Source organism: Tachysurus fulvidraco, chromosome 5 (assembly GCF_022655615.1).
Source record: "Tachysurus fulvidraco isolate hzauxx_2018 chromosome 5, HZAU_PFXX_2.0, whole genome shotgun sequence".
In the NCBI taxonomy this organism is placed as follows: Eukaryota; Metazoa; Chordata; class Actinopteri; order Siluriformes; family Bagridae; genus Tachysurus; species Tachysurus fulvidraco.
The window spans coordinates 2,374,329-2,513,834 of record NC_062522.1 but is presented as its reverse complement, the minus strand read 5'-3'; the positions used below and the strand labels follow the sequence as shown (position 1 = coordinate 2,513,834).

Below are 139,506 nucleotides of genomic sequence, written 5' to 3'. Positions count from 1 at the left end.
AGACGGATGGTGGGTGATATAGGTGATGTGGTTGTGTAGGTGATGTACAGGACGAATGGTGGGTGGTGTAGGTGATGTACAGGACGAATGGTGGGTGGTGTAGGTGATGTACAGGACGAATGGTGGGTGGTGTAGGTGATGTACAGGACGAATGGTGGGTGGTGTAGGTGATGTACAGGACGAATGGTGGGTGGTGTAGGTGATGTACAGGACGAATGGTGGGTGGTGTAGGTGATGTACAGGACGAATGGTGGGTGGTGTAGGTGATGTACAGGACGGATGGTGGGTGGTGTAGGTGATGTACAGGACGAAAAGTGGGTGGTGTAGGTGATGTATAGGACAAATGGTGGGTGGTGTAGGTGAGGTACAGGGCGGAGGGTGGGTGGTGTAGGTGATGTACAGGACGGAGGGTGGGTGGTGTAGGTGATGTACAGGACGGAGGGTGCGTGGTGTAGGTGATGTACAGGACTCACCGGAGCTACAGTATCCTCAAACTTCTTTGGCTCTGGTGCAGGTCTGGGCTCTCGCCTGCTCTCCTTCCTAACCATCACAAACACACAGTAATGTGAACCATCACACCATCACATCAGAGTTCATCACAGCCAACATAACACTGCTCACTCACATGTCCTAATATTTACATATTTACATAATAAAGGTGCAGGAAAATAAATAAAAGCAAGACAATAAAAAAGTAAATAGATACACAAATAATTGCTTAAGCGAGTAAATAATAAATAAACAAACAACAAACACAGAAGCAACAAGTAAATTAATAAATAATTAACATACAAGTCAAATAAACAGAGCACAAGCAAGTAAATAAAAACAAGAAAACACAATCGTGTAAAAAACTTAAATATGTAGATATAAAAATGTAAAGAAATTAAAACATTTAGAATTTATGACACAATGTAAAATATTAGATTTAAAGACAATTTGAATTTTCTCAGAATTTTCTCAGTGTGTGTGTGTGTGTGTGTGTGTGTGTGTGTGTGTGTGTGTGTGTGTGCGTGTGTGTGCATGCGTGCGTGTGTGTGAGATCTCACTTGTCTGTTGAATCTTGTCTTCTGCCCCGCCCCTTGTCCGTGAGACACGCCTTTCTCCCGTCCTACACGTCCAACCAATTCTCATCTAAAACACACACACACACACACACACACACACACACACACACACACACACACACACACACACACACACACACACCATAAGTACACAATATTTTGCTAGTTCAGCTACATGTATGTGCTGTGTGGGCGTGGCGTTCGGACCTTTACCAGACACATGCTCGTCTGAACTTGAGGAGCTGCAAAAAGAAAAAAAGAAAATAAAATTAGTGCAAATTAAAATCTATGACAAAATGGCGAGGACGTCGATGTGATCTCTCACCTGCTCCCCTTGTGAGCTACATCGCCACTGCTGGTTGCAGTTAAAGTTGTGGTGTTAGCTCCGCCCCCTGTGCTTCTTCTTGCCCAGGCGTTCTCCTTTGGCGGAGGAGCAGGCATCACCTTCAGCGGCAGAGCTCCCTGACTGGGGGACAATGGAGCGCAGGACCCATGAGAGATGGGTTCATCTGCTTTATTTTCTAAATCCTCAAGGTCATGGTGCTTAGAACCTACACACACATACACACGCAAACACACACCCATGCGCACACGCAAACACACACACACGCAAACACACACACACGCAAACACACACACGCAGAGCTGGATTAATGAATGGACTACACTAGGCAGGCTGCATCCCCCCCTCCCCCAATAGGTGTCAGTAAACTATGTAAACAGAGCAAATAAGTTTATTTGCTCTGTTTACATTTAATCAACACATTTAATTAAGATTTTCTGCAAAATACAATAGCTTACAACATTTATAAATGTTGTAATTAAGAACAAGAAGGCAAACATGACCCCTTCACATTCATCAAGACCATTTAGAAACTGTCTAACAATAAATAATAATAAATATAAGGATGGAGGATTTAAACTATGGAAAACTAAAGGTATTCAGACTATTAAAGACTTGTATATGGATGGAATACTTCTTACATTTCAAGAAGTATGTGATAAACACCAGATTCCCACAAAACATTTTTATTTGGAAATAAAATAAAATAAAAATAAATAAAATACTAAAGAAACCATTTAGCATGCATGCTCCACTCAGGCATAATCTTCAGCCTTCCAGCATCACAGGCCTCCATCACAGCAGAAACACGTCTTGTCGGCATCATCACAATCTTGTGGAGAAATAATAAAATGTATACATAAGACAGCTGTTTGAGATTTGAATATATTTGGTTTGGTTCTCATATTGAATTTCATTATAGTAGAAAGTACAGCCCTATATTATACATTTAATTTATATGCATCTTACATTTGATTTTAATATTCACTTTCAGATTTATATGTTTAAATGGAAAACTTACATTTACAGATGCTTTCTCCTGAGTTTTGATGAGGTGACGTCCTCGATGATGTCTTCAAAATCCAGGGCAGTTGTGAATCCATTTTCAATTGCCAACAGGGCAAAGGCATTCAGTTTTTTTCTGTTACTGTTGCTCTCCGGTATGTTTTTACTCGTTTCAACAAAGAAAATGATCTTTCTCCTGAACAGTTTGCAATCGGTAATGTCAGATACATGCGAAGGCAAATGTCCACATTAGGGAAAGCATCCCTCAAGCCTAGCTCTAGGAACTTCTTGTACATGGCCATGACTGATTCTTCATCTTTTACCATTGAGATGAACTGGCAAAACTCTCCTCCACGTTTTTGTATGCCTCTTTGCGTTGTTTCAATTCATGTGACAAGCAGTCACAGATGACATAATGTGTGTCAATCAAGAATGCTTCACGGCCTGAGCGCTGCACCTCTGGACCTGCAGACTCACCAAACATAACTTTCTTCACTCGTCTCCTTTGGCTATCTGCTTTGTATCCCTCTGTCGCTGTGAGAGTCTTGGCCTCTGCTTCATAGACATCGAAATCATTTCTGGCCTGTCCTATGTATTCTATGAGTGTATTCTATTCCATTTCTCGCCGCATCTTCCACCGCGTCTTCCGCCGCATTTCCTGCCGCATCTTCCACCGCGTTCACAGCTGTCAGACGGCTGCCCGACAGAAACTTTTGCAAAGCCCCCCGCTGTCTCTTCTTTTGTTCTTCTTCATTTTTTTTCTTTTTACGTTTATATTCGTTGTCCCGCTCTGACATCTGACCGCCACTGACGTCTCCTCGGACTTAACTGGCTGGCGCCTCTATATAAATGCAGTCTATGGTTTAAATAAACATCGTCACTATTTTTATTTAATTAATAAATAATGAAATAAATTGTAGATAGGACATTTGTACATTTTATTTTATTTTTATTTTATTTTTATTTTATTTTTATTTTATTTTTATTATAATTTTATATATAATTATATATTTTTTATTTATATATTTTATAAAATTGTCCCTCTGTCTGGGCCCCATCCCGCCAATAGGGCCCTAGGCACGTGCCTAGTTTGCCTTTGCATTAATCCGGCTATGCACACACGCGCAAAAACACACACACGCAAACGCACACACAAACACACACGCGTGCAAACACACACATGCGCGCGGAAACACACACGGAAACACACACACACGGAAACACACACACACGGAAACACTCACACACGGAAACACACACACACACGGAAACACACACATACACGGAAACACACACGGAAACACACACACACACACACACACACACACACGGAAACACACACACGGAAACACTTTAGCCAAAGAAAAGCCTTAAAATATAGCAGTGAGCAGCAATCATTAGAGGCCAAGAAACTTAATAAAGAAACAAACAAAAAAAAATCCAAAATATAAAGAAAAACCTCAACAAAAGTAAATATTCAAAAATGCAGATCTGCAAATAAACATCACATAAACATTAAGTTAATTGTGCAGAGTTGAACAGTGATTAATGGACAGACCTACATTCTTCTTTTAAACAAAAACAAAAAGATATCCAGTATATTGCATTTTTCTAATGCAGTAAAAAAAAAGCTAATATCTGCTTTGTATCCCTCTGTCGCTGTGAGAGTCTTGGCCTCTGCTTCATAGACATCGAAATCATTTCTGGCCTGTCCTATGTATTCTATGAGTGTATTCTATTCCATTTCCCGCCGCATCTTCCACCGCGTCTTACGCCGCATTTCCCGCCGCATCTTTCACAAAAAGATATCCAGTATATTGCATTTTTCTAATGCAGTAAAAAAAAAAAGCTAATATGGCAGTTTTATTATTAAATGGACAAACACAGGAGAGTTAAAGTACCTCCATGGTGTGTGGCTTCACTGGCTGTGTGCTCGTGATCGCTGCTACTCGCCTCGCTGCGCCAACTCGGGTCCCTGCACACAACATCATCATCGTCGTTTACACAAGGCTCAGAGTGACGCTGGATAATGTTACCTCACTGAGCTACAGTCTGATCAGCTGAGCTGTAACTGAGCAGTGAACTAATAAGAAACTAGGGCTGGGCGATAAAATGATAACGATACGTATTGCGATAGACACGTGATCGATATCGATAAAAAATGTGTTCGATAAAACGTTCAATATTTTTTATTCTTCGTCGGAAGAAAACGGAGGTCGTGAAGCAAGTTTGGTTGCATTAACGAAAGCAGTCGCTCTCTGGTAACCTAGCAACGTAGGGAGTGTCACGCTAACAGCCGCATCCAAGAGGGCGCCGCGAATGTCAGCCTCAGTGCTTAGCTCCGCAGTGTTTGTTCTATTTTTGTTAGTTTTTCCTGTTCTCTGTAAAGAAAACCCGATCAGTTTCACCAAAGATGAACTGCTGAACATTTGGCAGCACACACCACAAGATATTTTTCCGGTTTTTGAGTATTCGGACGTTTAGCTGAATATCGTAGTTGGAGGAGCGGCTGCGCTGTTTAAGCGTTTCAGGACGCGCAGACGAGGAAAGCGCGCCGGTGCACTCGTGAAACTCAGACAGCGCGGTTTAAAAACACAGCTGCCTAGCATTCATCTGGTGAATCTCCACTCTATATCCAACAAAACAGACGAACTCCTTCTGCTCACCCGGAAAAATAAGGATTTTTCGAACTCTGCTGCTCTCTGTTTCACGGAAACCTGGCTGATCGACTCTGTTCCGGACAGCGCGTTAAGTCTGCCGGGCTTTCAGCTCTTCAGAGAGAACCGCGACGCGGAATCAACGGGGAAATCGCGCGGCAGCAGGACGTGTTTTTACATCAATGAAAGGTGGTGTTCTGATGTAACTGTGTTAAAGAAGATGTGCTGTCCAGATCTTGAAACACTCTTCATTAACTGCAAACCGTTCTATTCGCCGTGGGAGTTTTGCTCGTTCATTCTGGTGAGTGTTTACATTCCACCGCAAGCGCACGTGAGCTCGGCCCTACAGACACTCGCTGATCTGATCACAGAGAGTGAGCAACAACACCCGGACTCTGTAGTAATAATACTTAAATAAAGCGACTCTCTCATGTGAATTGCCTAAATACAGACAGCATGTTATGCCCCTTTTCCACCGAGGCAGTTCGAGTGCTGGTTCGGAGCCAGAGCCTAATTTAGAACCAGTTCTTTCTGTTTCGACCGCCAAAGCACCGGCTCCAAACCAGGAAAAGTGGTTCTTAAGTAGCACCAAAACGTTGCTGGTCTAGACTTAAGAACCGCTTGGGGCGGGGCTACTGTTAGCGCATTTGATAATGTACTTTAAGTATACTAATGTTTAATACACTTTTACTTTACCGCGATATGATACATTATCAGCACACATGATAGTAGGTAGCTACATGCTAAGGCTAACGTTTTTTCTGTGTTAACGATAAAATAACACTATGTACTTTATCGATTACAACCTCCGTTTATACAGATTACACAAAGCTGCATGTAAATGTTTTATTCGCCGCGTTTGGATGCCAATGTAGGTTCGCAAAGCCATGAGCATTAACAGTAAAGCAACATCCGCCATTGTTGTTGTGTTTGTGTTTGCCGCTGCTGCGCTAACGTTGCTGGGACACGTGACACGTATACAGTGACGTCACACTCGGCGCTGTGATGGCTCTCTAGCCGGTGGAAAGGCAAACCGGTTCTTAGAAGGTTCGCCAGTGGAACCAACTTTGAACCAGAACTAGCGCTAGCTCTGAACCAGCACCCGGTTCTTTCTGGTGGAAAAGAGGCATTACACGTCCCACCAGAGACAGTAACACACTGGATCACTGTTACACTGTAATAAAGGATGCATATCACTCTGTCCCACGGGCAGCTCTAGGACTCTCTGATCACTGCTTAGTTCATCTGATACCGACCTACAGGCAGAAGCTAAAAACAGCTAAACCTGTATTAAGGACTGTAAGAAGATGGACTAAGGAAGCAGAGCAGGATCTACAAGCCTGTTTCTCTCTCACGGATTGGACTGTTTTTGAAGCTGCTGCCTCCGACCTGGACGATTTCACAGAGACTGTAACATCATACATCAGTTTTTGTGAGGATTTGTGTATTCCTACCAGAACTCACTTAACTTACAACAATAACAAGCCATGGTTCACTGCGAAACTCAGCCAGCTCCGTCAGGCCAAAGTGGATGCTCACAGAACTGGGGATAGAGTCTTGTACAAACAGGCCAAATACACACTGGAAAAGGAGATCAGAGTGGCAAAGAGGAATTATTCCAAAAAATTACGGATTAAATTTTCCTCCAATGACTCAGCTTCAGTGTGGAAAGGTCTGAAAGCCATCACCAACTACACGACACCATCCCCCAGCACTGTGGTGAATCAACAACTGGCAGACGACCTGAATGAGTTCTACTGTTGGTTTGAAAAAGCCCAATTCTCTCCTTCCGTAACCCCCGAATCAGTCACACCTTCAATCCAGTTCAGTCAAGATGATGTGTGTCAGGTCTTCAGGAAGACCAAGAGAAGAAAGGCTCCAGGCCCAGACAGTGTTTCACCAGCCTGTCTGAAAGCCTGTGCTGATCAGCTGGCCCCCATCTTCACACGGATATTCAACACGTCACTGGAGCTGTGTGAAGTACCTCTCATGCTTCAAAAGCTCCACCATCATCCCCGTCCCAAAGAAACCCAAAATCACCGGACTTAATGACTACAGACCTGTGGCTCTAACATCTGTGGTCATATAATCATTTGAAAGACTGGTTTTGGCTTATCTGAAGGACATCACGGGACCCTTACTGGACCCCCTGCAGTTTGCCTACAGAGCAAACAGGTCTGTGAATGATGCAGTCAATATGGGACTGCATTATGTTCTGCAGCATCTAGACAGACCAGGGACTTATGTGAGGATCCTGTTTGTGGACTTCAGCTCTGCCTTTAACACCATCATCCCATCACTCCAACAGCCCAAATTAACCCAGCTCTCCTTGCCCTCCTCTGTCTGCCAGTGGATCACCAGCTTTCTGACAGACAGGCAGCAGCTAGTGTGACTGGGTAAACTCAAATCTAGCACCTGCACCGTCAGCACTGGCGCCCCCCAGGACTGTGTTCTCTAAGTTCTCCCCTTCTCCCTGTACACAAATGACTGCACCTCTAATGACCCATCTGTCAAGCTCCTGAAGTTTGCAGACGACACCACACTGATCGGCCTCATCCGGGATGGTGACGAGTCTGCTTACAGAGTGGAGGTTGAGCAGCTGGCTGTCTGGTGCAACCTTAACAACCTGGAGCTGAACACGCTCAAGACAGTGTTTAAAGGATTGTTTCTGAAATCACTTGACACACACAAAGTCCCAAAGATATGGAAAATAGCAGAATTTCTACCACTTCCTAATAAACCCAAACCAGTTGGACTGAACGATTTTAGACCAGTGGCACTTACTTCCATTGCTATGAAGTGCTTTGAGCGGATTATTTCAACTCGTCTTAAAATACAAACCCAAGCTCACATGGACACATTATGGTTTGCTAACAGAGAGAAAAGGGGTGTAGAAGATGCTGTTACAACCCTCCTGAATGGAATTTACAAACCATCTCGAAACACCGGCTTCTTATGTACGCATCCTGTTTGCAGACTTCTCCTCAGCTTTTAATACTATCCAGTCACACATATTGATAGAGAAGCTGACAAGCATGGGTGTAAACCTCACTCTTTTAAAGTGGATTCAGGACTTTTTAACAGGGAGATGACAGTATGTGAGGGCGTTCCCTGAGGAACGAGACGCTGCGTCGAAACGCTATGGGGACGCCCCTGCGTGACCGTGCTCTGAACCACGTGTGTAATCTGACCAATAGGTGCTGGGACGTGATGTCATCGGCAGGTCTCCACACTGACCAGACCCTGCGTAGAGAGTGAGGGCCTTGGCCCCTGCACATAGGACAGAGGAGCCCGGGGTGGCTCTGAGATCAAGGTCATAGAACCTGACGAAGGTCAGCGGGGTGGACCAACCCGCAGCGCCACAGATGTCTTGGAGTGCCACTCCAGCGGACAAGGCTGTAGAGGCCGCCACACTCTGGGTGGAGTGAGCTCGGACCCCGAACGGTGCGGGGAAGCCAGAGGGCTTGTGAGCCGACAATTGCATCCACTACACATCAGCTCAACGTCTGCATAGTGGCCAGGAAACCCTTCCTGTTAGGGCCGTTGCAGACGAGCAGCTGCACCGATTCTCTCCACAGACTCGTCCTGCGGAGGTAAGTGACCAGTGCTCGCATTGGACACAATCGGTTCTGTCGCTTCTGTTTGGGGGCTGTAAATGGAGGAAGCTCTGGAGTGGAGAAGGGTCTCTACTACCTTGGTAGAGAGACCAGCTGCTATGAACTGTGCCCCCTCAGGGGCCACAGCCACAGCCTCCACAGCTCTGGGCGGGGGGTGCACCAGGGTTCCGCACACCTGTGAGAGGAGATCCCTCCTGGGAGGAATTTCCCATGGAGGGCCCGCGAGTAGGGACACCAGATCTGCAAACCATGGCTTGCCCGGCCATCGAGGTGCTACCAGGAGGAGACAGACTCCATCGCGGCGAACTCTCTCCAGAACTCCAGGGAGAAGTGCAATCGGAGGAAAGGCGTACAGGCGTAGCCTGTCAGAAACGTTCGGCCTTTCCAAACATCCAAGGCTCGAAGGGCACGCCGCGAGACCTTGGTGGAACAATATGGGTTTCCCATGAGAGAAAACCCCCTGCCCCGGAGCCACCACTAGAGGGCCCTCATGTGCAGGAGGCCGAGCGGGATTATGCTGGACGCCACAGCCATGAGCCCTAGCAGCCTCTGGAACCACAGTGAGTGGCTGGCCTTCCCGCACTCTCCTGACCGAGGTGAGGATGACTTCAACCCGAGCAGGTGACAACCGTACCTACATCCTGGCTGAGTCCAATATCACGCCCAAAAAGGTGGTTCTCTGTGCTGGAGAGAGCACGCTTTTGCTGGCGTTTAGCCGAAACCCAAGCCCCTTCATGCAGGCGAGGACGACATCACGATGACTCAATGCCTCCGACTGAGCCAGAATCAACCAGTCGCCGAGTAATTTAAAATGCGGATGCCCTGGAGCCGCAGCGGGGTCAGTGCTGCGTCAACGCATTTCGTGAAGGTGCGGGGCGAGAGTGCTAGGCCGAACGGGAGGACCCGATATTGGTAAGCTTCGCCTCCGAAAGCAAACCTCAGGAACCTTCTGTGTGCAGGAAGGATGGAAACGTGAAAGTACACGTCTTCCAGATCTATTGTGACAAACCAGTCCCCTGACCTGATCTGAGTCACGACCTCCCTGAGGGTGAGCATCCTGAACCTGAGCCTCCTGAGAGAGCGGTTCAAGGAGCGTAGATCTAGAATGGGACGCAACCCGCCATCTTTCTTCGGAATGATGAAGTACAGGCTGTAAAAGCCTGAGTCTCGAACCAAGGGGGGGACCACCTCGATGGCTCCTTTCCTCAGGAGTGTGTGCACTTCTTGTTCCAGGACCAGAGCCTGCTCGGGTCCCACCAGGGTGGGACACATTCCGTTGAAACGGGGAGGAGAGGACGTGAACTGAACCGTGTAAGCCGTCCTCTATGGTCCGCAGGACCCACCGGGAGACTCCTGGCAGCTCCTCCCAAGCTGTCAGAAAGTTCCTCAGGGGAACCAGCCCCTCAGGGCTGGCATCTGACCCACTCAGAGCAGCTGGGGCCAAGCCCTGCAGCTGATGGCGCCTCGCGAGAGGCAGCGGACCCTCCCCCTCCACAACGAACCTTCGGGTGGAAAGGTGGGGAGCGAACAGCTGGAGGGAAGCCGCACACTGAAGCACATCTTGTGGCAGGGCTGACAGACCGGCCTCCATGACCAGAACGGCCGGAGCCACGTACTGCAGCCGTTGACACCTCCTGAGAGGCGGCGGGCCTCCCCCATCCGTACCGAGACTTTGAGCGGAAGTGGAGTGAGGTGCCCGCTGGAGGGGGGCCGTCTCTGGAGCACATCCTGTGGCAGAGCCAATGGCCTAGTGCCACAGGGGGTGCAGGGGAGGGATGGGCACCGTCACGTGAGGTGTGCCCCATCCCCCCAACCATAGACCGTCAGGATCTACGCACCACTGCCCGTTTGTTAGAGGCAAGGGTGACCCCCGGGTCACCCTTGGGTTCACCAGGGTTAATAGATTCCGGATCAGCCGTTAACATCATCCACCATTGGTTAGAAGAGGAACTGCAGCTTCCCGTCATTCCATGTTCCGTTCCCCTAAGAATTACGGCGGTGGACAACTAACCCATCAGAAACACAGCTTCCTCACTCATCAAACCCAAAGATTCATTCGTAACTATAGCTCACTTGCTGCACCACTTATGTCTCTGCTATGAGGAAAACCACACCAGATACAGTTGCCAGAAATAGCCCAAAAGGCCTTTGAAAACCTCAAAAACAGTTTGACCACACCTCCTATACTACGACACCCTGACTTTAACCTACCGTTCATTGTAGAGGTCTACGCCTCATGTTGTGGTATAGGGGCCATACTCTCCCAACATCACGGAAAGCCAGCCAGGCTCCACACATGCCTGTTTTTTTTCAAGGAAGCTCACTGCAAATGAAACTAATTATGATCTAGGTAACCGGGAATTACTTTCTATTGAGGAGGCTCTAGAAGAATGGAGTCTAATCTAGCATTAAGGGCCTTGCTCAGGGGCCCAGCAATGGCAGCCTGGTGGAAGTGGGTTCTAACTCACAACCTTTCAAATGGTAACCCAACACCTTAACTATGCTCTAACAAAGTATAAAATGATGAAGGGAGGGCTAAGTGGTTGCTCTCAAGAAGTCAAAGAGATGTTGCTGCATTTTGTGTCCTAAATCAGTGAGAAGAAAGATAACATTTTCTGTTATTTTCTGAATTAAATTTTCTTATTAAATGAGACTGATAAATGATAAATGATTATTCTCATTAAATAAACCTCATTAGTTAATCAGCCTTATACAATATGCATACAATATTGATCTCAGTAAATAATGTTTTGATAGTAAATTTTTTTTACAATATCTCAAAAATACAAAACTCTTTCTCTCTCTCTCTCTCTCTCTCTCTCTCTCTCTCTCTCTCTCTCTCTGTCTCTCTCACTCGTGCTCTACACAAATGCTTTTCAGACATATTTGGTATTTTTTTCTATTATATGTTACATATGTATATACAGCATGAAAAAAATACATCAAACTAAAAATATTTGAATATCCGTTCAAAACATATTGGTATTGGCAAAACTATCTAGTTTAGAAAGTGTTTTGTGTTTTTAAAAAAGACCCTTATTTGTCTTGTGTAACTGTGATATGTGTCTGTTATTAATTCACAGGAACAGGGGCTATGTCTGGTTCCCATGTTGCCTGAAGGATACACTATTTTGTTGTAAGTTTATTTGGTTAGTGACCACATTTATTGAATTTTTTTCATTGTAATTTATATATATATGAAAAATATATGTGAAAAATAAGAAATTATATGATTATTTCTGTATAAAGTTGCTTTTCTGAAATTAACATTGTAAGAGTTAATAATCTGCCTATTTCATCTTTTTATTATTATTATTATCATTTCATTTTATTATTTCAGTAATCTTAAAATAAATGGAAAGAAACATTTAAGAAAGAAGAACATAAAATGTATAAAAATGTATAATTTAATTCCTGGGGTCACAGAGACACCAAACAATGAGGAAGTAAAGCAAATCTCAACAGAAAATGAGGGTTAATATAAATCTATACTGTATTTAAGTCCTATACATCAAATACTCATTTAAATTGTGAGTTTCGTCACTCAGTTCCTGTTTGTTTAAATTGTCTGTTGATTAGTTCAGTAACTTTTTTCTAATTATTTTTTTATATATCCTCATGTAACAGTGAATTGTTTAACATCATGTAACCAATGGTCATTCTGACCATGATTTTTCTGTAATCAAATTTAATCTTTTTGTTTTTTTTGTATTTAAACATTGTGTTGTGTATATACTGCATACTATATTATGTCATTTATATATATATCCCCCTCCACCACCGCCGGTCTTTGAGATCCCCACCCGGAACCGCTTCGCCCCCCTTCGCAAGGCGGACTGCGACAACGTCTCTGCACAGGTACCTAGAGTCGTGAGCAGAAACACCAGAGCTGTGGTTCTTCATGTCGGCTCGAATGACACCAGCCTGAGGCAGTCGGAGATCCTGAAGAGGGACTTCAACACCCTGGTGGAGACGGTTCGCAGCACATCGCCCACGACGAGGATCATCGTGTCTGGACCACTTCCAACTTACCAGCGAGGAATTGAAAGGTTCAGTAGACTTTTCGCTTTAAATGAATGGTTACAGTCATGGTGTCAGGCTCAGAAACTACTCTTTATCGATAATTGGAATGTTTTCTGGGAGCGTCCTAGGCTATTCCGTGCTGACGGCCTGCACCCCAGCAGAGTTGGAGCGGAGATCCTCTCGGACCACATCTCCAGGGCGCTGAACACCTTCTGACTGGTAAACTACTCTTTAAATTTAAATCTTAATAGCCATCCTCCACCTCAGCACATTGACACAGAAAATGCACACATAGCTCACCCTATAGAAACTGTGTCTGTTCCCCGAGCAGTGAGATCCAAAAGTAAATACACGAGAAGTCCTCGAAATAATCTTACTGTAATTAGACCAGAAAAATGCCAAAGAAACAAACAAAAACAGTTCTTAAGGTTTGGACTTCTGAACATTAGATCTCTTGCACCCAAAGCACTTATTGTAAATGAAATGATCTTAGATAATAGCCTTACTGCACTCTGCCTCACCGAAACGTGGATTAAACCAAATGAATACATCAGTCTAAACGAGTCTACACCATCAGGATATATCTATAAGCACGAGCCTCGTCTGACTGGTCGTGGAGGTGGTGTCGCCACTATCCTTAGTGATTACCTCACTGTTACCCAGAGAACACAGCATAGATTTAGTTCTTTTGAAGTGCTCGTCCTTAATGTTACACTATCGCACGTGCACACGAAGAAATCCCTTATGTCTCTTGCTCTAGCGACCGTGTACAGACCCCCAGGGCCCCAGGCCCCCAGACCCCCAGGGCCCTACACAGTTTTTCTTAGAGAATTCACAGATTTTCTCTCAGACCTATTAGTTAACTTTGACAAAGCATTAATTGTAGGAGACTTTAACATTCATGTTGACGACACAAACGACGCTTTAGGACTCACATTTATGGACTTACTAAACTCACTTGGGCTCAAACAAAACATCACTAGTGCAACTCATCGACGTAACCACACACTAGATTTAATAATATCACACAGAATAGAAGTCACTGATATAGATATCATACCCCAAAGTGATGACATCACAGACCATTACCTTATAATGTACACACTACCTGTAGAACAGACTAACTGTGTCTCACCACGTTATCGACTCGGTAGAACCATTATTTCGACCACCAAAGACAGATTCACAAATAACCTGCCTGATCTGTCTGGACTTCTTAATGTACCCTCAAACTCAAACGACCTAGATGCAATGACTAACAGCATAGACGCTATACTCACTAGCACATTAGACACTATTGCCCCAGTCAGATTACAGAAGGTTAGAGATAAAACACTTGCACCATGGTATAATAGTCACACTCACACCCTCAAGAGAGAAACCCGTAACCTCGAACGGAAATGGAGAAAAACTAAATTAGAGGTGTTTAGAATTGCGTATAAGGACAGTATGTCCAGCTACAGACAGGCTCTAAAAGCTGCTAGGGCTGAGCACCTGAGCAAACTCATAGAAAATAACCAGAACAATCCCAGGTTTTTATTTAGCACAGTGGCTAGTTTAACAAAAAATCAGAAATCTGAACACACTATTCCATCACATTTCAGTAGTGAGGACTTTATGAGATTCTTCACTGATAAAATCGAAAGTATCAGGAATAAAATAGGTGACGCCCAACATATGAGAGCAACCAGTGACACAATCTCACCTAAGGCTTTACACAGCTTTACAAGTACAGGACAGGAAGAGTTAGATAAACTTATTACTACAGCTAAATCAACAACATGTTCACTAGACCCCATCCCAACTAAATTACTGAAAGAAGTGTTACATAAAGCTGGTGAGCCTCTTCTTAATATCATTAACTCCTCGTTATCTTTAGGTTACGTCCCGAAGTCTTTTAAGTTGGCAGTTATTAGGCCACTCATCAAAAAACCTAACTTAGACCCTAATGAACTATCAAATTACAGACCTATCTCACACCTCCCGTTTATGTCTAAAATACTTGAAAAGGTTGTGTCTGTTCAACTGAGCTCCTTCTTACAGGAGAGCAACATCCTTGAAGAGTTTCAGTCAGGTTTCAGGCCCCATCATAGCACAGAAACTGCACTTGTTAAAGTTACAAACGACTTGTTCTTAGCTTCGGACCAAGACTGTATGTCACTATTAGTTCTACTTGACCTTAGTGCTGCATTCGACACTATATACGATCTCAAAACCAGATGAAATAGCCACAGTGTCCAAATTAACTAAGTGCCTTAGAGAGATAAAAGACTGGATGAGCTGCAACTTTCTATTGTTAAACTCCGATAAGACTGAAATACTACTCATAGGTCCAAAAACCAGTGCACATAAACTCTCACAACTTAACTCCCATTTAGAGGGATGTACTATTACAAGTAGCTCGACAGTGAAAGACCTCGGTGTTATATTAGACAGTAACTTGTCTTTTAAAAATCATATCGCCCATACTACCAAAACAGCCTTCTTCCACCTTAGAAACATTGCCAAGCTGAGAAACATCCTGTCTGTATCTGATGCTGAGAAGCTAGTTCATGCGTTCATGACCTCTAGACTGGACTATTGCAATGCATTACTAGGTGGTTGTCCTGCATCTTTAATAAATAGGTTACAGTTAGTCCAAAATGCAGCTGCCAGAGTTCTCACTAGGACAAGAAAGTATGACCATATAACCCCAATTTTATCATCTCTACACTGGCTACCTGTTAGGTATAGAATTGACTACAAACTGCTGCTACTTACGTACAAGGCTCTTAATGGTTTAGCTCCCATGTATCTAACTAGTCTTCTAACACGTTACAATCCTTCACGCTCTCTGAGATCACAAAACTCAGGGCTTCTGGTAGTTCCCAGAATATCTAAGTCTACTAAAGGTGGTAGAGCATTTTCTTATTTAGCTCCCAAACTTTGGAATAGTCTTCCTGATAGTGTTCGGGGCTCAGACACACTTTCCCAGTTTAAATGTAGATTAAAAACTCATCTCTTCAGTCAGGCGTACACATAATACATCCCATAATATCATGCACCAGTACATCAGACCAGCGCATTTTTATGAACAGCAGATATGTTAATCCCTTTCCACTGCTTTTCTCTTTGTACCCATCCCGAGGCATCCAGACACTGTACCAGCTCCCATCGTCCTCTGTGGGACGAAGCCTTTGGACATCCACTGAGCCGAGGCCGACTCTAAGAATCCTGAGACATCTCCAGTTAGACTCTGTGGTACTCAGAAGATCAGAAGTCCTTGAACCTCACACCAATACAACATTTGTTTGACTGTATATTACAATCACACCCCCAGTGTCACCCAGATGAGGATGGGTTCCCCCTTGAGTCCGGTTCCTCTCAAGGTTTCTTCCTTTAACAATTTAAGGGAGTTTTTCCTTGCCACTGCTGCCTGAGTCATCTCAGACTTGCTCATAGGGGAATAAATACATACACACTGTGAACTATATACATCTAATAATAATCTAGAATTTTTATTCTGTTAATTCTTATTTCTTTTATTATTCGTTATTTCCTTTATCATTAATTATGTTTACCTTCTGCTCTGTGTTTATGTTCTGTAAAGCTGCTTTGAGACAATGTCTATTGTAAAAAGCGCTATACAAATAAACTTGAATTGAATTGAATTGAACCCATGCATGTCATATCAAGTCAAGAGTCAAGAGTCAAGTCAAGAAGCTTTTTATTGTCATTTCAACCATATATAGCTGTTGCAGTACACAGTGAAATGAGACAACGTTTCTCCAGGATCAAGGTGCTACATAAAACAAAGACAGGGCTAAGGACATGTAAGTAGTCTTAGCCACATAAAGTGCAACTGTGCAACCTGGTGCAAACAGTGCAGGACAAGACAAGCAAGACAGTGCAGGACAAAAGACAGTGCAGGACAAAAAACAGTGCAGACATTAAGTTACAAGACAATACAAAAAGTACAAAAAATGCAATACACAAAAGACAATAAACAGTAACAGAAACAGCGCCGACCGACCGGTGTAAATACTGAATGTTCAAACAATATTTTGTGCAGTAAAAGAATGAACAGCAGCAGGTTCTTAGCAGCAGGTCCTTTGGATTATATATGGAGTTGTGCAAAAAACAGCAGATGACTGAGATATTGTCCAATATGTGCAAAAACAGCAGAAAAGTGTGCAAAACAGTGTGTGTGTTTTGTGAGGGTCTGTGCAGTCCATACAGATGATGTGTGTGTATGTTGTGCTCAGTATAGTACAGTTCGGTTATTGAGAAGTCTGATGGCTTGTGGGAAGAAACTGTTACGCAGTCTGGTCGTGAGGGCCCGAATGCTTCGGTACCTTTTTCCAGACGGCAGGAGGGTGAAGAGTGTGTGTGAGGGGTGTGTGGGGTCATCCACAATGCTGTTGCCTTTGCGGACGCAGCGTGTGGTGTAAGTGTCCATGATAGAGGGAAGAGAGACCCCAATGATCTTCTCCGCTGTCCTCACTATCCGCTGCAGGGTTTTGCGATCCGAGATCGTACAGTTCCCAAACCAGACAGTGATGCAACTGCTCAGGATGCTCTCAATGGTCCCTCTGTAGAACATGGTCAGGGTTGGGGGAGGGAGATGTGCCTTTCTCAGCCTTCAGAGGAAGTAGAGACGCTGCTGGGCTTTCTTGGTGATGGCGCTGGTGTTGAGTGACCAGGTGAGGTTCTCCGCTAGATGAACACCCAGAAATTTGGTGCTCTTGACGATCTCTACAGATGATCCGTCGATGTTCAGCGGAGAGTGGTCGCTCTGTGCTCTCCTGAAGTCCACAACCATCTCTTTAGTTTTGTCCACATTCAGAGAAAGGTTGTTGGCTCTACACCAGGCAGTTAGTTGTTGCACCTCCTCCCTGTATGCTGACTCGTCGTTCTTGTTGATGAGACCCACCACGGTCGTGTCATCGGCGAACTTAATAATATGATTCGATCTGTGCATTGCTGCACAGTCGTGAGTCAGCAGAGTGAACAGCAGTGGACTGAGCACGCAGCCTTGAGGAGCTCCAGTGTTCAGTGTGGTGGTGCTGGAGATGCTGTTCCTGATCCGGACTGACTGAGGTCTCCCAGGAAGCGGTTTGGATGATACGCGAACTGTAGGGGGTCAAGTGAGGGTGGTAGCTGGGTCTTGCCTCTCTGATGGCTCGGGACAGTTTGGCCCTTGCTGTTCTTAGGGCCACCCTGTCCCCTGTTCTGAAGGCTAGGTCCCTAGACCTCAGCAGAGCACGCACATTAGCAGTCATCCACGGCTTCTGGTTGGGGCGTGTAGTGATGGTCTTGGAGACGGTCACGTCATCAATGCACTTGCCGATGTAACTGGTCACTGCTGACGTGTACTCCTCCAAGTTGACGGAGTCGCCGTTGGTTGCAGCCTCCCTGAAGATATTCCAGTCAGTGCACTCAAAGCAGTCCTGAAGAGCAGAAGTGGCTCCTGCTGGCCAGGTTTTCACCTGCTTCAGAACCGGTTTTGAGCGTCTGACGAGTGGTCTGTATGCAGGAATTAGCATAACAGTGAGTAGCCTGAGTAGCCGAGGTGGGGGCGGGGCTCCGCACGGTACGCGCCGGGAATGTTTGTGTAAACAAGATCCAGCGTGTTTTCACCTCTCGTAGCAAAGTCCACATGCTGATGGAATTTAGGGAGCACTGACTTAAGATTTGCATGGTTGAAATCTCCGGCGATGATAAAAAGTCTGTCGGGGTGAACATTCTGTAGGTCGCTAATAGCTCCGTATAGCTCACTTAGCGCCTCTTTAGCATTAGCGCTAGGAGGAATGTAAACTCCGACAATGTAAACAGTAGTAAATTCCCGTGGTAAATAAAATGGTCTGCATCTAACAGGCACAAACTCTACTGACAATGAGCAGTAAGTAGAAACAAGCACAGAGTTCTTGCACCATTCCGTGTTGATATAAACACACACACCACCACCGCGAGTCTTACCGCAAAGAGCTGCATTTCTGTCGGCTCTAAATGAAGTTAGCCCGTCCAGCTGAATGGCGGCGTCCGGAACTCTGTCGCTGAGCCACGTATCCGTGAAAACAAACACACAGCAGTTTCTAACCTCTCTCCGTGTAGAGCGTTCGAGTCGGATGTAGTCTAGTTTATTGTCCAGGGAGCAAACGTTGGATAGTAGAATGGACGGGAGAGCCGGCCGGCTAGGGTTTGTTTTTAGCCTAGCACGGACGCCCGCTCGCTTACCGCGCTTCCGCTTCCTCGCGAACCGCTTTCGGCGTCCCCTCCCCTGGTCTCTTGTATCAGGCGACACCGGGGACTGGAGGCCTGGTCTCCGCAGCAAGCCGAGGTCACGAAGCCTAACCAGTACATCATTGTGCAGGTTGGTTGTTACACGATTTCTGTACTTTATTAGGTCCTGGTGTTTGTATACATGCTTATATACATGAACACCGCTGTCTCTGGCATCCATGTAGAAGCAATGGTCGGGCTCAAAACCGTAAATAAAAACTTAAAAACGTAATTAGCACCGTATTGAATCCGGAGAGGCCGCTGCGTGCTACTGCCGCGCCGCCATCTTGGATCTTGTGACCTTGGATCATATGACCTGCTCACCTGTTCTTAGTCTCTTCTGATCTTATGTCTTAGTTAATGTGACCCTCACTGTCATGCTTTTTTTGATATCATGTCTATTTGTTGCTTTGCATTTGCTCAAAGGCTGCATGTTTTGTTGTTTTGGTTTGCATTTACTGGTTTAAATTGATCTCTACTCAAGGCTATTTAAAATGGTACACACTACTGACATTTTGTGGACAAAAGGCTGGTTCGGGTCTGGGAGGAGTTCAGTGAGGCCATGGAGAAGGACTATCGGTTGGCCTTGAAGAAATTCTGGCAAACCGTCCGGCGCCTCAGGAGGGGGAAGCAGTGCCCTGCTCACACTGTTTACAGTGGGAGTGGGAATCTGCTGACTTTGACTGGTGACATCCTCGGATGCTGGAAGGAGTACTTCGAGGATCTCCTCAACCCCACCAACATGTCTTCCATTGAAGAAGCAGAGGTGGAGGGCTTGGTTGTGGACTCCAAGCTGAGGTCACTGAGGTAGTTGAGAAGCTCCTTGGTGGCAAGGCACCGGGGGTGGATGAGATCTGCCCTGAGTACCTCAAGTCTCTGGATGTTGTGGGGCTGTCTTGGTTGACACGCCTCTGCAACATCGCATGGCGGTTGGGGATAGTGCCTCTGGACTGGCAGACTGGGGTGGTGGTCCCTCTGTTTAAGAAGGGGGACCGGAGGGTGTGTTCCAACTACAGGGGGATCACACTCCTCAGCCTCCCCGGAAAAGTCTATGCCAGGGTACTGGAGAGGAGAATTCGGCTGATAGTCGAACCTTGGATTCAGGAGGAACAATGCGGGTTTCTTCCTGGTCATGGAACACTGGACCATCTCTATACCCTCACCAGGTTGCTGGAGGGTTCATGGGAGTTTGCCCAACCAGTCCACATGTGTTTTGTGGATCTGGAGAAGGCTTTCGACTGTTTCCCTCGTGGTGACCTGTGGGGGGTGCTCTGGGAGTATGGGGTTCGCGGCCCTCTGCTAAGGGCTGTCCAGTCCCTTTATGACCAGAGCAGGAGTTTGGTTTGCATTACCGGTAGTAAGTCAGACTTGTTCCCGGTGCATGTTGGACTCCGGCAGGGCTGCCCTTTGTCACCGGTCCTGTTCATTATTTATATGGACAGGATTTCTAGGCGCAGTCGGGGGCCGGAGGGAGTCCTGTTTGGGGACCACAGGATTTCGTCTCTGCTTTTTGCAGATGATGTTGTCCTGTTGGCTTCTTCAAATCAGGACCTTCAGCATGCACTGGGATGGTTTGCAGCCGAGTGTGAAGCGGCAGAGATGAGAATCAGCACCTCCAAGTCCGAGGCCATGGTTCTCAGCCGGAAAAGGGTGGCTTGCCCCCTTCAGGTTGGTGGAGAGCTCCTGCCTCAAGTGGAGGAGTTTAAGTATCTTGGGGTCCTGTTCACGAGTGTGGGAATGAGCGGGAGATCGACAGGCGGATCGGTGTATCTTCTGCAGTGATGCGGTCGATATACCGATCTGTTGTGGTGAAGAAAGAGCTGAGCCGCAAGGCGAAGCTCTCTATTTACCAGTCGATCTACGTTCCTACCCTCACCTATGGTCATGAGCTTTGGGTCATGACCGAAAGGACAAGATCCCGGATACAGGCGGTTGAAATGAGTTTCCTCCGCAGGGTGGCTGGGCGCACCCTTAGAGATAGGGTGAGGAGCTCAGTCGCTCAGGAGGAACTCAGAGTGGAGCCGCTGCTCCTCCACATTGAGAGGGGTCAGCTGAGGTGGCTCAGGCATCTGTTTCGGATGCCTCCTGGACGCCTCCCTGGGGAGGTGTTCCAGGCATGTCCAACTGGGAGGAGGCCCCGGGGAAGACCTAGGACATGCTGGAGGGACTATGTCTCTCGGCTGGCTTGGGAATGCCTCGGTATTCCCCCGGAAGAGCTGGAGGAAGTGTCTGGGGAGAGGGAAGTCTGGGTGTCCCTGCTTAGACTGCAGCCCCGGATAAGCAGTAGAAAATGGATGGATGGATGGATGGATGGAAGTCTGAATAGCTGCCTTTGTGTTTCAGAGGACCTAGACATTTTTTTATTGTTTCATGGAATAAATTAATCACTTTATACTTTGAAATCCACAATTACTGTATTACAATGTATTAAACTTACATACTTATGTACTGTATTACTAACTTACACTTAATCTATTCAATGAATTTATGAATGAATTTATAAATATGACAAATTGCTTTTTAGGTATTGCCTTAGTCCTAATGAGTTTATAGGCAAGGCTCATGTAGGCATATATTTTTTGATTATTGTGGAATCATCAGTCAAATGCTTTTGACCTGAGCAGTTATAGTGCTTGTAAATTAGGAAGCTGAGGAAGGTCTTCACACATTATTTGAAGAAGGCAAGTGAAAGTGATTTGAAGTTGTAATAGAGAAACCAACATCAAACAGCAATGTGGGAGGAAAATGAGAGTTGATTATCCATGGTTACCACAAGGTTGTGAGCTGTGGCAAAACATCAGTGAGTTTTCCATGAAGAGCTTCAGATCGTTGCCCTGTAGATGCATAACCTGGGAAGACCAGACATTTTTTTCAACTGATGAGCTGACATCCACAATGATATGTCTGCCAAACAAGCTGAGATCCAGCAGAAGCCATGTGTGGTGTTTGAGGGAGGAAAGGAAAAGATAAGTTGAGTGTCATCAGCATAGCAGTGATAAGAAAACACATGTGAGGATATAACTTTGCCAAGAGAGTGATGATAGAGAGAGAAAAGAAGAGGACCAAGTATTGAGCTTTGTGGGACATCACAGCAGAGAGTCTGCATGGAGAAGATATCAATCCCCTCGCTGTTAGCTGATATGATCAAACTTTCAGCTAAGAATCAGACTATTGCCAAGCTGCTCCATAAGTGTCAAATGCTACAGAAAGGTTGAGGGGGATGTGGTAGCTTAGTGTATAAGTCATTGGACTACTGATTGTAGTTGTGAGTTCAAACTCCAGGTCCATTAAGCCACTGCTACTGGACCCCTGACCCCTGCTCTGAATAAGGGCATCTACCAAATACTGTAAATGTAAGGGGATGAGAACAGATGACAATATCCAAGGTGTAGTGAAACACTGAATCTTAGAAATCAGTCACCTGATAAAGATCTGGGGGGTCAGAGGATCCAATCGTGAATGATAAACCTGGGAGACTACTGGTACCCAAACTGCATGGGATACAGTAAGGCTGGCAGCAGGATCTTGATGTGCATCCTGACTAGGCTCATGATGTCTGGTAGTCTTGTAGTATGTTGGAACAACGGTGATGTTCAGGGAAATGTTGTAAATGTGAGTGAAGACATCCGCTAACAGGTCTCTACATTCCCTTGGAACTCTGCCAGGAATTTGGTCTAGTCCAACAGCCTTCTTTGGGTTGACGATGTCTTTCCTTATATCAGCCGTGTAAGACAAAGCACCCAGTCATTGGGAGGACTGGTGGTCTTCCTGCATGTCAGACCTTGGACATACGGGTCAAGAGCTTCAGTAATTCATATCAAACAGCCATCAGGCTGTGGTGTTGGTGGGGGATGTTTTCTTGGTACACATTCAGTTACTTAATAGCTATCAAGCAACTTTGAATGTTTCGGTCCACATGCATCACATTATGACCACCATTTTTCTATCAATTAATTCTGTCACCATGATAATGATCTCAGGGTACTTCAAATGTCACCTGAAATGAATCTAGTAGAGTACCTCTGGAATGTATTAGATTGGGTAGTTTTTTGCAGTAAATTTGTGAGCCATTTATTTCTGCATGGACCAGAATGTCTTCAACACATTGTTAACTGACAACAATCTCTCATATTCTTCTCTTGGCTATGACCTTTTTTTATATTTTTGTCTTGGCTATGCCCTTTATCACAAAAACAAAACAAAACAAAACAAAACAAAAATCCCCAAATGTCTACAACCTACATCTGCTTATCTTTTCCTAAATAAACAATGTAGATACTATGAGGCCACTTACCGGATTTTGGGTACGTCGAAAGGTTATTGACCTTTTATGTTTGTGGAGCTTCTTCAAATGGCTCATTTCAGACACTAAACACAGTGTTGCAAACCTGTTCTTACTGTACATGTCAGTAAAACTGTGCCATTTTGTTGCAACTCCCCAGAAAGAAATAGTACTTTAAAATCTATAAAGTAAAATATGATTTTTTTTAAAGCTATAATGCTTCTATATTTTCTTTCTGAAAACAGAATGTAGATTCATTTATTCATTCATTCATCATAATTGGCTGCAAAAAAAAACAACAACCTTGTGCCAAAAGATATATGCATGTATTGTCTTATTACAATAAAAAAAGAAAAGAACAATAAATATCTTTAGACATAAACTTACTTGCTTACCAGCATGCCTTAGACTCTTAACATATATGCACAAACACGTTGTGTCGTTTGATATCACTTCATAAAAATGTCATATTTTACCATCATACACTTAAGCTTCATAAAATTATACACTTAAATCCTCAATATCTCATTTTTCACAGTTTTCTTTTTTGTTGATTAATTTATTTATTTTTATTCTTGCAACACAGCTCCAAATGTGCACTGAGAGCTGTGTCAACTCTGATAAATGATTAACAGGTGACTATTATAGATCTACCTAAATAAGATCTTACTAATCCTTACACTTCACATGTTTTAAAGATGGGATCTAATATGCAAGTGGCTGCCAAAATCTTCTTTACTGCTTTTTGGTTATCTTTTTTAACCTTGGCCAAAAATCAAGGTAAGGTGTCTATAATATAAATGAAAAAAAGTATATATTATGTATTTCCTTTGTCAGTAGAAGACAGTCCATTGATTCTAGGACATATAAAAATCCATTCATAATGCTGTCTAACTAATGATTATATTTTACAGAATGTTCTATAGAAAAAATCGATTATGAGAATGTCCAAATAAGTGATCTCCTTGAAAGCTTTGTGGAGTTTTCCGTGCCTGTCATTTAGCCACCACAATTTAGTCCTGGTCAACCTTTCTCAGATCCTTATACTATCACTTTTTCCTGTTTCCTACATGTTGACTCATTTGTCCCAGAAGTTCCACTATAATGAAATAATGTTTTTTACTTCACCTATTAGTGGTTTTAATGGTATGACTGATTGGTGTATAATAAAGAAAATACTGAGATTTTAAGAGAAAGCATGAGTTATGAAAAAAATTCATGGCAAGAGAATGATAAATAGGAATGGAGACCAGTGGGTGAAGGTAAAAATAAAGAACATACTTAAAATAATGTTGGGAGTATAGTTAGTTCTGCAGTAGTGTTAGTGGCATCATCACGTGGCTTCTTCAGGATCTAGTTCCCTTCCTGATGAAAAAACAAAACAAAATACCTTTGGCCATATTGTGTCTGATATTTCACTTAGTCTGTCTTCATTTCGTCTTTGTATAAAATCGTTAATAAAAGTAATACAATATTTCACACGAAATCACATCATTATACTGAACATCACACAGTGTGCTCGTGCCTTCAGCTGAATCGCACGAGGCCAATATTAGCCTGGATGTGTGATGAAGCTAACTTATTAATGAACCGTCTGGATCAATAACAAGAAATCTATAAAGTAGATTTTTCTCATGTGAAAAATTGTAGGCTTATTGCAATTTTTACAAACCATCATTCAAACAAATGCTGTTTTATGTAGGTAGATTGGCCATGCTTAATTTGACCTAAGTTGGTTATTTTTGTCCTCTGGGTGTGTTGCCCGAGATTTTGCCCTTTTTTTAAATTAGTATATCAGTTTTATTATATTACATTTTATCATATTACTTTGTAAAAATATTAGAAATAAAAATAGCAGGCTATATGAAAATAGCCAGCACCTATTGTGACCATTATTTCATAAAAGTCTTATGTATATACCTGTGTGAATGTAACAAATGAATAAAGTGCTTGAATGTAAATAATCAAAAGTGAAGAAGAAAACAGAATACACACACACACACACACACACACACACACACACACACACACACACACACACACACACACACACACACACACAAAGATACCTGTTCACAAATGGGGAAAAAAGGGAAGGAAGAGATCAAATGTTACATATTTATCTAGATGAATGTATGTTTTGCTTATTATTATTATTATTATTATTATTATTATTATTATTATTATTATTATTATTATTATTACAGTAGAAAAAGGAGCTTGTGCAGAAGCCTCTTTGCAAAATGGGATCATACAAGAAATTGACACAGGACGGAAATATTCTTACTCATGTGATAAAGGCTATAAAGCATTTGATGAGAAATGGTGGGATGTGGTAAGCTGCACTGAAGGCCAATGGAGTTATGCACCACGGTGTATACGTAAGTGCTTTTATTTTTAAAGTACACATACTGTATTACCAGGTGTCCCAAAAGTCTCAAACACATTTTATAACTTTATATATTATAAAATATGGAGACTTTTGGAACTCCCAGGTGTGTTCATACGGCAAATGGCTGTTTAGTTTAGTATTACGTTTTTTGTTTGTTCTTTACAGCTAATGATCACTGTGGTCAAATTCCTAATGGTCCTGCAAAGCACAATCAAGCAAAGAAGGGATATGAGAATGGGGCAACTGAGGTGGTTGGATGCGACTCAAACACATGCGTTTTTATATGTGTCGAAGGAAAGTGGGAGAAGAAAAATTATCATTGTAAGACTTTTTATATATATATATATGATTTGCAAAATTAAATAAATAAATTAATTAATTAATTAATTAATTAATTAAAAAAATGCATAACTAGAATGATACTGTCTTACTATACTTTCACTTTACAGTAAAAGACTAATGGAAAAATAACAGCTCACTTCCTTTTTTGTTTTGATTAGCTACCAAATGTGGTTCTCCTCCTTCTGTTGAAAACGCAGTTATTGCTTCTTACAGTTGGGACAATGTGAAATATTTGTGTCGAGAAAAATACTCAATAAAGGGGGGTGATTTAATATACTGTATGGACTCAAAGTGGGAAAAGCCACCAACATGTGAATGTAAGTATATATGGACCTGGTGTGTGCTTTACACAACAATACATAACTCATTTCTCTAAATAATCACTGTCTGTAATGGGATCAGTGCACCTTTCTGTAAAAAAAAAAGAATGTCTTTTGAATTTTGTGTTTGAGAAAAAAAATCTCTTCCACTTGTAATGGTAAAAGACAATTAGACAGTTAGAGATACCCAAAATGTACGTTCACCATTCAAGCATGTGGCACCAGTGCAGTCCATCAAATCATGCAAACATGGGTCAAGAGCTCAGGTTAATACACACACATCAAACAAAAGAATGGGGAAAATTATGATATCAGTGATCTTGACTATGACCTGTTTGTTGTTGTCAGCTGTGTTTGGTTTAGTATCTCAGATAACATTGATTTTCTTGGATTTTACACACACAGTAGTCTGTAGAGCTTACATAGGCTGGTGGGGGGGGGGCAGGACAGATGGCACAGGTTCACTGAATTCACGGACCCAACTTGCTTTGGGTCAACCAATCAAGCTGGTTACATTGGCTAATTATCTATCTTAATGACATGTTCAATCAGATGGTGTGAAATAGAATTGAGTTTTAAATACTCTACTGAAATCAAACTAAGTTACAGTGTTCCCATTCTTGTGAAAGTTACATGGCGATCATTGTGTATAGGCTTTTAATACCATCCCTCTTGGGCTATCAGTCCGCTTGCTTCTTCTCACCTCGTACACTTGCCAGACTTGCCAGGAATTATCTAAGTAATAACTTGTGACTTTGTTCTGAGCTAAAGTTGGTACTTGTCATCCAGTGGTGGTAATAGATGGATGCAAAATTCATTTTGTATTGAATTTAGTTACATTTATATGTTACATTTATGCCATTGGGAAGACGCCCTTACATAGACCGACTTATAGAAGTGCTTTGAAGTATATATCAATAACCATATCTTGATACTGGTTCACTCATCACAGACTAAGCCTCACTGATGTAGGGATGAATCACCTGCAATAAACAGCAGTTTAGTTTTGTTGGAATAAAGTTTTAATTGATGAGCTGCCATCCACGATGAGATGTCAGTCAGACATTATTTTTATTATTATTATTATTATTATTATTATTATTATTATTATTATTATTATTATTATTATTATTATTATAGCAGAAAAAGGAACTTGTGCACAAACCTCTGTGACAAAAGGATTCACATTTGAACTGGACAAAGGATTTACTTACTCATGTGATAAAGACTATAAAGCATTTGATCAGAAATGGTGGGATGTGGTAACCTGCAGTGGAAGCCAATGGAGTTATACACCACTGTGTATACGTAAGTGCTTTTATTTTTATAGTTCACATTTTATCAAGTATCAAATGTTTCCAAAATTCTACATACATAAGAGAAATGATCACAGCTTCATTAAAGGCACCACTAGTGCCATCTCTGTGTATTCCAGACCTCTGGAGGTAATTGACTACAAAGGATTTGCATCCAAGTATTAAAAAATATATATTTATTTAAACTTATATTTGCTTGTCTAATTACCTTTAGTCCTCATTTCTAGACCTTTCATTTTAAGAAACTGTAAATCATCTCGGGGGGTCATGCCCTGTGTGTGTGGAGTTTGCATGTTCTCCCCGTGCCTCATTTCCCCTATGTATGGGACTTTTGGGACACCCAATAGTGTTCATGTGACAAATGCCTGTTTATTAGTAACATCTTTGTTCATCATTATCATGTGTTTTGTTTGTTCTTTACAGCTAAAAGTCATTGTGGTCAAATACCTAATGGTCTTGTAAAGCAAAATCAATCAAAGAAAGGATATGAGAATGGGGCAACTGAGGTGTTTGAATGTGAATCAGAGCCATGTTGTTTTAAATGTAACGAAGGCAATTGGGAGGAGCAAGACTGTGAACGTAAGATATGGTGTTGATGACGTTGGCGTTGGCCAAATTCTTGTTAGAAACTCTAATTAATTCTAACCTGAATATGATTATTTGCCAGAAAATTGCATAACAAGAATGATACTGTCTTACTACACTTTCACTACATAGTGAAATGCTCAAAGAAGCAAAATTTTAGTGTCACTTACCGATTCTTTTTGTTTTTATTAGCTACCACATGTGGTTCTCCTCCTCCTGTTGAAAATGCAGTTATTACTTCTTACAATCAGGAAACAGTGGAATATGCGTGTCGAGAAAATTACACAATAATGGGGGATAAATTAATATCCTGTCTGAACTCAAAGTGGGACAAAACACCAGCGTGTGAATGTAAGTAGATATGGATCGGGTATGTGCTTTATTTTCCTAAATAACACATTTTTTCATCTTTATAATAAATTATGTTATTTTTTAAATATCTTGCTAGTTTCAGTCTGCATGTTTTATACTGAGATTCGAACCTCCAACCCTGGAGGTCTGAGGCTAACGTGCTAACCACTAAGCCACCATGTCCCCCTTACTGTCAGTCTACTCTAAATAAAACTAAATAAAAAAAATTTACTTAAATATAAAGTTTCACAATCAAATAGTTTAACACCAATGATATAGTGTTAAACTCGCCAACTTATATAAACAAACAAAAATCCTCAGCTAACTCATTTTATCCAAAAAAAGGTCAATTTTAATTTTAATTTCCATCCATCCATCCATCCATCCATCCATCCATCCATCTTCTACCGCTTATCCGGGGCCGGGTCGCGGGGGCAGCAGTCTAAGCAGGGATGCCAGACTTCCCTCTCCCCAGACACTTCCTCCAGCTCTTCCGGGGGAATACCGAGGCGTTCCCAAGCCAGCCGAGAGACACAGTCCCTCCAGAGCATCCTAGGTCTTCCCCGGGGCCTCCTCCCGGTTGGACATGCCCGGACCACCTCCCCAGGGAGGCGTCCAGGAGGCATCCGAAACAGATGCCCGAGCCACATCAGCTGACTCCTCTCGATGTGGAGGAGCAGTGGCTCTACTCTGAGCTCCTCCTGAGTGACCGAGCTCCTCACCCTATCTCTAAGGGAGCGCCCAGCCACCCTGCGGAGGAAACTCATTTCGGCCGCCTGTATCCCGGATCTCGTCCTTTTGGTCATGACCCAAAGCTCATGACCATAGGTGAGGGTAGGAACGTAGATCGACTGGTAAATAGAGAGCTTCGCCTTGTGGCTCAGCTCTTTCTTCACCACAACAGATCAGTATATCGACCGCATCACTGCCAAAAATACAGCAATCTGCCTGTCGATCTCCCGCTCCATCCTTCCCTCACTCGTAAACGAGACCCCAAGATACTTAAACTCCTCCACTTGAGGTAGGAGCTCTCCACCAACCTGAAGGGGGCAAGCCACCCTTTTCCGACTGAGAAGCATGGCCTCGGACTTGGAGGTGCTGATTCTCATCCCCGCCGCTTCACACTCAGCTGCAAACCGTCCTAGTGCACGCTGAAGGTCCTGGTTTGAGGAAGCCAGCAGGACAACATCATCTGCAAAAAGCAGAGACGAGATCCTGTGGTCCCCAAACCGGACTCCCTCCGGCCCCATACTGCGCCTAGAAATCCTGTCCATATAAGTAATGAACAGGACCGGTGACAAAGGGCAGCCCTGCCGGAGTCTGACTTACTGCCGGCAATGCGACCCAAACTCCTGCTCCGGTCATATAGGGACCGGACAGCCCTTAACAGAGGCCCCCGGACCCCATACTCCCAGAGCACCCCCACAGGTCACCACGAGGGACACAGTTGAAAGCCTTCTCCAGATCCACAAAACACATGTGAACTGGTTGGGCAAACTCCCATGAACCCTCCAGCAACCTGTTAAGGGTATAGAGATGGTCCAGTGTTTTACGACTGGGACGAAACCCGCATTGTTCCTCCTGAATCCGAGGGTCGACTATCGGCCGAATTCTCCTCTCCAGTACCTTGGCATAGACTTTTCCGGGGAGGCTGAGGAGTGTGATACCCCTATAGTTGGAACACACCCTCCGGTCCCCCTTCTTGAACAGAGGGACCACCACCCCAGTCTGCCAGTCCAGAGGCACTGTCCCCAACTGCCACGCGATGTTGCAGAGGCGTGTCAACCAAAACAGCCCCACAACATCCAGAGACTTGAGGTACTCAGGGCGGATCTCATCCACCCCCGGTGCCTTGCCACTGAGGAGCTTCTCAACTACCTGGCTCGATAGGACTCCTTCTTCAGCCTGACGGCATCCCTTACTTCCGGGGTCCACCACCGGGCTCGGGGATTGCCACCACGACAGGCACCGGAGACCTTTCGGCCACAGCTCCGAGCGGCTGCATCGACAATGGAGGTGGAGAACATGGTCCACTCGGACTCAATGTCTCCAACCTCCCTCGGGATCTGGTTGAAGCTCTGCCGGAGGTGGGAGTTGAAGATCTCTCTGACCGGAGACTCTGTTTAAATTTTAATTTAAAAAAAAAAATATTTAAAAAAAAAAATTATATTTTTTATCATATTTAAAAAAACACAATGTAGTGTTTTTTTGTTCCACCTGAGATTGTTTGTTATAAATTGTTAGATCTAAAGTAAATCTAATTTCTCCAAATAATCACCAATCAGTCCAAGAAATCAAATCTTGGACTTCTCAGTACTTACACTAATTAAGATTCAGAATATTAGTCAAATAGTTAATAGTGGTATTGTCTTTTGATTTGACAAAACAACAGTCTGATCATCAACCCTGTTTGATTTTATTTTAGAAATTGAACTGCCCTGAATCAACAATCCTCGCCTGCATACAATGGACCAACTATAATATCCAGATGTTTATCGTGACCATATCAAAAACCATTCCCATTATGGCAGGAGTGCCTATTACACCAGTTTTCATGTATTAAAATTAAACCAGTTAAACCAGATTTTTAAATGACTGAATATTGTCTTTTCATATACTATATAATTTAGCAAGTGTATAAAAAACAATATCAGACCATTTTTTACCTGATGCCAGTTTTTTTTTAAAGAAAAGATTGCATTCTGTTATTAGAGGCCATATTCTGAGTTAAGTGCCATTAGTGAAAAGTGAGATAAACATTAAGCACATTTCTATTCAGATTTCAGATGCTCTATGAATAAAATGTTTCAGTTATGCGCAGTTCAGGCATTGGCCAATTTTCCGCGTGATATTGGCTTGGTCCAATCGAATACCTACTCTAAACAAACAAGCAGATAAACCAGAACATGTTTTATAGGATGTTTTATAATGACCAAGTTTGACTAAAGTCTTAACCATATTTAGATGGAGCTAGTGGTCTAAGCTCATCTATGTGCAAGCGCCTTTTAGCAGACCTTTGGTGGAGGTTGTTTTTCCCAAAATAGCTTCTACTACTGTAGTTCAGCCAGGGCTGTGAATTCTTAATCCAAGTGTTCAGTTAAGAGCTCTTTGTGTTATTACTTATAAGCTAATTACTTATGAATGCATTATTACGTGCTTTTTAATGAAGATCTGATCGCATTTTATGAGCAATTAATTGCAAAAATCCAGGTTTCCAAAAGGAAAAACATTTTGCAAATGTATGCACCTGCTCTGGCAATTTAAGTTAACAGACAGGCGTAGGCTTACCTGGTGGACAATATGTGGACATTCCTTTTAATCTATGATACAATGACATTTTAAGAAGTTATATTTCTTATAATTATTTTTTGATTATCATTAATCAGTCTGTCCAGATAAAAAAAAAAAACTACCATTCTGGTCTTTGTGTGAAACTGCATTGCATCTTTTTTGGGCTAACACTATTGTCCCAAGGTAAAGTTTTTAAAGTTAGCATTTGCCGTACTTATTGCTCCATGAGTCTGTTTTGTAGCCACAGGGAATCATCCCGTTAATCTATTCTGCTCCTGAGTTCTGAGATTTCCACCAGCAACGCAATGATGCAGTAACGCAGTTGCCAACAAAATACATCAAATTGCTAATAAATTGCTAGTTGAAAAATCCCATTTCAGTTTGGAAGAATTCGAAATGACTACTGATTGTGTTCAGATGCGCATCATAAAAATATTTATATGAGTGTCACCGAGATGCTATAAAGTGTGAATCTAATTCAAAACACTCTATAACTTATCAAACACATTGTGTACCCTTGATGTTAAATCTGAAGAGCATGTACAACAGCGCCATCGGTGATGCCAAGACAAATACACAGAATAAGCATGGCTAGAGCTAGTTCCCATTTTCTTCCTAGCTTATAAATTCGTGCAGCTTGTCAGTAGTGATAATTTACCTGCCACTAACTAACCATCACTTCCTGCCTCTTTATGGGAAAAAAGTCAAAGGAGACTCGACCAGAGAACCCCAGGATCAAAGTCTCCAAGGGATGGAAAGATGCCTAAAGTTGTAAAGGCTTGGTCCCAACCGCCACAAAAGTCAATAATCCATGAAACACCCAGACAATTTGGTGCATATGGAATAAAGATCTTGATCTTTATGTTTTATCTTGGATTAATGGACTCAAGATCCCCACCAAGATACACCTTCAATCAAACTACAAGTAAAGTTGTCAAGTGCCATGTGACCTGGCTAGCATGGCTCCCTGTGATGCTAACAAGGAAGATCAAATCAAAATGTGACTCAGCATCTGGACTTAAAGGCAGGGTGCACAATGTTTGAAAAATGCTTCAGAAAGCTGAGTCAGGGCTGACAAACAAAACATTAGCCGAAAGCGATTGAATCATTGACATGGCGGATACCTGCCATCACCTCTGCCTCGGGTTCTAGGTCTTGAACATCGTCTTCCGCGTGAAACGGAGTTAAACCTTTCATGGTACAACACACAGTACTACAAACACACATTTGGATTACCATAGTATTACTCATTGAATTCATCATTTACTGATATAAATATCCCCTCGGCCAGCCGCCCCAGCAGGTTCTGCCATAATAGTCGCCTGGGTTATGTATGTATGTGTGGGCGAAGCTATCAAAACAGGGGTGACCCATTTCGGTTAGGGTTGTGATTGTTTTGGTGATTTCAAAAGTCAACATTGGCTTTCAAACATCATGCACCCCACCTTTAATTACAGATAAAGATTTTAAATGCTCTTCATTTTAATTACTAAAAGTTATTTGTTTTATAACCTGAATTTGACCTCATTGCATGTTGTTTACTATGAGCATTTTTATTTAATCCATCAGGGCCTAAATCATGATTAGGTAAAATGACAACAGTGTAACTACCAGTAGTAAAGCAGAACTTTGGGCAGTTTGGAGCTCAGGAGCACTCAGGTGGTGTGTCTAAATCATGACAAAAAGAAGAACGGACATCAACCTGGAACTCACGTAAAAAATTGATGCTACGTTTTCTGGGAAAGAATCTGGGAAGCTTGTAGACTTCATGCAAAAGTACAATAGTCCCATGGATTTTTTTTAGAACAAACGAATCCAGAATAAACAAAGCTAAACCGGAGTTTAACAAGAACAGGAGATCACTTACATTTACATTTACATTTACATTTACAGCATTTGGCAGACGCCCTTATCCAGAGCGACGTACATAAGTGCTTAAATCTCTAACACTGAATACATTAATGCTGGTTCACTAGGTTACATACTTAAGATACCATGAGTTTAAAACATTTGTTCAAAGTTACAATGAAAAAAAAAGTGTCAAAGGGTTTTTTTTTTTTTAAATGCAAAGGATAAGGAAAGAAGTGCTAGTTGAAGTGCTTCCTGAATAAGTAGGTCTTCAACCGCCGCTTGAAAATAGCCAGTGACTCAGCTGTCCGGACCTCTATGGGAAGTTCATTCCACCACCTTGGTGCCAGTACAGAGAAGAGTCTTGTAGTATACTTGCCTCTTACCCTGAGAGATGGTGGAACCAGTCGAGCAGTGCTGGTAGATCGGAGGTTGCGGGGTGCAGTGCGAGGAATGATGAGGGCTTTGAGGTAAGATGGAGCTGGTCCATTTTTGGCTTTGTAGGCCAGCATCAGTGTTTTGAATCGGATGCGTGCAGCTACTGGAAGCCAGTGGAGGGATTGCAGCAGCGGGGTGGTATGTGAGAACTTTGGCAGGTTGAAAACAAGCTGGGCAGCTGCATTTTGGATCATTTGCAGAGGACGGATTGCGTTCATATGTAGACCTGCCAGCAGCGCATTGCAGTAATCCAGTCTAGAAATGACAAGAGACTGAACAAGTACCTGGGCAGTCTGTGTGGACAAAAATGGCCGAATCCTTCTAATGTTGTAGAGAAGAAACCGACATGAGCGAGTCACATTTGCAACATGAGAGGAAAAGGACATTTGATTGTCCATGGTTACCCCAAGGTTGCGAGCTGTGGCTGAAGGGGAGATCAGATCATTGTGCAAGGATATAGCAAGATCATGACCTGGGGATGAATCACCTGGGATGAACAGCAGTTCAGTTTTGCTAGGATTGAGCTTTAACTGATGAGCAGTCATCCATGATGAAATTTCTGCCAGACATGCTGAGATCCGGTCAGAAGCTGTGGCATCTGAGGGTGGGAAAGAGAAGATAAGTTGTGTATCATCAGCATAGCAGTGGTAAGAGAACCCATGTGATGAAATAACTTCCCCAAGAGAGTGAGTATACAGGGAGAAAAGAAGAGGACCAAGTACTGAGCCCTGTGGGACGCCAGTGGAGAGTCTGCGTGGAGCAGATGTCACTCCCCTCCATGTTACTTGATATGAGCGTCCTTCCAGGTAGGAGGCAAACCATTCCCAAGCTGATCCGCAAATCCCAAGACTCTTGAGGGAGGATAAGAGAGTCTTGTGGTTGACCGTATCAAACGCTGCTGAAAGGTCAAGGAGGATAAGGACGGATGATAGTTTGGCTGATCTAGCAGTATGTAGCTTCTCAGAGACATCCCTGTCTCTGTAGAGTTAGCTGCTTTAAAGCCAGACTGTTTGGAATCTTGGAGGTTGTTCTGTGAGAGATAGACAGACAGTTGATTATAGACAATGCGTTCAAGAATTTTTGAAAGAAATGAGAGAAATGATACCGGTCTGTAGTTACTGATGTCTGATGGATCCAGAGCAGGTTTCTTTAGGATGGGAATAACCCTTGCTCTCTTGAAAGTAGTTGGTACCTGACCAGATGCTATGGATCTATTGACGATAGTGGAAATGAAGGGCAAGAGGTCTTGTGAGATGGTCTGGAGCATAGTGGTAGGGAGTGGATCCAATGGGCAGGTGGTAGGATTGCAGGATTGGATGAGTTGTAAAATCTCTTCTGCTGCCACAGTTGAGAAATGTGACAACGAAGGTGTAGGGGAATCCATACTCTGAGATGTAAGTGCAGTCGGGGCTGAAGTGAAGGTCCGGCAGATTTCCTCAATCTTCTCCTGGTAGAAAGACGCAAAGTCTTCTGCAGTCAGGGAGGATGAAGAAGGTGGAGCCGGGGGTTTGAGCAGAGAAGAGATGATGTTGTGGAATTTCTGAGGGTCATGTGAGGAAGCTTCAAGCTTTTCCTTGTAGAAGGAAGTCTTGGCAGAAGTCACATCTGAGGAGAACTTGACAAGAAGTGTTCTGTAAAAATCAAGATCTGCATCAAGTTGTGATTTCTTCCACTTTCTCTCTGATGATCTTAGCTCTCTTCGATTGTTGCACAGCACATCTGAAAGCCAAGGAGCAGAACAAGAAGTTTTCTTGGGTTTAGTGAACATAGGGCAGAGGAAGTCCATAGTTGAGGAAAGAGATGAGAGGAAAGTATCTGTGGCTGAGTCTAAGGGTAGTGAGGAAAAAGACTTAGCATCAGGAAGGGAAGAAAGAGTGCCAGAAGCTACAGATGAAGGGGAGACAGAGTGAAAGTTGTGGCGAGTAAGAGCGAGGGGGTGAGAGGTAGTTTTAGGTAAGATAGGTAGAGTGATGGTGAAGGATACCAGGTGATGATCAGAGACGTGGAGTGGGGTAGAAGTCACGTCTGTAGCTGGAGAAGGACGGGTGAAAACCAGGTCCAGGACATTGCCTCCTTTGTGTGTGGGGATGTAACTGTTGAGTGTGAGGGAGAAAGAGTCGAGAAGAGACAGGAGGGAAGAAGAATGTAGCTTGTCAGAGGGGAGGTTGAAGTCACCAAGCACTGTCAGGGGGGAGCTATCGGAAGGGAAAGCACTAAGCAGTGAGTCCATTTCTTCCAGGAAGTCTCCTAGGGGACCAGGAGGGCGGTAGACAACAATGATAACAAGGTTGATAGGAGAGGTAACTGAAATGGCATGAAATTCAAAAGAAGAGATGGTTAAATGAGAGAAGAGTAGAGGTGTAAAGCACCATTTCTTTGACAACAATAAACCTGTACCACCACCCCTGCCTGTTTCTCGTGGTGAGTGAGAGAAAGCATAGGCAGAGGATAAAGCAGCTGGTGTAGCAGTGTTCTGTGGGGACGTCCAGGTCTCTGTTAGAGCAAGAAAATCAAAGGAGTAATGGGAAGTTAAAGCAGAGATAAAATCAGCTTTCTTTACCGCAGACTGACAATTCCAGAGCCCACCTACCACTACTGTTTGAGACTTACACAACAGAGGAGGGTAGATGAGGTTATTGGGATTGTGACCTCTGCTTTGTGGATGAGAGCGTCTGCGAGAGTAGGCCTCGAGTACAGAGATGGGTTTAAGGCACATATTTGTAGTCAAACAAGAGTGAGAATTAAGGTATGGTAGAATATATCAAAACAGTACTAGACACTAATGTTAGAGAGAGAGCTACTAACAAAGCGTCTGTAGCGGAGAACCTTCAATTTAAATAGGTAAGCCCTGCCCCCAATTCACACCTTAAGGGAGACTGAAACTACTCCTGATTAATCAGCTGAGAGAACAACAAAAACCAACACTATAAAAATCAACAATGCTATAGAATATAACACAATTCAAATCATACTACTCTAGAACAAAGTGAGTTAAGCAGATAGTATACAAAAGACAGGAACCTACTTTACCAGAAGACAATATAATCAAATGTAGAGAGTTAAAGCACACTTAGTCGTATTACAGATAAAACAGCATGCTGTCGAAAACTATTTTTTGAATGATGTTGAGCAGTTTTAATGTTGGGTTGTTCAGGAAGATATATGGAAATTGCTAGAATATTAATCATTTGAAATTGATGATTTGCCCAAGAATACTCCGCATGTATGTTTGCTTTTTATACATACATTTATGGATGTAGTCCATTGTCTGGACCCAAAAAAAAAAAAAATTCAAATATTAAAATATTAAAAACCAGTGCAGTAATGCCTACACAACATCTGTAGATGGAATATTAAGGGTTATTTAGTACATATTTAATACTTAACACATCTCTTGTAATGTTAAAACCCAGCAATGTTCTGACCACAATCTCACAAAAAAGCAGAAATGGAAATAAAATTTAAAAAAAAAATGTATAAAAAGCATAATCAAATGTGAAAAACAGCAATACAACTTTAGGTAATATTTACAAAAAGGGAAAAAAACAAAACAAATATATTTAACAAGTACAATCAATCTTGTGTTCTCAAGGTACAATGGAAAGAGATCTAACCAATGCTTGTGTAGCGCCTATTGTGTTGATCTTATGGAAGTAACTAAAGGATGCTAACATCTACTTAGGTTCGATGAGAGGTAGGTTGGGCCAATTCACAAGGGAAGCCCCGATTGAGTTGAACAACTGACAATTTTATTGCCTTCTTACAACAGTGAAAATAATTGGTACAATAATGTTGAAACGAAAAAGAACTCTTTAAAATAATAGAAAAATAAATCCCCCTTAAATGTTCAATTGGTTCCGTAAGTGAATGTGGAATATGGATCCAAAGTTCGGTGAATGTGTATTTAAGTGAACATTAATTTCCTTGTCCTCCAGTGCACTTATTGTAACACTACTGTGTGTGAATAATGCCTTAACTGGCACTCTCGACGTAAATCAGGATTCCTCTGGTGAAAAATCAACGGCTGGCCACTCCGTTAAAGATCATCTACCAGTCTCGCAGGCTAGGCTCGCCATCTCGGTTCATCCAGACTTTCTAGTACTCAAAAAACCAATCTGCACAAATGGTACAGACAAAAACAATTCAGTTCTCTTTTTTCCTTTTCTAACATGAGACATCATTGACTTCTTTTTCTTTTAAAGTGCATGTTAACAATATTTAGGAATACAATTCAATCTATTAAGAGTGGTGTAGGTGATGTATATGACGAATGGTGGGTGGTGTCGGTGATGTATAGGACGAATGGTGGGTGGTGTAGGTGATTTATAGGGCGGAGGGTGGGTGGTGTAGGTGATGTACAGGATAGAGGGTGGGTGGTGTAGGTGATGTACAGGACGAATGGTGGGTGGTGTAGGTGATGTACAGGACGAATGGTGGATGGTGTAGGTGATGTACAGGACGAATGGTGGGTGGTGTAGGTGATGTACAGGATGAATAGTGGGTGGTGTAGGTGATGTACAGGACTCACCGGAGCTACAGTATCCTCAAACTTCTTTGGCTCTGGTGCAGGTCTGGGCTCTCGCCTGCTCTCCTTCCTAACCATCACAAACACACAGTAACGTAAACCATCACACCATCACATCAGAGTTCATCACAGCCAACATAACACTGCTCACTCACATGTCCTAATATTTACATAATAAAGGTGCAGGAAAATAAATAAAAGCAAGACAATAAAAAAGTAAATAGATACACAAATAATTGCTTAAGCAAGTAAATAAGAAATAAACAAACAACAAACACAGAAGCAACAAGTAAATTAATAAATAACTAGATTTGTAAAGTTCGCTGATGTTGGCTTTGACGGTGCAAGTATTCTCAAAGGCCGGTGCATTTTGGAGGCGAGTGGACAGAAAGATTGTGAAAGCTACTGGACCACTAGGGTGCCAATACTTTTGGAGGTGAGCAGACATGAGCATGTGACGTGATCCGAATACCCGTGTGGTAGTTGCCCTCATTGTGCTGAGTGTTTTGATATGTAACATGTCCATGTAGTGCAAATTTTTAATTTTCATGTGACATCACGTGATGTCAGGTGACATAACCATAATACCCGTGGGGCAGGTCCCCTCAATGTGCTGAGTGTTTTGATATGTCACATGTCCATGTTGTGCAAATTTTAAATTTTCACGTGACGTCACCAGAATGACGTGACCAGAATACCCGTGGGGCAGTTCCCCTCAATGTGCTGAGTGTTCTGATATGTCACATGTCCATGTTGTACAAATTTTTGATTTCGCTGGTTTTGGGGGCAGGGCTACACGTGACGTCATGTGACGTGACCAGAATACCCATGGGGCAGTTCCCCTCATTGTGCTGAGTGTTTTGATATGTCACATGTCCATGTTGTGCAAAGTTTTGATTTCGCTTGTTTTGGGGGCGGGCTACACGTGACATCATGTGGTGTCGAGTGACGTCACCAGAATACCCGGTGGGGTGCCAATACTTTTGGCAAAAAGTGGCTACTGAGGGTTTGGACATTTCATGTCAATACTGCAGTCATTATGGGATTCTACTTATTATACTGCATAGAACAGTACATGCAATTCTTAATGTTGGATGTATTCTGTGTGAGAGCTTAGAGGACTTTTCGGAATTCCCCATTCAAGTCGATGTTCGATCGTCGACTACGGGAAAACCGAAGATTCCGTCGGAACTCCGGAATAAAAACTTGGTCCGGAGTAAGGTCCTAAAGAACCTGTCCGAGTTCGGTGTAAATCGCTCGAAAACTTGCCGAGTTATAAACCTCAAAAGTTTATAATGGAAGTCTATGGGGAAAAAGGCCACTTTGAGCTTCTGTACCGGGAATGCCGGAATTCCGATCGCTTAGAAAAATAGAAGCAAAAAACTTCAGACCAGGGACTACGACATATCCGAATTTGGTGCATGTGGCTCGAACGCCCTGGGCCGCATTTTTTTAATAAATTTTTGTCTAATAATAATAATAATAATAATAATAATAATAATAATAATAATAATAATAATAATAATAAGCTTATAACGGAAATCAGAATGTTGGCTTCTATAAAGCCAACATAATTAACATACAAGTCAAATAAACAGAGCACAAGCAAGTAAATAAAAACAGAAGAAAACACAATCGTGTAAAAAACTTAAATATGTAGATATAAAAATGTAAAGAAATTAAAACATTAAGAATTTATGACACAATGTAAAATATTAGATTTAAAGACAATTTGAATTTTCTTAGAGCTTGTGTGTGTGTGTGCGTGTGTGTGTGTGTGTGCGCGCGTGAGATCTCACTTGTCTGTTGAATCTTGTCTTCTGTCTTTGTTAGGTCCATCCCCTCCTCCACGGTCATCTCCTCGACCCGCCCTGCTCCTCTCACTGCCCCGCCCCCTTGTCCGTGAGACACGCCTTTCTCCCGTCCTACACCGTCCAACCAATTCTCATCTAAAACACACACACACACACACACTCACACACACACACACACACACACACACACACACACACACACACACACACAAACACACAAACACACACACACACACCATAAGTACACAATATTTTGCTAGTTCAGCTACATGTATGTGCTGTGTGGGCGTGGCGTTCGGACCTTTACCAGACACATGCTCGTCTGAACTTGAGGAGCTGCAAAAAGAAAAAAAGCAAATAAAATTAGTGCAAATTAAAATCTATGACAAAATGGCGAGGACGTCGATGTGATCTCTCACCTGCTCCCCTTGTGAGCTACATCGCCACTGCTGGTTGCAGTTAAAGTTGTGGTGTTAGCTCCGCCCCCTGTGCTTCTTCTTGCCCAGGCGTTCTCCTTTGGCGGAGGAGCAGGCATCACCTTCAGCGGCAGAGCTCCCTGACTGGGGGACAATGGAGCGCAGGACCCATGAGAGATGGGTTCATCTGCTTTATTTTCTAAATCCTCAAGGTCATGGTGCTTAGAACCTACACACACATACACACGCAAACACACACCCATGCGCAAACACACGCACGCACACACGCAAACACACACACACGTGCAAACACGCAAACGCGCACACAAACACACACGCGCAAACACACACACACGCGCAAATACACACACATGCACGCGCGCAAACACACACGGAAACACACGGAAACACACACACAACCACACACACACGGAAACACACATACACACACACACACGGAAACACACACACACGGAAACACACACACGGAAACACACACACACGGAAACACTTTAGCCAAAGAAAAGCCTTAAAATATAGCAGTGAACAGCAATCATTAGAGCCCAAGAAACTTAATAAAGAAACAAACAAAAAAAAGTTCCAAAATATAAACAAAACCTCCAAAGTAAATATTCAAAAATGCAGATCTGCAAAGAAACATCACATAAACATTAAGTTAATTGTGCAGAGTTGAACAGTGATTAATGGACAGAGCTAAATTCTTCTTTTAAACAAAAACAAAAAGATATCCAGTATATTACATTTTTGTAATGCAGTAAAAAAAAGCTAATATGGCAGTTTTATTATTAAATGGACAAAGACAGGAGTTAAAGAGTTAAAGTACCTCCATGGTGTGTGGCTTCACTGGCTGTGTGCTCGTGATCGCTGCTACTCGCCATGCTGCGCCAGCTCGGCTCCCTGCACACAACATCATCATCGTCGTTTACACAAGGCTCAGAGTGACGCTGGATAATGTTACCTCACTGAGCTATAGTCTGATCAGCTGAGCTGTAACTGAGCAGTGAACTAATAAGAAACCAGGGCTAGGGGATAAAACGATAACGATACGTATTGCGATAGACACATGATCGATATCGATAAAAAATGTGTTCGATAAAATGTTCGATATTTTTTATTCTTTGTCGGAAGAAAATGGTGGTCGTGAAGCAAGTTTGGTTGCATTAACAAAAGCGCTCACTCTCTGGTAACCTAGCAACGTAGGGAGTGACACGCTAACAGCCGCCTCCAAGAGGGTGCTGCGAATGGCAGCCTCAGTGCTTAGCTCCGCAGTGTTTGTTCTATTTTTGTTAGTTTTTCCTGTTCTCTGTAAAGAAAACCCGATCAGTTTCACCAGAGATGAACTGCTGAACATTTGGCAGCACACACCACAAGATATTTTTCCGGTTTTTGAGTATTCGGACGTTTTGCTGAATATCGTAGTTGGAGGAGCGGCTGCGCTGTTTAAGCGTTTCAGGACGCGCAGACGAGGAAAGCGCGCCGGTGCACTCGTGAAACTCAGACAGCGCGGTTTAAAAACACCGCTGCCTAGCATTCATCTGGTGAATCTCCGCTCTCTATCCAACAAAACAGACGAACTCCTTCTGCTCACCCGGAAAAATAAGGATTTTTCGAACTCTGCTGCTCTCTGTTTCACGGAAACCTGGCTGAACGACTCTGTTCCGGACAGCGCGTTAAGTCTGCCGGGCTTTCAGCTCTTCAGAGCGAACCGCGACGCGGAATCAACGGGGCGCGCGGCGGCAGGACGTGTTTTTACATCAATGAAAGGTGGTGTTCTGATGTAACTGTGTTAAAGAAGATGTGCTGTTCAGATCTTGAAACACTCTTCATTAACTGCAAACCGTTCTATTCGCCGTGGGAGTTTTGCTCATTCATTCTGGTGAGTGTTTACATCCCACCGCAAGTGCACGTGAGCTCGGCCCTACAGACACTCTGATCACAGAGAGTGAGCAACAACACCCGGACTCTGTAGTAATAATACTTGGGGACTTCAATAAAGCGATTCTCTCACGTGAATTGCCTAAATACAGACAGCATGTTACATGTCCCACCAGAGACAGTAACACACTGGATCACTGTTACTCTGTAATAAAGGATGCATATCACTCTGTCCCACGGGCAGCTCTAGGACTCTCTGATCACTGCTTAGTTCATCTGATACCGACCTACAGGCAGAAGCTAAAAACAGCTAAACCTGTATTAAGGACTGTAAGAAGATGGACTAAGGAAGCAGAGCAGGATCTACAAGCCTGTTTCTCTCTCACAGATTGGACTGTTTTTGAAGCTGCTGCCTCCGACCTGGACGAGCTCACAGAGACTGTAACATCATACATCAGTTTTTGTGAGGATTTGTGTATTCCTACCAGAACTCACTTAACTTACAACAATAACAAGCCATGGTTCACTGCGAAACTCAGCCAGCTCCGTCAGGCCAAAGTGGATGCTCACAGAACTGGGGATAGAGTCTTGTACAAACAGGCCAAATACACACTGGAAAAGGAGATCAGAGTGGCAAAGAGGAATTATTCCGAAAAATTACGGATTAAATTTTCCTCCAATGACTCAGCTTCAGTGTGGAAAGGTCTGAAAGCCATCACCAACTACACGACACCATCCCCCAGCACTGTGGTGAATCAACAACTGGCAGACGACCTGAATGAGTTCTACTGTTGGTTTGAAAAAGCCCAATTCTCTCCTTCCGTAACCCCCGAATCAGTCACACCTTCAATCCAGTTCAGTCAAGATGATGTGTGTCAGGTCTTCAGGAAGACCAAGAGAAGAAAGGCTCCAGGCCCAGACAGTGTTTCACCAGCCTGTCTGAAAGCCTGTGCTGATCAGCTGGCCCCCATCTTCATGCGGATATTCAACACGTCACTGGAGCTGTGTGAAGTACCTCTCATGCTTCAAAAGCTCCACCATCATCCCCGTCCCAAAGAAACCCAAAATCACCGGACTTAATGACTACAGACCTGTGGCTCTAACATCTGTGGTCATGAAATCATTTGAAAGACTGGTTTTGGCTTATCTGAAGGACATCTGAAGGACATTATGCAGTTTGCCTACAGAGCAAACAGGTCTGTGAATGATGCAGTCAATATGGGACTGCATTATGTTCTGCAGCATCTAGACAGACCAGGGACTTATGTGAGGATCCTGTTTGTGGACTTCAGCTCTGCCTTTAACACCATCATCCCATCATTCCAACAGCCCAAATTAACCCAGCTCTCCGTGCCCTCCTCTGTGCCAGTGGATCACCAGCTTTCTGACAGACAGGCAGCAGCTAGTGTGACTGGGTAAACTCAAATCTAGCACCTGCACCGTCAGCACTGGCGCCCCCCAGGACTGTGTTCTCTCCCCACTGCTCTTCTCCCTGTACACGAATGACTGCACCTCTAATGACCCATCTGTCAAGCTCCTGAAGTTTGCAGACGACACCACACTGATCGGCCTCATCCGAGACGGTGACGAGTCTGCTTACAGAGTGGAGGTTGAGCAGTTGGCTGTCTGGTGCAGCCTTAACAACCTGGAGCTGAACACGCTCAAGACAGTGTTTAAAGGACTGTTTCTGAAATCACTTGACAGACACAAAGTCCCAAAGATATGGAAAATAGCAGAATTTCTACCACTTCCTAATAAACCCAAACCAGTTGGACTGAATGATTTTAGACCAGTGGCACTTACTTCCATTGCTATGAAGTGCTTTGAGCGGATTATTTCAACTCGTCTTAAAATACAAACCCAAGCTCACATGGACACATTATGGTTTGCTAACAGAGAGAAAAGGGGTGTAGAAGATGCTGTTATAACCCTCCTGAATGGAATTTACAAACATCTCGAAACACCGGCTTCTTATGTACGCATCCTGTTTGCAGACTTCTCCTCAGCTTTTAATACTATCCAGTCACACATATTGATAGAGAAGCTGACAAGCATGGGTGTAAACCTCACTCTTTTAATGTATGACAGTATGTGAGGGCGTTCCCTGAGGAACGAGACGCTGCGTCGAAACGCTATGGGAATGCCCCTGCGTGACCGTGCTCTGAACCACGTGTGTAATCTGACCAATAGGCACTGGGACGTGATGTCATCGGCAGGTCTCCACACTGACCAGACCCTGCGTAGAGAGTGAGGGCCTTGGCACCTGCACATAGGACAGAGGAGCCCGGGGTGGCTCTGAGATCAAGGTCATAGAACCTGACGAAGGTCAGCGGGGTGGACCAACCCGCAGCGCCACAGATGTCTTGGAGTGCCACTCCAGCGGACTAGGCTGTAGAGGCCGCCACACTCTGGGTGGAGTGAGCTCGGACCCCGAACGGTGCGGGGAAGCCAGAGGGCTTGTGAGCCGACAATTGCATCCACTACACATCAGCTCAACGTCTGCATAGTGGCCAGGAAACCCTTCCTGTTAGGGCCGTTGCAGACGAGCAGCTGCACCGATTCTCTCCACAGACTCGTCCTGCGGAGGTAAGTGACCAGTGCTCGCATTGGACACAGTCGGTTCTGTCGCTTCTGTTTGGGGGCTGTAAATGGAGGAAGCTCTGGAGTGGAGAAGGGTCTCTACTACCTTGGTAGAGAGACCAGTTGCTATGAACTGTGCCCCCTCAGGGCCTCCACAGCTCTGGGCGGGGGGTGCACCAGGGTTCCGCACACCTGTGAGAGGAGATCCCTCCTGGGAGAAATTTCCCATGGAGGGCCCGCGAGTAGGGACACCAGATCTGCAAACCATGGCTTGCCCGGCCATTGAGGTGCTACCAGGAGGAGACGGACTCCATCGCGGCGAACTCTCTCCAGAACTCCAGGGAGAAGTTGTTGGAAAAAAATCTTAGTAGAAATAATTAAAATATTATTCCTTACAATACTATAACCAAAGTAAAGTATTAGGCCCATTTAGGCCCAAGTATAAAGCACATTTGTAATAACACCTTGTTATGTAGAAGGGAAAAGACCATTGTTCCCAGACCTTAGCTCATGAATTGTTATGGAAAATGAAGAACACCATGGTTCTCAGACCTTGGTCCATAGCAATAACATGTTATGTAGAATGAAAAAAATACAGTGGTCCACAGACCTAGGCCCTGAAAAATAAGGGGAGGAAAATCCATAAATGGGCATGTGGTGCTCATAAACTTGTTGTGCAGACTGAAGAAGGCCCAGGTGTTTAGTCTGAGGTCATGAAAAATAAGGGAAGGAAAATCCATAAATGGGCATATGGGTGAAAGGTAATGGGAAATAAGGGGAAATTGGGTCAGTGTATTTAGAAAACATAGGAGATGATTCCGGTAAATAAGGTGATATGGCACCTGGGCTCCTAGGAGCGCCAGGGTATATATTGAGAAGATATCTGAGGGTTTTTTTTGGTTCTTCGGGGACGAAGGTGTGTGTGCGCACGGGGGCGCATGTGCGTGCGCGGGCGCATGCCCGTGTCCGCGGGTCAAGGTGGGTGTTTTTATTTTCGCAAGGACGTCGCGAGAGTTCTTGTTTTTCTTGATTGATTTTGCATGACATGCTCTTTTTGGGGGTTTTCATTTGTTACTTTGAATTTGGCAATTTGTTACTTTTAATTTGGCAATTTGTTACTTTTAATTTGGCAATTTGATACTTTGAATTTGCCAATTTGTTACTTTGAATTTGGCAAATTATAATTTGTTGGCTGATTGACCATAATAAAGAAGTTTGCTCATTCTCATCCAGGTCTGAGGAGTTTTCTCAGTATTTTTGTAGTAATTATAGAGTTAACAGTTAAGTTTAGCTAAAACAGTCTTTAGTAACCAAAAAGTCTAAGTGTGGAGATCACCCTGTGATGTGTCGACTTGGAGACCGGCTCTGAGTTCCGACATATCTAATGGCACCCCAGATGGGACTTCAAAGGGGCTAGCGTGACCTGTGTCCGGGACCAGGACCACTCTCTCTGAAGGGTCACAGAGGCCGGTCATAATATTAAGGTAAGCAGACGCCTGTTATATTCGAAGTCTGTGCGTAGTGAATCTGTGGCCTGGAAAGGGAGGGGTGGCCCTGGGAGGCGGACAGCTGCCCTTGAAGTCAAGAACTCTTAAGGGTGAAATACAGTATAATAACTGGATGAAATAGGAAATAGATAAAGTTGTTTTGATTTGTGACTGTGTGAGTGGCAGGGTAAAATCTCATGTGCGGATTCTGTTGTGAGAGGCACACACACACTTAGACAGAGAGAGAGGTGTGTGTGTGTGACAGGAATGCTCTCATGAGTGAGTTCTGTCGTGAGAGACACGCACACGGAGGAAGAGGGAGAGGTGTGTGTGTGTGTGACAGAACAAAAATCTCATGGGTGCATTCTGTCGTGAGAGACACACACACGGAAAGAGCGAGCGAGAGACAGAGTGAGGGGTGTGTGTGTGTGTGTGACAGAAAAAAACTCATGAGTGAATTCTGGTGTATACATTTTTTACTTATTTATATTTTTGGTATTAAGGATTTTAAATTCCTGTGGCGTACCGCCGGTGTGTATATAACTCACAGCCGGGACTGAACGGGCAGGTGGTGAAAACGCGTTGGCCCTAGATACCGCTGTCCAGCGACACAGGTCTGCTTGGTAGGGCGGGGGGGCCCCCTTGGGTACGGTAAAGTACCTGGGGTACGGTAAAGTACCCAGTATTTATAAGTGTTTATATACGTGCACGTTATCATCATAAGTATACGGCGATACACAATGATAAGTGGATACGGCAACGTACACATTGATAAGTGGACAGAGCCAAATGAGTATTCATAAATAAGTGTACGCCATATAAGTATACATAAATGATACGTGTACGGTGTGTAATGTGTATGAATTGTTTATGTGCACATGTGTATTTGTGTATTGTCAAACTGAATGACGATTCAGTTTGATGTGTGATAAAGTACAAACAAGCAATTGTGAAGTGTTTTATGGCACTTATAAGATCTTATAAAATGAGTTGCAATGGAAAAAAGCGCTAAGTCACACAAGCAGAACATAACATTTATTTATGTTACACAAGCATTCAGTTATAGCAGAGAACTGTATGAGACACACTGAGTGAAAAATAAGATTCACCTGATTCATCTGATTCACCTTGCTTCATAGTTTTCAATATTTTTTAATAAATCCCCAAGGGTCCAAGAAGTATCTAAGTCTTTTAATCCAAATTGCTGTGCTCGCCTTACAATAGTTATTTTTCTGACCGAACACTGTACACGGAGTTTATTCCCATCCATTTTTTTTCTGACTCTCGCTTCCTAGTTGATGAACTACAAATTTGGTGTCATGTTTGTAGTCCAGCCTCACATGAGCCAATAGGTGCCCCATAGAGCAGAGATAGACAAGCTTAGAAGCCAATACCCGGAACACCCGCCGTTTGTGTGGCAGTTGGACCAGCCAGTAACAAGTAGCGAGACCCTGATATCTTTAGCCAATAAGGAGACGATTCCAACCAGGAGCGATAAGGGCCATCTGGCAAGGTGAATGTTATGACTTAATTCCCAAACACACACATACACAGAACAGCTTTTCTGAGTTTTTTCTCTTTTCGTGAGCAGATACTAATGCTTAGTGGGAAAACATTCATATAATAAATCATTTTAATTTTGTTAAAGAATTTAAACAATTCTTGGGCCATTCTTTTTGACTTCGTAAGTTTTGTTTGTTTTGTTGGGGAAAGTTTTTTTCAGTAGTGTTACACCAGGTGTAAGTTATTTTTATTTTATTTATTTTATTTTTTGTCTTTGTTTTATTTTTTGTTGTTTGTGTTTGTTTATATGGATCCCATTAGCTGAAAGTATATGCAATCAGCTAGTTTTCCTGGGTCCACACATATGCATATTCATACATACATAGAATCTGTTTTTAATTCATAACAGGACTAGACATAACTACAATATGATTTATAATTACATTAAGACATATAAAAACCTAATGTAGTGTTTTTGTTTCAGTAAAAGAAACCCTCCATTTTAGCTTCTGTAACTCTGTGCCAGTAAGGCCTAGAATCAACTTGACATTTGTAACACACACACACACAGATTGTTTTGGTTCCAATGAGATTGTTGTTTTTTCTTTCTCTCTTTTCTGATTGTTAGAGGTTTCAGAAGCTGAAAACTTGGAGCATTATCTAACCGTGTAGAGTTACATTATGTTATAAGTGGGTCGTTAGATGAGACAATTAGCAACAAGTTAACAACAATTTAATTGATTTGTTCTTTTCACTTTTATTTTTTATTTGTATTTTTTCCTTTTTGACAATGTAACAACAATTTAATTTTTACAACTTAACAATTTGTTTTGATTATTTATCTAAGTGATTTAACTGGTAGTTTATTTGATTTATTGATTACTTGATTGATTGATTGTTTATTTGATTTTATTTGATTTATTAGTGAGTTAATTAATTGAATAGGTCAATACTCGGTTGAGTATGTAATTATTTGAATGTTCAGTTGATTGATTTTAATCAATTTTAATTAAAATTTCATTTTAACCGAAGTTATACTTATTGGACTTATACTCTGATCTTGATATCTGCCTTGTCTTTCTTGAGAATTATACTAGAAGGAATCCTGCACAACCACGTTTACCAGAAAAAGAATAAACTTCAATTGCAATAATTACAGAACCACGTGACAGTGCCACAAGGGCGAGACAAGGGTGCATGATGGAGAAAGGTAAAAGAACTTAATTACTCCAGCTGCAATTGTAATAATAAAGCACAAGATGGCTGAAAAAGAATTTAAGAAGTACATGTAAAAAATGGCAAGACCGGACAAAAGGAGAATTGCAGTGGCCTGAAGGAGGCACGTTTGATGAGGTAAAATGCATTAATATGAGAGTAAGTATAAAATGCTGGGAGAAGTAAAAAGCATGAGAAATATTTTTTGTTTAAATTTTTTGTTACATTTTAGTAAGTTTTTTAGGAAAATGTTGTAATATTGCAATGTTGGGCTCTGCTAGGAGCAGAATTTCTGTATTTGTACCCACTTTGTCTGATCAGATATACAGAGCATTTAGGCATTCATTTGCAGGGTTGATTGCTTACTGTGCATAATCATATGATGTATGAATGGGCATTTATTGATATGGGTATTGAGAAGAAAATATTTAGGAGAGCTTTTGTTTCTGTTTTGCTTTTATTTTTGTTCTGTCACTTTTGGTCTGTGATTGGTTGCAGTGATAGGCCCTAAGACAGCTCTTTTCTACTGAAAAGCACAGGCGAACATTGCACTTGCTACACAGTGTGTTTGTGTATCCACAATTACAGTAAACTGGAAGAATAGAATAACTGAAAGGGAATACATATTATCCAGCATATCCATTTGCACCTGTCCCTGTAATTATGGTCTAATTGAAAATAAGTATAAATTTAACAGAAAAGCACATTTAGAAATTAATTACAGTGAATCATCTTACAGTTTAAATTTCGATTTGTGATGATGTAAGAAGTGCAGTGTCTTTATGTAAGGCATAAGGTGCACAGGCTAGTTTGACTACTACTTTGGCCTGAAGTTGTAGAATTACAGCATGGACATAAGCTCTAGTTTTCCAAAATAACTAAATATGTATGTGTTCTAGACATTGTAATGAACACAGAAAAATTTTTTGAGGAATTTTATTCGGATCTTGATAAAACCAGTCATGGGAAAAAATAAATAAATAAATTTGCAGGTAGGGTGAGTTCATGGCCAAGTGACTGGACAAATAAACAAGGTGGTGTTGTAATTCTACAACGGTGGGCTTTACAGGGTTAAAGGGGTTAAAAGCAGAACAAAGCAAAGAACAAGGGAAAGAGAAGGCTACAGCCCCACCATCAGGTGAATGGGGGGGAACAGCTCCAGCCCCCACCTTACAACAAACAATATAAGCCCAACAACCATGGCACATATCCCGTAATATAAATACGGGAGAGGCGAGTGAAACACAAGAAATAGAACTGGAGATTATAGGAGGGCAAGTCAGAGGAGTAATCCGGCAGACGTCAGCAGAAAAAGAACGTCCCAAGGGAAAGCAGGAAGACTGCCCCCCATGGTAAAGGGCGGCAGCAGAGGAGAAGAAGGAAAATACCCAGAATGCCCAGAAGGGGCTACAGGAGGAAGAGAGGAAGCGCTGGAAGATGATGAATACCGACACCTGTACTGGGACAGGGAGGTGGAGAAAGCTAATGCCCGATGGGAGGAAGGGGACTCCCACTTATCGTGGCAGCAAGCAGAGAAACGTAATATGGAGTGGTTGACTGAATACACATGCCCGCCAGGTTTAAAGAGACACAGCACACCGACTCATTGGGCACGGGAACATATGGAGCCACGAATGGAAGATGTCTGCCAGCCAGGAAGGAGAGGATCAATAAAAACCGGGCAGATGGAACATCATAAGAACCTCAGCAAAGCACAGGGGTCCCTAAGCAAACCAAACGACTGTGCGACAAAAAGGTCCCTCATAGCTGACCAGGAGGAGCAAGAAAAGAAACAACAAACCAAGGCAGATGGGAATTCATCACCCAACGGAAATAAAAAGACAGGGGAGGTGCGGCAAGGGCGTCAACAGCTGGTGGAAGGTACATAGATGCCCGGCGAGAGAATAAAAGGACGGAGTGACCAAAAGTCTCTCACCTCAATGGAAATAGTGAGTGATGACGAAATAAGCCCAAGGGCGGCCCCAGTGGATGTGGAGCCCCTGCACGATATGAGAGGAGTAAGAGTGAGACTGCAGGGAGAAGTGCAGCTGACCCCCCTGGAAACAGAAGGCGTGTGGCAGAATGAAGGGCAGGAAAGGGCAATAAAGGAAGCTCTGGAACGAAGCCAGAAAGCAGATGTGACGATGGAGGAGTTACGATGTCAGGCATCACGACTGGAGATGAAGGTGGAGGAATTGGAGTTGGAATAAAAAAAACTTGGAGGAAGAACAGAAACGAGCGGAGAAACAATTTAAAAATCTCCAAAGAATAAGGAAGGCACGGAAGAAGTCAGATAAACAAAAATGGGGTGACATCCAAAGAAACAGACACATGCAGACCCAATCCCAGACGGGAAGAGGCAAAGGTGGGGAGACACAGCAGGTGGCCCCCGAAAGCGAGAGCTCCAGTGAAGAAGAGGAGGAGACAGAAGCACCGAGAGCAACACAGCCCCCCCTGATAGTTGAAGGAAAGCAAATGCATTATGTGCCATGGACATTCATGGATGTGACTGGATTGGTAAAAAGACTGCAAAGCATGTGTGAAGGAGCACAGAGATGGATCGCAAAGTTCGAGGAACAAACGACCGGACAAAGCTTGGCTCTGGGAGATCTGAAGGCAATCCTATGCCAAACCATAGGAAAAGCAAAAATGATGGAAATACTCCACCTTGCTGGATTAGGAAGAGAGGCAGATGATCCAAGGGGAGATGGAATAACCTTCGGCCCATACAGGAATGACCTGTGGGATCAGTTAAGGACAGCCTACCCAACCAAGGCAGACCCAGGAAAAGTGGAAAAATAAAGCTGGAAGGAGAAGAAGGGGTTGCCAAATTCATACTGAAACTCCAGGAGTCCTGGAGAGAGGAGATGGGAACAGCATGGGATGAGACACCCACAAGTGAGACACTGTTTAAACTCATGTTAAAAAGGGCACTCCTTGAGGAAGTCCAAGACCAACTGGAAACAGTGGTGGGTCTAAACACCATGCCATGGGCCACCTTCGAAGCGAATGTAATACACCATACAAAGTTACACAGAAAGAGGAGGAAAGAGGCAAAGAAGGATGCAGAAGATTTAGTAATGCAATTGCACAAGGCGCAGCTGAGAACTAGCAAGAAATAAACAAGAAAGCCATGAAAAGAAGAAGAAGGAAGATAAAGTCTATGCCTCAAAACAGGCGGCAGTCATGGTGGCTCCAACCGCTGCTGAGGCTGTAACACCTCAAAATGGAGGAGTAGCACAAGTGATGATGACACAGCCACTGCCTCCAACTATGATGCAATATCCAATGGGATACCCAACGAATTATCTAATGTAATCTAATCTTCAGTATGCTCCTCAACAGCGTGACTGGGGACCAGGCTGAGGTCGAGGAACAAGAGGACAGTGAGACAGTTGCGCAATATCTCCATCGCCTCACTGACATACAGTACACAACACGCACAGCGGCCTTATACCCCCAGCAGGATATGAGTGAGGGGGAAGTGACAGCGTACGAGGCACACTCGAGAAACAGTTTCATGAATGGACTGATTCCAGAAATATCTGACAAGGTGAAAAACCTATGCATCACGTGGGACACGGGAAAGCTGAGCCTCATCATACAACATGCTCTGCATGCGGAAAAGCTGCCCACGCAAAGTATGAAGGAGCGGATTAGGTATGAAAGGCTGGATGAAAATCTGTGCATGAGACACCCAGAGTCCCAGATCATGAGAATGGGAGAAATGCCACGTACTCTGACTTCATAATGGAATTACATGAAGCGTAAGGCTTTTTGTGTGATGCTTTTCCAGGGAAGATGGATATGACAAAGATTGCGCTGTGCACATGGGAAGCCAAGGAAGACAACAGATGCCTGCTCCAATGTTTCAACAAGGAGCAGGGCAGTCAGGAATGCAGCATGCACTCGCAGCAAACACCACAAGGAGCTGGAAATTAGGCCAATGGATGGGCCCAGGATTTCAAGGACGAGGCCCAGCCCCAGCAGGAATGTGAAGAGGCCTAGAGAAGCCAGCGGGGGAGCTGGTGCAGTGTACCACCTCATTGCATCCTGCACAAGAACCAACAATTATGGTGGGAATTGGAAATGAAGTACAGGCCCCATTCCTGATTGACACAGGAGCAATATTTACAAGTGTTGGGAAAGAATATTTACTATATTTCCCAGACACTCCAACCAATCTACTTGGGGGAGATGTGCTCTGCAAATTAGGAGCCAAAATACACTGTGGGCCAACAGGAGTGTGGATAACACTCCCAGTAATGTTAGCTCGACAATACCTAGTAGTAAGCCAAGAAAAGGAAATGACAGAACTGGACAAAGTATATTGAATGGAAGTCAAGGACAAAGATACATAAAAAAAATATGGCAAGAATACTCGGTATGGAAACCATGGCTAAACTACATACGACCAGATTGCCATGAGGCTAGAGGACCATGGCATTGTACCCTGAAACATGATGAAGAGGGAAAAGATGAAGAATATGCATCATTATAATAAGAACGACTAGAAGGAAGAAAATATCACATCAGCATGCACAGCATGATAATTGGCCAGCAAGGAGTAGCTACAAATGCTGTACTCCCTGAGCAGATTTAAGAATGGTATCAAGTTGGAGATGCAGTCTCCCACATCTCCCTGATGATCGGGCGAGGTTTTGAATCCAAAGATTTTGGGCCTAAGATGAAAGAGGCAGAAAGGGTAGTGAAGTGGAACATGACTAAAGACCTTAGAGTACATATGTCAGAAGATGGAGATTTTAAGGATAGATTAGGGGACAATCATGTTATCATGTGATCATACACAACCATGTTAGTAAGTCAGTGATCAAACATAAATTCTGGTAAGAGTAGAAGTAGAGATACAGATGGCAGATAAGGAAGAGTCAACAGAGAAAGAAGTAGACGAAGCACTAAGTCAAGTCCCAGAGTAACTGTGGACTAAACATGTAACAGATGTAGGACTAGTTAAGTCAGCAGGATTAGCAAAAATACAGGTTAGACCCAATGTACTATTACTTTATCGGAGACAGTATCAATTATCCAAAGAAGCGGAAGAAGGGATAGGGCCAACTATTAAAGGGTTATTAGAAGCAGGGGTTTTAATCCCCACTAAAAGTCAGTGCAACACTCCGATTTTGTCCGATCAGAAAGCCAAAATTAGATAAATGGCGATTGGTCCACGATTTGAGACCAGTCAATCAGATAGTGGTGGCAGAGACCCCAATGGCCCCGGATCCACAAATGTTGTTATCAAATATTCCAGAGGGAACAAAATGGTATACAGTAATTGATCTATGTTCAGCATTTTTTTAATGTCCCATTGCACTTGTTTGCATTCACATATTATGAGCAACAAGGATATTGTGAAAATCCATCGATATTCAACCAAGTACTGACCAGAGATCTGGTGAATTTACAAATGGAGCGCCTGACTTACTGATTTGTAGCCAATCGAAAGAGCAATGTGTACAGGATTCAATAACAGTACTGAAAGCCCTAGCAAACAATGGGCACAAGGTTAGTAAAGAGAAGCTACAATTCTGCCAGAGTAAGGTGGAATATTTAGGACGAGTTCTAGAAGGAACAACACGAAGAATATTACCGGCTCATGTACAAGCTATACGGGATACACCACGACCTCAAACCGTGCGCCAGATGTTGTCATTCCTGGGCATGGCAGGATTTAGCAGACCATAGATATGCGAATTTGCCTTAAAAGTACAACCACTTAGAAACATGCAGCTGCTGCAGATCAGGCTAAGCCCAATACACAGCTGACATGGACATCAGAAGCATCAGCAGCAGCATTTGCATATCAAAAGGCTTCTACCATCACAATGGGTCACCCCGTGACCCTGTATACATCACATGCACTGCATGCATTATTGACAAGGCAAGCGTTCGTAATAACCAATGCAAGGCGCACAGGGTATGATGTGATACTGTCAGCACCAAAATGGACAGTTGAAAGATGCAACACAGTCAACCCAGCCGAAAGGATGGTGCTGCCGAGTGTTGAATTCATTGCACAAGCGTTGTGCATCAAACATAAGATGGGATGTGTCTATCACCCAAGCTCACAAGGAAGAGCCAATGGTGAGTCCGGCTACGCATGGCACAGCAGTGGAGGAACCACATAATCAAGTAGAACCAGGAGACTACGTGTACATCAGAACATTCAAGAGAAAACATTGGAGACAGCCAAGAAGAGAAGGACCTTTTAAAGTGGTGTTAGCTATCCCCACTGCATTCAAAGTCGAAGGTAAGGAATACTGGTATTATCTTAATCATTGTTGTCCTGTGACAGCTGTAGCAGATGCTGGGGAAGAGCCCCCTTCAGACACTGGGGAAGAACCTTCAACCTCAAAGGCAAGGGCGCAGCCCCAAACACAGCCACACGCCGTAGAACAAAGAACCGGGGAACAGCCCTCCACGTCTGAGGCAGGACAACAGCGGGCAGGTCAGTCACCCGCCGACAAAAGAAAAGAAAAAGACTGGGAGACAGTGTCGAAATCAAAGCAATACAGGATTTCGTATTCTGACGACCAGGATGATAGTGATCCCTATGGTCCTGACTTAGTGACAGGCCCTGCCGCTGGAACACGGGCCAGAGCTAGAGCACGCACACAGCAAATCCACCTGCCAAGGAATGTCGAGACATCAATCCTTGCCCCTGTAGATGACATTGTTGAGGATAACCCAAGAGTTTACACAAGCTCAGCGAGGGATTAGATATTTAGATATTAGAGATTGTATAAAGTTGTATCAGAACGTTTGTGAAACATGGTGCAACTAGCTGCACCCCAAAAGGAGAGCACAGATGAGAAACCACTGGATAAACTCGATGGAACCCATAAACAATATAAGGACAGACTAACTGTACAAATCTTTTATATGGCATGTGTGATAGGCATACTTCTGAATCTGGCAATCACAGTAGAAATTCTTACAGTTAAAATTCGTGCCTATACCCTACAATCAAACGACACTCATAATGACTCGCTGCCCTATAACATTTCTGAACCAGGCTCACGGCTCAGGCGTAGTACAGGCACAGGTTCCGCCACTATAGGAGGACGCACAGTTTTTCAGGGGAAAAGCTCCTATCCCATAATAGCGGGAGTTGACAGGACATTAGCCGAGACAGCTATTGAAAGTCACATAAAGTGTGCTCTAGGATTATTCGCCCGTGCTGGCGGCCGCGGGAGAGTATGGAATGACACATTGTACTTTATGATGTATTCTTTTGACTACACTGGTCCCTTTCCGGCAGTAGTATCAGACCTGATACAGTGGGCGAAAAGCCAGTCTCATCACACCCTGGCCCTAGAGATTCGAATTAAGCGACCAGGGGAGGCAACCCTAGATCCAACAACCAGCATTGTTGTCAAAGGCCAACCTGCCAGTGGTGACGACGGCGGACATTGTAAGTTAATCCATGCCTTATGGTATTACAGTCTCCACGCGGACTCAGTTTATCCATCCTCATTGTAGAAAACGTTATTCCTTGAAACATATGAAGTCTATGTCTACGTCACTGCCTGGAGTCCTGGCTTTCAGCTTCATCAGGCAGGCATTGATTTTTGTGGCAGTTCAGGCAATAGTAAATGCGAAAATCCGCCGCTCCAGGGTGCGGGGGGAGTACGAGGCACTTCAGAATTACGTTAAAGTGAACAGTATTAACCAATACAATACCACAGCTGATGGCATCGAGGGAAACCTCTATCGATAGTGGCTGACAGAAACCACTCACCAGGTTGCTGCAAACAGTATCTGTGTAATATGCCATGATCGGTCTAATCAAACTCCCTATGTAATGCCTACTAGAGGTGTGGACGAGTGTGATTAATCTCCATATAATGATACATATTTATGTCCTGCACTTTGCCTGTTGGATTCAGCAGCCAGAACACATGGGCCGAAATGGATGGGCAACATAAGTAGATCCTGTGCGTATCAGCAGGTAGCCATGCCAATCCCTACAGATATGACTGTTCAGATGCGGCCTAACCAGAAGTTTCCACTATGTATTAAGTCAAGAGGATCAGTGTATGTTGGTTTATTTGGATCCAGACTCATTCCCACTGCTGGACAAGAACAATAGTGATTCGGACTGGAACTAGTTGCGCGTATATAGGACTGTAACATATTGGTGTGTGTCCCTGTTTGTCTGTATCCCCTATGTGTGTATATCTTTCATAAGTGTTATGTACACGAGGCACCACATTACTGGTGATGGTCTTAATGCCTTAATTGTGACTGACTCCACACAAACTTTTCTGTACATATGCTTACGTAATGGGTGTTGGTATTTTGTGTCTACTGGTCTATTGCCTGTCTCTCTGTTGTCTGTAAGGCTTTGTTGCAGGCTATGTCGAACCCGTGGAGAGACAAGTCCAGTGACCCCGCACTTGTGCCCGGTTAGAGGCGAGCCCACGGGGTATCGCTTGTCGCCTCGACAACGCTCTTGGATACTGCTACACGTGCATCTTACTGGAAAATGAGGTGGACCTGTCTGACTTCATCTTTGGGGACTTCGACCTGGGTGTATCACCACATCGCACCTGGCTAACATACCCTTCCCCGCCGACGGCTGACACTTGGTTCACGTTGCTTGAGGACACACGCCCCGTGTCACTTATCCTTGCACACGCAAATCTAGTCCTCCCTGAAGGACTGTGGGTTCATTCGTGCCACCAGAATGATTAATCTCTGGACAAGGGATTGTTTTTGCAGGTACACACATATGAGGTACGTCGTTGGACATATGGATGTGGACATGCACATGCGTATATTATTACCCACCATATACGGCAGACCGCCGTACGCCAGTACTGTACGTTATTCTTTTGTGTATAAACTCTGGACATCTCACACCAAAGATGTGCAACAAGGTCTACAGGATATGCAAGGGCCACCCACTTTCATGGACTCATGGACAGGGGGTGATTCGGATGCGGTTGTTCCCATAACTCGAGCTTTCCACGCTTATCGCCACAAAGACATTTGGAGATCCCTACGCATCCCCCTTGCCACAGTGGATTCAAACCATGCATCGCAATTACTATTGGTGGTGGTCGTAGGGACAGCTAGTTTTCTTGTGCCCTGCAACTGTTTTTGTGTGTTTTTGTTTGTTTATTATGTTTACCATACCTTTAGTATGTTTATGCTGTATGTTTCGGTGACCCTGGTGACACTGCTTTCACTGTCGCGCTATAAACGCGGGCAGAGTGAGAATTTGACTCAAATCTGACTGCAAAGAGGGTTTTTCGCTCACTCCTGGCTCACCTTCTGAGAAAGAGCATGTGTGAATTGTGGACATTGAGTAATGTTTTGTTTTATGATATTGTGTTTGTTATGTTTTATGTATTATGCGTTTTGTTTTCATTGTGGGGGAGTAATATTCTGTATTATGTTATTGTGTTTATGTTTTATGTATTATGGGTTTTTTTGTTTTTGTTGTGGGGGAATGTTGTAAGTTGTTGTAAGTTGGGGTAGAGGTCGTCGTGATTAGATAGATATATGGATTAGTGGAAATGACAAGGTAGTCCAGAACACTGCAACATAAGTTTGGTGAGACTTTACAGTCTCACAGGGGGGAATGTTGGAAAAAATCTTAGTAGAAATAATTAAAATATTATTCCTTACAATACTATAACCAAAGTAAAGTATTAGGCCCATTTAGGCCCAAGTATAAAGCACATTTGTAATAACAACTTGTTATGTAGAAGGGAAAAGACCATTGTTCCCAGACCTTAGCTCATAAATTGTTATGGAAAATGAAGAACACCATGGTTCTCAGACCTTGGTCCATAGCAATAACATGTTATGTAGAATGAAAAAAAAAAACAGTGGTCCACAGACCTAGGCCCTGAAAAATAAGGGGAGGAAAATCCATAAATGGGCATGTGGTGCTCATAAACTTGTTGTGCAGACTGAAGAAGGCCCAGGTGTTTAGTCTGAGGTCATGAAAAATAAGGGAAGGAAAATCCATAAATGGGCATATGGGTGAAAGGTAATGGGAAATAAGGGGAAATTGGGTCAGTGTATTTAGAAAACATGAGATGTTTCCGGTAAATAAGGTGATATGGCACCTGGGCTCCTAGGAGCGCCAGGGTATATATTGAGAAGATATCTGAGGTTTTTTTTTGGTTCTTCGGGGATGAAGGTGTGTGTGCGCGCGGGGGCGCGTGTGCGTGCGCGGGCGCATGCCCGTGTCCGCGGGTCAAGGTGGGTGTTTTTATTTTCGCAAGGACTTCGCGAGAGTTCTTGTTTTTCTTGATTGATTTTGCATGACATGCTCTTTTTGGGGGTTTTCATTTGTTACTTTGAATTTGGCAATTTGTTACTTTTAATTTGGCAATTTGTTACTTTTAATTTGGCAATTTGTTACTTTTAATTTGGCAATTTGATACTTTGAATTTGGCAATTTGTTACTTTGAATTTGGCAAATTATAATTTGTTGGCTGATTGACCATAATAAAGAAGTTTGCTCATTCTCATCCAGGTCTGAGGAGTTTTCTCAGTATTTTTGTAGTAACTATAGAGTTAACAGTTAAGTTTAGCTAAAACAGTCTTTAGTAACCAAAAAGTCTAAGTGTGGAGATCACCCTGTGATGTGTCGACTTGGAGACCGGCTCTGAGTTCCGACAAAGTGCAATTGGAGGAAAGGCGTACAGGCGTAGCCTGTCAGAAACGTCCGGCCTTTCCAAACATCCAAGGCTCGAAGGGCACGCCGCGAGACCTTGATGGAACAATATGGGTTTCCCCTGAGAGAAAACCCCCTGCCCCGGAGCCACCACTGGAGGGGCCTCATGTGCAGGAGGCCGAGCGGGATTACGCTGGACGCCACAGCCCTAGCAGCCTCTGGAACTGCTTCACAGTGAGTGGCTGGCCTTCCCGCACTCTCCTGACCGAGGTGAGGATGACTTCACGGCCAAAAAGGTGGTTCTCTGTGCTGGAGAGAGCACGCTTTTGCTGGTGTTTAGCTGAAACCCAAGCACCTTCATGCAGGCGAGGACGACATCACGATGACTCAATGCCTGGCACTCCGACTGAGCCAGAATCAACCAGTCGCCGAGTAATTTAAAATGCGGATGCCCTGGAGCCGCAGCGGGGTCAGTGCTGCATCAACGCATTTCGTGGAGGTGCGGGGCGAGAGTGCTAGGCCGAACGGGAGGACCCGATATTGGTAAGCTTCGACTCCGAAAGCAAACCCCAGGAACCTCCTGTGTGCAGGAAGGATGGAAACGTGAAAGTACACATCTTCCAGATCTATTGTGACAAACCAGTCCCCTGACCTGATCTGAGTCACAACCTCCCTGAGGGTGAGCATCCTGAACCTGAGCCTCCTGAGAGAGCGGTTCAAGGAGCGTAGATCTAGAATGGGACGCAACCCGCCATCTTTCTTTGGAAAGATGAAATACAGGCTGTAAAAGCCTGACTCTCGAACCAAGGGGGGACCACCTCGATGGCTCCTTTCCTCAGGAGTGTGTGCACTTCTTGTTCCAGGACCAGAGCCTGCTCGGGTCCCACCAGGGTGGGACACATCCCGTTGAAACGGGGAGGAGAGGACGTGAACTGAACCGTGTAGCCGTCCTCTATGGTCCGCAGGACCCACCGGGAGACTCCTGGCAGCTCCTCCCAAGCTGTCAGAAAGTTCCTCAGGGGAACCAGCCCCTCAGGGCTGGCATCTGACCCACTCAGAGCAGCTGGGGCCAAGCCCTGCAGCTGATGGCGCCTCGCGAGAGGCAGCGGACCCTCCCCCTCCACAACGAACCTTCGGGTGGAAAGGTGGGGAGCGAACAGCTGGAGGGAAGCCGCACACTGAAGCACATCTTGTGGCAGGGCTGACAGACCGGCCTCCATGACCAGAACGGCCGGAGCCACGTACTGCAGCCGTTGACACCTCCTGAGAGGCGGCGGGCCTCCCCCATCCGTACCGAGACTTTGAGCGGAAGTGGAGTGAGGTGCCCGCTGGAGGGGGGCCGTCTCTGGAGCACATCCTGTGGCAGAGCCAATGGCCTAGTGCCCCGGTGGTGCAGGGGAGGGATGGGCACCGTCACGTGAGGTGTGCCCCATCCCCCCAACCATAGGCCGTCAGGATCTACGCACCACTGCCCGTTTGTTGGAGGCAAGGGTGACCCCCGGGTTCACCAGGGTTAATAGATTCCGGATCAGCCGTTAACATCATCCACCATCGGCTAGAAGAGGAACTGCAGCTTCCCGTCATTCCATGTTCCGTTCCCCTAAGAATTACGGCGGTGGACAACTAACCCATCAGAAACACAGCTTCCTCACTCATTAAACCCAAAGATTCATTCGTAACTATAGCTCACTGGCCGCACCACTTATGTCTCTGCTATGAGGAAAACCACACAAGATACAGTTGCCAGAAATAGCCCAAAAGGCCTTTGAAAACCTCAAAAACAGTTTGACCACACCTCCTATACTACGACACCCTGACTTTAACCTACCGTTCATTGTAGAGGTCTACGCCTCATGTTGTGGTATAGGGGCCATACTCTCCCAACATCACGGAAAGCCAGCCAGGCTCCACACATGCCTGTTTTTTTTTCAAGGAAGCTCACTGCAAATGAAACTAATTATGATCTAGGTAACCGGGAATTACTTTCTATTGAGGAGGCTCTAGAAGTATGGAGTCTAATCTAGCATTAAGGGCCTTGCTCAGGGGCCCAGCAATGGCAGCCTGGTGGAAGTGGGTTCTAACTCACAACCTTTCAAATGGTAACCCAACACCTTAACTATGCTCTAACAAAGTATAAAATGATGAAGGGAGGGCTAAGTGGTTGCTCTCAAGAAGTCAAAGACATGTTGCTGCATTTGGTGTCCTAAATCAGTGAGAAGAAAGATAACATTTTCTGTTATTTTCTGAATTAAATTTTCTTATTAAATGAGACTGATAAATGATAAATGATTATTCTCATTAAATAAACCTCATTAGTTAACCAGCCTTATACAATATGCATACAATATTGATCTCAGTAAATAATGTTTTGATAGTAAATTTTTTTTACAATATCTCAAAAATACAAAACTCTTTCTCTATTCCTCTCTCTCTCTCTCTCTCTCTCTCTCTCTCTCTCTCTCTCTCTCTCTCTTACACTTGTGCTCTACACAAATGCTTTTCAGACATATTTGGTATTTTTTTCTATTATATGTTACATATGTATATACAGCATGAAAAAAATACATCAAACTAAAAATATTTGAATATCCGTTCAAAACATATTGGTATTGGCAAAACTATCTAGTTTAGAAAGTGTTTTGTGTTTTTAAAAAAGACCCTTATTTGTCTTGTGTAACTGTGATATGTGCCTGTTATTAGTTCACAGGAACAGGGGCTATGTCTGGTTCCCATGTTGCCTGAAGGATACACTATTTTGTTGTAAGTTTATTTGGTTAGTGACCACATTTATTGAATTTTTTTCATTGTAATTTATATATATATGAAAAATATATGTGAAAAATAAGAAATTATATGATTATTTCTGTATAAAGTTGCTTTTCTGAAATTAACATTGTAAGAGTTAATAATCTGCCTATTTCATCTTTTTATTATTATTATTATCATTTCATTTTATTATTCCAGTAATCTTAAAATAAATGGAAAGAAACATTTAAGAAAGAAGAACATAAAATGTATAAAAATGTATAATTTAATTCCTGGGGTCACAGAGACACCAAACAATGAGGAAGTAAAGCAAATCTCAACAGAAAATGAGGGTTAATATAAATCTATACTGTATTTAAGTCCTATACATCAAATACTCATTTAAATTGTGAGTTTCGTCACTCAGTTCCTGTTTGTTTAAATTGTCTGTTGATTAGTTCAGTAACTTTTTTCTAATTATTTTTTTATATATCCTCATGTAACAGTGAATTGTTTAACATCATGTAACCAATGGTCATTCCGACCATAATATTTCTGTAATCAAATTTAATCTTTTTGTTTTCTTTGTATTTAAACATTGTGTTGTGTATATACTGCATACTATATTATGTCATTTATATAAATATATATATTTGCATTTTTTTGCAGCTGTAACAGAGAAATTTCCCCATTGTGGGACGAATAAAGGTATATCTTATCTTATCTTATCTTATCTTATCTTATCTTATCTTATCTTATCTTATTAATAAATTATTAATAAAAAGGAGGTAACATCAATCAATAAAATTTGCAATTGAAGCATTTATTAAATTTAAAATGTAAAGAAAACAAAGATCAGAAGGTTAGAAAATGGTACATTTCAGAAGCGGACATATAATCAGTATAGGAAGGATTTGCAAATAAGGTAAAAAAAAATACATACATATAAAAATTTGTAAAAAATACATACATAAAAGCATAAAAATATTAATAAAATAAATCTTTAAATAAATATCTATGTATGGAACCAATAAATGATCAGAAAAAAACATATTTATTGAATATATACTATAAATATAACACATTCAGTGCCATACTACTGGTTCATTCATCAACCCATGCATGTCATATGACCTGCTCACCTGTTCTTAGTCTCTTCTGATCTTATGTCTTAGTTCATGTGACCCTCACTGTCATGCTTTTTTTGATATCATGTCTTATTTGTTGCTTTGCATTTGCTCAAAGCCTGCATGTTTTGTTGTTTTGGTTTGCATTTACTGGTTTAAATTGATCTCTACACAAGGCTATTTAAAATGGTAAACACTACTGACATTTTGTAGACAAAAGGCTGAATCGGGTCTGGGAGGAGTTCGGTGAGGCCATGGAGAAGGACTATCCGTCCGGCGCCTCAGGAGGGGGAAGCAGTGCCCTGCTCACACTGTTTACAGTGGGAGTGGGAATCTGCTGACTTCGACTGGTGACATCCTCGGACGCTGGAAGGAGTACTTCGAGGAAGGAGTATCTCCTCAACCCCACCAACATGTCTTCCATTGTGGAAGCAGAGGTGGAGGGCTTGGTTGTGGACTCCAAGCTGAGGTCACTGAGGTAGTTGAGAAGCTCCTTGGTGGCAAGGCACCGGGGGTGGATGAGATCCGCCTTGAGTACCATAAGGCTCTGGATGTTGTGGGGCTGTCTTGGTTGACACGCCTCTGCAACATCGCGTGGCCGTTGGGGACAGTGCCTCTGGACTGGCAGACTGGGGTGGTGGTCCCTCTGTTTAAGAAGGGGGACCGGAGGGTGTGTTCCAACTACAAGGGGATCACACTCCACAGCCTCCCTGGAAAAGTCTATGCCAGGGTACTGGAGAGGAGAATTCGGCTGATAGTCGAACCTTGGATTCAGGAGGAACAATGCGGGTTTCTTCCTGGTCGTGGAACACTGGACCATCTCTATACCCTCACCAGGTTGCTGGAGGGTTCATGGGAGTTTGCCCAACCAGTCCACATGTGTTTTGTGGATCTGGAGAAGGTATTTGACTGTGTCCCTCGTGGTGACCTGTGGGGGATGCTCTGGGAGTATGGGGTTCGCGGCCCTCTGCTAAGGGCTGTCCAGTCCCTTTATGACCGGAGCAGGAGTTTGGTTCGCATTGCCGGTAGTAAGTCAGACTTGTTCCCGGTGCATGTTGGACTCCGGCAGGGCTGCCCTTTGTCACCGGTCCTGTTCATTATTTATATGGACAGGATTTCTAGGCGCAGTCGGGGGCCGGAGGGAGTCCGGTTTGGGGACCACAGGATTTCGTCTCTGCTTTTTGCAGATGATGTTGTCCTGTTGGCTTCTTCAAATCAGGACCTTCTGCATGCACTGGGACGGTTTGCAGCCGAGTGTGAAGCGGCAGGGATGAGAATCAGCACCTCCAAGTCCGAGGCCATGGTTCTCAGCCGGAAAAGGGTGGCTTGCCCCCTTCAGGTTGGTGGAGAGCTCCTGCCTCAAGTGGAGGAGTTTAAGTATCTTGGGGTCCTGTTCACGAGTGTGGGAATGAGCGGGAGATCGACAGGCGGATCGGTGTATCTTCTGCAGTGATGCGGTCGATATACCGATCTGTTGTGGTGAAGAAAGAGCTGAGCCGCAAGGCGAAGCTCTCTATTTACCAGTCGATCTACGTTCCTACCCTCACCTATGGTCATGAGCTTTGGGTCATGACCGAAAGGACAAGATCCCTGATACAGGCGGCCGAAATGAGTTTCCTCCGCAGGGTGGCTGGGCGCACCCTTAGAGATAGGGTGAGGAGCTCAGTCACTCGGGAGGAGCTCAGAGTAGAGCCACTGCTCCTCCACATTGAGAGGGGTCAGCTGAGGTGGCTCGGGCATCTGTTTCGGATGCCTCCTGGACGCCTCCCTGGGGAGGTGTTCCAGGCATGTCCAACCGGGAGGAGGCCCCGGGGAAGACCTAGGACACGCTGGAGGGACTATGTCTCTCGGCTGGCCTAGGAACGCCTCGGTATTCCCCCAGAAGAGCTGGAGGAAGTGTCTGGCGAGAGGGAAGTCTGGGTGTCCCTGCTTAGACTGCTGCCCCCGCGACCCGGCCCCGGATAAGCGGTAGAAAATGGATGGATGGATGGATGGATGGATGGAAGGCTGAATAGCTGCTTTTGTGTTTCAGAGGACCTAGACATTTTTTATTGTTTCATGGAATAAATTAATCACTTTATACTTTGAAATCCACAATTACTGTATTACAATGTATTAAACTTACATACTTATGTACTGTATTACTAATTTACACTTAATCTATTCAATGAATTTATGAATGAATTTATAAATAGGACAAATTGTTTTTTAGGTATTGCCTTAGTCCTAATGAGTTTATAGGCAAGGCTCATGTAGGCATATATTTTTTGATTATTGTGGAATCATCAGTCAAATGCTTCTGACCTGAGCAGTTATAGTGCTTGTAAATTAGGAAGGTGAGGAAGGTCTTCACACATTATTTGAAGAAGGCAAGTGAAAGTGATTTGAGGTTGTAATAGAGAAACCAACATCAAACAGCAATGTGGGAGGGAAATGAGAGTTGATTATCCATGGTTACCACAAGGTTGTGAGCTGTGGCCAAAGGGGACATCAGTGAGTTTTCCATGAAGAGCTTCATATCCTGCCCTGTAGATGCATAATCTGGGAAGACCAGACATTTTTTTTTCAACTGATGAGCTGTCATCCACGATGACATGTCTGACAAACAAGCTGAGATCCAGCAGAAGCCATGTGTGGTGTTTGAGGGAGGAAAGGAAAAGATAAGTTGAGTGTCATCAGCATAGCAGTGATAAGAAAACACATGTGAGGATATAACTTTGCCAAGAGAGTGATGATAGAGAGAGAAAAGAAGAGGACCAAGTATTGAGCTTTGTGGGACACCACAGCAGAGAGTCTGCATGGAGAAGATATCAATCCCCTCGCTGTTAGCTGATATGATCAAACTTTCAGCTAAGAATCAGACTATTGCCAAGCTGCTCCATAAGTGTCAAATGCTACAGAAAGGTTTAGGGGGATGTGTTAGCTTAGTGTATAAGTCATTGGACTACTGATTGTAGTTGTGAGTTCAAACTCCAGGTCCATTAAGCCACTGCTACTGGACCCCTGACCCCTGCTCTGATTAAGGGCATCTGCCAAATACTGTAAATGTAAGGGGATGAGAACAGATGACAATATCTAAGGTGTAGCGAAACACTGACTCTTGGGGGTCAGAGGATCCAATCGTGAATGATAAACCTGGGAGACTACTGGTACCCAAACTGCATGGGATACAGTAAGGCTGGCAGCAGGATCTTGATGTGCATCCTGACTAGGCTCATGATGTCTGGTAGTCTTGTAGTATGTTGGAACAACGGTGATGTTCAGGGAAATGGTGTAAATGTGAGTGAAGACATCCGCTAAAAGGTCTCTACATTTCCTTGGAACTCTGCCAGGAATTTGGTCTAGTCCAACAGCCTTCTTTGGGTTGACGATGTCTTTCCTTATATCAGCCGTGTAAGACAAAGCACCTAGTCATTGGGAGGACTGGTGGTCTTCCTGCATGTCAGACCGTGGACATACGGGTCAAGAGCTTCAGTAATTCATATCAAACAGCCATCAGGCTGTGGTGTTGGTGGGGGATGTTTTCTTGGTACACATTCAGTTACTTAATATCTATCAAGCAACTTTGAATGTTTCGGTCCACATGCATCACATTATGACCACCATTTTTCTATCAATTAATTCTTGCACCATGATAATGATCTCAGGGTACTTCAAATGTCACTTGAAATGAATCTAGTAGAGTACCTCTGGAATGTATTAGATTGGGTAGTATGTTTTTGCAATAAATTTGTGAGCCATTTATTTCTGCATGGACCAGAATGTCTTCAACACATTGTTAATTGACAACAATCTCTCATATTCTTCTCTTGGTTATGACATTTTTTTTTTATATTTTTGTCTTGGCTATGCCCCTTCTCACAAAAACTTCCAAGCTCAAGTAAATCACCCAAACCATGCAGCAAAACATGTTACCATTTAAATGGTAGAATAAGAATGCCTTTATAATTTGATGAGTATGAAAACATTGACAATGAGTCATTTTATTTACCCAATGAAGCAAAATCACCAAAAAAAAAAATCCCCAAATGTTTACAACCTACATCTGCTTATCTTTTCCTATATAAACAATGTAAATAACATGAGGCCACTTACCGGATTTAGGGTACGTCAAAAGGATATTGACCTTTTATGTTTGTGGAGCTTCTTCAAATGGCTCAGTGGATTTCAGACAGTAAACACAGTGTTGCATATCTGTTCTTACTGTACATGTCAGTAAAACTGTGCCATTTTGTTGCAACTCCCCAGAAAGAAATAGTACTTTAAAATCTATATGGTAAAATATGATTTTTTTTAAAGCTATAATGCTTCTATATTTTCTTTCTGAAAACAGAATGTAGATTCATTCATTCATTCATTCATTCATTCATTCATCATAATTGGCTGCAAAAACAACAACAACAAAAAAAAACCTTGTGCCAAAAGATATATGCATGTATTGTCTTATTAAAATAAAAAATAAAAAAACAATAAATATCTTTAGACATAAACTTACTTGCTTACCAGCATGCCTTAGACTCTTAACATATATGCACAAACACGTTGTGTCGTTTGATATCACTTCTTAAAAATGTCATTTTACCATCATACACTTAAGCTCCATAAAATTATACACTTAAATCCTCATTATTTCATTTTTCACAGTTTTCTTTTTTGTTGATTAATTTATTTCTTTTTATTCTTGCTACACAGCTCCAAATGTGTACTGAGAGCTGTGTCAACTCTGATAAATGATTAACAGGTGACTATTATAGATCTACCTAAATAAGATCTTACTAATCCTTACACTTCACATGTTTTAAAGATGGGATCTAATATGCAAGTGGCTGCCAAAATCTTCTTTACTGCTTTTTGGTTATCTTTTTTAACCTTGGCCAAAAATCAAGGTAAGGTGTCTATAATATAAATGAAAAAAAAAAAATGTATTTCCTTTGTCAGTAGAAGAATTGTCAGTAGAAGACAGTCCATTGATTCTAGGACATATAAAAATCCATTCATAATGCTGTCTAACTAATAATTATATTTTACAGAATGTTCTAAAAAAAAATCGATTATGAGAATGTCCAAATAAGTGATCTCCTTGAAAGCTTTGTGGAGTTTTCCGTGCCTGTCATTTAGCCACCACAATTTAGTCCTGGTCAACCTTTCTCAGATCCTTATACTATCACTTTTTCCTGTTTCCTACATGTTGACTCATTTGTCCCAGAAGTTCCACTATAATGAAATAATGTTTTTTACTTCACCTATTAGTGGTTTTAATGGTATGACTGATTGGTGTATAATAAAGAAAATACTGAGATTTTAAGAGAAAGCATGAGTTATGAAAAAAATTCATGGCAAGAGAATGATAAATAGGAATGGAGACCAGTGGGTGAAGGTAAAAATAAAGAACATACTTAAAATAATGTTGGGAGTATAGTTAGTTCTGCAGTAGTGTTAGTGGCATCATCACGTGGCTTCTTCAGGATCTAGTTCCCTTCCTGATGAAAAAACAAAACAAAATACCTTTGGCCATATTGTGTCTGATATTTCACTTAGTCTGTCTTCATTTCGTCTTTGTATAAAATCGTTAATAAAAGTAATACAATATTTCACACGAAATCACATCATTATTGTCATGATTCAGCTCGGATTTTGGCCACGTGCAGTTTTGTTTATGTTTCTGGGTCCGCTTCCTGCCCCGTGTCTTGACAATTATACTGAACATCAGCACTCAGTGTGCTCATGCCTTCAGCTGAATCGCACGAGGCCAATATTAGCCTGGATGTGTGATGAAGCTAACTTATTAATGAACCGTCTGGATCAATAACAAGAAATCTATAAAGTAGATTTTTCTCATGTGAAAAATTGTAGGCTTATTGCAATTTTTACAAACCATCATTCAAACAAATGCTGTTTTATGTAGGTAGATTGGCCATGCTTAATTTGACCTAAGTTGGTTATTTTTGTCCTCTGGGTGTGTTGCCCGAGATTTTGCCCTTTTTTTAAATTAGTATATCAGTTTTATTATATTACATATTATTATATTACTTTGTAAAAATATTAGAAATAAAAATAGCAGGCTATATGAAAATAGCCAGCACCTACTGTGACCATTATTTCATAAAAGTCTTATGTATATACCTGTGTGAATGTAACAAATGAATAAAGTGCTTGAATGCAAATAATCAAAAGTGAAGCAGAAAACAGAATACACACACACACACACACACACACACACACACACACACACACACACACACACACACACACACACAAAGATAATTGTTCACAAATGGGGAAAAAAGGAAAGGAAGAGATCAAATGTTACATATTTATCTAGATGAATGTATGTTTTGCTGCTTATTATTATTATTATTATTATTATTATTATTATTATTATTATTATTATTATTATTATTATTACAGTAGAAAAAGGAGCTTGTGCAGAAGCCTCTTTGCAAAATGGGATCATACAAGAAATTGACACAGGACGGAAATATTCTTACTCATGTGATAAAGGCTATAAAGCATTTGATGAGAAATGGTGGGATGTGGTAAGCTGCACTGAAGGCCAATGGAGTTATGCACCACGGTGTATACGTAAGTGCTTTTATTTTTAAAGTACACATACTGTATTACCAGGTGTCCCAAAAGTCTCAAACACATTTTATAACTTTATATATTATAAAATATGGGGACTTTTGGAACTCCCAGTTGTGTTCATACGTCAAATGGCTGTTTAGTTTAGTATTACGTTTTTTGTTTGTTCTTTACAGCTAATGATCACTGTGGTCAAATTCCTAATGGTCCTGCAAAGCACAATCAAGCAAAGAAGGGATATGAGAATGGGGCAACTGAGGTGGTTGGATGCGACTCAAACCGATGTGTTTTTATATGTGTCGAAGGAAAGTGGGAGAAGCAAAATTATCAAGGTAAGACTTTTTTTTTTTTTATATATAGATGATTTGCAAAAATAAATAAATAAATAAATAAATGCATAACTAGAATGATACTGTCTTACTATACTTTCACTTTACAGTAAAAGACTAATGGAAAAATAACAGCTCACTTCTTTTTTTGTTTTGATTAGCTACCAAATGTGGTTCTCCTCCTTCTGTTGAAAACGCAGTTATTGCTTCTTACAGTTGGGACAATGTGAAATATTTGTGTCGAGAAAAATACTCAATAAAGGGGGGTGATTTAATATACTGTATGGACTCAGAGTGGGAAAAGCCACCAACATGTGAATGTAAGTATACTGTATATGGACCTGGTGTGTGCTTTACACAATAATACATAACTCATTTCTCTAAATAATCACTGTCTGTAATGGGATCAGTGCACCTTTCTGTAGAAAAAAAAAAAAGAATGTCTTTTGAATTTTGTGTTTGAGAAAAAAAAATCTCTTCCACTTGTAATGGTAAAAGACAATTAGACAGTTAGAGATACCCAAAATGTACGTTCACCATTCAAGCATGTGGCACCAGTGCAGTCCATCCAATCATGCAGACACGGGTCAAGAGCTCAGGTTAATACACACATCAAACAAAAGTATGGGGAAAATTATGATATCAGTGATCTTGACTATGACCTGTTTGTTGTTGTCAGCTGTGTTTGGTTTAGTATCTCAGATAACATTGATTTTCTTGGATTTTACACACACAGTAGTCTGTAGAGCTTACATAGGCTGGTGGGGGGGGGGGGGCAGGACAGATGGCACAGGTTCACTGAATTCACTGACCCAACCTGCTTTGGGTCAACCAATCAAGCTGGTTACATTGGCTAATTATCTATCTTAATGACATGTTCAATCAGATGGTGTGAAATAGAATTGAGTTTTAAATACTCTACTGAAATCAAACTAAGTTACAGTGTTCCCATTCTTGTGAAAGTTACATGGCGATCATTGTGTATAGGCTTTTAATACCATCCCTCTTGGGCTATCAGTCCACTTGCTTCTTCTCACCTTGTACACTTGCCAGACTTGCCAGGAATTATCTAAGTAATAACTTGTGACTTTGTTCTGAGCTAAAGTTGGTACTTGTCATCCAGTGGCGGTAATAGATGGATGCAAAATTCATTTTGTATTGAATTTAGTTACATTTATATGTTACATTTATGCCATTGGGAAGACGCCCTTACATAGACCGACTTATAGAAGTGCTTTGAAGTATATATCAATAACCATATCTTGATACTGGTTCACTCATCACAGACTAAGCCTCACTGATGTAGGGATGAATCACCTGCAATAAACAGCAGTTTAGTTTTGTTGGGATAAAGTTTTAATTGATGAGCTGCCATCCACGATGAGATGTCAGTCAGACATTATTATTATTATTATTATTATTATTATTATTATTATTATTATTACAGTAGAAAAAGGAGCTTGTGCAGAAGCCTCTTTGCAAAATGGGATCATACAAGAAATTGACACAGGACGAAATTTATATTCTTACTCATGTGATAAAGGCTATAAAGCATTTGATGAGAAATGGTGGGATGTGGTAAGCTGCACTGAAGGCCAATGGAGTTATGCACCACGGTGTATACGTAAGTGCTTTTATTTTTAAAGTACACATACTGTATTACCAGGTGTCCCAAAAGTCTCAAACACATTTTATAACTTTATATATTATAAAATATGGAGACTTTTGGAACTCCCAGGTGTGTTCATACGGCAAATGGCTGTTTAGTTTAGTATTACGTTTTTTGTTTGTTCTTTACAGCTTATGATCACTGTGGTCAAATTCCTAATGGTCCTGCAAAGCACAATCAAGCAAAGAAGGGATATGAGAATGGGGCAATTGAGGTAGTTGGATGCGACTCAAACACATGCGTTTTTATATGTGTCGAAGGACAGTGGGAGAAGCGAAAAGATCATTGTAAGACTTTTTTTTTTTTTTAATTTTTATATAGATGATTTGCATAAATAAATAAATAAATAAATAAATAAATAAATAAAATGCATAACTAGAATGATACTGTCTTACTATACTTTCACTTTACAGTAAAAGACTAATGGAAAAATAACAGCTCACTTCCTTTTTTGTTTTGATTAGCTACCAAATGTGGTTCTCCTCCTTCTGTTGAAAACGCAGTTATTGCTTCTTACAATTGGGACAATGTGAAATATTTGTGTCGAGAAAAATACTCAATAAAGGGGGGTGATTTAATATACTGTACGGACTCAGAGTGGGAAAAGCCACCAACATGTGAATGTAAGTATATATGGACCTGGTGTGTGCTTTACACAATAATACATAACTCATTTCTCTAAATAATCACTGTCTGTAATGGGATCAGTGCACCTTTCTGTAGAAAAAAAAAAAAAGAATGTCTTTTGAATTTTGTGTTTGAGAAAAAAAATCTCTTCCACTTGTAATGGTAAAAGACAATTAGACAGTTAGAGATACCCAAAATGTACGTTCACCATTCAAGCATGTGGCACCAGTGCAGTCCATCCAATCATGCAGACACGGGTCAAGAGCTCAGGTTAATACACACATCAAACAAAAGTATGGGGAAAATTATGATATCAGTGATCTTGACTATGACCTGTTTGTTGTTGTCAGCTGTGTTTGGTTTAGTATCTCAGATAACATTGATTTTCTTGGATTTTAAACACACAGTAGTCTGTAGAGCTTACATAGGCTGGTGTGTGGGGGGGGAAGCAGTTTAGTTTTGTTGGGATAAAGTTTTAATTGATGAGCTGCCATCCACGATGAGATGTCAGTCAGACATTATTATTATTATTATTATTATTATTATTATTATTATTATTATTATTATTATTATTATTATTATAGCAGAAAAAGGAACTTGTGCACAAACCTCTGTGACAAAAGGATTCACATTTGAACTGGACAAAGGATTTACTTACTCATGTGATAAAGGCTATAAAGCATTTGATCAGAAATGGTGGGATGTGGTAACCTGCAGTGGAAGCCAATGGAGTTATACACCACTGTGTATACGTAAGTGCTTTTATTTTTATAGTTCACATTTTATCAAGTATCAAATGTTTCCAAAATTCTACATACATAAGAGAAATGATCACAGCTTCATTAAAGGCGCCACTAGTGCCATCTCTGTGTATTCCAGACCTCCGGAGGTAATTGACTACAAAGGATTTGCAACTCAGTATTAAAAAATATATATTTATTTAAATTTATATTTGCTTGTCTAATTACCTTTAGTCCTTATTTCTAGACCTTTCATTTTAAGAAACAGTAAATCATCTCGGGGGGGGGGGGGGGCACGGTGGCATAGTGGTTGGCACGTTTGCCTCACGCCTTCAGGGTTGGGGGTTCGAATCCTGCCTTGTGTGTGTGGAGTTTGCATATTCTCCCCGTGCCTCATTTCCCCTATGTATGGGACTTTTGGGACACCCAATAGTGTTCATGTGACAGATGCCTGTTTATTAGTAACATCTTTGTTCATCATCATCATGTGTTTTGTTTGTTCTTTACAGCTAAAAGTCATTGTGGTCAAATACCTAATGGTCTTGTAAAGCAAAATCAATCAAAGAAAGGATATGAGAATGGGGCAACTGAGGTGTTTGAATGTGAATCAGAGCCATGTTGTTTTAAATGTAACGAAGGCAATTGGGAGGAGCAAGACTGTGAACGTAAGATATGGTGTTGATGACGTTGGCGTTGGCCAAATTCTTGTTAGAAACTCTAATTAATTCTTACCTGAATATGATTATTTGCCAGAAAATTGCATAACAAGAATGATACTGTCTTACTACACTTTCACTACATAGTGAAATGCTCAAAGAAGCAAAATTTTAGTGTCACTTACCGATTCTTTTTGTTTTTATTAGCTACCAAATGTGGTTCTCCTCCTCCTGTTGAAAATGCAGTTATTACTTCTTACAATCAGGAAACAGTGGAATATGCGTGTCGAGAAAATTACACAATAAAGGGGGATAAATTAATATCCTGTCTGAACTCAAAGTGGGACAAAACACCAGCGTGTGAATGTAAGTAGATATGGATCGGGTATGTGCTTTATTTTCCTAAATAACACATTTTTTCATCTTTATAATGAATTATTTTATTTTTTAAATATCTTGATAGTTTCAGTCTGCATGTTTTATACTGAGATTCGAACCCCCAACCCTGGAGGTCTGAGGCTAACGTGCTAACCACTAAGCCACCGTGTCCCCCTTACTGTCAGTCTACTCTAAGTAAAACTAAATTAAAAAAATGTACTTAAATATAAAGTTTCACAATCAAATAGTTTAACACCAATGATATAGTGTTAAACTCGCCAACTTATATAAACAAACAAAAATCTTCAGCTAACTCATTTTATCCAAAAAAAAAGGTCAGTTTTAATTTTAATTTCCATACATCCATCCATCCATCTTCTACTGCTTATCCGGGGCCGGGTCGCGGGGGCAGAAGTCTAAGCAGGGATGCCCAGACTTCCCTCTCCCCAGACACTTCCTCCAGCTCTTCCGGGGGAATACCGAGGCGTTCCCAGGCCAGCCGAGAGACATAGTCCCTCCAGAGTGTCCTAGGTCTTCCTCGGGGCCTCCTCCCGGCTGGACATGCCCGAAGACCTCCCCAGGGAGGCGTCCAGGAGGCATCCGAAACAGATATCTCACCCTATCTCTAAGGGAGCGCCCAGCCACCCTGCGGAGGAAACTCATTTCGGCCGCCTGTATCCGGGATCTTGTCCTTTCGGTCATGACCCAAAGCTCATGACCATAGGTGAGGGTAGGAACGTAGATCGACCGGTAAATAGAGAGCTTCGCCTTGTGGCTCAGCTCTTTCTTCACCACAACAGATCGGTATATCGACCGCATCACTGCCGAAGATACACCAATCTGCCTGTCGATCCATCCTTCCTTCACTCGTAAACGAGACCCCAAGATACTTAAACTCCTCCACTTGAGGTAGGAGCTCTCCACCAACCTGAAGGGGGCAAGCCAACCTTTTCCGACTGAGAACCATGGCCTCGGACTTGGAGGTGCTGATTCTCATCCCCGCCGCTTCACACTCGGCTGCAAACCGTCCTAGTGCTCGCTGAATATCCTGGTTTGAGGAAGCCAACAGGACAACATCATCTGCAAAAAGCAGATACGAAATCCTGTGGTCCCCAAACCGGACTCCCTCCGGCCCCATACTGCGCCTAGAAATCCTGTCCATATAAGTAATGAACAGGACCGGTGACAAAGGGCAGCACTGCCGGAGTCCAACATGCACCGGGAACAAGTCTGACTTACTGCCGGCAATGCGAACCAAACTCCTGCTTCGGTCATACAGGGACCGGACAGCCCTTAACAGAGGGCCCCGGACCTCATACTCCCAGAGCACCCCCCCACAGGTCACCACGAGGGACACAGTCGAAAGCCTTCTCCAGATCCACAAAACACATGTGAACTGGTTGGGCAAACTCCCATGAACCCTCCAGCAACCTGGTGAGGGTATAGAGATGGTCCAGTGTTCCACAACCGGGACGAAACCCGCATTGTTCGACTATCGGCCGAATTCTCCTCTCCAGTACCCTGGCATAGACTTTTCCAGGGAGGCTGAGGAGTGTGATCCCCCTATAGTTGGAACACACCCTCCGGTCCCCCTTCTTGAACAGAGGGACCACCACCCCAGTCTGCCAGTCCAGAGGCACTGTCCCCAACCTCCACGCAATGTTGTAGGGGCATGTCAACCAAGACAGCCCCACAACATCCAGAGACTTGAGGTACTCAGGGCGGATCTCATCCACCCCGGGTGCCTTGCCACTGAGGAGCTTCTCAACTACCTCAGTGACCTCAGCTTGGGGAATCGACGAGTCCACAACTGAGCCCCCGCCCTCTGCTTCCTCAGTGGAAGACATGTCGGTGGGGCTGAGGAGAACCTCGAAGTATTCCTTCCACCGTCTGAGGATGTCCCCAGTCGAAGTCAGCAGATACCCACTCCCACTGTAAACAGTGTGAGCAGGGCACTGCTTCCCCCTCCTGAGGTGCCGGATGGTTTGCCAGAATTTCTTCGAGACCAACCGATAGACCTTCTCCATGGCTTCACCGAACTCCTCCCAGACCCGAGTTTTTGCCTCCGTAACCACCCAGGCTGAAGCTCGCTTGGCCCTTCGGGAACCTATCAGCTGCTTCCGGAGTCCCCCGAGCCAACCAGGCTCGATAGGACTCCTTCAGCTTGACATCCCTTACTTCCGGGGTCCACCACCGGGTTCGGGGATTGCCACCACGACAGGCACCGGAGACCTTACGGCCACAGCTCCGAGCGGCCGCGTCGACAATGGAGGTGGAGAACATGGTCCACTCGGACTCAATGTCTCCAACATCCCTCGGGATCTGGTTGAAGCTCTGCCGGAGGTGGGAGTTGAAGATCTCTCTGACCGGAGACCCTGTTTAAATTTTAATTTAAAAAAAATATATATTTTAAAAAAAAATAACATTTATCATATTTTAAAAAAGTGACACAATGTAGTGTTTTTTTGTTCCACCTGAGATTGTTTGTTATAAATTGTTAGATCTAAAGTAAATCAAATTTTTCCAAATAATCACCAATCAGTCCAAGAAATCAAATCTTGGACTTCTCAGTACTTACACTAATTAAGATTCAGAATATTAGTTAAATAGTTAATAGTGGTATTGTCTTTTAATTTGAAAAAACAACAGTCTGATCATCAACCCTGTTTGATTTTATTTTAGAAATTGAATTGCCCTGAATCAACAATCCTTGCCTGCATACAATGGACCAACTATAATATCCAGATGTTCATCATGACCATATCAAAAACCATTCCCATTATGGCAGGAGTGCCTATTACACCAGTTTTCATGTATTAAAATTAAACCAGTTTAATTAATTTTGGGTCCAGAATAATTTTATTTTTCAAAGGATTTGCACTAAGGATATGCACTATAATGTTCTTCCTTGATTATGATTTTTAAATGACTAAATATTGTCTTTTCATATACTATATAATTTAGCAAGTGTATAAAAAAACAATATCAGACCATTTTTTACCTGATGCCAGTTTTTTTTTAAAGAAAAGATTGCATTCTGTTATTAGAGGCCACATTCTGAGTTAAGTGCCATTAGTGAAAAGTGAGATAAACATTAAGCACATTTCTATTCAGATTTCAGATGCTCTATGAATAAAATGTTTCAGTTATGCGCAGTTCAGGCATTGGCCAATTTTCCGCGTGATATTGGCTTGGTCCAATCGAATACATACTCTAAAGAAACAAGCTGATAAACCAGAACATGTTTTATAGGATGTTTTATAATGACCAAGTTTGAGTAAAGTCTTAACCATATTTAGATGGAGCTAGTGGTCTAAGCTCATCTATGTGCAAGCGCCTTTTAGCAGACCTTTGGTGGAGGTTGTTTTTCCCAAAATAGCTTCTACTACTGTAGTTCAGCCAGGGCTGTGAATTCTTAATCCAAGTGTTCAGTTAAGAGCTCTTTGTGTTATTACTTATAAGCTAATTACTTATGAATGCATTATGATGTACTTTTTAATGAAGATCTGATCGCATTTTATGAGCAATTAATTGCAAAAATCCAGGTTTCAAAATGGAAAAACATTTTGCAAATGTATGCACCTGCTCTGGCAATTTAAGTTAACAGACAGGTGTAGGCTTACCTGCTGGACAATATATGGACATTCCTTTTAATCTATGATACAATGACATTTTAAGAAGTTATATTTCTTATAATTATTTTTTGATTATCATTAATCAGTCTGTCCAGATAAAAAAAACAAAAAAAAACTACCATTCTGGTCTTTGTGTGAAACTGCATTGCATCTTTTTTGGGCTAACACTATTGTCCCAAGGTAAAGTTTTTAAAGTTAGCATTTGCCTTACTTATTGCTCCATGAGTCTGTTTTGTAGCCACAGGGAATCATCCCGTTAATCTATTCTGCTCCTGAGTTCTGAGATTTCCACCAGCAACGCAATGATGCAGTAACGCAGTTGCCAACAAAATACATCAAATTGCTAATAAATTGCTAGTTGAAAAATCCCATTTCAGTTTGGAAGAATTCAAAATGACTACTGATTGTGTTCAGATGCGCATCATAAAAATATTTATATGAGTGTCACCGAGATGCTATAAAGTGTGAATCTAATTCAAAACCCTTTATAACTTATCAAACACATTGTGTACCCTTGATGTTAAGTCTGAAGAGCATGTACAACAGCGCCATCGGTGATGCCAAGACAAATACACAGAATAAGCATGGCTAGAGCTAGAGCCCATTTTCTTAATAGCTTATAAATTCATGCAGCTTGTCAGTAGTGATAATTTACCTGCCACTAACTAACCATCACTTCCTGCCTCTTTATGGGAAAAAAGTCAAAGGAGACTCGACCAGAGAACCCCAGGATCAAAGTCCCCAAGGGATGGAAAGATGCATAAAGTTAAGGCTTGGTCCCAACCGCCACAAAAGTCAATAATGCATGAAACCCCCAGACCATTTGGTGCATGTGGAATAAAGATCTTGATCTTTATGTTTTATCTTGGATTAATGGACTCAATGGATACACCTTCAATCATACTACAAATAAAGTTGTCATGTGCCATGTGACCTGGCTAGCATGGCTCCCTGTGATGCTCACAAGGAAGATCAAATCAAAATGTGACTCAGCATCTAGACTTAAAAACAGGGTGCACAATGTTTGAAAAATGCTTCAGAAAGCTGAGTCAGGGCTGACAAACAAAACATTAGCCGAAAGCGATTGAATCATTGACATGGCGGATACCTGCCATCACCTCTGCCTCGGGTTCTAGGTCTTGAACATCGTCTTCCGCGTGAAACGGAGTTAAACCTTTCATGGTACAACACACAGTACTACAAACACACATTTGGATTACCATAGTATTACTCATTGAGTTCATCATTTACTGATATAAATATCCCCTCGGCCAGCCGCCCCAGCAGGTTCTGCCGTAATAGTCGCCTGGGTTATGTATGTATGTGTGGGCGGAGCTATCAAAACAGGGATGACACCCATTTCGGTTAGGGTTGTGATTGTTTTGGTGATTTCAAAAGTCAACATTGGCTTTCAAACATCATGCACCCCACCTTTAATTACAGATAAAGATTTTAAATGCTTTTCATTTTAATTACTAAAAGTTATTTGTTTTATAACCTGAATTTGACCTCATTGCATGTTGTTTACTATGAGCATTTTTATTTAATCCATCAGGGCCTAAATCACGATTAGGTAAAATGACAACAGTGTAACTACCAGTAGTAAAGCAGAACTTTGGGCAGTTTGGAGCTCAGGAGCACTCAGGTGGTGTGTCTAAATCATGACAAAAAGAAGAACGGACATCAACCTGGAACTCACGTAAAAAATTGATGCTACGTTTTCTGGGAAAGAATCTGGGAAGCTTGTAGACTTCATGCAAAAGTACCATAGTCCCATGGATTTTTTTTTAGAACAAACGAATCCAGAATAAACAAAGCTAAACCGGAGTTTAACAAGAACAGGAGATCACTTAGTCATATTTGTAATTTACAGATAAAACAGCATGCTGTTGAAAACTATTTTTTGAATGATGTTGAGCAGTTTTAATGTTGGGTTGTTCAGGAAGATATATGGAAATTACTAGAATATTAATCATTTGAAATTGATGATTTGCCCAAGAATACTCTTGTATGTTTGCTTTTTATACATACATTTATGGATGTAATCCATTGTCTGGACCCAAAAAAAAAAAATTTCAGAAATATTAAAATATTAAAAACCAGTGCAGTAATGCCTACACAACATCTGTAGATGGAATGTTAAGGGTTATTTAGTACATATTTAATATTTAACACATCTCTTGTAATGTTAAAACCCAGCAATGTTCTGACCACAATCTCACAAAAAAGCAGAAATGGAAATAAAATAAAAAAAAAAAATGTATAAAAAGCATAATCAAATGCGAAAAACAGCAATACAACTTTAGGTAATATTTACAAAAAGGGAAAAAAAACAAAACAAATATATTTAACAAGTACAATAAATCTTGTGTTCTCAAGGTACAATGGAAAGAGATTTAACCAATGCTTGTGTAGCGCCTATTGTGTTGATCTTATGGAAGTAACTAAGGGACGCTAACATCTACTTAGGTTCGATGAGAGGTAGGTTGGGCCAATTCACAAGGGAAGCCCCGATTGAGTCGAACAACTGACAATTTTATTGCCTTCTTACAACAGTGAAAATAATTGGTACAATAATGTTGAAACGAAAAAGAAACAAGAGCTCTTTAAAATAATAGAAAAATAAATCCCCCTTAAATGTTCAATTGGTTAAATAAATTGGTTAAGCAAAATGTGCTTCCACTCACCAGAGTTTCAATTGTTTCTACTTGGAATTATTTCCTGGGTTTTCTGCATTCTGCTGGTTTTAGGATTTTTAGAAATGTTAATTCAGCTCGTTGTAGAATTTTAGAAGGTTTATTTTCTGCTGGCATTCACGAGGAGAAGTAGCAAAAAAAAAAGAGAGAAAAATGCTGATAACCATAGGCTCTAATCGAGTCAGTCCCCCAGCTCCCCCTATGGTTGGGAGTGGAACTACAATATAGTAGCCCTTATTTCACTATGGGTTACACTTGGATGGCAATAAGAGGATCTACAATATTCTTCATCTTCTTTCTTTCAAGAACCCAGTCTGGTGCAAATCTAGCAAAGATTAAAATACGATGAATGAAATGGCTCAAAAACACACTGACAATTAAACAAATGAGGAACAAGGGCAACATAGAAATGACAAATATCAGACATGGTATTAAAAGATCGGATTAAATGTTTACTTTACATAACTACTAAAATGCAATTTTTAGGCACAACCACAGGCACTCGAGAAGGCGATAAGATACACGAGACGTAGTACACAAAATGTTCCTTTGTGAGCAGCTTACAATGGGTTTTTTCTAATTAACCAAGGGGTTAATTCCAAAAGCAGCTTCACATCCTGCAGCATAAAGAAAGAACATACACCTAAACAATAACCTACCTGAGTACTGTCTTAGACTTCTGAGGAGTGGCTTGGGGGAAGAAGCTTCCATTCAGTGAGACATTCATCCTTTGTTTAATTTTGGTTCTTTCAGCATCTATTTTGCATTTTTTAAGCATTAACTTATAGATCCTGCAAATGCGGTCCGAGGCCCTGCGGAGCTTTTTCACGCTCTACATGAAATGAAACAAGAAAACAAAAAGGCGTTGAAATTTTACCATTAAAATATAAAGTAAAGAGAAAGCATAGCTGACGTCGTGGTGACACCTACCGATGCCCGTTCTTCATCCTGTACCAAAATCACCAAAAGGAAGCATGCGTTGGTGAAGATGCTGCCCCCTTTATCTGCAACCTTATCCCCAGCTTTCTATCTGTACATCTGAAGCAGATCCAAGAGCTTTTCCACCGAGTCCTCCACATCATAAACAGCATCTATGGTCTTGTTGTACTACAGCAAAAAATAAATAAACAAACAAATAAATAAAGCCAGATAAATAAATAATAAAAGGTATTCGGATCACAATTAAAATAACTTTGTGTCACCATATAAAATGCAATAGATTGCTTTATTAGAACTTTAGATTAAATAAATAAATGTAAACAATTTAACGCATCCTTTCATTCAGTAGACAACACCGTAGTTCTTGCCCACATCATGCCGATTTGTTTTCCCATAAAGATGGGATCACATACTTTTGATAGATTGAGAAGGACTTGAATTGCTAAGGTGATGATCACCATTGAAGGCATACTCCGGTTGCAGCTCCGTATTAAGGTGTAGATTGTGTGCGTCACTTAGAGCGGTGTTTTTTTTTCCTCACTGCTGTTGTTTCGGCAGGTGAGAAGGTATCGATCACACTTGGGTCGGAGCGAGGAGGCCCTGGTCCAATTCGATCTGATTTCAGTTGCAGTGAGAAACTGATAGGTGGCACGGTGGCTTAGTGGTTAGCACGTTCTCCTCACACCTCCAGGGTTGGGGGTTCGATTCTCGCTCCCCATGACCCGAGAAGTTCGGATAAGTGGTAGAAGATGAATGAATGAAAGTATTTTCCAGGAATTTCCAGCCGTAACAAAGCTCCTGTTGCAGACTTTCTAAACAAATTAAAGAGAAAATTGTTCAAACACTGAATTAAAGTTTGCAGAAATAATCTGTCCACTGGTCTCTCTGAATCTGGAATAGACTGCAGGCCATGTTGGTAAAGCTGAAGCTGATCTAGAGAAGGGACAGGAATGACAGAAAACCTCCAGCTCCAGGTGTTTGTTTAAGTATTTAACCGAGCGTCTCTTCACGGTCGGGTTTACATTCCATCATCACTTCATCTAAACACACAGTGAGAAGAACAGTTTCCAGAAGCTACAGGGAGGCAGCATGAGATCTCCTCAGAGATACAGATGGATTAACTTTCACACCACGACGTGTTCAGTTCTCTCTGACTGAAGGAACCACGTAAAAGACCGAAGTGTGAAGCGGTTTTATAGATTTAACTTCTGTATGTTGATCAAAAGCTGATATTTGTGTAAACACATTTAAAGGTATGAGACATGATGTTGACGTGACGTGACTTCGCTTCCTGAAGTCGGGGACAAGGAGACGGTCCCGAGTCACTATTCCCGAACAGTGACTCCGAGTCGAGAGACGTTTCCTTTGTCATAAATTATGAATTAATTATGAATTATTATTATTTTATAAAAAAAGATAAACAAATGAAAGATAAAAAGGAAGAATGAAGTTAGTCTTTCATCTACTCTTGCTTTGACACAAATGTGAGCACCTCTGAAGGTGTTCCGAGTGACTTTACATTCAGCACTGGAGATTCTCACACACACACACACACACACACACATCACTACACTATTTATTTATTTTATTTCATTTTGGTGCTGTTATGTGCAGTTAGTTAGGCAGTTCATCTCTTCAGTTGGGGGAACGACACACGGTGGCTTAGCAGTTAGCACGTTCGCCTCACACCTCCAGGGTCGGGGGTTCGATTCCCATCTCCGCCTTGTGTGTGTGGAGTTTACATGTTCTCCCCGTGCCTCGGGGGTTTCCTCCGGGTACTCCGGTTTCCTCCCCCGGTCCAAAGACATGCATGGTAGGTTGATTGGCGTCTCTGGAAAATTGTCCGTAGTGTGTGTGTGTGTGTGTGAGTGAATGAGTGTGTGTGTGCCCTGTGATGGGTTGGCACTCTGTCCAGGGTGTATCCTGCCTCGATGCCCTGAGATAGGCACAGGCTCCCCGTGACCCGAGAAGTTCGGATAAGCGGTAGAAAATGAATGAGTGAATGAATCTCTTCAGTCTCTAGGTCAGCGTTTAGTTTAAACCAGCCATGTCATTATAATCAGATAAAGCTCCTGCACAGGTGACTACTTCCTGACTCAAGTAACAGCTGCATCACATTCACGAGGACAACGGCACATCTCCAGTGCGGGTCAACCTACAGGTATCCTCAGGTTTAGTACCATGATGCACCTTCCTGCTTCACACGACAGCTTTCACATGTGAAAGCCCACGAGACATCAAACCCGGTCCACATCTGTACTAACAAGCCAATCAGACAGGCCAGATGTTGAACTGGGCTTCAGGTCTTAACCCTGAAAACCAGAGACTTGTCTGATGTCAAGTGTGAATACAAACTGGACACAAAATAAATGAAGCGAGTCCAGAGACACGACACGACACTGAACACCTTTTTTTTTTTTTTTTTTTTTTTTACATACTTTCAAATTTATTTATAACAATGACTTGCAAATTAATCATTTTTCAATCCCTAAATGCATGTATGAGTGCCTATATGGTTATAAGCTGTTATTTACTGTTGCTAATTAAAACTAATCAAATGCTGGATTACTTTTTAGAAAATTTGAATAAACATTAAAGAACAGCTCTGAGAACCCATGTGAAGGTTCTCGTCAGTCTATCACCACCTTCGCTGCAGAAACCCGGCAGAACCAAAGTCTCAGCAAGGATTTGTTCATTATTTTATTTCAATATCATCCACATTTGTGTTTACTCTTCTTTTCTTTCTTCTTGTTTAATCCCCAGCATCGTTCCCCTCTGCCGGCTCACCGTCCATCAGCAGAGCAGCGTACTTACTGGCTGAGCTGAATTTCTGATGGGAAAATGGTTTACAACAAAAGGCACAAAATCAGTACATAAAAAGAAAAGAAGAAAGATCTTTTAAATGCATTTTTAATGGAGATGTTGGTGGATGTGGTGGTGTAGGTGATGTACATGACGGATGGTGGGTGGTGAAAGTGATGTAGGTGATGTACAGGACGGATGTTGGGTGGTGTAGGTGATGTACAGGATGGATGGTGGATGGTGAAGGTGATGTGGTTGATGTACAGGATGGATGGTGGGTGGTGTAGGTGATGTGGTGGTGTAGGTGATGCACAGGACGGATGGTGGGTGGTGTAGTTGATGTGGGTGATGTACAGGACGAATGGTGGGTGGTGTAGGTGATGTGGTGGTGTAGTTGATGTGGGTAATGTACAGGACGGATGGTGGGTGATGTAGGTGATGTACAGGACGGATGGTGGGTGATGTAGGTGATGTACAGGACGGATGGTGGGTGATGTAGGTGATGTACAGGACGGATGGTGGGTGATGTAGGTGATGTACAGGACGGATGGTGGGTGGTGTAGGTGATGTACAGGATGGATGGTGGGTGGTGTAGGTGATGTACAGGACGGATGCTGGGTGGTGTAGGTGATGTACAAGACGGATGGTGGGTGGTGTAGGTGATGTGGGTGATGTACAGGACGAGTGGTGGGTGGTGTAGGTGATGTGGTGGTGTAGGTGATGTACAAGACGGATGGTGGGTGATGTAGGTGATATACAGGACAAATGGTGGGTGGTTTAGGTAATGTACAAGACGGATGGTGGGTGGTGTAGGTGATGTACAGGACGGATGGTGGGTGATGTAGGTGATGTACAGGACGGATGGTGGGTGATGTAGGTGATGCACAGGACGGATGGTGGGTGATGTAGGTGATGTACAGGACGGATGGTGGGTGGTTTAGGTAATGTACAAGACGGATGGTGGGTGGTGTAGGTGATGTACAGGACGGATGGTGGGTGATGTAGGTGATGTACAGGACGGATGGTGGGTGATGTAGGTGATGTACAGGACGGATGGTGGGTGATGTAGGTGATGTACAGGACGAATGGTGGGTGATGTAGGTGATGTGGGTGATGTACAGGACGAATGGTGGGTGATGTAGGTGATGCACAGGACGGATGGTGGGTGGTGTAGGTGATGTACAGGACAGATGGTGGGTGGTGTAGGTGATGTACAGGACTGATGGTGGGTGGTGTAGGTGATGTACAGGACGGATGGTGGGTGGTGTAGGTGATGTACAGGACGGATGGTGGGTGGTGTAGGTGATGTACAGGACCGATGGTGGGTGGTGTAGGTGATGTACAGGACGGATGGTGGGTGGTGTAGGTGATGTACAGGACGGATGGTGGGTGATGTAGGTGATGTACAGGACGGATGGTGGGTGATGTAGGTGATGTGGGAAATGTACAAGACGGATGGTGGGTGGTGTAGGTGATGTACAGGATGGATGGTGGGTGGTGTAGGTGATGTACAGGATGGATGGTGGGTGGTGTAGATGATGTACAGGACGGATGGTGGGTGGTGTAGGTGATGTACAGGACGGAGGGTGGGTGGTGTAGGTGATGTACAGGACGGAGGGTGGGTGGTGTAGGTGATGTACAGGACGGAGGGTGGGTGGTGTAGGTGATGTACAGGACGGATGGTGGGTGATGTAGGTGATGCACAGGACGGATGGTGGGTGATGTAGGTGATGTACAGGACGGATGGTGGGTGGTTTAGGTGATGTACAAGACGGATGGTGGGTGGTGTAGGTGATGTACAGGACGGATGGTGGGTGATGTAGGTGATGTACAGGACGGATGGTGGGTGATGTAGGTGATGTACAGGACGGATGGTGGGTGATGTAGGTGATGTACAGGACGAATGGTGGGTGATGTAGGTGATGTGGGTGATGTACAGGACGAATGGTGGGTGATGTAGGTGATGCACAGGACGGATGGTGGGTGATGTAGGTGATGTACAGGACAGATGGTGGGTGGTGTAGGTGATGTACAGGACTGATGGTGGGTGGTGTAGGTGATGTACAGGACGGATGGTGGGTGGTGTAGGTGATGTACAGGACGGATGGTGGGTGGTGTAGGTGATGTACAGGACGGATGGTGGGTGGTGTAGGTGATGTACAGGACGGATGGTGGGTGATGTAGGTGATGTGGGAAATGTACAAGACGGATGGTGGGTGGTGTAGGTGATGTACAGGATGGATGGTGGGTGGTGTAGGTGATGTACAGGATGGATGGTGGGTGGTGTAGATGATGTACAGGACGGATGGTGGGTGGTGTAGGTGATGTACAGGACAGAGGGTGGGTGGTGTAGGTGATGTACAGGACGGAGGGTGGGTGGTGTAGGTGATGTACAGGACGGAGGGTGGGTGGTGTAGGTGATGTACAGGACGGAGGGTGGGTGGTGTAGGTGATGTACAGGACGGATGGTGGGTGGTGTAGGTGATGTACAGGACGGATGGTGGGTGGTGTAGGTGATGTACAGGACGGATGGTGGGTGGTGTAGGTGATGTACAGGACGGATGGTGGGTGGTGTAGGTGATGTACAGGACTGATGGTGGGTGGTGTAGGTGATGTACAGGACGGAGGGTGGGTGGTGTAGGTGATGTACAGGACGGAGGGTGGGTGGTGTAGGTGATGTACAGGACGGAGGGTGGGTGGTGTAGGTGATGTACAGGACGGAGGGTGGGTGGTGTAGGTGATGTACAGGACTCACCGGAGCTACAGTATCCTCAAACTTCTTTGGCTCTGGTGCAGGTCTGGGCTCTCGCCTGCTCTCCTTCCTAACCATCACAAACACACAGTAATGTGAACCATCACACCATCACATCAGAGTTCATCACAGCCAACATAACACTGCTCACTCACATGTCCTAATATTTACATATTTACATAATAAAGGTGCAGGAAAATAAATAAAAGCAAGACAATAAAAAAGTAAATAGATACACAAATAATTGCTTAAGCGAGTAAATAATAAATAAACAACAAACACAGAAGCAACAAGTAAATTAATAAATAATTAACATACAAGTCAAATAAACAGAGCACAAGCAAGTAAATAAAAACAAGAAAACACAATCGTGTAAAAAACTTAAATATGTAGATATAAAAATGTAAAGAAATTAAAACATTTAGAATTTATGACACAATGTAAAATATTAGATTTAAAGACAATTTGTCTTTCGCGCGCGTGTGTGTGTTTGTGTGTGTGTTTGTGCGTGTGTGTGAGATCTCACTTGTCTGTTGAATCTTGTCTTCTGTCTTTGTTAGGTCCATCCCCTCCTCCGCGGTCAGCTCCTTGACCCCGCCCTGCTCCTCTCACTGCCCCGCCCCCTTGTCCGTGAGACACGCCTTTCTCCCGTCCTACACCGTCCAACCAATTCTCATCTAAACACACACACACACCATAAGTACACAATATTTTGCTAGTTCAGCTACATGTATGTGCTGTGTGGGCGTGGCGTTCGGACCTTTACCAGACACATGCTCGTCTGAACTTGAGGAGCTGCAAAAAGAAAAAAGCAAATAAAATTAGTGCAAATTAAAATCTATGACAAAATGGCGAGGACGTCGATGTGATCTCTCACCTGCTCCCCTTGTGAGCTACATCGCCACTGCTGGTTGCAGTTAAAGTTGTGGTGTTAGCTCCGCCCCCTGTGCTTCTTCTTGCCCAGGCGTTCTCCTTTGGCGGAGGAGCAGGCATCACCTTCAGCGGCAGAGCTCCCTGACTGGGGGACAATGGGGCGCGGGACCCAGGAGAGATGGGTTCATCTGCTTTATTTTCTAAATCCTCAAGGTCATGGTGCTTAGAACCTAAACACACACACACACACGCGCGCGCAAACACACACACACACACACGCAAGCACACACACGTGCGCAAACACACACACGCACGCGCAAACACGCGCCCGCAAACACACACACACACGGAAACACACACACACACGGAAACACACACACACGGAAACACACACGGAAACACACACACACACACGGAAACACACACACACACACGGAAACACACACACACACACGGAAACACACACACACACACGGAAACACACACACACACACGGAAACACACACACACACACGGAAACACACACACACACACGGAAACACACACACACGGAAACACACACACAAGCCAAAGAAATGCCTTAAAATATAAACAAAACCTCCACCAAAGTAAATATTCAAAAATGCAGATCTGCAAATAAACATCACATAAACATTAAGTTAATTGTGCAGAATTGAACAGGGATTAATGGACAGACCTACGTTCTTCTTTTAAACAAAAACAAAAAGATATCCAGTAAAAAAAGCTAATATGGCAGTTTTATTATTAAATGGACAAACACAGGAGTTAAAGAGTTAAAGTACCTCCATGGTGTGTGGCTTCACTGGCTGTGTGCTCGTGATCGCTGCTACTCGCCTCGCTGCGCCAGCTCGGGTCCCTGCACACAACATCATCATCGTCGTTTACACAAGGCTCAGAGTGACGCTGGATAATGTTACCTCACTGAGCTATAGTCTGATCAGCTGAGCTGTAATTGAGCAGTGAACTAATAAAAAACTAGGGCTGGGTGGTAAAACGATAATGATATGTATCACGATAGACACGTGATCGATATCGATAAGAAGTGTGTTAGATAAGACGTTCGATATTTTTTATTCTTCGTCGGAAGAAAACGGAGGTCGAGAAGCAAGTTTGGTTGCATTAACAAAGGCACTCGCTCTCTGGTAACCTAGCAACATAGGGAGTGACACGCCAACAGCCAATCATGTAACACTATCACGTTCGCTTGCACCATATCGTCGTCTCGTGCCGGTCTGCTGGATTCCTCTTCAGTAACCGGCGACTGATGAGCAGGAAATGAGCCGCAGCGAGCGAGAGAATTGTAAATAAAAGAGGAAAAGTCAGCAGCTTTCTGCAGGTTTTATATTCCACACAATGTTACTGTAGTGTATCAGGTTTGTGTTTTATATTACAGACGTATCTCAGTCTACCTCAGGTTTATTTCTCTTTACAAAACACTGCACATATTTTACACACTTTATTCACAAGAAGGTGAACAACTAGTGAACTTCCTCACACTAAACCTGCACTATTTTATTACCCTTTATTAAGCATTTCTTACATTTTCTGTCATTTCTCACCTTAAATGTTAAGAGATAATAGTTAAGTGTTCATTGTGACTTTAGACTCATGTTTACATTATAATTATTGGAGGTTTCCTGGTTGTCGACATTTATGACTTAATAACTGAGAGGATTCTGATCAGAGGAAGGTTAAGTTTAAAATAAAAAGGTTTAAATCTAATAGATTGTTCTCCTGGTCCTTATTTTAAATGAGTCATAAAAAATATCAATAATTATCGATATCGATATGAAGCACTGATATCGTGATACGGTTTTCATCCGTATCGCCCAGCCCTATAAGAAACTAATACTGACCAGGATCAGATTACAGGGTGAAACACAACACACACTGATTATTATATAGTCTCATGAATATTGTGTGGATTAGCATAAACATTTATTCATAATGTAGAAAACTTTTTGTAGTTAATGATTGAGAAAATCTCTGCAATCAAACACACCGAGTCGCTGCTAACATGTCGGTAATACTGTCACGTGCAAAAGCCTGACCCCTGACACATCTTTATAAAAAAAAATAAAAAATTCTAGTTCTAAAAAAAAAAATGCTGAATAAAAGAAAGTTCATGTGACATCAAGTGATATAATAAAATTTACTGTGCTCCCCCTCCACCCCTCGGTTCATCCCCCCTCCACCCCTTGGTTCTTTCCCCCTCCACCCCTCAGTTCATTCCCCCTCCACCCCTCGGTTCTTTCCCCCTCCACCCCCTGGTCCTCACCGGTCTCGAGGTCTTCTGTCTGGGGGTCTGGGCTTGTCCTCTTCCAGCTGCCTCTGCAGTTTCTCCTGCTCCTTTTTGAGACGTTCCTCCACTTCCCTCTCCTTGGCCGCCGTGTCCACAGGTTTCGCCGCTCCGAATATAGATGAGGATCGGCTCGGGTTCGCCTGAGGAGACGAACCCCCGCTCTGTTCCTCCTCTTTTGGGACGCTGCGAGGTTTCAGGTTCAGTCTGGGCCTCTGAGTAGGAGCTGCTGGAAGAAAAAAATGTCAACGATGATTAATAATCAGCATAAAAGGGCTCATTAAATGGAGGCTTAAAAAAAAAAAAAAAAATCAATTATTGATGAACAAATAAAAGGTTATGAAAAAAAAAAGCACAATTTCAAAAGCTCAATCTCTCATAAAAGTGAGACAAACCATCACAATATCAACATATTTCTGTATTATAAATTAAAATATAATATATATATATGCGCTCCATACCTCTCTCTTCACGTTTGTCGTCACGTCTTTCGTAGCGTTCTTCTCCATAGCGATCTCCATCTCGCCGGTCATCGTTGTAATCGCGTCTGTAGCCGCTGCCGAACGCCCGCCGCCCGCCGCCACGGGAGTCGTAACCTGTGGGTCACATGACCACGTGTTTACTTTACACTTATTAAAGTCTAAAATAAATAATAATAATAATAATAAATGATAAATATTTGCACATGGAACTGTTAACACATTATAACTAACCCCCGCGGTCATAGTCCCTGCCCCCTCGGTCGTCATAGCGTTCCCGGTCATCGTAGCGATCACGACCGCCGTAGCGATCGTCACGCCGAGGTCCATCCCGGAACCGATCCGAGTCGAAGCGATCACGTGACCCTGAGAAAGAAGGTAAGGATAAATGCTACAGAAAGTGTATGGAGAGGAATGGTGCGAGTCATCATGTGATTAATAACACACTCTCTCCAAAGCCCTCGTCTCTGCGCGGCCCGTCGTCCTGCTCCCCGCTGGGACGAGCTCTCCAATCAGAATCAGTCTTATCGGGACCACCGTCACCGCCACGCCCACGGTCTCGATCTCGCCCCGACATCGAACCGCCGTCTCGCTCTGCGGAAGAAAACCCACTTATTATTTCATTGTGTTCATGGTGTATATTGTACATTTGTATAATCCCTAAGTTGTGTGGTTATATAAATGTTTACCGTCACATACAGCACTCACTAACGTGTGTATGTTACTGACCACATTAATAGAAGCTCCTGTAAACACAACACATTCCTTACAGGTACGTTCACATGAAGTTATCTGATTCATGAAGCTGTTGTACAGGAGTTCGTTTGGATTATTTCATTTCTTTTAAAAACAATATAAAGGCGTTTTAAATATATTTATTTTATACTTGTATGTATGATATTGACATTTACAGTAAAAACTGGTGATTCTCTACACTGTAATCTCACTCACCTTTATCATTGGACTGATCTGCAATATCTACACGGATACGTCTGTTCCCCAGGTTCTACACACACACACACAAAAAAAAACACACAGAGAGACAGACACACACACAAAGACCGAGAAAGACACACGCACAAACACACACACACACAGCAGTGAATGTAAAGCACTACACCTTGATGTAAATAACAATGTGTGTGTGTGTCTGTGTGTGTAGTGTGTATAGTGTAACTCTACCTCCTCATTGAGTGTTAGCGCACGGAGCAGTGAGTCAACATCATCAAACTCTGCATAGCCAAAGCCCTTCAGTCTCTCAGGGTTACTGGGTTCACGCGGCAAGCGCACAGCACTGATCTGAGAACACACACACACACACACACTCACATTTCTATTCTCTTACATTTGTCTAGAAACACAATAACTACAGATACGAACTTCCCTAAACCATAAGATTTGTGAAGTGTTTAATGCTCTGCATTTGTTTTTAGCTACTTAAAGGTGTAACAACAGAGAACGTGCGACCTGAAAATCAGTGTTCACTGTGATTGGTTTATGAGACATTATAACCGATCAAACATGAATATGAACGTATAATGAAGACTGCGCTCAACTCACCGCCAGGCCTCTAAAGAACTGTTTGATGGACTCTTCAGAGACATCGTATGGCAGATTGCCGAGGAAGGCGGTGTAGGGCGGGCTGCGAGGCAGACGTGAGCGGTCGACGTTCGGCTCCCGGGCTGCACGAGGAGCCGTGGGCAGGATGGAGCGATCGATGGGTGGGGCACGATACGAATCCTCAGGGGTGTGCCAGGAAGTGGACACTGCAGAGAGACAGACCGGAGGGTGTTAGAGCAGGACACAACAATCTTCATATAGTTTTTTACGTTTATGAGATGATACAGAAAATCTAATCAGGCCAAAATAAAAATAAATAAATAAACAAAAGCGGCTCTTATTTTAACTCCTGTTCACCTTCTCCTTCCAGGTCGTCAGTCTCGTCCGCCCAGCTCGTGGGCTTTGGGGCCTGATAAACCTGCTGTCCAGAAGCATTGCTATCCTCTGCCAGGAAGTCTGTCAGAGTTAAAGTCTTCCCCTTCTTCTTAGTCTTCTTAGCTGCAAAAAGCAGAAAGGAAAACAAACAAAACAAAGATGACTAAACAGAAAGAAAGCCCTGGTGTCGTGTTGTGCTCCGGATTCTAATTTGGTCTGAAGCTTTTCGAGGTTGATTAATTTTTCTGGAACAGCAGCTCTGACAGTAGTGCAGGTGTGTGTTCGTGCTTTATTAGATCATGAACGTTAATGTGCTCGCAGGAGGAATAAAAGGTACTGTTGGTGGAGGATGAACTTCAGGGAGATTCACTCGTTATTTTACACACGGTAGCAGCTTCGTCTTTACCTAAATGTCAGCAGGATGTTTAGCTGTCGAAAGCGAAACCCGCTCTGAATGGACGCCATGTGGACTTACAGATAAACACGAGTCAGTGAGAGAAGAGCGATAAAGTGCCTGATATCTCCAATACAGATTAAAAAAAAAAAATGTACCACCATTGTACTGTAGCGACGCCCAGCTTCACACCGACAAGAAAATAACAATAATACATATAAAAATAAAAGCCCAGTCGTGTCACAGCGACATCGAGATGCCCTGAACATCAAGTTTAATCTTTTTAGCTTGTTTTTTAAGCGGCGGTAAGAGACGTGTCCCTGAACAGCAGCGTTATTAATATGGAAAGGAGTTCTGAGGGTAGATTTAGTTTTAAACGATTAAATTATAGACATGCGTCACGACCTCAGCACTGCTCCTCCTGCTGTCTGAGCTCCTGCTGAAACGTGTGAGCGTCTCACACACACCTACCGAACTGTACACATCCGGAACACACTCATCCCCCTATGCTTTCTATCTCCTCACATCATCATGTAATTCTGAATTGTTTCAGACTGATGGAGACTGACATCACGCACAGCACAGCGTTTCGGAGCGCACGCCATCCGAAAGGCACGTGGACACACGGGATACGCCAACTAGCTTCACGTGGCCTTACAAACGTTTAGCAGACACACACTTTACGTTTCGGTATTATTTCCTCGCAGGACAAATGAAACAATAAAACGTCAGCGATATTTTCTATCATAATCTTCACAACAATTCATTCATTCATTCATTTTCTACCGCTTATCCGAACTTTTCCTGTTTAGTTTTCGTCTTTGTTCCTGTTTTGTATTTATTATTTATTAAACTTGTTTATTTGAAGCTATCCGGTATCTGGGTCTGTCTTCCTCCTCCCGGTTGTGACAAGTCAATACTCTACATTTACAATTACATTTATAGCAGTAAGATGCCCTTATCCAGATTGACATACAAAAATGCTTAAGTCTCTATCATTGAATACAACCACTAGGTTACATGCTTAAGATTTCATGAACCTAAATCACTGTTCAAAGTTTTTTCATTCATTCATTCATTCATTCATTCATTCATTTCCTACCGCTTATCCGAACCTCTCGGGTCACGGGGAGCCTGTGCCTATCTCAGGCGTCATCGGGCATCGAGGCAGGATACACCCTGGACGGAGTGCCAACCCATCACAGGGCACACACACACACTCTCATTCACACACACACACACACACTCACACACTACGGACAATTTTCCAGAGATGCCAATCAACCTATCATGCATGTCTTTGGACCGGGGGAGGAAACCGGAGTACCCGGAGGAAACCCCCGAGGCACGGGGAGAACATGCAAACTCCACACACACAAAGCGGAGGCGGGAATCGAACCCCCAACCCTGGAGGTGTGAGTCGAACGTGCTAACCACTAAGCCGCCGTGCCCCCCCCCCCAACAACAATTCAATTCTAGAAAAAAAAACGAGTAGAGAAAATGGGAAAATGTTCAATATTCATAAGAGAGTAAAGAAAACACGAAAGTACACGAAAGGTGTAAATTTGACGCAGATTATTAACAGTCCATTCACACGGTCACGGTTTACAAGCATGTTACATGTAATCTGTGGACGTGTGGAGAAAGAGGAGGTTAAAAACTAACATAGAAACTAAAATCAAAATGAACTCAGGATCCGTGTTGTGACTGTAATGTTGACGTTAAATCTGGCTGCACTGTAACTTTAGATCAGATGACATGTGGTCTGTGTGTAAACAGTGTGTCCGCCTCAGATGAACTCATACAGACGTGAACACAAACCATTAATAAACAGAACTGTTTTATTGCCCCAGCAGCACAGAATCACGCGTTATAAGTCTTATAAAGGATCCAATGAGACTTTAATCTTCCTACTCAGACGTGAACGAGTTATGATTCGTGTACACGTGTGAGACGTGTGTCGGTCACGTGCAGGCCAGCAGACAGAGCTACATGAGGTCAGTGTGAACACTGAGCCATTTTGAACACGAGCCTTTGTGTGTGATTAATAACGTGTAAATAACTACAGCACGTATTCACACGCGGGCAGGAGCTTAGACGTGTCTGCGGTATTTTTTATTCTGCGTTTAATCCTTCGCTGCTGATCGTAAAGACACGTCTGCGCAGTAAGTGAAGAGTCACTGCGCACTACACGTGGAAAGGAAGTGCGCATGCGCGGAAACAGGCCATTTCACAGCGCACTAAATCGCACGTTTCAGTTCAGAGGCGAATAAAAGTGAAAAACGGCACGTGTGTGTACACGAGTAGGACACAGTACGCACACAGTACACAAACACGCACACAGTACGCACACAGTACACACACACACACACACACACGCACGCACGCACGCACGCACGCACACACAGCGACGCCGCCGCACCGGATCACCAGCTAACAGAACACATTTACATTTGTTTAGCACAAACGCCCCGCTCTGCGTCATTAAGAGATAATAAAGGCATTTTCTCCCCAAACAAAGCTGCATTTTAAAAACTTGCTTTTTGAGTTTTCCTCAAAATTCACACAGACCGCTATTGCACATTCAGCTCACCTGACGCCGCCATGTTGGAAAGTGTGCACGTCACACAGAACCCGGATGAAAGCGTTGTGCGTCATAGGGGCGCGTCAGAAATGTCGACTGTAGATAACAACAACAACAACAACAACAACAACAGCAACATAATAATAATAATAATAATAATAATAATAATAATAATAATAATATCATCATCATCATTATCCTTATTATTATCATTATTGTCATCAATCTTCTTATTACTATCATCTTCATCATCATCATCATCAACATCATCATTATTATTATTATTATTATTATTATTATTATTATTATTATTATTATGGGGGACATGGTGGCTTAGCATGTTCTCCTCACACCTCCAGGGTTGGGGGTTCGATTCCCACCTTGTGTGTGTGGAGTTTGCATGTTCTCCCCGTGCCTCGGGGGTTTCCTCCGGGTACTATGGTTTCATCCCCTGGTCCAAAGACATGCATGGTAGGTTGATTGGCATCTCTGGAAAATTGTCCGTAGTGTGTGAGTGTGTGAGTGAATGAGAGTGTGTGTGTGTGTGCCCTGTGATGGGTTGGCACTCCGTCCAGGGTGTATCCTGCCTCGATGCCCGATGACGCCTGAGATCCAAGGTAGTTCGGATAAAGCGATAGAAAATGAATGAATATATATATATATATATATATATATATATATATATATATATATATATATATATATATATATATATATAGACTGGGTTATATGTATTCACACAGTCCAGTTACATCATATTGTAGCTGATATAATTTGGGAAGATTTGGGAAGTTCGGATAAGGGGTAGAAAATGAATGAATTAATGATTCTTCTTCTTCTTCTTCTTCTTCTTCTTCTTCTTCTTCTTATTATTATTATTATTATTATTATTATTATTATTATTATTTGGTATATAATCAGTGAGGTAAATTGATCATGAAGTCAAATCACTTTCATGAATTCTTGACAAATTCTTGGCATTAAAGTTTTTGTGAAACATTTCTACTGCATTACAATAAAAGAGGTGATTTAAGAGCTCTGTTTAGGGCACTGCAGCTTTATTGTGTCCATTACTCAATTAGTGCTTCATATTTTAGAATAAATAATAATAATAATAATAATAATAATAATAATAATAATAATAATAATAATAATAATAATAATAAATGAATAATTGCCTCGTTAGAAAAAGTCTTTAATGTCTGAAATCAGTTTTGTTTCTAGCTTCTTGCAAATTATTTAGACAATAAAAGACATTCTAAGATTCTTCAATGTTACTGTCCATATTCTGAAAAGATTAAAAACAATTCTCCAAATGCTTTCTTTGTAATCGGAATGATTTCTTTTTAAATCATTTATGACTGTAGATATGTTAAAAATTTTATTTTTACATTTTAAATAAATGTTGCAGATTTCAGATTGTATGAAATATTCTTTTATTATATTTTTTTACAACTAAAGACAATCGTTGTTGAGCCTGATGATGCGATAAATATAAATATATATTATATATTATACATATATAAAGCCTTAGCTATAACACTAACCCTACTTTCAGGTATTTCTGTTTTGGTCACTATTATAAATCTACATCTGAAAATAGTGAGCAGTGAATTTACTGTTGCAGTTCATATGATACGATGCTGATGTCTCTGTATTTTGTGATCGAATGCATTATATACTGATGCCACTTACTGTTGTTCAAGCTTTGTTTTGGTAAAAGGTTGTGTGTGTTTCCATTAGAAAATACGTATATATATAACAAACCCCACTTTTTTCAGCAGCTCCAGTGAACAGTCCCTAAAATATCAGGTGTGCCTTTATATTGCATCACTTCTTCTTACAACTCTGATGCACATATCCTCTACACCACATGAGTGTCTCCTCACACAAGAAATGTAGGAGGGTAAGAAACTAGCAGAAAAAAAATCTTCCCAAATTATATCAGCTACAATATGATGTAACTGGACTGTGTGAATACATGTAACCCAGTCTATATTTATATATATATATTCATTCATTTTCTATCGCTTTATCCGAACTACCTTGGATCTCAGGCGTCATCGGGCATCGAGGCAGGATACACCCTGGACGGAGTGCCATCCCATCACAGGGCACACACACTCTCATTCACTCACACACACACACACACACACACACACACTACGGACAATTTTCCAGAGATGCCAATCAACCTACCATGCATGTCTTTGGACCGGGGGAGGAAACCGGAGTACCCGGAGGAAACCCCCGAGGCACGGGGAGAACATGCAAACTCCACACACACAAGGCGGAGGCGGGAATCGAACCCCCAACCCTGGAGGTGTGAGGCGAACGTGCTACCCACTAAGCCACCGTGCCCCCCTATATATATATATTGATCCCCAAACACTTTGTTCTACATTTTTCAAATAGATGACAATAGTTTTATAGTCATGTTACTCTTATTAAAAATGTGTTGAACTGTGTATAGCACGTTTATTTGAATACAGCATTAGCATTACAATACTCTAATAGAAAATACTCTAAATTGTAAAGAAAATCTGTAGGGATTTTAGAATTCTCTAATCACATAATGTAATTTCATGTCAAAGGAATGCAGCACACCTTTGAAGTAAATCATTGAGGAAATGTTGATGTTATTAAACAGGACTGTATTATATTGGGGATCTCCAGACTAGTTTGTGTAATGAGGAAGCCAATTACTGTAGTTTTACTCAATTCATTATATAATTATATAATTATGTACATGAAATATGTTCTATAAATTTCATCAGTAGTGCTTCAAGCTTCGGAATGTAAATGCTCTTAACTAGAATTTGTACCATTTGATTTGTGCAAGCTGCTAAATATTTGGAGGTGCAAAGTATCTTTTACTGTCAAATATTAATGATATAATGAAATCAGCAGACATTTCTTGGTGGTGCAGTTATTAACCCCTGTGGGTGGTAGAAATGCCTTTGCCTTATCACAGATTCTGGTCCACACTGAGCTCTGGACGTTTGCCCTTTTAATCCACTCCAGTGTTGCTTTCTCAGTGTGCTTAGGGTCACTGTCCTTTTGAAATTTAAGGCTCCGCACTATTCTCAAGTCTACAGAGGACTAGATTAAGATTCTAAATCATTATAAACACCAGAGATTGTAGTTATGAATCATTTAATTTTTTTACAGCTGTATATAGTCAAGTGTAATTGTGTACACAGGAGCTTCTGAACAGCCTATAAATCAGTGTCATTTTGAACTGGCAGAATTGTAATAATAATAATAATGCATTTTACTTCATGGTGCCTTTCAGAACACCCAAGGCCACCTTACAAGCAATATACAGGTCACTGCATAAAAACAAAACACATAGACAAACAGCATATACATATAAAATGCATTTAAGTCTTAATAAAACATGTTATAAGAAGGCCTGTATAAAAAGATAAGTCTTAAGACGCGTTTTAAAAGTCAACAAGTTCTCGCTATTGCGAACATCGAGGGGAAGAGAATTCCATAGGTGGGGGCAAGGTTTTGAAGTATTGTGGTGCAAGGTTATGAAGTGCCTTATAAGTGAGTAGTAGGATTTTAAACTGAACTCTATATTTTACCTGAAGCCAATGCAATTGCTGGAGAACCGGAGAAATGTGATCAGTATAGGGTGTTCTAGAGAGAACACGAGCTGCAGAATTCTGAACCAGTTGAAGCTTATGCAGCAATTTGGAGGGAATACCTGTAAGAAGAGCATTGCAGTAGTCTATACGTGAAGTGACTAGTGCGTGAATGAGAACTGCAGTATTATTTTTAGAAAGAAAGGGACGGAGACGATTAATGTTGCGCAAATGGAAGTATGCAATCCGTGTGATATTATTAATTTGAGCTTTAAAAGATAGTGTGCTATCTAAGATGACACCCAAACTTTTAACCTGAGAGGAAGGACAGATTGCAGTATTGTCGATATGTAAAGAGAAACTTTGTGGTTGTGATTTGTGATTGTGGTTCTGTATTTTTCTATTTTTAATACTTTTTTCAAAGGTGCTCTGTTTTGAGATGCGTGTTTATATAACTAAACCACATGTAACATTGCATCTTACAAATTCCCCTCCAACCCACCTGGGGGAGCCCTCACAGGAGTTCTAACGCTTCCGAGTTACTTCTGGGTTTGTGAACTCAATAAACATGATATGCAGAGAGAAAAAATGTTTGTTAGATTACACTGCATACCCTTGTTTGACCCTCATTTTGATAACTGTCCTCTGTGCACTGCTTTACTGGATTATATGACCTTTTGCCTGTGTTTACTGATCCTGCTTTTGCTCATTATTTTGGATTGTTTGCTTCTGCCTATACATTAAACCTGCACATGGGTCCTACAAACCCCACATCTGCATATTCCTCACAGAATACTTCAATTGCCCAAGATACAACAGATGTTGTCCAACTCCAGGTCAACGTAGCCCACCTGCCCGAACTTCTTTCCATTTATCAGGAATAGCCAGCTGCCTTGCAAACCACCACTAGCCACCTCTTTCAGGGTCACTATAGCCAGAGCTAAATTGGCCTGCATGGCCATTTCTTATAAGTTCAACAGCTTAACAGATCTCTGTAAGGGGTTTCCAATGCAAGGTTTTCTTTGTGACACTTTGTGTACTGTATGAAGCAAAAGTGCCAATTTCCTCCTCACCCTATTCACAAAGCTCTCAACTGGGCTTCAGCAGCATGGGACTCCAACCCCCAGATAAAGACTTCCTACCCATATTTTACACGTCTAAATACGAGAAATATTTGAGTGCCCCTGCCCGGCTATGAATATAATATACAAATTAATAAATGTACATGTACTATAAATATAATATACAGATGAATATATATGTGCTATTAATATAATATACAGATGTCTATAACTATAAACTAAATTTTACAGAAGGGTATGTGCTATAAACAATATATTGTTATTACTATAACCAAAATATACAAGGGGATATGTACTATGAACATAATAATATATTGCTGTTACTATGAACAGAAATCAGGTGGGTATATACAATGGTAAGGCAATGGTGAGCAGCAATGTAAAAAAAGAAGAGCAAGTGTGCAAATGAGCATAGTTTATGTAACAGTCCATTAGTGCAATAACGAATTCTGGGGTGAGAAATGAGCAAAAGTGATCATACGTTTTTGTGTAGACAGACCATTAGTGCAATAACAAAGTGTGTGTGTGTGTGTGGGGGGGGGTGGTTGGCAGTAGAATGAAGGACAGTAGGGTCAGCGAGGGGCAGAGTTCAATAAAGAGACAGCTCTAGGTAAAAAGCTGTTTTTTAGTCGGCTGGTCCTGGTTCGGAGGCACCTGAAACGCATGCCGTTTCAGATCATAGAACCAAGATGGCGGTGCGAGCACATCGCAAGGCTCAGGGTCTCTACAGAATCTGCAATTTTGTGGTATTTTTGTTGCTTATCTCGGGCCTGTTCGTGCAGAACAGCTGTGCCTATACATCGTACACCCGACATGAGTTTTTGGATAGTGGCAACTTCCCGAGAGTTTTATTGACAATCTTCAAATCCTTCCTGAGATAGCCAGAACACCTGAGGCTGCTCACTCTACCCGGCAGGGTGGAAGTGCTCGCAGGTGGCGTCGAGACCGAAAACAAAGATGGGGAAGTGTGGTGGTGTGAAAGCTAAGCTAAAGCTTACACCACACTGGCTCTCTTTACCCAGCATCTTCCTCACCAATGTTCGGTCAATGGTGAACAAAATGGAGGAGATTCGACTCAGCATCACTCTCAACATGAAACTGTTGGACTGCAATGTGATGATTTTCATGGAAACATGGCTGCACAGTGACATTCCGGACAATGCTATTGAGCTAGTGGGACGACACACACTTCTGACGGATAGGATATTAGATGGCTCCGGTAAGACCAGAGGCGGTGGATTGTGCATTTATGTTAACAAAGCTTGGTGCACGAACTCTGTTATTGTTGGGAGACATTGTACAGCTAACCTGGAGTTTCTCATGGTTAAATGCAGACTGTTTTATCTACCGCAGGAGTTCACTTCCACCATTATAACAGCAGCTTACACTCCTCCCGATGCTGATGCCAAGCTTGCTATGAAAGAACTTTATGCAGCCATCAGTAAACAACAGACTGTTCATCCGGGAGCTGCGTTTATTGTTGCGGGTGATTTTAATCACTCAAACTTAAATGTGACCATTGGTGCCTAACATGGACGGTTCCATTTGCCTCTGTAACACCTTATGGAGGCTCGACCAGATCTCGGATTTCGATAGCTATCCCCTCCCTCTAGTGGACAACCTGGTGGAGCGCTTGAGGTAGGGCCAGTTAATTTCCGCCCTTGACCGGAACTTGACGGACTATTGGCAGGTGATCTGAAGACGGCATTCAGCACTGCTAATGGCCACTGGCTGTACCGGGTTCTTCTTTGTGGCCTACATGGGACACCAGCCTTTTTCCAGTGCTGTACTGGGCCTTTTCTTTTGGGGCTGTCTGAGGCCCAGTACATGGGATATTGCATAGGTTTGGAGCTGCTGAAGCCCCAAAAGAAAAGGGTTCAGGCCATGAGAGAATACCCCCGACCCACTACAAAGAAACAGGTACGGGCCTTTTTGGGATTGGCGGGCTATTACAGACGTTTTGTGCCTAATTTTGCCCCCCTCTCAGATCTAACCAAGACAGGTCAGCCTGCCAGGGTGCACTTGACAGACAGCACGGAACAGGCATTCAGCCAGCTCACGGAGGCCCTCACTACCCACCCAGTACTGCAGAATCTGGATTTCGATCGCCCTCATGCTGCAAATGGGTGGGTCCGAAACGGGGCTAGAAGCTGTTCTTTCACAGGAGTTTGATGGGGAAGAGCACCCGGTCCTTCTGGAAACTGACCCCTACCGTGAAAAACTAAGCCGGAGTGGAACAGGAAACCCTCCGGCACTATCTGGCAGGGCGGCACTTTACCCTTGCGACGGACCACGCCCCTCAGCTCTGGATGTCCAAGGCAAAGGACACCAACGCCAGGATACCTAGGCCAGCGGCGCTGAGCGCAATCTATCAAACATCAGTACCATGGTCAGCACCACTGGGAATGAGAGTGAGGTGGGGCAGAAGAAACTCCTGCCAAAAAGCACGGGACAATCAGGAGCGCAGCTGGAGCATTCAACCTCCAGGAGGAGAGCACCACAGAAAGCTAGGCTCAGTGGCTAAAGGTGACTCAAAACCCCAGATTGCCGGCTGAGCCCATGCCACGCTCTTGGAGAGGATTGCTTCACCTTGCTGCTGCCGTCCACTCTCATGCTGCCTAGGGTGGGAGCCTGGACCCCTGCACAAGAGCTCCTATAACCCCTGAAAATGAGGGACAAGTTTGTTTCATCTTTACCACTGATTTTTCTGCTGCACTAAATTGTACCGGCACCTAGGAAAATAAAACCATGAAACTGTTTGCCTTAATCCTGTCTTTGTGCCTGTTCTTCTGTGTCCCATCCCTCAGAGTGCCCTACTATATATACAAATAGATATATCCATGAGCTAACCCTTGCACTCTCCCCTTATTTATATATGCACTGAATTAAAACCTACCATGTCATCACTCCCTATCCAGCCACACGGTTTCTCTATCTGCTCCGGACACCTGCCCAATTTCCTATCCACTACTCAAGTGGATAATGGTACCCGGTACCCCCACCTCCAAGTGGAAATGGAATCCCCCTGTAGCACCTCCAGTGTCACCCAAATGAGGATGGGTTCATGAGGACATCAAAGACCGTCACTAAAAAAGGGTACTTGACCGTGATTACCATTTAAAGTGATAATTTGGGTGATAACACCTCTAACAATACCAAGCTATGGTGTTTGTGACCATGATTTTCAATTAAATACATCCGGCTAGACAACAATGTGTATCCCAGCCATTTGGGAGAAACTCAGTTCTTACGCTCAATAAACATACAAAGTGAAACCTCATTTAAACTACAGAGGAAAACAGTATAAAATGCTTGGGCAGGATTTGTCCTATGTTCTTCTTGACTCCGATGAACCCAAAGTAATTGTCACATATTTTGCTATGCTGGAACAAACTTCTTCTTCTTTAAGATCTTCGCCCTCATCCTTTTATTTTCTTACATTTTATTTTTATACACTCCTAACCTGATAAAGCCTAAAATTATTGACAGTAAATTATTTTTTTAAATTTATGTTTATTTGACTTTTAAATAAAATACAAAAACAATAATTTGATAATCATTTACACATTAATTAATCATTAATTAATCATTAATTTGAAAGTAGTTATGGCAATGTCAACATGAATGACTCAAGGATCGAAATTAAATGATTAGTTGGCCAAGACATATTAATGCACACAAGCCAAATCCAAATAATATAATTATTATGACACACTATTACAGGAATGCCATTCAACCAGTGGCATGACATTCCTATTTTTGAAATAAATTGTTACAGGAAGAGAAATGATAAAAATATCTTACAGGTCAAATGCTACAAGATAAAGAAAAACAACATGTCTTTAAGAGAAGTCACTACATAAAAAGCAGGATTAACACACATTATATAATGACATGCAGGAAAGCTATAATAGCTTACGATTAAGCAATACAAGAAAAACAGCCTGTTTGTATCTTGGAATGAAAGTTGTGACACCATTTCTAGTGTATGTGTTATGTGGGTGTGTTCAGGTTTTGAATAGCACTATGATATTTCACAAACTTTCCTGGTGGAATCATTTCTCAGTGTATTTGCTGGGTCTATGTATTTACAGTACAAAGCTTTTTTAGATGTAAAATAAAGTTCTTCAATGTTCATAGTCTTTTACATGCCTCAAGAAATCAGAGAAAAGCCTAGATTGTCAGAAAATAAGCATATTTCTGGGAAGTTTAGATATTTATGGTTATCAAATACACATACACAATTCATGTAAGGTGTATTCACCAGATGTCCTCAGGAACTGACCCTTTAGCAAGAGACAAGGAACTTTCGGTATTCAGTCAAAGCCTTTGATGAAAGATCAGTCCTGGGTATCCATGGATAAAGTCACTAATCAAATGCATGTTGCTTCTGCACAGGACATGTCATGGGTTTTATTAGAAATGATCATTGTCCTTTTTTTGCTTAGAAGGCCTGGAGTCCAAGTTCAAAAGCATGATGAGTTCATATTGTCTAATTGGCTAAGATTAACTGGCTATATTTAACTTAAACATTAGCCAGGTGTCTTTGCTAATGCCAGTTGAGACTAGCACTGATTTCAATAGCAAAGGTTCTCAGATTTATTCCCCCGTGCTGATATAAATCATTTAACAGGTTTCCATGCTCCTGGCAAATCAGAGGACTTGTCCGACCACAAAACTAATGTAAAAAAAAAAAAAAAAACACACACTCAGATTGTTCATCGCCCATAAAAACAACCAATATTAGCAAAGATGCTGCTGCCTCATGACCAGTGTTGTGCTAGTTACTAAGAAATAGTAACTAGTTACAGTTACTAGTTACTTCACTCAAAAAGTATCTCAATTACTTTGTTGATTACTTACACCAAAAAGTAATGCTTTACTGTTAAAAGTAACTTTTTAGTTACTTTTTAAAGAACGTTCTTTAATGTTCCCCTTAATGCCCTTTTATGCGTTACGGTCTATACCAGGGGTCGGCAACCTTAAACACTCAAAGAGCCATTTGGACCCGTTTCCCACAGAAAAAAAACACAGGGAGCCACAAAACCGTTCTGACATCTAAAATGAAGATAAAACTGCATGTATCGTTTTTTTACCTTTATGGAAAGTATAGAAAAAAACTGTAGTGTGTTGCATTTATGAAATCAATGAACTGCTACAGAGTAAACAAAATTTTATTTCTGCAGGCAAACAAAAATATTTTGAACAGTTTGAACTAATCTTAAGAAAAAAGGGTTGAAGGTTACTTTCTAATAAAATGTTCAATGTATAATTGAGTCCTCTTCGTATTCATGACCAGGGCTCTCAAGTTTTGAAGACAGGCAAGCGTGACATCTCCAACCCCCCAGCAACCCCATTTTTTTTTCATATATGTGATAAATAGTAAAAAGTTTTTCTGCGTGAGAAATACTATGTGTGGCGGTTGAGCGGGAGAAAAGACCAAACTGTCACTCTCAATGCGTGACACTTGACAGCCCTGCATGACATCAAAATTTTAACTTGCCGGCCGCAGCAAACCAAAAATGCGTCTGCTTCTGTGTGTCGGATTTCGCAAGTCGGCAGTTATGAGGCATAATTTGAGCGTCAAAAAATTAAACACGGAGTTACTTTATTTAAAATGTAATGTGTTAGAGAATTAGTTACTGTAAAAGTAACTGTGTTACAAGTAACTGTGTTATTTCCCCAACACTGCTCATGACTGCTCTTTAGTCATAATTACACCTAAGAGTAAGTCAGTTTACAAAATATATAGAAGTGTGCCACTGTGTCAGACATCTTCTAGGTCACATATCCAGATATGACTCAGGAAACAAGAGGTTCATGCAGGTAATAATTGTATAACTGCAAGTAGTTATATACTGTAATGGAAGATAATTAGAGTAATGATATTTAGGCCAGGTTACTTACATAACAAACAAGATGATTACGCACATTTATCATAAATACAACAAAGCCTAAATAGAATAGAGAATTATGAAATATATTAACCCTCTGAACACTTCTGGGATGAATTGGAACAACCATTTCACTCCAGGCCTTCTCTGAACCACAGTCATGTCAGGACTCAGCCCGGACTTTTGGCCATGTGCTTTTGTTTATGTTCTGTGTCACGTGTCTGCCCCGCCTTTGTTTACTCCTCCCAGTCTCCATACACCTGTTCCCTATATATTAATCGTTAGGTCTATTTAACCACGCTGCGTTGCTGATGGCAGCGTGGAATCATCACCAGTGTACCCTCGTCCTTTTGTCTTGTTTAGTTTTCATCTTTGTTCCTGTTTTGTACTTATTATTTATTAAACCCCATTTATTTGAAGCTACCCTGTATCTGGATCTGTCTTCCACCTCCTGGTTGTTACAGAATGATTCCGTGCAAACTAGGACCCAGCAGGATAGCTTCCAGCCTGGATTGGCCTTTTAGGAGCATATTTTTTCCTCGTTTTATCCGGTGATTGATGCCGCTCCAATTCCGGTTTCCAGAGAAGGACGTTGCCTCACTTCTGTTCCACGGACGATGTCACCATCCCGGTTTTGCCCCCCCTTTTTTCTTTTTTAGGTGCCCTGCGGCATCGCATCGCACCTGTTCCGGTGGGGGACGTCGATCAACTTCCGGTTCCCCGGGGAGGACGTCGCCTCCCTTCTGTTCCATGGGGGGTGTTACAGGCCCGTCACAGAGGATCTTTCCCAAACTCCCTCCCTTCCATTCTGGTCTTTGAGACATGGTCTGGCAACAATAAGTCGGGGGTTGTGCTCAGCCCTTCTACTCTCGACCCTTCTGCTCGGCTGTGGACGATGCTAATCCATTACTGTTAGTGTACCCTCACTCTTTTGTCCTGTTTAGTTTTCGTCTTTGTTCCTGTTTTGTATTTATTATTTATTAAACCTGTTTATTTGAAGCTATCCGGTATCTGGGTCTGTCTTCCTCCTCCAGGTTGTGACAAGTCAATACTCTACATTTACATTTACAGCATTAAGATGCCCTTATCCAGAGTGACATACAAAAATGCTTAAGTCTCTATCACTGAATACAATCACTAGGTTACATGCTTAAGATTCCATGAACCTAAATCACTGTTCAAAGTTTTTTCATTCATTCATTCATTTTCTACCGCTTATCTGAACTTCTCGGGTCACAGTGAGCCTGTGCCTATCTCAGGCGTCATCAGGCATCGAGGCAAAATACACCCTGGACGGAGTGCCAACCCATCACAGGGCACACACACTCTCATTCACTCACACGCACACACACTACAGACAATTTTCCAGAGATGCCAATCAACCTACCATGCATGTCTTTGGACCGGGGGAGGAAACCGGAGAACTCGGAGGAAACCCCCGAGGCACGGGGAGAACATGCAAACTCCACACACACAAGGCGGAGGCGGGAATTGAACCCCCGACCCTGGAGGTGTGAGGCAAACGTGCTAACCACTAAGCCACCGTGCCCCATGAATAAGTAGGTCTTCAACCATCATTGAAAGCAGCCAGGTAAGAGGGAGCAGGGGCCTGTTTCAGAAAGGAGGTTAAGTGAAAACTCTGAGTATGTTAAAACTGAAATGAGGGAAACTCTAGATTTTCCATTTCAGAAAGGGAGGTATGTTAAACCCGAGAAAGCAGGTTAAGTTAAGCCCATTTCTGAAAGAGAGGTAACTTATACTCAGAATCAGTTACCATAGTAACTTATTCTGTGAACCTAACCTGGTCGGGAGCAGGTTTTCTTCTGTAAACCCAGAGTTTCTTTCTTTGAGTTGCCTTATGTTTCTTTGCAAATGGTAGTTTTGTGTATAACATCAGGGATGCAGAACATATTATTAAGGCTACTGTTTGCAGAGTGGTCAGGAAAGTGATCCTCCCTCTTAAGTGCTTTCTGACAATTTTTGTGTTGTTTCCTGATAAAATAAAATACTGTTCTTCCGGTTTCACCTCTGATATTATAACAGTTTGGAATTTACTCTAAAATAGTTCTTAATTACTAACTATAAATTACACCTTCAACAAGTATAATTAGATTAATGTAATAATTACTATCTCTAGAAAGTATTGGTCTACTTACTAATTTGGTCTATTTAGTTAAATTACTTTATAAATCACAAATCAACCTCAACCACTGGAACAACAATGAGAGACAAGACACTGCACTTCTAATGCTTTCAAATAAACAATTGCATGAATTATCCTTGAATTGAACAAAGTGTGTAACTAGAGGGAGAAAGTTACATTATATAAATAAATAACACACAAGGACAAAATTGTTGGCACCCTTCGGTCAATGAAAGAAAAACTCTCAATGGTCACAGAAAAAAATTTAATCTGACAAAATTCTATGAATGTTAACCAATGAAAGTCAGACATTGCTTTTCAACCATGCTTCAACAGAATTATTTAAAAAAATAAACTCATGGAACAGGCCTAGACAAAAATGATGGTACCCCTAAATTAATATTTTGTTGCACAACCTTTTGAGGCAATCACGGCAATCAGACGATTCCTGTAACCGTCAATGAGACTTCTGCATCTCTCAGCAGGTATTTTGGCCCACTCCTCATGAGCAAACTTCTCCAGTTGTTTCTGGTTTGAAGGGTGTCTTTTCCAGACAGCATGTTTCATCTCCTTCCAAAGATGCTCAATAGGATCAGGGCTCATAGAAGGCCACTTTATAATAGTCCAATGTTTTCCTCTTAGCTACTCTTGGGTGTTTTTATCTGTGCTTTGGGTCATTGTCCTGTTGCAAGACCCATGACCTGCGACTGAGACCAAGCTTTCTGACACTGGCCAGCAGTTTCTCTCTAGAATCCCTTGATAGTCTTCAGATTTCATTGTACCCTGCACAGATTCAACACACCCTGTGCCAGATGCAGCAAAGCAGCCCCAGAACATAACAGAGCCTCCTCCATGTTTCACAGTAGGGACAGTGTTCTTTTCTTGATATGCTTCATTTTTCCGTCTGTGAACACAGAGCTGATGAGACAAAAATGGAACTTTTTGCCAAGGCCCATCTGTTGTCCATAGGACATTCTCCCAGAAGCTTTGTGGCTTGTCAACATGCAGTTTGGCATATTCCAGTCTTAATTTTTTATGATGTGTGTCCTCCTTGGTTGTCTCCCATGTAGTCCACTTTGGCTCAAACAACGACGGATGGTGCGATCTGACACTGATGTTCTTTGACCATGAAGTTTACCTTGAATCTCTTTAGAAGTCTTTCTGGGCTCTTTTGTTACCATTCGAATTATCTGTCTCTGATTTGTCATAAATTTTCCTCCTGCAGCCACGTCCAGGGAGGTTGGCTACAGTCCCATGTATCTTAAATTTCTGAATAAAATGTGCAACCGTAGTCACAGTAACAGCTATCTTTGACCGAAGGGTACCAACAATTTTGTCCACATGTGTATCTTTACTCTGACAACAGGGGGATGAGCCAATTGTCTTTGAAAATGCTGCCTTTATTTTATCTCTGTTCTCTGAACTTCTGGTGTTGTATCTGTATAATACAGTAGAAGCAATCTTGGCATGACGTTCTTAGATTAATTTCAATGGTTTTGGAATGAGATTTTCAGTGGTCAGGTGTCCAAATACCTCTGACCATATAATGTACTACATTGTGTTAGTTCTGATGGACCAGGTACTATGCTCATGTCATGGGCACTATTTAAATTGTTGGGGGTGTAAATGATCCTCACCAGAGCTCACTACCCAAAGACTGTTTATCTGATTGAAATATTTAATAAAATTTTAAGAACATGGTTCATAGGGTTGTACAGTTAGTTATGCTTGAAATGAACAAGTAGCCTTCCTGTTCCCTGTTGATTCCAACTGATCACATTCACAATGTTCCCAATGTCCAACTAAATTTTTTTTGATGTTTTCAACTCCTTAGTGACCTCATAGAGCACCCCATACTGACCAGCAGTGATTTTACACAATATAAAATTTCACAGTGAGCCAATGCAGTGTGTATAAGATAGGGGTGATATGTTCATATCTTCTGGTTCTAATTAGAACTCTAGCTGCTGTGTTTTGGACTAACTGGAGCATGTTTATGCTCCTACTGGAACATCTAGACAGTAAAGCATTACAATAGAGTAGAGTACAATTCAATACAATTACAATCCAACCTAGACGTGACAATGCATGAACTAGTGTGTCTGCATCATGTAGTAGATAAAGGAAGTCTACCCTTGTGATATTATCTACATAAGCTTCAAATGAGAGACCGGTGTCAATAAACATGCCAAAGCCTTTTACTGCTGCACATGATATAATAGATAGTCCATCCAGAATTACTCTTTAATTAGAAAGCTTACTTCAGGCTGCCTGTGGTCCTAGTACAAGGAGACACAACCATGATCTGTGGGGTCAGATGGTGATCCATTAAAGATGTTAAACTATGTGTATTTTCATTATATATGGAAATTTATTTTATTTGGCATTGTAATGAGTCCGTCTGTGTTTTCCTTTTTGTCTGTCTGCTGCCTTGCCCTGTTAATGGTTGACCCCGCCCACCTATCTGTTACCATGGACATTAACTACACTCATTCTCTTCCCCAGGTGTCTTGTCTTAGTCTGTGCTTACCTCTGTCTTGTGATTGGTTCTTGTTCCCTATATATACACTGTTTGTTCATTCCCCTGTTGTGAGTCGTTGTTGGTGTTTAGCGTATTCTGTTGTCTGTTCCTGTTCCGACCTGTTTTGCCTGCCTGTTTTTCGTTTTTGTTCATTAACTTGGTAAACTGCATTTGGATCCTCAATTGCCTTTGTCGCATCATGTCACATCGTGACAGGTATTAATTAATTAGTTTCATTTTATGTCAGATGATCTAATTGTCTGAGATAGCTTTAGACTCTTAAAATGTGAAAATGATGTATGTTAAACTTAACCAGATAGAATGTTTATTTATAAAATGTTTTCAATACTTAAGCCACATGAAATGATGTTTCACCAACCAAAAGGTTTACTCTGGAAAATATTCTTTAATTGTATGAACAGTAATATAAACATCATAACATACATTAAATGTATGTAATACCCTGTACATGTAGCACGATCACAACATTTATTATTATTAAAATCAAATTTATATTACAATGTCATGTCTTGACAATTTTTAGATTTATCTCTGTAAAAAAATAAATAAATATAGACATCTATAATTAATGTTTATACACTGAATATAACATGATAAATGTCATTGGTAAATTAAGATGCTTTCTTTCTGCCTGAACCATCAGTACATACACCGGTTGTTCCATTGTGTTAGTATCTGTCGAGACACAAGTACATATTATAAACAAGTGCTAGTAAGTCATTTGCTTTCAATAAATGAATCATACCCTTATTTAATGTTCATGACCAAATAATATCTTACATGATAAATCCAGGCAGATTTTGATTGATGACACTGGATATCCAGGTCTGGAACTCAGACACCAGAGTATAGACACCAGGTGAGAAGGCTCGAGCACAGCCTTCACCCCAGCTAGTGATACCAGTCTGAATCCAGACTGCACCCTTCTTAGCCACCAGCGGACCTCCAGAATCCCCCTTCAAAAAAGAGAGAACTCTTGCTGGGACCACAACAAATTCTATGATGTTGACATAAGGTTGATCTACATTTTATTTTTCAGATATTTGTTCATGTTGTATCTGTGACTTTTTTGTGTACCTGACAGGTGTCTGTGCCTCCTTGGATATAACCAGCACAGATCATGTTTGTGGTAATAGATCCGTATCCCAGTAGATAATCACAAATAAAGCTATTGACAGTGGGCACCACTGCCTCCTGCAGCACACCAGGAGATGGCAGTTGCACTACACACAAAAACATACACAACATATCTTACAAAAGGTAACAAATTATATCCCAGTTTGGCTGCAAGAAACCAACAATGCTCTGATTTGTTCTGCTTTCTTGAGAAGTGGCTTCAGGTTCAAGAACAGCAGCTATTCACAACCTTAAATTCTGCATAGAGTAGTTTTAGCCTCCCTAAGCATTTTAGTATCCTTACACAATTACACAGTTTCCTGTCTTTTGGGGCATTAATCAGCACCCAAACACAGCACCTCTACTACTGAGACACTTATTTGTTTATTTAAATAAAACACCTCTATGACTTAAATTTGTTGTACAATATGAGAATGTTTCCTTGTGCCCAGGGACCTGTGTATGTGTGCATGTGTATGTATGTTACCTCCAGATGCAATGCTTCCCCAGCCTGTAATCGAGCACTTGGTGCCAGGTGGAAATCTGCTGCCTTGACCTGCAAGGCACACTGGTCTGATGTAGTTTGTGAAGGTGACGGAGGAGTTCAGAAGCAGAAGGGCAATGTCGTTGTCCTGAGTTGCACTGTTGTAGTTGGGGTGAATGATCATCTGTTTAACACTTCTTGCAATTTGATTGGGATTAGAGCCTTTTAAAGTCTGTTTCCCCAAATACACAGTCAGGCTAGACATGCTAGCGCTGAAAGGATAAAGAAATAAATAAGTGTTTAGTCGTTTGTTCCGTTTATTATCTGAGAAATATTAGTGCAGTGTTATCTGTAAAACTGTACCTGGAGAAACAGTGGGCTGCTGTCAGAACCCAGTCTTTGTTGATTAGTGATCCTCCACAGAAATGGCCGTTATACACAGGGCTCTGTAAACTAACTTGCCAAGGCCATGCCCCATCTGTGGTATTCTGTCCACCCACAATACGGGTGTTTAAGGGTGCAGTTCCACATTCTGAAATAAAAACATCAGTTACAGTCCCAGTGTCAACGAATGTCATCAGGATCTGACTGAATAAAAGAAAGGAAAATAAATGCCTTCAGAAAACATTAAAGGAGATAAATAGAAGTACCTACCACTGAGCTGAGAATGGGAACCTGAAAGTAAAAAAGGAATATGTGTCACGAAATGTGAGGTTGACCCTGTTGTTACAGAATATTCAACATGAAGTATATGAGCTAAGAGTTATCATTGCAAATAACTTACCTTTTAAACACAAGACCAGGGCAACAAACACACACTCAAGTCTCAGCATCTTTGCGTTCAGCTCTCTGTCTCGGTTTGTTCAAGTGAGCAGGTGTTCTTGTCCTCTCTCCTGCTCCCTTATATCTACCCAGTATCACTGCAACAATGTCACTGGTTTAACCTGTTATATTGCTGGAATGCCCCAATTACATAACCTTCTAAACATCCAGTTAATTAATAAATATTGAATTTGATAAATCAGAGAATACAAAGTGACACACAGAATCAGATCAGTACATGATCCTAGGGTCTGAATAGGGTCAGTTTGATACCATGCTCTGGGCAGCTTGGGGACCAGCTGATGTTCTGTTTGAGAAGCTTACCTTTTAGTAATGCTATTCCAACCATCAGAGAAATTGAATGACAGAATGAAGATTAGGCTCCTTAACCATTCTGACAAAGGATTCTGTCCTTCTACTTTTCCCATATTTTACAAATCATGACCATAGGATAAAGTGGTAGTTTTAAACTCGTAAATCAATTTGTCATTTGGTTGACAGTTTTATCCAAAACTATTTAGATTATACAGGACACAACTGGTAAAGCCTGGATTTGGACCATGCTTAGGAAAGTACAGCAATTTCCTGGTACAATTGTTTTCTAGTTGTAGACTTAGTTGTTCTTGGTATAGCCACAGATCCACTGTAATGATTTTGAATTAGGCTTTTGGAATGTCAGGGTTCATAAAATGTCTTAAAGTAATGAAAAGTTCAATTTGTGCCACCGTGCCTTACATTTTCTCTGGCACTGTAAATCTATTACCGTTTCATTCTAAGAAGGTTTACTTCTTATATTTTCTTTAACAAACAAAACCCAACAAACAAAAAAACACTACAGTGACATACTTGTTACTGAATTTAAAATAAGGTGTGGATGTTTTCCTGTCATAGTTCATGATAAAAGCTCTGATTTCCTTCTCATCATTATGATAATTGCAAGTATGTGGACTATAAATGCTGCAGATTTTGTTTTAATTAAGTGGAAAGAATTTGAATGACATAATAGCTGAGATTAATAGAATTTTTATATTAGAGATTATGTAAGGAAGAGTAGAGGTGAAAGAATTCACAGAGAGGACAAGGTGACCTGCTGAGTGCTAATATGTTTAGATTTTAATATGTTTAAGAAAAATATATATATTCTTTTCTTTTCTTATGTAGATTTTTTTTAGAAGATTATTTGTAGGAGTTTTTTTGTTGGGGTGGGGTGGGGTGGGGGGGTTGTTGTCCGGAAGTTCTTGTTTCAAGCTCCAGCACTGCCAAGCTGCCAATGTTGTGCAATTCAGCATGGCCCTTAACACCCCCCCCCCCCCAATGTTGATTAATCAGTGGATTTATTATTTTAATAATTTCTGAGATAGATCCCTTGTCAGCAAAGACTAGGTTCTGAGAGCAGCCCACTGTTTCACCCATAGAATACCTGTTAAGCCAAATTCACCCCAGCTTCAGTACATCTTGTGCTGCTCCAGAGGCAGGAAATGCCTGTTGTGACTTAGAATCTGAGTTTTCCAAATCACAACAAATGCCCTTTATTTTGAAAGGATGATTCTGGAGGTCCTGTTTTGCTTGAATTTTCCTGGTTAGAGGATGATCCACAAGCTCTATGAGGTCTGCACAATTTATGGTGGGATGCCTCAATTACCCTTAGATCACACAAACTGCTCCTATACTTCCTTGTTGTGTTCAGAGTATTAATATAGAGTCTCTTTGTGGAAGTCTAAGAGATTAATGTGACCAGGGAAAGACGAAGATTTCAGAAAATTCTGCCTGCAACTGGGCAACTTTGCCCTCTGGGACAGAAAGTAGTGGTTTCCAAAGCCACTTCTGGTTATGTCTAGATCCAGTGTAGCTGCCACTCCACATTTACTAGCTCACAGTGGCTTGTCCAGCTATCCTTAGTGTGATTTTTATTGCTATTGTAAGGTTCTTGGTGTAGACAGATGATACACTGTCGTGTTGCCAGATAACAGATACTCCTTAACAACAAAGGTCTTGCCTAAAAAAGCAATTTTTAAAAAATTCTAAAAATTATGAATATGACGTTTAGAATGACATTTTTTCATGAATTGTCTTTAACTTCATCAGTAAGTGTACTTCGTTTTCTCCGTTTGAATTTACTTAAGCTCTTATACTTATGTTTCTAAACATGGATAGTGAGTAAGTGTGAATTTAAATATTGTAATATGAGCTATAACTACTGTAATGATATCCACTCATATGAATGATCTTGATTACAGTATGATTCAAGATCAGGAATTACATACTGGACACCAGCTCATTGCAGATGGATTTTTTATTCATTCTAAAGTGGATGCTTCATTTTTGGTAATTTTCCACAATAATGTTAAATCAAATAGTATGAGATAATGGTTACAAAACAGACAAACAAACAAACAAACAAAAAAACAATAACAATACTAAAGCACAGGCAAATAGTTCAGCTGTTTTTTTTATCTGCCCTTATGTTGCTTTGCCTACTGCATAAAGACTCACACAACTCAGCCTCACCTGCTAAACAGGGCCACAGGAATGTGGTAGAGTAATGTTTAAGGTGTTGGCCCACTGATTGGAAGGGTGTAGGTTCGTATCAAAGGTCCTCAAAACATCCTCTGGATGCCCTTGAGCAAGGCCCTTAACCATTGTGTGCTCAGTTGGATAAAAATTTTATTAAAATGTAAGATTTATTTCCTAAAAGCAACAGTGTTCTAGTACTATACAGTCTGCTAAATTCAACATTAGGTTATACTGTTAAAATTCAGGAAGTACTATTTAAAAAAAATTAAGCCTTTTCTGTTCTTAAGTAATTGGAGTTAAGACTATCAGTGCATCAAGTATGTGGACCATTAATGTTATTACGTTTCAACCACAGAAAGGTAATTTTTAAAAATAAACAAGCAAGTGCCAGTGATGCTGTTGGTTACTGTCAGTGACGCTGTTTACAATTTACCTGCTTGATGAAGTGGGGCATGGGGTTTAACACATCAGTCTTGGCAGGGGCAGGGCTTGGAGCAATGCCTGGAATGCCAATACGTGGAACAGAATTTGGCAGGTCATGGCATTGGCATTTAGAGGGTGTTTAAAGGTGGCATTTTAATATCCAGGATATTAAGCAGGGCTAAGCGTGGGCTGAGCTTAGGAGGTTGCCTTGTCAGTCTCAGCTTGGAAGAAGGTTTGGAAGGCCACCACGTTGAACTTAGAGTGGAACAAGGCTTCGAAGTCTGACAGCAAGGCATCAACCTTGGCAGGGATCAAGGATTGGAACAAGGCTTGAGACAAAACTTGGGAGTCTGCTGAGAGCATGGAACAAAGCCTTGAGCAGGGTTTGACAGGCCGCCACAGTGCTTTAGCATGTAACAGGGTTTAAAAATTATGAGATATCCACAGATGCACAGAATTCTTCACCTTGACCTTTACTTTAATATTTATGTGCAACAATGATTGTCAGCAGCAGGTACACAGATGTGAATGTACAGATGTGAATCACTCCAAACTCCCTGCCTGAACAGTACTTGTTGGATCTTGGAAGCTGAGCTACAAATGTGCCCTGCTGTCTGTGTTTACCTAGGCCTTTGTATTTGCTGTGGATATTCAAATAAAAAATGGCAATATAGGAAATTGACAAATCGGTGCCATCCATGTTCTTCATCCATGTACAAATTTATATTGATATTTATGACACCCTTGTCTAGGGAGACTTACATTTGATCTCATTTTATACAACTGAGCAACCAAGGTGGAACTGGGATTTAACTTGAAACCTTCTGATCAGTAGTTCAACACCTTAACCACTTTAACCACTAGGTTAACACATTTACAAAGATTCTTCAAGTTAGATTTAACATAAGGATCTTCGATGTTCATGATGGATTACATGTCTATAGAAATCAGAGAAAATCCTACCTTGTATAAAAATAAAGCATATTTATGGCCAGTGTGGATATTAATGGCTATCAAAATCATATATACAAGTCATCAGGAATAAAACCTCAAGACACTGCTGCCTAATAACTCTTTCTTTATAATAATAGTCATGGTTACACCTAGCAGTAAGTCAGTTTACAAAATATATAGAAATTTAAGATTCAAGAGATTTACTGTATTGTCATGTGCACAGTGAAAACACAATGGTTTAGACCAGAGGTATTCAACTAAAATTTAAAGAGGTCCAGTAAGAGAAAATTTCTTGAAGCGAAGGTCCGGTAGATCATAATGTCTAATTAGTTAGTGTGGTATATATTTAAGTAGCCTAGTAGTTATTTCAACATCTTTTGATAAGTGCCACACTCTCCGTCTCACTCGTCTGTTTCTCTCCCTTACTCAGTCTCACTCATCTGTTTCTCTCCCTTTCTCCATCTCACTCGTCTGTTTCTCTCCCTTTTTTTCTACATGTATCGCTATCTTTCTTCCACTTTAATTCTCTCTCATCTGTCTTGTACTGTTGAGACGCAGGGTTTACTTTAGGAATGCCCAGTCTTGATTGGCTAAGTGTTATCACGTGAGATGGCTTAACTCGCATGCAATTGGTCTGTGTGTTTCCACTACCACTACCGTAAAGATTGCAAAAGCTGCGCCGGTTAAAATAGAAGCGCCCCGTCAAGTTTTAAATCATAACCTTTTGTTTTGGGTCTGTATAGGGCAGCATCTGGGTCCGGACCCGGGTCGCGGTCCACCTGTTAGTGACCTATGGTTTAGACCATACAACGAAATACTTACTTTGCACCTCTCCATTAACAAAAGGGTAAAAATAAATAATAGAAATGGAATGTATGGAAAAATACAGTATATACAGAGTAAATGTGTCACTGTGTCAGAAATCTGCTAGGTCACATATCCAGATATGACTCAGGAAACAAGAGGTTCATGCAGGTAATAACTGTATAACTGCAAGTAGTTATATAATGGAAGGTACTGTAATTAGAGCAATGATATCTAGGCCAGGTAAATTATATAACAAACAAGGTGATTATGCACAATTATCAAAAATACAACAAAGCCTAAATAGAATGGAGAATTATGAAATATATTAACCCACTCTCCTGTTGATACCAGCTGATCGCATTATAACCAGAATTTTCTAATATTTCTACCTCTTTATTGACCTCATAGAGAACCCCTTACTAACCAAGAGTGGTTGTGTAGAATGTGAAGTTTGACTGTGAGCCATTGCAGTGTGGATAAGGTAGGAGTAATGTGCTCATATCTTCTAGTTTGTGTTAAAATTCTAGCTGCATACTTGACTAACTGGAGTTTATGCTCCTACTGGGACATTCAGAAGGAGAAAATTACAATAATCCAACTTAGAGGTCATGTTGCATGTAGTGAAATTTCTTAGCATTATTTCTGACATAAAAGAAGGCTACCCTTGTGCTATTATTTATTTTAGAAGGATTCTGTCATTTTTGTCCACACAGGCTGCTCAGGTACTTGTTCAGTCTCTTGTCATTTCAAGACTGGATTACTGCAATGCACTGCTGGCAGGTCTACATATAGGTGCAATTCGGCCTCTGCGAATGATCCAAAATGCAGCTGCATGGCTTGTTTTCAACCTGCCTAAGTTCTTGCATACCACCCCACTGTTGCGATCCCATCACTGGCTTCCGGTAGCTGCACGCATCAGATTCAAAACACTGATGCTTGCCTACAAATCTAAAATCGGACCATCTACCTCTTACCTCAAAGCCCTCATCACTCCTCACACTGCACCCAGCACAACTGGTTCCACCATCTCTCAGGGTAAGAGGTAAGTATACCGCATGTGCAGACCTGGGGTCTATTTGACTCATCTGGAAAGTTTAATGTGTCATAACTTGGGTTTCCTTCCACATATTTGCCTGAAATTTACCAGGATTGTTCCAAATTATGAACTTTGCAAGTAAAATTTATTTTGTCTATTTTCATTGAACAAGTCAAATTGACTCGGACACATTTAATGGGGAAATAGGTCACACTTTTGCCCTTTTCAGTGCAATGAACGTACATACAGACACTAAAATGCACACATAAAATGTCCACACACACAATTTGGGCATTGCATGCTAGACACACACACACACACACACACACACACACACGCACGCACGCACACACACACACACGCACACACGCGCACACGTGCATGCACACACACACAAAAATTGGGCATTGCATTTCATTATGCCTCCAGAAAAAAAAAGCTACACATTTGTAAATATTTCACACTTTTGTTCAAAATATGATCTACCGAAAGGATGCTACACACACACACACACACACACACACACACACACACACACACACACACACACACACACACACACACACACAAGCATTGGGCAATTCATTATGCCTCCAGAAAAAACAAAAGCTACCCATTTGTAAATATTTCACACTTATATGCATTTGTCCAGCTGGGGACAATATCTTCTCTTCTCTTCTTCTTCTACCAAGCTTTACACACACACACACACACACACACACACACACACACACACACACACACACACACACACACAAACACATGTTGTGTTTTCATATTCAAATCATATTTGTTTCCTCTCTCTTATTTATGAATTTAGTTGCATCAGTCAGCTTTGACCTGGGGATGTTTGACATACACCAGTCAGTGGTTATCCAAAATTATAGTCAATAATTTCTGCTTATTTTACTTAAAAACATGGCATAATTTCATGAGGTTTATTGTTTATAAATTAAATATAATAAAAACCATAAGAAGTGTAAAGGACGTTTTATTCACGATAAATTATGCCATGTTTTTGAGTGGTGTGTGTGTGTGTGTGTGTGTGTGTGTGTGTGTGTGTGTGTGTGTGTGTGTGTGTGGCCCGTTTTTGGGTGATCAGATGGCATATGTTAGGCAAAACAGACATAAGTGTAAAATGTTCACAAATGTAAGCTGATCACACAGAATGGTGATTATTGTAAAATTTTTGATTTATAAACAATTTGACCTTGAAGAAAACAGGTTTTATAATTTGCTTACATTAAAAATGGTCAAAATGGTTTCAAAATACCAGCATGTAATTGTGTATTAACTTTTTGTCACAGCTGGTGCACCTGCCTTGCCTCCCAACCGGCAACACAGAGAAGCGTCTCAGAATATTAGGCACTTCTGGGAAACGCTGCGAATTACACTTTTGTGCCTCTATAGTGAAAATAGTTCAACATTTCTGTTTTTTTTCCTAGAAAATGAGGCATTTTTGCATATCAATGAGGTTTTTTATACCAAACATTACAAAAAATCTTGCAATATATATTAATATGTTGTAAACAAGTTAGCCTTTTTTCACATTTTTTGTCTATCATATATACTTAATTTTTTTATAAACAGAGAAGGTCAAATGGTGGTGGAATGAACTTCCCCTAGAGGTACGGACAGCTGAGTCTTAGGCTATTATCAAAGAGCGGTTGAAGACCTACTTGTTCTTATAGATGAGGCTGACTCAGCGATTGCAGAGGCATCTAAAGAGCTATCAGCTACAGTTAGACTCTGCTATACTAAAAAGATGTGAACTCCATGTGATCATTTGCATCTATACAACATCTGTTTGACTGTATTTTTATAATCACACCCTCCAGTGTCACCCATATGAGGTCTTTTATTGCTGCACATGATGTAAAAGAAAGACTATCCAGAGTTACTCTGTAATCAGAAAGCTTACTTCAGGCTGCCTGTGGTCTTAGTACAAGAACTTCTGTCTTGTCAGAGTTAAGCAGGAGAAAGTTAGTAAGCATCCACAATACAATGTCCTTTGTATATTCTTCAGAATTAGATAAGCTTGTGTCTCTCCTCTGATTTAGCTGAAACATATAACTGTCATTTTTGATCATTAAAATAGCAGTGCAAGCTAGTTTGCAAGTAATGTTCCAAGAGATAGAATATATCAGGAGAAAAGCAGTGGGCCTAAATTAGAACCTTGTGGAACATGAACATATCCTTACTATACATAGAGGATATGACACCGGCTAAAAGACAGCTGTTCCCTTAACCCCAACAACATGTTCAAGTAGAACATATGTATAATTAAAGGTGTCAAATCTGCATTAAGTTCAAGCAACACCAGCAAGGAAACACAACTGATCTGTGGGGCCAGATGGTGATCCATTAAAGATGTTACACTATGTGTATATTCATTATATGTGGAATTTATTTGGTAGTTTGACAATGTGTGTATATTATGGACGAAACATATTTGACATCAGATGATCAAATTGTCTGAGATAGCTTTAGACTCTGAAAATGTGAAAAAGATGTATGTTAAACGTAACCCAATAGAATGTTTATTTATAAAATGTTGTCAATATTTAAGCCTCATGAAATGATGTTTCACCAGCCAAAAGGTTTACTCTGTTAAATATTCTTTAATTGTATGAACAGTAAATTAAACATCATGACATACATTAAAAAATATGTATTACCCTGTACATGTAGTACCATTACAACATTTATAATTATTATATTACAATGTCATGTCTTGACAATTTATTAGATTCATTTCTGTAAAAAATAAATATAGACATCTATAATTAATATTTATACACTGAATATAACATAATAAATGTCATTAGTAAATTATGATGCTTTCTTTCTGCCTGAACCATCAGTACATACACCGGTTGTTCCACTGTGTTAGTATCTGTCAGGACACAAGAACATATTATGAACAAGTGTTAGTTAGTCATTTGCTTTCAATAAATGAATCATACCCTTATTTAATGTTCATGACCAAATAATATCTTACATGATAAAGCCAGGCAGATTTTGATTGATGACACTGGATATCCAGGTCTGGAACTGAGACACCAGAGTATAGACACCAGGTGAGAAGGATTCAGCACAGCCTTCACCCCAGCTAGTGATACCAGTCTGAATCCAGACTGCACCTTTCTTGGTCACCAGCGGACCTCCAGAATCCCCCTTCAAAAAAGAGAGAACTCTTGCTGGGACCACAACAAATTCTATGATGTTGACAATATTTTTCAGATATTTGTTTATGTTGTAACTTTGACTTTGTGTGTACCTGACAGGTGTCTGTGCCTCCTTGGATATAACCAGCACAGATCATGCTTGTGGTAATAGATCCGTATCCCAGTAGAAAATCACAAATATAGTTATTGACAGTGGGCACCACTGCCTCCTGCAGCACACCAGGAGATGGCAGTTGCACTACACACAAAAACATACACAACATATTTTACAAAAGGTAACAAATTATATCCCAGTTTGGCTGCAAGAAGAAACAATGCTCTGATTTGTTCTGCTTTCTTGAGAATTGACTTCAGGTTCAAGAACAGCAACTATTCACAACCTTAAATTCTGCATAGAGTCGTTAGGTAGCAGAAACTAGAGTAGTTTTAGCCTCCCTAAGCATTTTAGTATCCTTACACAATTACACAGTTTCCTGTCTTTTGGGGCATTCATCAGCACCCAAACCCAGCACCTCTACTACTGAGACACTTAAATGTCCATTTAAATAAAACACCTCTATTTGTTGTACAATATGAGTATGTTATCTTGTGCAGGTGTATGTGTTTTACCTCCAGATGCGATGCTTCCCCAGCCTGTAATCCAGCATGTGGTGCCATCTGGAAAGCTGCTGCCTTGACCTGCAAGGCACACTGGTCTGATATAGTTTGTGAAGGTGACAGAGGAGTTCAGAAGCAGAAGGGCAATGTCATTGTCCTGAGTTGCACTGTTGTAGCTGGGATGAATGATCATCTGTTTAACACTTCTTGCAACTTGATTGGGATTAGAGCCCTTTAAAGTCTGTTTCCCCAAATACACAGTCAGGTTAGACATGCTAGCGCTGAAAGGATAAAGAAATAAATAAAGGTGTTTAGTCGTTTGTTCAGTTAACCTTCTGAGAAATATTAGTGCAGTGTTATCTGTAAAATTGTACCTGGAGAAACAGTGGGCTGCTGTCAGAACCCAGTCTTTGTTGATTAGTGATCCTCCACAGAAATGGCCGTTATACACAGGGCTCTGTAAACTGACTTGCCAAGGCCACTCCCCATCTGTGGTATTCTGTCCACCCACAATACGGGTGTTAAAAGGTGCAGTTCCACATTCTGAAATAAAAATATCATTTACAGTCCCAGTGTCAACGAATTTCATCAGGATCTGACTGAATAAAAGAAAGGAAAATAAATGCCTTCAGAAAACATTAAAGGAGATAAATAGAAGTACCTACCACTGAGCTGAGAATGGGAACCTGAAAGTAAAAAAGGAATATGTGTCACGAAATGCGATGTTGACCCTGTTGTTACAGAATATTCAACATGAAGTATATGAGCTAAGAGTTATCATTGCAAATAACTTACCTTTTAAACACAAGACCAGGGCAACAACCACACACTCAAGTCTCAGCATCTTTGCGTTCAGCTCTTTGTGTCGGTTTGTTCAAGTGAGCAGGTGTTCTTGTCCTCTCTCCTGCTCCCTTATATCTACCCAGTATCACTGCAACAGTGTCACTGGTTTAACCTGTTATATTGCTGGAATGCCCCAATTACATAACCTTCTAAACATCCAGTCAATTAATATAGATTGAATTTGATAAATCAGAGAATACAAAGTGACACACAGAATCAGATCAGTACATGATCCTAGGGTCTGAATAGGGTCAGTTTGATACCATACTCTGGGCAGCCTGGGAACCAGCTGATGTTCTGTTCGAGAAGCTTACCTTTTAGTAATGGTATTCCAAGCATCAGAGAAATTGAATGATTATTATATAAAACTATATCTTATACAGAACACAACTGAGTATTTAAGGGTGTTGCTTAATTGCATTGCACTTGCAAATGATTTTGAATTTGGCTTTTGGAATGTCATTGTTCATAAAATGTCTTAAAGTAAAGAAAAGTTCGGTTTGTGCCACCTTGCCTTACATTTCCTCTGGCACTGTAAATCTATTACAGTTTCATTCTAAGAAGTTTTACTTCTTATATTTTCTTTAACAAACTAAAGCAACCGACCAACCAAACAAACAAACAAAAACACTACAGTGACATACTTGTTACTTAAATTAAAATAAGGTGTGGATGTGTTCCAGTCATAGATCATGATAAAAGCTCTGATTTCCTGCTCATCATTATGATAATTGCAAGTATGTGGACTGAAATGCTGTAGTTTTTTTTTTTTTTAATTAAGTGGAAAGAATTTGAATGACATAATAGCTGAGATTAATAGAATTTTTATATTAGAGATTATGTAAGGAAGAGTAGAGGTGAAGGAAGAGGACAAGGTGACCTGCTGAGTGCTAATATGTTTAGATTTTAATATGTTTAAGAAAAAAAAACTTTTCTTTTCTTATGTAGATTTTTTTTGTAGAAGATTATTTGTAGGAGTTTTTTTAGATGAAATAAAAATCATTGTGTAATTTTTTCCAGGAAGACATCAGTGAAGTGATTGCAAAAATAAATATATATGTACCAGATACCTTGGGCATTTCCCTGTCAGAACAGGGATCCACCTTCAAACTCTTTGTTAGTATTGTGTTTTATTCAGCTCCCACCTGTTTAGTTTATTCCTCAGTTTTATGATAGTCATTGGTCACATGCATTATCAGCCACATATTTTAAGCTTCTTTGTCATACCATTCAATTGTCTAGCTTCCAATATAAGTTGTAAACTCATGTGTTTTTTATATTCAGCCTTGATCTAGTTCTTAAGTATTTTTGTTTTCTAGTTATTGATTGTCTTGTCACAGTTTATATTACCACCAAGTATATTATTCTGTGCAAATGAAGAATTCTGCACTTGCTCTTGTCTTAGCTCTACATGACAAAACACTCATTTAGAAGAAGTTTTTCCCTTTGCTTGTTTCTTTTCCAAACCTATTCTCTTAAGGTCAGTGGTGGCTCGAGTGCTTAAGGCTCTTGTTGCCTGGAGTTGTTGCCCGGAAGATCTTGCTTCAAGCCCCAGCACTGCCAAGCTGCCACTGTTTGCAATTCAGCATGACCCTTAACCCTCCCGTGTTGATTAATCAGTGGATTTATTATTTTGCTAATTTCTGTGATAGACCCCTTGTCAGTGTAATGAGGCATTGTGAGGCTGAGGATCCATTTGCAGTTTTATTATACACTCTCGTAATCACAACAGGCAGGGTCAAACAATGGCAGGGACAATAACGTAGGCAAAGCAAAGATAGGGTCGAGAATAACAGGCAGAAGGTCAGGGCAGGCAGCCAATAAAGTTTGGAAACAAAGGTACAGAAACAGATCAAAACACAGGGAATCATAAACGGACAGAAAATGCTCAGAATGACAGGCCTGAGTCGAGACTTTGCACCGAGGTCAAGTTCAAGTTCCTTTAAATAGAAAGTGAGTAATTGGAACCAGGTGGTGGCATAATCAGTCCAGGGTGGTTATGGGAAGTGTAGTGTGGAAGTGGTTAGTATTCAGGCAAACGTTGCATCTGGTGGTGCTCGGGGGATGTGGCAGGTGCGTTATTCATGATAGAGCCCCCCCCTGCGAGCGGCTCCTGAAGCGAGGATGCGAACAGCGCCAGGGTCTTCCCCTAGGGTGGGGTTTATCTGGATGCTGTTGGTGGAATTCGGTGGTGAGCGACAAATCCAGGATGTCCCTCGTCCCTACCCAGGAGCATTCCTCCAATCCGTACCCCTCCCAGTACACTAGGTACTCGAGGTTGCCACCCCAGCGTCTGAAGTCCAGTAAAGAGTGGCCCTGATAAGCCTCCTCACCGTCGACCAACATGGGCGGTGGCACAGATGGTTTGACAGACCCCTCTTGTTCTCCTCTCGGACCACTGGCGGGTTTAAGGAGCGAGACATGGAACGCCGGAGAGATGCGATACAACGTGGGCAATGCCAAGTGGTAGGACACTGGATTCATCCATTTTATCCTGAACAAGCCCATGTACCTGGGGCTGAGTTTTCTGCAGGGCAGGCACAGATGGATGTCATGAGTCGAGAGCCACACCCACTGCCCCAGCTGATATTCTGGATGCGGTCTGCGGTGCATGTCAGCCTAGAGCTTTTGCCTTCTGATGGCTCTCCGCAGCTGGTGATGAGCCTCGCTCCAGATCTCCTCGCTCCTGCGGAACCAATCATACGGACCACGGGAAGAGAGGTGGTTGATACCCTAGGGCACATTGAAACAGCGTAATGCTGCAGGAAGCATAGGAAGCCGATGAGCTTCTGATTCATGTGTTCGGTCTGGCCGTTGGCTTGTGGGTGGTATGCTGAAGTGAGGCTAACGTTGACGTTTAGTTGCTTAAAGAAGGTGGCCCAAACTCAAGACGTGAACTGTGGGCCTCTGTTGGAGACAATGTCTTTAGGGAGGCCGTAGAAACAGAACACATACTTGCAAAAAGTCTCGGCCATTTCGAACGGCATGGGCAGTTTGGGCAGAGGTATTAGGCAACATGCCTTCGAAAATCAGTCCACCACGGTCAGGATTACTGTGTAGTTATTGGACTTTGGCAGATTGTTGATGAAATCAGTTGCTATGTGGGACCAGGGACGCATCGGGACAGGGAAAGGCTGTAGTAAACCGGCTGGGAGCTGATGCAAAGCCTTGGAGGTGTTACACACAGCTCAGTGTCTCACGAAATCCCTTACGTCATCGGGTAGCGAGGGCCACCAGAACTTATTTTGCACGAGCCGAGTTGTGGCCGAGTTGCCAAGGTGGCCAGAGCTTGGAGAGGCGTGCATGAGGTCTATGAGAGCAGAGGGGTAGTTCACTGGCACATTGATCTTGGTGGGCGGACAGTCGGCAGAAGGCGGGGCCACCGCGTTGGCTTGAGAGATCTCAGTCATAATATCCCATTGAATGTTCAAGTTCAAGTTCAAGTTTTTCTTTATTGTCAACTCTTTCACATGTACAGTATATACACAAAAAAGAATCGAAAATATATTTCTTTCAGTCCCTACGTGCAAAATATTAGCAATGAGATTTAAATAAAGTGCAAAGCATATGTAGATGCAGTGGAGAATAGGCAGACCAATGCTGCACAAAGTGACTGGTGCATGTTTCCTTATGTTAGTGGGAGGGGGAGTGGAAGGTCCTTGGGGATGTGGGATCTGAAGGGGAGTGTTGGCTTCATAGATCTGTGGAGCCTGTGGCAGAAAAGAGAAGTGGAGGCAAGTTTGAGAGTGAGTTCAGCTTCCTGATAGCCTGATGAATGAAGCTGTCCTTCAATCTGTTGGTCCTGGCCCGGAGACTCCGCAGTCTCCTCCCTGATGGCAGCAGACTGAAGAAGCTGTGTAATGGGTGGGTGGGATCACCTGCAATGCAGAGGGCTTTTCGGGTGAGACGGGTCACGTAAATGTCCTGGAGGGAGGGGAGAGAGACACCAATAATCCTCTCAGCTGCTCTCACTATGCACTGTACTGTCTTCCGGCAGGATGCGTTGCAAGCACCGTACCACACAGTGATGCAGCTCGATAGTATGCTCTCAATGGTGCCTCTGTAGAAGGTGTGCATGATGGGTGGCGTGGCGCTGGCTCTTCTCAGTTTGCGGAGGAAGTAGAGACGCTGCTGAGATTTCTTGGCCAGTGCTGCTGTGTTTCCAGTCCAGGAGAAGTCGTCTGTGATGACCACAACCAAGAACTTGGTGCTATTCACTCTCTCCACAGTGGCACCGTTGATGGACAGAGGAGCATGCTGAGTGTGCGTTCTCCTGAAGTCAACAACAATCTCCTTCATCTTCTCCACGTTCAGAGAGAGATTGTTGTCAGTACACCACCCAGCCAGGCGTCTCACCTTGTTCCTGTAGTTTGTCTCATCTTTGTTGCTAATGAGACCCACTACAGTCGTGTCATCCGCAAACTTGATAAAGAGGTTGGAGTTGTGTGATGGTGTGCAGTCATGGGTCAGCAGGGTGAAGAGAAGGGGGCTCAGCACACATCCTTGGGGGGCCCCAGTGTTCAGTGTGATGGTGCTGGATGTGTTGCTGCCGACCCGTACTGCCTGAGGTCTTCCAGTCAGAAAGTCCAATAGCCAGTTGTACAGTGAAGTGCTGAGCCCAAGCTGAAGCAGTTTATTACTGAGCTGTTGGGGGATGATAGTGTTGAATGCTGAACTAAAGTCTATGAACAAGATTCTAAAGTATGAGTCCTTTTTGTCCACAGGAGTGAGTGCTGAATGCATGGCAGTTGAGATGGCATCATCAGTCGAGCGGTTTGGCCGATATGCAAACTGGAAGGGGTCCACAGAGGGGGGTAGGGCAGACTTGATATGGTGCAAGACTAGCCGTTCGAAGCACTTAATCATTGTACGGTAATCATTGAAGCATGATGGAGATGGCTTTTTCAGGACTGGAATGATGGTGGCAGCTTTGAAGCATGTGGGGAAACAGCTTGACTGAGTGAGATGTTAAAAATGCCTGTGAAGACATCAGTGAGTTCCACTGCACAGTCTCTCAGTACACGTCCAGGGATGTTGTCAGGACCCGGAGCTTTGCGTACATTGATCCTGCTGAAGGATCTCCTCATGCTATCCGGGGTCAGCATCATTACCTGGTCACCGGGAGGAGGTGGAGTTTTCTGTGCAGTGGTGCTGTTTTGCTTCTCAAAGCGAGCGAAGAAGGTGCTCAGCTCGTTCAGCAGAGAGATGTTACTATCACAGGTCCGTGGTGGAGGCTTGTAGCCTGTAATGGTTTGTATCCCCTGCCACAGGCTCTGAGTGTCTCTGCTGTCACTGAATTTATGGGCTATCCTCCTGGAGTACTGCCTCTTAGCCTCTCTGATGCCACGGGATAGGTTGGCCCTGGCTGTCCTCAGACCCGCCTCATCTCCAGCTCTGAAGATGACATTCCGCGTCTTCAGGAGTCTGTAGACCTCTTCTGTCATCCATGGCTTCTGATTGGCCCAGATAGTGATGGTCTTTGTAACTGTTACATCAACAATGCACTTGGTGATGTAGGTAGTGACAGTTTCCGTGTACTCTTGGAGGTCTGTGGTGTTATTGTATGTGGCAGCCTGCTTAAACATATTCCAGTCCGTGGTGTCAAAGCAGTCTTGAAGAGCCTCCGATGACCCCTCAGGCCACACCTGAATTTGTTTCTGAACTGGTTTGGTGACTTTAATGAGTGGTCTGTATGCAGGCATTAGCATGACAGTAATGTGGTCTGATGCGCCAAGGTGGGGGAGGGGGAGGGCTTTGTAGGCTCCTTTCTGAGTGGTGTAAACAAAGTCCAAAATGTTATTACCTCGTGTTGAAAAGTTAATGTATTGGTGTATTTTTGGGAACACACTCTAAGTCTGCATGATTGAAATCCCCAGCTATGATGAGAAAAGCATCAGGGTGTGCTGTCTGCTGCTCACTGATGTACAGTTCATGTAGTGCATCGTTCCTGTTGCTGTTGTTGGGTTTGGGGGAATGTATACAACAACGAGCAGAATGGCTGTGTATTCCCTCGGCAGATAGAACGGGCGGCACTTAATACTCATAAACTCCACCAGGGGTGAGCAGTGTTTGCAGACCACAACAGTATTGCGGAACCACGCATCATTGATGTAAACACAAAGCCCGCTGCCGCGAGTTTTTCCTCCCGCGGCGAGAGCTCGGTCCGCTCGATAGCATGTTAGCTGATCGAGCTGAATAGCGTCGTCCGGAACGCTGTTGCTAAGCCACGTTTCCGTGAACACAAAGACACAACAGTCTCTTACAGATCTACGAGCCGAGCGCAGTAGTCGGATGTAATCCATTTTATTGTCTAAAGAGCGTACGTTAGCCAGTACGATGGTAGGGATAGCTGGCTTGTGTGGGTTAGCCTTTAGCCTGGCCCGGATACCTCCGCGCTTACCCCTCTTCTGCTTTCTCTCACGCCTCTTGTGGCGCTTCGGCTGCGGGCGAGATGTAGTAGTGGGGGTTGGTGATGGCGTAGGCCTCCGGAGTAGACCGAGGTCCCGCAGCTCTTCTGTGTGCAAGGAGTTTAATTCCAAAAATGTGGTTCTTGCGACATCGAGCAGAAACTCACGGCTGTATGCGCGCTTAAGGACAGGTGGACGCGTTGTAGACGTCCAAAAACACCGCGACTCACGAGGTGAAAAACACGAAAGCACCGTTTTTCTGGGAGAGAGAGAAGCCGCTGCATGTGCACATGCCGCCATCATGTGGGAGCAACTATCTGAGTCTCGGGGATGATGGGTCCAGCAGGTGGATCTTGGTCGGGTTCATTGTTTAGGCGGGAGAGTGCGTCGGCCTTAGTATTCTTGGACCCAGGTCTGTAGGTTACTGTGAAGCGAAAGTGTGTAAAGAACATTGCCCATCGCACCTGCCTCATGTTCATTCGCTTGGCGGAGCGTAAATATTCTAGGTTCTTCTGATCTGTTTGGACAGTGAAAAGATGCTGATTTCCCTCCAGCCAATGTTGCCACTCCTCGAAAGCTGCCTTCATGGTGAGTAGTTTGCGGTCCCCTACGTCGTAATTGCGCTCGGCTGCCGAGAGTATCCAGGAGAAGTAGGCACACAGGAACATCTTTTCGGCCGGTCCCTGATGCTGTGAGAGCACCGCTCCGATTCCTGTGCTGGAGGCGTCTACCTCGAAAATGAATGGTCGATTCGGGTCGGGGTGATGGAGAATGGGAGCCGTGGTAAAGCGCTCCTTTAAGAGCTAAAAGGCTGCAACTGCCTCAGGTGACCACGTCAAACTGGACAGTGCTTTTCTTGTCATGGAGGTGAGCGGTGCCGCTATGGTGCTGAAACCTCGAATGAAGTGGCAATAGAAGTTTGCAAACCCGAGGACCTGCTTTAGTTCTTTGATTGGTCAGCATTCATGGCCATTTTAGCACCACTTGCGCCTTGGCATCGTCCATAGCGACACTTCCCATGGAGATAATGTAGCCCAGGAAAGGGAAAGGAAAGGGATACTCTTTAGCATAGAGTCGAAGTTGGATCAGCCGCTTAAGTACAGCTCGTACGTGCGGTATGTGTTCCACCAATGTCTCAGAGTGAATTAGGATGTCATCAATATACACGATCACCCAGCGATCCTGCATGTCCCAGAACACATAGTTGATGAACGATTGGAATACCTATAGACTGTTTGCAAGGCCGAACGGCATGACCAAATATTCATAGTGGCCTGACTGGGTGGAGAAAGCAGTTTTCCACTCGTCTCCCTCTCTAATGTGAATGAGGTTTTAAGCGTTGCACAGGTCCAGTTTAATGAAGTATCATGTCTTGCGCAGTTGGTCGAGAGCTGATGGAACGAGTGGGAGTGGATAACGAAACTTAACGGTCAGTTCATTAAGAGCCCGATAATTGATGCAAGGACGGAGCCCTCCGTCCTTTTTCTTCACAAAGAAGAAGCCTGACGATGCAGGTGATACTGATTGACGAATAAATCACTTCTTTAACTCCTCCTCAATGTATTTATACATGGCTTTGGTTTTAGGTTGTGAAAGCGGGACGATCCTGCCCTTGGGTGAAGTGGCGTTGGGCAGGAGCTCAATGCAACAATCACTGGGTCGATGAGGCAGTAACTAGGTGGCTTTGACCTTGTTAAAGGCCTCTGCGAGATCATGATACTCGGCTGGCAGGCCGGAAATGGCCGGAGAGTCAGACATGGTGATGGCAGAGTTAATCTGGAACGGTGCCTTGGAGGGTCGGAGATGCTGAGTGCAGGTTTTGTCCCAGGAGATAATCTGATGCTCCCTCCAGGAGATGACAGGGTTGTAAAGCTGCAGCCATGGCAGACCCAAAATCAGTGGGTGACATGGAGAGGTGATCAAGAGAAAGCAAATGGTTTCAATATGAGACAGGCACACTCGCAGCTTGATCTCCTCAGTGGTGAACTGAATTCGTCCCTTTCCAAGCGGCCGCCCGTCTATCGCCATCACTGCCAAGGTACTGTACTGAGGTGCACCTAGTCAGTTGGATGGCATTAGCCTTAGCAAACGCCACTGAGTGCCTGAATTGATGAGTGCCACCAGACTCAACTCCTCTCACTGAACCATTAATCGTACATCAAATTGAGCAAGTTTTGTGATCGGGGAGTGAACACATTCAATGTTGTCCACCTGGATTGACAGCTCCACAAAAGCCGACAAATCTCTCCCCTCATCGCGGCAGGCGAGTTCAGCCTGCAGCTCATGGTTCAAACCCCTGCGGTAGAGAAGTTTGAGTGGTCTCTCCTCCCAGCATGCTTTTCCCGCGAAGGTGCGAAACTCGAGAGCGTAATTCGAGGCAGTAGGGTCTCCTTGAGCCATGCTCAATAGGCGCTCCTCTGTGCTCTCTCCTCCCATGGGGTGCTCGAACACACTGCAGAATTGAGTCAGGAAGTGCTGAAAGGAGGCGAGCGCAGTGCCATCATCTCCCCATATCACGGTAACCCACTCTAGTGCTCTCCCTGTGATAAGGGTGCAGACAAACGCTGTTCGGCTGGTGTCAGTGGGGTAGAGGAAAGGTTGCTCACTCACGAAGAGTGAGCACTGCATCAGGAAGCCCCGACATTTCGCTGAGTCACCGTTGAACTTCTCCGGGAAAGCCAGCCGTGCATTAGCGGCCGGGAGAGCAGCGCACAGGGGAGCAAGTGCAGATGCCAGGGGTGTTGTCTCGTGTGCTTCTGGGCTACTATGGCAGTTTTGCAGGGCGGCGACGAGTTCACCCCTGAGCGAGGTAAGGTGCGTCAGCTGTTTGTAGTGGCCCGAGAGTTGTTGTGCTTGAGCTGAGAGTTCCATGGAGAGCTTCGAAATCACTGCTGGATTGTTGTGTGGCGAAGTCTTCCGTAATGAGGCGTCGTGAGGCTGAGGGTCCATTTGCAGTTTTATTATACACTCTCGTAATCACAACAGGCAGGGTCAAACAACGGCTACACACACACACACACACACACACACACACACACACACACACACCACTCAAAAACATGGCATAATTTCATGTGAATAAAACTTCTTTTACACTTCTCATGTTTTTTTTTATTATACTTAATTTATGAACAATAAACCTTATGAAATTATGCCATGTTTTTGAGTAAAATAAGCAGAAATTATTAAATATTATTTTGGATAACCACTGACTGGTAAATATCAAACATTACTCAGCATATCAACAGGACAAAGCTGACTGATGCAGCTAAATTCAAAAATAAGAGAGGAAACAATTATTTGCAAAACACACATTTTATTTTTGAAATTCTTTATAAAAATATGGACCTGTGTGCATGTGTTTGTGTGTGTTTCTGTGTGTGTGTTTCTGTATGTGTGTGTGTGTGTGCATGTGAAATGTTTATGAAATGTTTAGCTTTTGTTTGGTCTGGAGGCCAACTGAAATGACTGTGTATGTGTGTGTATGTGTTTGCACGTGTGCATGTGTGTGTGTGTGTGTGTGTGTCAGACAACAGGTCTTCTCAGACCCGCTGTCAGGCGTTACTGGGGTTCCCAAAAAAACAAAAATGATGGCAATACTGCAAAGATGTAAGTGTAAAAGTGCTGTTTATTTTACAGCGCCCAAGAGGTGAATACCAACCCAACACTATATACAAAAAAGTAATAAAGGAGCAAAACTGTGAAAAACAAAAGGGAAAAAAAATAAATATATAAATATAGATATAAGTCCACTACTTCAAGACAATAAACCAAAATTTGCTCACGGCACCACAATTGCACGCTCGCTAGTCAGGTAAACTGACCCAGATCATTCTCTGGGGCACCTTCTTATAGGCCAAGCCCCGCCCCTTTTGGGTAAGACCAACATTATCACCAGAGGTAAGTAAACAGGTAAGTATGTACATTTACACCACACAACACCATTATATATATATCGCCATAATCAATGAAATATTTAGAGAAACCAAAAGATGATCAAAATAAATAATAAAGATAAACAAAAATAATAAACACAGAGTAAAAACATTTAATTTAATTTTTCCCCCTGTAACAGACAGGACAATCGACGAGCCGGCTTCCGGCTGCTTCACGCCGACACGCCCACTCAAAGAGGAACCGGCGCTATTTATCCAGGCCGCTGGTGGCACTCGGGTTTGACCGGCCGATGATGGAGAAGCAACGCGGAAGACCGGCAACACAGACGCCAACAAACACTCATATCGGGTAAGTATAGACACACCACAGGACAAAACATTGAACGCAAGACAAAGCTAATATGTGTGTGTGTGTTTGTGTGTGTGTGCTGCATGGATCAACGGGCATAGGGACAGGTCACTCTGTCACACTGCGTTTACCTCGGCAACAATAGCGTTTACTCCAGGAGGCCATGGAAAAGTGTGCCAAGAAGGCCGTCACCTTCACCATCCAACCGCTACATTTACCTCGGCAACAATAGCGTTTACCCCAGGAGTATGAAGCCGGGAGTTGGCAGAGATAAACTGGGAGCCCCTATAAAAGCGGTGGCAATGTCTTGTGTCCACCATAATCAAACTTTACAAAATCTTTTGTGAGAAGTCTGAGTTCTAGTAATGTTTGGCGATCATACACCAATATTGACTAGAGTATTGGCTAATCCATTATCACTAATGGACTGTTACACAAAAACTATGCTCATTTGCACACCTGCTCTTTTTTTGCATTACTGCTGACTATTGCCTAACTTACCATTGTATATACCCACCTGATTTCTGTTTATAGTAACAGCAATATATTATGTTCATAGTACATATCCTTCTGTATAGTTCTGTTTATAGGAATAGCCATATATTTTGTTACAGCACATATCCTTCTGTAAATTTCAGTTAATAGTAATAGCCATCTGTATTTTATGCTCATAGTACACACGCATCTGTAAATTACTGCTATATTACCACTTTATTTAACTCATTTAACTCATGTAAACACTGTATATCCTGCACTTGCTGCTATTGCACTCTGGTTATACATAAACTGCATTTTGTTGCCTTGTACATTTTATTTGGTAGATTGACAATGTGTTCATATTATGAATAAAACATATTATAAATCAGATGATGTAATGATCTGAGATAGCTTGAGATTGAAAATGTGAAAATGATATATGTTAAACTTAAGCTGATAGAATGTTTTTAATATTTAAGCCATGTGAAATGATGTTTCACCAACCAAAATGTTTACACTGGTAAATTCTCTTTAATTGTATGAACAGTAAATGAAACATTAAACATTAAACATCATAACATACATTAAAAAATATGTAATACCCTGTACATGTACAGTAGTACCATCACAACATATATTATTAAAACCAATCTTATATTACAATGTCATGTCTCGACAATTAATTAGATTCAATTCTGTAAAAAAAAATAAATAAATATAGAAATCTATAATTAATAATTATACATTGTATATAACATAATAAATTAACATGCTTCCTATCTGCCTGAAGCATCAGTACATACACCGGTTGTTCCATTGTGTTAGTATCTGTCGAGACACAAGAACATATTATAAACAAGTGCTAGTAAGTCATTTGCTTTCAATAAATGAATCATACCCTTATTTAATATTCATGACCAAATAATATCTTACTTGATAAAGCCAGGCAGATTTTGATTGATGACACTGGATATCCAGGTCTGGAACTGAGACACCAGAGTATAGACACCAGGTGAGAAGGCTCGAGCACAGCCTTCACCCCAGCTAGTGATACCAGTCTGAATCCAGACTGCACCCTTCTTAGCCACCATTGGACCTCCAGAATCCCCCTTCAAAAAAAAGAGAACTTTTGCTGGGACCACAACAAATTCTATGATATAGACAATATAAGGTTGATCTACATTTTATTTTTCAGATATTTGTTCATGTTGTATCTGTGACTTTGTGCGTACCTGACAGGTGTCTGTGCCTCCTTGGAGATAACCAGCACAGATCATGTTTGTGGTAATAGATCCGTATCCCAGTAGATAATCACAAATAAAGCTATTGACAGTGGGCACCACTGCCTCCTGCAGCGCACCAGGAGATGGCAGTTGCACTACACACAAAAACATACACAACATATCTTACAAAAGGTAACAAATTATATCCCAGTTTGGCTGTAAGAAGAAACAATGCTCTGATTTGTTCTGCTTTCTTGAGAATTGGCTTCAGGTTCAAGAACAGCAGCTATTCACAACTATAAATTCTAGATAGAGTCATTAGATATCAGAAGCTAGAGTAGTTTTAGCCTCCCTAAGCATTTTAGTATACTTACACAATTACACAGTTTCCTGTCTTTTGGGGAATTGATCAGCACCCAAACCCAGCACCTCTACTACTGAGACACTTATTTGTCCATTTAAATAAAACACCTCTATGACTTTGTTGTACAATATGAGAATGTTTCCTTGTGGCCAGGGACCTTTGCATGTCTATGTATATTACCTCCAGATGCGATGCTTCCCCAGCCTGTAATCCAGCCCTTGGTGCCAGCTGGAAAACTGCTGCCTTGACCTGCAAGGCACACTGGTCTGATGTAGTTTGTGAAGGTGACGGAGGAGTTCAGAAGCAGAAGGGCAATGTCGTTGTCCTGAGTTGCACTGTTGTAGCTGGGGTGAATTATCACCTTTTTAACACTTCTTGCAATTTGATTGGGATTAGAGCCTTTTAAAGTCTGTTTCCCCAAATACACAGTCAGGCTAGACATGCTAGTGCTGAAAGGATAAAGAAATAAATAAAAGTGTTTAGTCGTTTGTTCAGTTTATTGTCTGAGAAATATTAGTGCAGTGTTATCTGTAAAATTGTACCTGGAGAAACAGTGGGCTGCTGTCAGAACCCAGTCTTTGTTGATCAGTGATCCTCCACAGAAATGGCCGTTATACACAGGGCTTTGTATACTAACTTGCCACGGCCATGCCCCAGCTGAGCTACTCTGTCCACCCACAATACGGGTGTTAAAAGGTGCAGTTCCACATTCTGAAATAAAAATATCAGTTACAGTCCCAGTGTCAATGAATGTCATCAGGATCTGACTGAATAAAAGAAAGGAAAATAAATGCCTTCAGAAAACATTAAAGGAGATAAATAGAAGTACCTACCACTGAGCTGAGAATGGGAACCTGAAAGTAAAAAAGGAATATGTGTCACGAAATGTGATGTTGACCCTGTTGTTACAGAATATTCAACATGAAGTATATGAGCTAAGAGTTATCATTGCAAATAACTTACCTTTTAAACACAAGACCAGGGCGACAAACACACACTCAAGTCTCAGCATCTTTGCATTCAGCTCTCTGTCTCTGTTTGTTCAAGTGAGCAGGTGTTCTTGTCCTCTCTCCCGCTCCCTTATATCTACCCAGTATCATTGCAATAGTGTCACTAGTTTAACCTGTTTTGTTGGAATGCCCCAATTACATAACCTTCTAAACATCCAGTCAATTAAATTGAATTTGATAAATCGGAGAATACAGAGTGACACACAGAATAAGATCAGTACATGATCCTAGGGTATGAATAGGGTCAGTTTGATACCATTCTCTGGGCAACCTGGGGACCAGCTGATGTTCTGTTCTATAAGCTTACCTTTTAGTAATGCTATTCCAACCATCAGAGAAATTGAATGACAGAATGAAGATTAGGCTCCTTATCCATTCTGACAAAGTATTCTGTCCTACTTTTTCCATATTTTAGAAATCATGACCATAGGATAAAGTGGTAGTTTTAAATTCATAAACTCATAAATCAATTTGTCATTTGGTTGACAGTTTTATCCAAAACTATTTAGATTATACAGGACACAACTGGTAAAGCCGGGATTTGGACCATGCTTAGGAAAGTTCCGCAATTTCCTGGTACAAATCTTACACAGTTGTTCTTGGTATAGCCACAGATCCACTGTAATGATTTTGAATTAGGCTTTTGGAATGTCAGGGTTCATAAAATGTCCTAAAGTAATGAAAAGTTCAATTTGTGCCACTGTGCCTTACATTTTCTCTGGCACTGTAAATCTATTACCGTTTTATTCTAAGAAGGTTTATTTCTTATATTTTCTTTAACAAATAAAACCAAACAAACAAACAAACAAAGAACACTACAGTGACATACTTGTTACTGAGTTTAAAATAAGGTGTGGATGTGTTCCTGTTATAGTTCCTGACAAAAGCACTGATTTCCTGCTCATCATGTATGTAGACTGAAATGCTAAATTACTGTAAGTGGAAGAATTTGAATGACAGAATGGTGACAGATTAATAGAATTGTTATATTAGAGATTATTTAAGGAAGAGTAGAGGTGAAAGAATTCCCAGAGAGGACAAGGTGACCTGCTGAATGTTTAGATTTTAATAAGTTTAAGAGAAAATTATTCTTTTCTTTTCTTATGTAGATTTTTTTTAAATGAAAAATAAAAATCATTGTGTAATTTTTTTTTCCAGGAAGATAGGCTTTCTTGTGATTTTTATTGCTATTGTAAGGTTCTTGGTGTAGACAGAGGATGCACTGTGGTGTTTCCAGATAACAGATACACCT

General features: G+C 42.2%; 6 protein-coding genes and 1 long non-coding RNA gene across 17 annotated transcripts in view; 1 reads left to right on the top strand and 6 right to left on the bottom strand.

Annotated features, from left to right (window-relative positions):
- The window catches only part of LOC113660543 (eukaryotic translation initiation factor 4B-like), a 10,632-nt gene extending 2,076 nt beyond the window's left edge, over positions 1 to 8,556 (bottom strand). The window contains exons 1-7 of the mRNA XM_047813574.1: positions 8,487 to 8,556; positions 8,264 to 8,342; positions 4,317 to 4,390; positions 1,393 to 1,618; positions 1,281 to 1,309; positions 1,050 to 1,134; positions 474 to 540 (exon numbers count right to left, since the gene is read on the bottom strand). Coding sequence (XP_047669530.1) covers positions 1,112 to 1,134; positions 1,281 to 1,309; positions 1,393 to 1,618; positions 4,317 to 4,390; positions 8,264 to 8,342; positions 8,487 to 8,556 — 501 coding nt within the window. The 3' untranslated portion in view covers positions 474 to 540; positions 1,050 to 1,111. The remainder of the gene's footprint in view (positions 1 to 473; positions 541 to 1,049; positions 1,135 to 1,280; positions 1,310 to 1,392; positions 1,619 to 4,316; positions 4,391 to 8,263; positions 8,343 to 8,486) is intronic.
- Positions 8,557 to 23,877: 15,321 nt separating this feature from the next.
- Positions 23,878 to 83,038, top strand: LOC113660544 (complement factor H-like). Of its 8 annotated transcripts, none has more exons than XM_047814250.1 (12): positions 23,878 to 24,035; positions 25,463 to 25,636; positions 25,813 to 25,968; positions 26,148 to 26,306; positions 27,450 to 27,617; positions 28,049 to 28,204; positions 28,403 to 28,561; positions 73,892 to 74,059; positions 74,557 to 74,712; positions 74,911 to 75,069; positions 82,910 to 82,934; positions 82,983 to 83,038. In XM_047814250.1, the coding sequence occupies exons 1-12, from the start codon at positions 23,954 to 23,956 to the stop codon at positions 83,011 to 83,013; spliced, it is 1,593 nt and encodes a 530-aa protein (XP_047670206.1). In that variant the 5' UTR covers positions 23,878 to 23,953; the 3' UTR covers positions 83,014 to 83,038. The 8 variants fall into 8 exon arrangements, with proteins under 8 accessions (XP_047670206.1, XP_047670207.1, XP_047670209.1 ...); XM_047814251.1 differs by having other exon boundaries at positions 23,886 to 24,035; positions 25,466 to 25,636; XM_047814253.1 differs by lacking the exons at positions 23,878 to 24,035; positions 25,463 to 25,636; positions 25,813 to 25,968; ... (2 more) ...; positions 28,049 to 28,204; positions 28,403 to 28,561 and adding exons at positions 68,829 to 68,986; positions 70,509 to 70,682; positions 70,859 to 71,014; ... (2 more) ...; positions 72,812 to 72,967; positions 73,145 to 73,303.
- LOC113660528 (eukaryotic translation initiation factor 4B-like) lies at positions 37,594 to 41,811 on the bottom strand. 2 transcript variants are annotated; one of them, XM_027174095.2, is made up of 6 exons: positions 41,738 to 41,811; positions 40,897 to 41,122; positions 40,779 to 40,813; positions 40,463 to 40,612; positions 38,667 to 38,733; positions 37,594 to 38,253 (listed from the first exon to the last, which is right to left on the bottom strand). In XM_027174095.2, exons 1-5 carry the CDS (start codon positions 41,790 to 41,792, stop codon positions 38,672 to 38,674), a joined length of 528 nt encoding a protein of 175 aa, XP_027029896.1. In that variant the 5' UTR covers positions 41,793 to 41,811; the 3' UTR covers positions 37,594 to 38,253; positions 38,667 to 38,671. The 2 variants fall into 2 exon arrangements, with proteins under 2 accessions (XP_027029896.1, XP_027029897.1); XM_027174096.2 differs by having other exon boundaries at positions 40,785 to 40,813.
- On the bottom strand, positions 81,132 to 83,867 carry LOC113660536. 2 transcript variants are annotated; one of them, XR_003444823.2, is made up of 4 exons: positions 82,765 to 83,867; positions 82,343 to 82,519; positions 82,072 to 82,244; positions 81,132 to 81,737 (listed from the first exon to the last, which is right to left on the bottom strand). It is a non-coding gene; the product is annotated as an uncharacterized LOC113660536 (long non-coding RNA). The 2 variants fall into 2 exon arrangements; XR_007140668.1 differs by having other exon boundaries at positions 82,343 to 83,865.
- A 1,171-nt stretch (positions 83,868 to 85,038) lies between these two features.
- Positions 85,039 to 96,588, bottom strand: LOC113660541 (eukaryotic translation initiation factor 4B-like). 2 transcript variants are annotated; one of them, XM_027174111.2, is made up of 15 exons: positions 96,500 to 96,588; positions 93,495 to 93,635; positions 93,138 to 93,343; positions 92,760 to 92,876; positions 92,529 to 92,583; positions 92,025 to 92,171; positions 91,812 to 91,943; positions 91,560 to 91,694; positions 91,078 to 91,327; positions 89,582 to 89,655; positions 88,783 to 89,008; positions 88,666 to 88,700; positions 88,432 to 88,582; positions 87,909 to 87,975; positions 85,039 to 85,181 (listed from the first exon to the last, which is right to left on the bottom strand). In XM_027174111.2, exons 1-15 carry the CDS (start codon positions 96,510 to 96,512, stop codon positions 85,104 to 85,106), a joined length of 1,827 nt encoding a protein of 608 aa, XP_027029912.1. In that variant the 5' UTR covers positions 96,513 to 96,588; the 3' UTR covers positions 85,039 to 85,103. The 2 variants fall into 2 exon arrangements, with proteins under 2 accessions (XP_027029912.1, XP_027029913.1); XM_027174112.2 differs by having other exon boundaries at positions 91,078 to 91,324.
- A 15,521-nt stretch (positions 96,589 to 112,109) lies between these two features.
- Positions 112,110 to 124,617, bottom strand: LOC113660546. The gene is made up of 15 exons (XM_027174117.2): positions 124,481 to 124,617; positions 124,351 to 124,371; positions 124,060 to 124,228; positions 123,698 to 123,966; positions 123,181 to 123,326; positions 122,902 to 123,077; positions 117,638 to 117,744; positions 117,311 to 117,507; positions 114,129 to 114,204; positions 113,999 to 114,019; positions 113,708 to 113,876; positions 113,348 to 113,616; positions 112,822 to 112,967; positions 112,525 to 112,700; positions 112,110 to 112,419 (listed from the first exon to the last, which is right to left on the bottom strand). Exons 1-15 carry the CDS (start codon positions 124,527 to 124,529, stop codon positions 112,413 to 112,415), a joined length of 1,998 nt encoding a protein of 665 aa, XP_027029918.2. The 5' UTR covers positions 124,530 to 124,617; the 3' UTR covers positions 112,110 to 112,412.
- Positions 124,618 to 136,175: 11,558 nt separating this feature from the next.
- LOC125141206 overlaps positions 136,176 to 139,506 on the bottom strand; it is a 14,030-nt gene continuing 10,699 nt past the window's right edge. Inside the window, exons 15-21 of the mRNA XM_047813560.1 lie at positions 138,208 to 138,278; positions 138,078 to 138,098; positions 137,787 to 137,955; positions 137,425 to 137,693; positions 136,890 to 137,035; positions 136,591 to 136,766; positions 136,176 to 136,485 (exon numbers count right to left, since the gene is read on the bottom strand). Coding sequence (XP_047669516.1) covers positions 136,479 to 136,485; positions 136,591 to 136,766; positions 136,890 to 137,035; positions 137,425 to 137,693; positions 137,787 to 137,955; positions 138,078 to 138,098; positions 138,208 to 138,278 — 859 coding nt within the window. The 3' untranslated portion in view covers positions 136,176 to 136,478. The remainder of the gene's footprint in view (positions 136,486 to 136,590; positions 136,767 to 136,889; positions 137,036 to 137,424; positions 137,694 to 137,786; positions 137,956 to 138,077; positions 138,099 to 138,207; positions 138,279 to 139,506) is intronic.

What these genes read in the sequence shown, in the direction of transcription:
- LOC113660541 (XM_027174111.2), bottom strand. An exon ending in TGACGACCTGGAAGGAGAAG is followed by an intron (nt 93,344 to 93,494) that starts GTGAACAGGAGT and finishes GTCTCTCTGCAG; the next exon opens with TGTCCACTTCCTGGCACACC. An exon ending in AGATCAGTCCAATGATAAAG is followed by an intron (nt 92,172 to 92,528) that starts GTGAGTGAGATT and finishes TTTCTTCCGCAG; the next exon opens with AGCGAGACGGCGGTTCGATG.
- LOC113660544 (XM_047814248.1), top strand. Translation starts at nt 68,905, where the DNA reads ATGGGATCTAATATGCAAGTGGCTGCCAAAATCTTCTTTACTGCTTTT. An exon ending in AACCTTGGCCAAAAATCAAG is followed by an intron (nt 68,987 to 70,508) that starts GTAAGGTGTCTA and finishes TTATTATTACAG; the next exon opens with TAGAAAAAGGAGCTTGTGCA. An exon ending in AAGGTATCGATCACACTTGG is followed by an intron (nt 82,935 to 82,982) that starts GTCGGAGCGAGG and finishes TTTCAGTTGCAG; the next exon opens with TGAGAAACTGATAGGTGGCA.
- LOC113660546 (XM_027174117.2), bottom strand. Translation starts at nt 124,529, where the DNA reads ATGCTGAGACTTGAGTGTGTGGTTGTTGCCCTGGTCTTGTGTTTAAAA. An exon ending in CCTGGTCTTGTGTTTAAAAG is followed by an intron (nt 124,372 to 124,480) that starts GTAAGTTATTTG and finishes TTTTACTTTCAG; the next exon opens with GTTCCCATTCTCAGCTCAGT. An exon ending in AATCTGCCTGGCTTTATCAT is followed by an intron (nt 117,745 to 122,901) that starts GTAAGATATTAT and finishes GAATATCCACAG; the next exon opens with CAAATACAAAGGCCTAGGTA.
- LOC113660528 (XM_027174095.2), bottom strand. Translation starts at nt 41,792, where the DNA reads ATGGCGAGTAGCAGCGATCACGAGCACACAGCCAGTGAAGCCACACAC. An exon ending in GTAGCTCACAAGGGGAGCAG is followed by an intron (nt 40,814 to 40,896) that starts GTGAGAGATCAC and finishes TTCTTTTTGCAG; the next exon opens with CTCCTCAAGTTCAGACGAGC. An exon ending in AGACAAGATTCAACAGACAA is followed by an intron (nt 38,734 to 40,462) that starts GTGAGATCTCAC and finishes TGTGATGGTTAG; the next exon opens with GAAGGAGAGCAGGCGAGAGC.